At 36.1% G+C, this 144,179-nt stretch overlaps 3 long non-coding RNA genes across 3 annotated transcripts; all 3 read right to left on the bottom strand.

The window, feature by feature from the left end:
• Positions 1-256: 256 nt before the first annotated feature.
• LOC149779758 (uncharacterized) lies at positions 257-2,872 on the bottom strand. The gene is made up of 3 exons (XR_016415426.1): positions 2,633-2,872; positions 2,222-2,290; positions 257-520 (listed from the first exon to the last, which is right to left on the bottom strand). It is a non-coding gene; the product is annotated as an uncharacterized LOC149779758 (long non-coding RNA).
• Positions 2,873-7,569: 4,697 nt separating this feature from the next.
• Positions 7,570-10,141, bottom strand: LOC149779757 (uncharacterized). The gene is made up of 3 exons (XR_016415425.1): positions 9,902-10,141; positions 9,491-9,559; positions 7,570-7,807 (listed from the first exon to the last, which is right to left on the bottom strand). It is a non-coding gene; the product is annotated as an uncharacterized LOC149779757 (long non-coding RNA).
• A 74,228-nt stretch (positions 10,142-84,369) lies between these two features.
• Positions 84,370-143,750, bottom strand: LOC149779756 (uncharacterized). Its single transcript, XR_016415485.1, has 3 exons — positions 143,659-143,750; positions 84,898-84,989; positions 84,370-84,592 (listed from the first exon to the last, which is right to left on the bottom strand). It is a non-coding gene; the product is annotated as an uncharacterized LOC149779756 (long non-coding RNA).
• Positions 143,751-144,179: the final 429 nt, after the last annotated feature.

Raw genomic sequence — 144,179 nt, 5'->3', positions numbered from 1 at the left:
AGGCTACGATAGACAGTTACAAAGGTTACAAGTGCCTGACAGACGTATATATATTGATATATATATTGATATATATATATATATATATATATATATATATATATATATATATATATATATATATAGATAGATAGAGAGATACATAGATAGATACATAGATATATATATGTATAGATAGATAGATAGATAGATGGATAAAGTGACTGATAGATTGGTAGACAAGATATTTAATATATTACCTGATATTCACCCGAAAGATAGTCAACCACGCCTTGTCTAAGTTCTTCTGGTGTCCTCGCCTGTATCTGTTCTGGGCTACGGTCCTCCTGCAACCTTAGGTAATTTAACTGTGCAGAGACGGCGCTGAAGAAGCAGTCACCATTTCGCTTTGTTTTAGTGCCAAATTTAAGACCAAGAGAACTGCAGTTTTCCCTAAGTAGTCGTATCATCTCTTCTTCATTTAGAACTGAATGGTTGCGTAGAAAACGTCCCAAATCGCTCGGATTAGTACACGCACCAGCTGTTCAATATATATATATATATATATATATATATATATATATATATATATATATATATATATATATATATATATATATATAATTTCAACAACGAAATCACTGCGTCGAGTACGATTGAAATATGATCTAACAACGATAACTATTCAGGTGTTATTTCTTTCAGGACAGTGTGACTGTTTTTCATATGGTTCTTTTGATCAGTGTTGCAATGAGTTCCAATATGTAGATTTCAAGCTGTGTTGCTGTTACACAAGAAATGGAACATGTAGACTATGACTTCATCGTAACTATTATAATACTCTACCTGGACATAGAAATAACGTTACATCATCGTTTAAGTTCCGCTCTCTAGTGCAATGTCTAGTTCAAGAGTTGACAGCCACATATCTATGAACATCAAATGATCTAATTTGTTATCAAATAGCATGGGGAATTTCCGATTAATAATAAGGACGACAGTGATGTATTCCATGTCACATTTACGATAAGAATACACTGGAATTACCGAAACTCACGTACTAGTCTTATTACTTATCAATACAATCAGTTTTAAACTATCTTGACCGGACAAGCGAACATCGTTCCTAACATACTTTGCGATGGTCATGTATGTTACATTTTAGACATTTACCTTAATTTGCCATTGGGTTGTCTGATTTCATGTAAGTTATTTCCTCTAATGTGTAAAGTACAAAACATCGGAACCAAAATTTATATGTTTGCCTAGAATTAGAAAAGCATAAATTTGCCAGTACAACCAAACACGATGTGATTAATGCTTTCTGATCAAGAAGAATTGAGCGCAGAAAAAATGTTAGTGGCCTCTACACTGTATTTGTCTCAGTTGTAGCAAAATAAGTGAAATGGTTAATTATTTTTAAAGAGACGGTCACTCATTATCCGTCTTTGGAATTAACACCTTTCTTCAGAATTATGTTTATCGACCTCATATTGATTGAGGTTTATGAGCGCAAAACATGACGAAAACATTACCTTATCAAGCTACCTACAGAAAAGAAATCTTTGGATTCAAAAATTAGTTGATGAATGTATTTCAGTCGGCCTGAATATAGCATAAAATTTAATTATAGATGGTTTTGTATTTTAATCTTTATTGATCTTTTCCTTTCTGAATAAATATCATCGATGTGATAGTATGTTAATCTTTGCTATGCCCACGTGTTAAACATTTAGTGAAATGTTGTTGTTGTTGTTGTTATAGGGTTTAACGAAATTTTTCAGCACAATATAGGCTATACATGGCGGCTAGTATTAATGGTTGAAGAAGAACCCGGGAAACCACGGAAAGAACCACCCACCCGCGAGAAGGTACTGGAAAGATTTCTCACATATCCACATTGGCCGAGCCCGAGACTCTAACCCACTCAAGTTTATTTGTAAAACATTCAATAACCAATAATTTACAGGTGAACAGACTAAACTTCGCTGAAGAAAAATTGCCTCGATTTAGTCATGCACAGGTTACATAATAATGGCGAGAGCAAGGTTCAATCTATAACGACTGTAAAGATTTGAGACCATATTTTTGCGCTAAAATATTAATATTTATACAGGAGAAATACTTAAATGAAAAGATCAGGATAAACATGATCACAAGCCTATTTTCGGGTTATTATATATGTAAATACCTCTCAGAACATGCGCTAGCGTGAAAATTGTTGGGAAAATGTAATAGATACCTCTCTTAACATTACTCCTCATCTCGCAAACCCGTTCTTTTGTGGTAATCGCTCCGTCTCCGTCATGGTCTAAAGAGAAAGCAATTTAATTATTAATTGTAATAAACAGTGTCAATGAATGACAATGTGGTAAGAACATTAAGTACAATTAAATATTAGATATATAAACAGTGACAATGGATTACAATGTGGTAAGAGCATTAAAAACAATTAAATATTAGATATATAAACAGTGACAATGGATGACAATGTGGTAAGAGCATTAAGTACAATCAAATATTAGATATATAAACAGTGACAATGGATGACAATGTGGTAAGAGCATTAAGGACAAGTAAAGAATATATAAATTAGACCGGTTATTGGGTATTTTTTCAAACAGAATGTTCAACTTGAACTTAATATACTCACTTAATGGTTCTAAACTCTGGTAGTAATTGTGCCAATAGTGACCAAGCAGTAGTGGTTCTCCTGAGAAATCTGGCTTCCCAACAATCCATGTCACATTTTGGTGAAGATTGCTATTAGAAGAGCTTCTCACTACGACGATGTCTCTTTTCAACATTTGAGCTGTGGCAACAACTACTAAATGATCAGCATATTCGCCTTTTTGCTTCATTTTAGTACACCAGGATTCAAATGGTTCGGACAGGAAATGTTCTATTTCTGCACGATAATCAGGTTTCTGTATAGATATTAAACAGTATATACATAAATTGTGTGTTTATGCCAGCTGGATAGATCATGCCGATTTTCAAACATCCTACAAAGGCTAAGAGCCATGAACTGTTGCTACAATACGAACTTTGTAAACAAATCTGAAATGATCGAGTTTTAAATCTTTCAAGTACCTAACAACTGGATGAAGAATTTATATTTAAGGATATTACCCCATTTTTTAAGGCAATCTAGTAAAACGTTTTCAAATCTCTTGACACAATCGCTTGCATTATATTGCAGAGTTAGCAATATTTTTCCCAATTGTAAGCCCTATTACTCGCCACACTTTTGGACAACTGTGCCCTATGAAAAAGTCATTGCACTTTTCCAGTAATCTAGGATGCAGTCTGATTATATTCCAATACATTAATAGTATGTGCTTAGTTAACGAAAGCCACAGGCTAATGCTTTAAATGGTGTCAGGGGGCCATCACAAGCATAAATATTTTCTTGCCTGAATAATTCTCTTCAGTTAAAGAAAAGCGTTTTAGAAGCAATGCACTAAGAATTTATTTCCCATAGGCTGCTGAAATCTTGGCATCGTTCAGACACGTTCATCTTTAAAGGACGTAAAACTTAAATGAACGTTCAATATAATCCCAACTTGGCTAGGAAATTATTCATGTGAGAGTAAAACAGGTCAAATGCATTTTTGTAGAATATATATTCAACACCTTTTTTATTTTGCTTGTGAGCTAGGTTAACCTTTCATCAGCTATTTTATTGGTAATGTTTTAAGCGTGCACGGAAACGTACCTCACTGAAGGATCTGAGAAAGGCCACGTAGATGCAACATTCTACTTCCAGCCGATTTATAAGCAAATCAGGAAGGTCAACCCGGTAAAATTACTTATATGGTCTGTCGGTTCCTAGGTATCTACTCAGCTGTTATACAAATATGAGGGAAAACAATATCCGGGTCCTTATATACTATTCATTATCATGTTCTCTTGGTTGTTTTTTTTTAACTATCAACCCAACCTCCAACTTCGTGATATTTGAATTAATTTGAACGGTAAAGTATGACAAATGTAAGAAAACCTCTGAACCGTTCTCCTATTAAAATTCAACTACGATTATAAGATGAAAGTATATTTATGTAACAGATATATGCCGGGAAATCGCCTTTTTGGATCTGCAGCGAATTACCATTGGGATAAAATTAAAATGACATAATTATGACTTAGCTTAAAAACTTCATAAGTTCGTCTCCATGAAAAGTTCTTTAGTAGTTGATGTAGGCTGCAGTAGAAAGCTTGGTAGTTAGACACGTATAAAAAGCCCGACATTTACACGGACATACATGCAAATATTTGTTTTTAATGACTTAGTTTTTATTTTCCTATGTTTTTCCAATTAAATAGATCTTCAGATTTGATATTTAACAATAGTTATCAACGTACGCCCTGGATGAAACCGTCTATACTCATCAACGTATGAGTAATATACCCTATCCCTCAAATTATATCATTGTGCAAAGTTAATTTACTTGTATATATTAAATCTACGATGTGTACAGTCATCTGAATTTTTTTAGTTTGAAATTAAATTAATGAATAGATGTGATTCATCAAATTAAAAAAAAATCTTTTAATTATATAACCCAAACAGCCCAAAGGAAGAACATGTAATCAATAAACTATCGAACATGCTAGCTTTTGGTCATCAGCAAAATAATTATTTCTCCCTTTCAGGTGTATGGATATTTGGAAAAGAATCACGCGCCAAATGTTTTCATGCGGTGAATTAATACAAATATGATTGTGACCCGGGACTTGCGTCGTGTGCTAATGTGCATGGTTGTTGTGAGTGAGCAAACGAGTGAGCGATCGATCGCGGTGCATGATTCCCGTGCGTCACGTGTATGAAAACCACCTCTCCGCGATACTAATAAAAGGCTAGGGAATTACTACTCGAGGCTAGAGAGGGAGAGAGAGTCATACAACACCTCGAGCAGTGCGGAGATTTGTCTTTCACGCAAGTGAAAGACAAAGGTATTGAATACGTTAATATATTTCGGGAAAGTAATACTCTTCGAGTGTGGTAAGGGATTGTTTTTAATTTTTGTGATAAAATTATGAATGCCGGTGGGTGGGTTTTATAATGTGTATTGTATTTGTTATATTATGCTTTATGTTCGTCTTGTATTCTAAGTATGTGTTTTGTATTGTTTTAGGTTTTTTTAATCGTACCTCATACCAACTGTCCTAAATCCCACGACCGACAACAAGAGTACTTATTTCTTTGCGAGAGGAGTGACAGCTCACATAAGGACTGTGGCATGGCCTTGTCATCCGAAGTACAGTTTTTATGCGTGAGCCTAACACAGTAGAAACCTAAAACATTGCATAGTACTGAGGTATTATCACATTTAATATATGGATCTTATATGAAATTAACAATAAATAGTTAATATTTATTGCACGATCATTTATCATTTTCGCTACTTCCAATTTAGAAAATTATTTTGTAAATAATGAAACTATACTGGGCCCACACCTATGTTGTAGTGCATAGGCTATTATTATAACAAAAAGTTACATGTAGCATGATTGTCCGTGCTTGGGTTATTCACGGGTAATTATTGATCTAGGCCACTATTGTGACTCATAATCTTTGGAGGAGTTGAAACTGTTTGTGACATACATGTGTTGTCCTTAATATTGATTGAAAACTTAGCCCGTGTATCAAAGACCCTCTACATACGGACCTTGGTGGATAACCATGGTTAAGATTCAAAGTTCACGGAGTCTTTGAAAATGTATTTTTCTGTCTTGGAAATATGGCAAGTGCTACCGGAAATATGCTTACAAATTAATGTCTTGACTGATAAATTATTCCTTCTGGCTGTTAAGTGCATTATTTGTCATTAAATATTTTAGGTTAACTTTTTATTCAACTGGGGCACAATGAGATGCTTAACAAAATTAGAAACAAGCTTGTTTGACATAACATTTTCTGGCTGTTACTAAGTTTTCTGTAGTTGTTAAAATAGTTGGGAGACTATGAAGTGTATAGGTCTATAGCCTATATGCATGGATCAGTCTTTTCTGTCATAGTTCTTTTCAAACAGCATTGAGAAGTTTATCCTACCTGTAGCACAGTCAATTTTCAGGTCAGCGTCATTAGATGTAGCTAACAGTATATAATTTGTTTCAGAAGAAGTATATAAAACTAGTTAGGTAGCTTTAGCTACATTTAATGACGCTGACCTGCATATGTACTGAGCTAGACCTGCATATAGGATAAAATTGCACATGCTGTGTGGAACGAAGTAGCATAATACGAAAATGTTCGACAACGTATGCATGTGTATCTTTGTCTCTCTCGAAACGTTTTTGTATGGTGTGTTCACAAATATGGATTTACCTTACGTTACTATGTTTTTGTTATGTATGTGTTGTAATTGCTGTTTGATTTTATAACAACTACTCCAGACGCAGCAGAAGACTACGAGGGTTTCTTTTTTTAAAAGTAGTTCTGAGCGCGTGGACACCTTGACTGAGACAATTTGTCTGAGATGACTAGACTGAGATAAGAAAAGTAAGGTTAGCGAAACAGCTATATATCTTTGTCGCATGGGTGAGAAATACTGATCTCGTCCATGATAACAGTGTCATTTCTCTCATTTACTTTTTCGATATGATAATTTTTTTCTTGGATAAGTTTTGCAACGCCTTCTTTTAATGTTTACGATTTATGAATTATGAATTATAACGCCTGCACTTTTGTTTAGATTTTTTTTCTGACCCCAGAAATGGAGTTTAATATTATCATGAATTTGGTTATTAATTCACATTCAGGAGGATGCTTATTTCCTTTTGAAGTTATCAAAAAGAAACAAGTTTATGGACAAACGTTTTTCACATTCGTTTAAACGTCAATCTAAATATGTATATTTTTCAGCATTAACACCTGCAGAATCGGTCAGAAATCGGAGAGCTAAAAGTGCCAGTGTGATACTAGCACTGGCAGCAAGTTAGGGGATTAACAACGACCGACTAACTAGCTGTCGGAGAATAGTTAATTTAATTTGTGCGGCTGCCCAAGTTGTTAGGAAGCGATCCGTTGGCAACAAGCTAAATGCAGGGTTTCGTTAGAAAATTAGGGAAGAATTTCTAGTATTGACTGTTGTGGATGTTAGTTTGTTCTCGGTGTCGACAATCCCATTGTAGAGGAAAGGATTTTGTCATCACATTTCAGATTGCAGTTCTCTGCGCAATGTTGTCGTGACGAGGGTCATTGCTTCCGAAAATGTATTTACCGAAAATGATTTGCATCATTTTCTGGACAATTATTGTGCTCTTTAGAAAAGGCATATGTCAGTTATTGTAGGCTACGATAGACAGTTACAAAGGTTACAAGTGTCTGACAGACGTATATATATTGATATAGATTATATATATATATATATATATATATATATATATATATATATATATATAGATAGATAGATAGATAGATAGATAGAGAGATACATAGATAGATACATAGATATATATATATGTATAGATAGATAGATAGATAGATAGATAGATGGATAAAGTGACTGATAGATTGGTAGACAAGATGTTTAATATATTACCTGATATTCACCCGAAAGATAGTCAACCACGCCTTGTCTAAGTTCTTCTGGTGTCCTCGCCTGTATCTGTTCTGGGCTACGGTCCTCCTGCAACCTTAGGTAATTTAACTGTGCAGAGACGGCGCTGAAGAAGCAGTCACCATTTCGCTTTGTTTTAGTGCCAAATTTAAGACCAAGAGAACTGCAGTTTTCCCTAAGTAGTCGTATCATCTCTTCTTCATTTAGAACTGAATGGTTGCGTAGAAAACGTCCCAAATCGCTCGGATTAGTACACGCACCAGCTGTTCAATATATATATATATATATATATATATATATATATATATATATATATATATATATATAATTTCAACAACGAAATCACTGCGTCGAGTACGATTGAAATATGATCTAACAACTATAACTATTCAGGTGTTATTTCTTTCAAGACAGTGTGACTGTTTTTCATATTGTTCTTTTGATCAGTGTTGCAATGAGTTCCAATATGTAGATTTCAAGCTGTGTTGCTGTTACACAAGAAATGGAACATGTAGACTATGACTTCATCGTAACTATTATAATACTCTACCTGGACATAGAAATAACGTTACATCATCGTATAAGTTCCGCTCTCTAGTGCAATGTCTAATTCAAGAGTTGACAGCCACATATCTATGAAAATCAAATGATCTAATTTGTTATCAAATAGCATGGGGAATTTCCGATTAATAATAAGGACGACAGTGATGTATTCCGTGTCACATTTACGATAAGAATACACTGGAATTACCGAAACTCACGTACTAGTCTTATTACTTATCAATACAATCAGTTTTAAACTATCTTGACCGGACAAGCGAACATCGTTCCTAACATACTTTGCGATGGTCATGTATGTTACATTTTAGACATTTACCTTAATTTGCCATTGGGTTGTCTGATTTCATGTAAGTTATTTCCTCTAATGTGTAAAGTACAAAACATCGGAACCAAAATTTATATGTTTGCCTAGAATTAGAAAAGCATAAATTTGCCAGTACAACCAAACACGATGTGATTAATGCTTTCTGATCAAGAAGAATTGAGCGCAGAAAAAATGTTAGTGGCCTCTACACTGTATTTGTCTCAGTTGTAGCAAAATAAGTGAAATGGTTAATTATTTTTAAAGAGACGGTCACTCATTATCCGTCTTTGGAATTAACACCTTTCTTCAGAATTATGTTTATCGACCTCATATTGATTGAGGTTTATGAGCGCAAAACATGACGAAAACATTACCTTATCAAGCTACCTACAGAAAAGAAATCTTTGGATTCAAAAATTAGTTGATGAATGTATTTCAGTCGGCCTGAATATAGCATAAAATTTAATTATAGATGGTTTTGTATTTTAATCTTTATTGATCTTTTCCTTTCTGAATAAATATCATCGATGTGATAGTATGTTAATCTTTGCTATGCCCACGTGTTAAACATTTAGTGAAATGTTGTTGTTGTTGTTGTTATAGGGTTTAACGAAATTTTTCAGCACAATATAGGCTATACATGGCGGCTAGTATTAATGGTTGAAGAAGAACCCGGGAAACCACGGAAAGAACCACCCACCCGCGAGAAGGTACTGGAAAGATTTCTCACATATCCACATTGGCCGAGCCCGAGACTCTAACCCACTCAAGTTTATTTGTAAAACATTCAATAACCAATAATTTTCAGGTGAACAGACTAAACTTCGCTGAAGAAAAATTGCCTCGATTTAGTCATGCACAGGTTACATAATAATGGCGAGAGCAAGGTTCAATCTATAACGACTGTAAAGATTTGAGACCATATTTTTGCGCTAAAATATTAATATTTATACAGGAGAAATACTTAAATGAAAAGATCAGGATAAACATGATCACAAGCCTATTTTCGGGTTATTATATATGTAAATACCTCTCAGAACATGCGCTAGCGTGAAAATTGTTGGGAAAATGTAATAGATACCTCTCTTAACATTACTCCTCATCTCGCAAACCCGTTCTTTTGTGGTAATCGCTCCGTCTCCGTCATGGTCTAAAGAGAAAGCAATTTAATTATTAATTGTAATAAACAGTGACAATGGATGACAATGTGGTAAGAACATTAAGTACAATTAAATATTAGATATATAAACAGTGACAATGGATTACAATGTGGTAAGAGCATTAAAAACAATTAAATATTAGATATATAAACAGTGACAATGGATGACAATGTGGTAAGAGCATTAAGTACAATCAAATATTAGATATATAAACAGTGACAATGGATGACAATGTGGTAAGAGCATTAAGGACAAGTAAAGAATATATAAATTAGACCGGTTATTGGGTATTTTTTCAAACAGAATGTTCGACTTGAACTTATTATACTCACTTAATGGTTCTAAACTCTGGTAGTAATTGTGCCAATAGTGACCAAGCAGTAGTGGTTCTCCTGAGAAATCTGGCTTCCCAACAATCCATGTCACATTTTGGTGAAGATTGCTATTAGAAGAGCTTCTCACTACGACGATGTCTCTTTTCAACATTTGAGCTGTGGCAACAACTACTAAATGATCAGCATATTCGCCTTTTTGCTTCATTTTAGTACACCAGGATTCAAATGGTTCGGACAGGAAATGTTCTATTTCTGCACGATAATCAGGTTTCTGTATAGATATTAAACAGTATATACATAAATTGTGTGTTTATGCTAGCTGGATAGATGATGCCGATTTTCAAACATCCTACAAAGGCTAAGAGCTATGAACTGTTGCTACAATACGAACTTTGTAAACAAATCTGAAATGATCGAGTTTTAAATCTTTCAAGTACCTAACAACTGGATGAAGAATTTATATTTAAGGATATTACCCCATTTTTTAAGGCAATCTAGTAAAACGTTTTCAAATCTCTTGACACAATCGCTTGCATTATATTGCAGAGTTAGCAATATTTTTCCCAATTGTAAGCCCTATTACTCGCCACACTTTTGGACAACTGTGCCCTATGAAAAAGTCATTGCACTTTTCCAGTAATCTAGGATGCAGTCTGATTATATTCCAATACATTAATAGTATGTGCTTAGTTAACGAAAGCCACAGGCTAATGCTTTAAATGGTGTCAGGGGGCCATCACAAGCATAAATATTTTCTTGCCTGAATAATTCTCTTCAGTTAAAGAAAAGCGTTTTAGAAGCAATGCACTAAGAATTTATTTCCCATAGGCTGCTGAAATCTTGGCATCGTTCAGACACGTTCATCTTTAAAGGACGTAAAACTTAAATGAACGTTCAATATAATCCCAACTTGGCTAGGAAATTATTCATGTGAGAGTAAAACAGGTCAAATGCATTTTTGTAGAATATATATTCAACACCTTTTTTATTTTGCTTGTGAGCTAGGTTAACCTTTCATCAGCTATTTTATTGGCAATGTTTTAAGCGTGCACGGAAACGTACCTCACTGAAGGATCTGAGAAAGGCCACGTAGATGCAACATTCTACTTCCAGCCGATTTATAAGCAAATCAGGAAGGTCAACCCGGTAAAATTACTTATATGGTCTGTCGGTTCCTAGGTATCTACTCAGCTGTTATACAAATATGAGGGAAAACAATATCCGGGTCCTTATATACTATTCATTATCATGTTCTCTTGGTTGGTTTTTTTTAACTATCAACCCCAACCTCCAACTTCATGATATTTGAATTAATTTGAACGGTAAAGTATGACAAATGTAAGAAAACCTCTGAACCGTTCTCCTGTTAAAATTCAACTACGATTATAAGATGAAAGTATATTTATGTAACAGATATATGCCGGGAAATCGCCTTTTTGGATCTGCAGCGAATTACCATTGGGATAAAATTAAAATGACATAATTATGACTTAGCTTAAAAACTTCATAAGTTCGTCTCCATGAAAAGTTCTTTAGTAGTTGATGTAGGCTGCAGTAGAAAGCTTGGTAGTTAGACACGTATAAAAAGCCCGACATTTGCACGGACATACATGCAAATATTTGTTTTTAATGACTTAGTTTTTATTTTCCTATGTTTTTCCAATTAAATAGATCTTCAGATTTGATATTTAACAATAGTTATCAACGTACGCCCTGGATGAAACCGTCTATACTCATCAACGTATGAGTAATATACCCTATCACTCAAATTATATCATTGTGCAAAGTTAATTTACTTGTATATATTAAATCTACGATGTGTACAGTCATCTGAATTTTTTTAGTTTGAAATTAAATTAATGAATAGATGTGATTCATCAAATTAAAAAAAAATCTTTTAATTATATAACCCAAACAGCCCAAAGGAAGAACATGTAATCAATAAACTATCGAACATGCTAGCTTTTGGTCATCAGCAAAATAATTATTTCTCCCTTTCAGGTGTATGGATATTTGGAAAAGAATCACGCGCCAAATGTTTTCATGCGGTGAATTAATACAAATATGATTGTGACCCGGGACTTGCGTCGTGTGCTAATGTGCATGGTTGTTGTGAGTGAGCAAACGAGTGAGCGATCGATCGCGGTGCATGATTCCCGTGCGTCACGTGTATGAAAACCACCTCTCCGCGATACTAATAAAAGGCTAGGGAATTACTACTCGAGGCTAGAGAGGGAGAGAGAGTCATACAACACCTCGAGCAGTGCGGAGATTTGTCTTTCACGCAAGTGAAAGACAAAGGTATTGAATACGTTAATATATTTCGGGAAAGTAATACTCTTCGAGTGTGGTAAGGGATTGTTTTTAATTTTTGTGATAAAATTATGAATGCCGGTGGGTGGGTTTTATAATGTGTATTGTATTTGTTATATTATGCTTTATGTTCGTCTTGTATTCTAAGTATGTGTTTTGTATTGTTTTAGGTTTTTTTAATCGTACCTCATACCAACTGTCCTAAATCCCACGACCGACAACAAGAGTACTTATTTCTTTGCGAGAGGAGTGACAGCTCACATAAGGACTGTGGCATGGCCTTGTCATCCGAAGTACAGTTTTTATGCGTGAGCCTAACACAGTAGAAACCTAAAACATTGCATAGTACTGAGGTATTATCACATTTAATATATGGATCTTATATGAAATTAACAATAAATAGTTAATATTTATTGCACGATAATTTATCATTTTCGCTACTTCCAATTTAGAAAATTATTTTGTAAATAATGAAACTATACTGGGCCCACACCTATGTTGTAGTGCATAGGCTATTATTATAACAAAAAGTTACATGTAGCATGATTGTCCGTGCTTGGGTTATTCACGGGTAATTATTGATCTAGGCCACTATTGTGACTCATAATCTTTGGAGGAGTTGAAACTGTTTGTGACATACATGTGTTGTCCTTAATATTGATTGAAAACTTAGCCCGTGTATCAAAGACACTCTACATACGGACCTTGGTGGATAACCATGGTTAAGATTCAAAGTTCACGGAGTCTTTGAAAATGTATTTTTCTGTCTTGGAAATATGGCAAGTGCTACCGGAAATATGCTTACAAATTAATGTCTTGACTGATAAATTATTCCTTCTGGCTGTTAAGTGCATTATTTGTCATTAAATATTTTAGGTTAACTTTTTATTCAACTGGGGCACAATGAGATGCTTAACAAAATTAGAAACAAGCTTGTTTGACATAACATTTTCTGGCTGTTACTAAGTTTTCTGTAGTTGTTAAAAGAGTTGGGAGACTATGAAGTGTATAGGTCTATAGCCTATATGCATGGATCAGTCTTTTCTGTCATAGTTCATTTCAAACAGCATTGAGAAGTTTATCCTACCTGTAGCACAGTCAATTTTCAGGTCAGCGTCATTAGATGTAGCTAACAGTATATAATTTGTTTCAGAAGAAGTATATAAAACTAGTCAGGTAGCTTTAGCTACATTTAATGACTCTGACCTGCATATGTACTGAGCTAGACCTGCATATAGGATAAAATTGCACATGCTGTATGGAACGAAGTAGCATAATACGAAAATGTTCGACAACGTATGCATGTGTATCTTTGTCTCTCTCGAAACGTTTTTGTATGGTGTGTTCACAAAGATGGATTTACCTTACGTTACTATGTTTTTGTTATGTATGTGTTGTAATTGCTGTTTGATTTTATAACAACTACTCCAGGCGCAGCAGAAGACTACGAGGGTTTCTTTTTTTAAAAGTAGTTCTGAGCGCGTGGACACCTTGACTGAGACAATTTGTCTGAGATGACTAGACTGAGATAAGAAAAGTAAGGTTAGCGAAACAGCTATATTTCTTTGTCGCATGGGTGAGAAATACTGATCTCGTCCATGATAACAGTGTCATTTCTCTCATTTACTTTTTCGATATGATAATTTTTTTCTTGGATAAGTTTTGCAACGCCTTCTTTTAATGTTTACGATTTATGAATTATGAATTATAACGACTGCACTTTTGTTTAGATTTTTTTTCTGACCCCAGAAATGGAGTTTAATATTATCATGAATTTGGTTATTAATTCACATTCAGGAGGATGCTTATTTCCTTTTGAAGTTATCAAAAAGAAACAAGTTTATGGACAAACGTTTTTCACATTCGTTTAAACGTCAATCTAAATATGTATATTTTTCAGCATTAACACCTGCAGAATCGGTCAGAAATCGGAGAGCTAAAAGTGCCAGTGTGATACTAGCACTGGCAGCAAGTTAGGGGATTAACAACGACCGACTAACTAGCTGTCGGAGAATAGTTAATTTAATTTGTGCGGCTGCCCAAGTTGTTAGGAAGCGATCCGTTGGCAACAAGCTAAATGCAGGGTTTCGTTAGAAAATTAGGGAAGAATTTCTAGTATTGACTGTTGTGGATGTTAGTTTGTTCTCGGTGTCGACAATCCCATTGTAGAGGAAAGGATTTTGTCATCACATTTCAGATTGCAGTTCTCTGCGCAATGTTGTCGTGACGAGGGTCATTGCTTCCGAAAATGTATTTACCGAAAATGATTTGCATCATTTTCTGGACAATTATTGTGCTCTTTAGAAAAGGCATATGTCACTTATTGTAGGCTACGAAAGTCAGTTAGTTACAAAAGTTACAAGTGCCTGACAGGCGTATATATATATATATATATATATATATATATATATATATATATATATATATATATATATATATATCGATAGATAGATAAAGTGATTGATAGATTGATAGACAAGATATTTAATACATTACCTGATATTCGCCTGAAAGATAGTCAACCACGCCTTGTCTAAGTTCTTCTGGTGTCCTCGCCTGTATCTGTTCTGGGCTACGGTCCTCCTGCAACCTTCGGCAATTTAACTGTGCAGAGACGGCGCTGAAGAAGCAGTCACCATTTCGCCTTGTTTTAGTGCCAAATTTAAGACCAAGAGAACTGCAGTTTTCCCTAAGTAGTCGTATCATCTCTTCTTCATTTAGAACTGAATGGTTGCGTAGAAAACGTCCCAAATCGCTCGGATTAGTACACGCACCAGCTGTTCAATATATATATATATATATATATATATATATATATATATATATATATATATATATATATATATATATATATATATATATATAATTTCAACAACGAAATCACTGCGTCGAGTACGATTGAAATATGATCTAACAACTATAACTATTCAGGTGTTATTTCTTTCAAGACAGTGTGACTGTTTTTCATATTGTTCTTTTGATCAGTGTTGCAATGAGTTCCAATATGTAGATTTCAAGCTGTGTTGCTGTTACACAAGAAATGGAACATGTAGACTATGACTTCATCGTAACTATTATAATACTCTACCTGGACATAGAAATAACGTTACATCATCGTATAAGTTCCGCTCTCTAGTGCAATGTCTAGTTCAAGAGTTGACAGCCACATATCTATGAACATCAAATGATCTAATTTGTTATCAAATAGCATGGGGGATTTCCGATTAATAATAAGGACGACAGTGATGTATTCCATGTCACATTTACGATAAGAATACACTGGAATTACCGAAACTCACGTACTAGTCTTATTACTTATCAATACAATCAGTTTTAAACTATCTTGACCGGACAAGCGAACATCGTTCCTAACATACTTTGCGATGGTCATGTATGTTACATTTTAGACATTTACCTTAATTTGCCATTGGGTTGTCTGATTTCATGTAAGTTATTTCCTCTAATGTGTAAAGTACAAAACATCGGAACCAAAATTTATGTTTGCCTAGAATTAGAAAAGCATAAATTTGCCAGTACAACCAAACACGATGTGATTAATGCTTTCTGATCAAGAAGAATTGAGCGCAGAAAAAATGTTAGTGGCCTCTACACTGTATTTGTCTTAGTTGTAGCAAAATAAGTGAAATGGTTAATTATTTTTAAAGAGACGGTCACTCATTATCCGTCTTTGCAATTAACACCTTTCTTCATAATAATGTTTATCGATCTCATATTGATTGAGGTTTATGAGCGCAAAACATGACGAAAACATTACCTTAGCAAGTTACCTATAGAAAGGAAATCTTTGGATTCAAAAATTAGTTGATGAATGTATTTCAATTGGCCTGAATATAGCATAAAATTTAATTATAGATGGTTTTGTATTTTAATCTTTATTGATCTTTTCCTTTCTGAATAAATATCATCGATGTGATAGTATGTTAATCTTTGCTATGCCCACGTGTTAAACATTTAGTGAAATGTTGTTGTTGTTGTTGTTGTTATAGGGTTTAACGAAATTTTTCAGCACAATATAGCCTATACATGGCGGCTAGTATTAATGGTTGAAGAAGAACCCGGGAAACCACGGAAAGAACCACCCACCCGCGAGAAGGTACTGGAAAGATTTCTCACATATCCACATTGGCCGAGCCCAAGACTCTAACCCACTCAAGTTTATTTGTAAAACATTCAATAACCAATAATTTTCAGGTGAACAGACTAAACTTCGCTAAAGAAAAATTGCCTTGATTTAGTCATGCACAGGTTACATAATAACGACGAGAGCAAGGTTCAATCTATAACGACTGTAAAGATTTGAGACCATATTTTTGCGCTAAAATATTAATATTTATACAGGAGAAATACTTAAATGAAAAGATCAGGACAAAAATGATCACAAGCCTATTTTCGGGCTCTTATATATGTAAATACCACTCAGAACATGACCTAGCGTTAAAATTGTTTGGAAAATGTAATAGATACCTCTCTTAACATTACTCCTCATCTCGCAAACCCGTTCTTTTGTGGTAATTGCTCTATTTCCGTCATGGTCTAAAATGAAAGCAATTTAATCATTAATTGTAATAAACAGTGACAATCAATGACAATGGGGAAAGAGCATTAAGGACAATTAAATATTAGATATATAAACAGTGACACTGGATGACAATGTGGTGAGAGCATTAAGTACAATTAAATATTAGATATATAAACAGTGACAATGGATGACAATGTGGTAAGAGCATTAAGTACAATTAAATATTAGATATATAAACAGTGACAATGGATAACAATGTGGTAAGAGCATTAAATACAATTAAATATTAGATATATAAACAGTGACAATGGATGACAATGTGGTAAGAGCATTAAGTACAATTAAATATTAGATCTATAAACAGTGACAATGGATGACAATGTGGTAAGAGCATTAAGTACAATTAAATATTAGATATATAAACAGTGACAATGGATGACAATGTGGTAAGAGCATTAAGTACAATTAAATATTAGATATATAAACAGTGACAATGGATGACAATGTGGTGAGAGCATTAAGTACTATTAAATATTAGATCTATAAACAGTGACAATGGATGACAATGTGGTGAGAGCATTAAGTACAATTAAATATTAGATTTATAAACAGTGACAATGGATGACAATAGGTTAAGAGCATTAAGTACGATTAAATATTAGATATATAAACAGTGACAATGGATGACAATGTGGTAAGAGCATTAAGTACAATAAAATATTAGATATATAAACAGTGACAATGGATGACAATGTGGTAAGAGCATTAAGTACAATTAAATATTAGATATATAAACAGTGACAATGGATGACAATGGGGTAAGTGCATTAAGTACAATTAAATATTAGATATATAAACAGTGACAATGGATGACAATGTGGTACGAGCATTAAGTACAATTGAATATAAGATCTATAAACAGTGACAATGGATGACAATGTGGTAAGAACATTAAGTACAATCAAATATTAGATATATAAACAGTGACAATGGATGACAATGTGGTAAGAGCATTAAGGACAAGTAAAGAATATATAAATTAGACCGGTTATTGGGTATTTTTTCAAACAGAATGTTCGACTTGAACTTAATATACTCACTTAATGGTTCTAAACTCTGGTAGTATTTGTGCCAATAGTGACCAAGCAGTAGTGGTTCTCCTGAGAAATCTGGCTTCCCAACAATCCATGTCAAATTTTGGTGAAGATTGCTATTAGAAGAGCTTCTCACTACGACGATGTCTCTTTTCAACATTTGAGCTGTGGCAACAACTACTAAATAATCACCATATTCGCCTTTTTGCTTCATTTTAGTACACCAGGATTCAAATGGCTCGGACAGGAAATCTTCTATTTCTGCACGATAATCAGGTTTCTGTATAGATATTAAATAGTATATACATAAATTGTGTGTTTATGCCAGCTGGATAGATCATGCCGATTTTCAAACATCCTACAAAGGCTAAGAGCTATGAACTGTTGCTACAATACAAACTTTGTAAACAAATCTGAAATGATCGAGTTTTAAATCTTTCAAGTACCTAACAACTGGATGAAGAATTTATATTTAAGGATATTACCCCATTTTTTAAGACAATCTAGTAAAACGTTTTCAAATCTCTTGACACAATCGCTTGCATTATATTGCAGAGTTAGCAATATTTTTCCCAGTTGTAAGCCCTATTACTCGCCACACTTTTGGACAACTGTGCCCTATGAAAAAGTCGTTGCACTTTTCCAGTAATCTAGGATGCAGTCTGATTATATTCCAATACATTAATAGTATGTGCTTAGTTAACGAAAGCCACAGGCTAATGCTTTAAAAGGTGTCAGGGGGCCATCACAAGCATAAATATTTTCTTGCCTGAATAATTCTCTTCAGTTAAAGAAAAGCGTTTTAGAAGCAATGCACTAAGAATTTATTTCCCATAGACTGCTGAAATCTTGGCATCGTTCAGACACGTTCATCTTTAAAGGACGTAAAACTTAAATGAACGTTCAATATAATCCCAACTTGGCTAGGAAATTATTCATGTGAGAGTAAAACAGGTCAAATGCATTTTTGTAGAATATATATTCAACACCTTTTTTATTTTGCTTGTGAGCTAGGTTAACCTTTCATCAGCTATTTTATTGGCAATGTTTTAAGCGTGCACGGAAACGTACCTCACTGAAGGATCTGAAAAAGGCCACGTAGATGCAACATTCTACTTCCAGCCGATTTATAAGCAAATCAGGAAGGTCAACCCGGTAAAATTACTTATATGGTCTGTCGGTTCCTAGGTATCTACTCAGCTGTTATACAAATATGAGGGAAAACAATATCCGGGTCCTTATATACTATTCATTATCATGTTCTCTTGGTTGTTTTTTTTTAACTATCAACCCCAACCTCCAACTTCGTGATATTTGAATTAATTTGAACGGTAAAGTATGACAAATGTAAGAAAACCTCTGAACCGTTCTCCTATTAAAATTCAACTACGATTATAAGATGAAAGTATATTTATGTAACAGATATATGCCGGGAAATCGCCTTTTTGGATCTGCAGCGAATTACCATTGGGATAAAATTAAAATGACATAATTATGACTTAGCTTAAAAACTTCATAAGTTCGTCTCCATGAAAAGTTCTTTAGTAGTTGATGTAGGCTGCAGTAGAAAGCTTGGTAGTTAGACACGTATAAAAAGCTCGACATTTACACGGACATACATGCAAATATTTGTTTTTAATGACTTAGTTTTTATTTTCCTATGTTTTTCTAATTAAATAGATCTTCAGATTTGATATTTAACAATAGTTATCAACGTACGCCCTGGATGAAACCGTCTATACTCATCAACGTATGAGTAATATACCCTATCCCTCAAATTATATCATTGTGCAAAGTTAATTTACTTGTATATATTAAATCTACGATGTGTACAGTCATCTGAATTTTTTTAGTTTGAAATTAAATTAATGAATAGATGTGATTCATCAAATTAAAAAAAAATCTTTTAATTATATAACCCAAACAGCCCAAAGGAAGAACATGTAGTCAATAAACTATCGAACATGCTAGCTTTTGGTCATCAGCAAAATAATTATTTCTCCCTTTCAGGTGTATGGATATTTGGAAAAGAATCACGCGCCAAATGTTTTCATGCGGTGAATTAATACAAATATGATTGTGACCCGGGACTTGCGTCGTGTGCTAATGTGCATGGTTGTTGTGAGTGAGCAAACGAGTGAGCGATCGATCGCGGTGCATGATTCCCGTGCGTCACGTGTATGAAAACCACCTCTCCGCGATACTAATAAAAGGCTAGGGAATTACTACTCGAGGCTAGAGAGGGAGAGAGAGTCATACAACACCTCGAGCAGTGCGGAGATTTGTCTTTCACGCAAGTGAAAGACAAAGGTATTGAATACGTTAATATATTTCGGGAAAGTAATACTCTTCGAGTGTGGTAAGGGATTGTTTTTAATTTTTGTGATAAAATTATGAATGCCGGTGGGTGGGTTTTATAATGTGTATTGTATTTGTTATATTATGCTTTATGTTCGTCTTGTATTCTAAGTATGTGTTTTGTATTGTTTTAGGTTTTTTTAATCGTACCTCATACCAACTGTCCTAAATCCCACGACCGACAACAAGAGTACTTATTTCTTTGCGAGAGGAGTGACAGCTTACATAAGGACTGTGGCATGGCCTTGTCATCCGAAGTACAGTTTTTATGCGTGAGCCTAACACAGTAGAAACCTAAAACATTGCATAGTACTGAGGTATTATCACATTTAATATATGGATCTTATATGAAATTAACAATAAATAGTTAATATTTATTGCACGATAATTTATCATTTTCGCTACTTCCAATTTAGAAAATTATTTTGTAAATAATGAAACTATACTGGGCCCACACCTATGTTGTAGTGCATAGGCTATTATTATAACAAAAAGTTACATGTAGCATGATTGTCCGTGCTTGGGTTATTCACGGGTAATTATTGATCTAGGCCACTATTGTGACTCATAATCTTTGGAGGAGTTGAAACTGTTTGTGACATACATGTGTTGTCCTTAATATTGATTGAAAACTTAGCCCGTGTATCAAAGACCCTCTACATACGGACCTTGGTGGATAACCATGGTTAAGATTCAAAGTTCACGGAGTCTTTGAAAATGTATTTTTCTGTCTTGGAAATATGGCAAGTGCTACCGGAAATATGCTTACAAATTAATGTCTTGACTGATAAATTATTCCTTCTGGCTGTTAATGCACTTATTTGTCATTAAATATTTTAGGTTAACTTTTTATTCAACTGGGGCACAATGAGATGCTTAACAAAATTAGAAACAAGCTTGTTTGACATAACATTTTCTGGCTGTTACTAAGTTTTCTATAGTTGTTAAAAGAGTTGGGAGACTATGAAGTGTATAGGTCTATAGCCTATATGCATGGATCAGTCTTTTCTGTCATAGTTCATTTCAAACAGCATTGAGAAGTTTATCCTACCTGTAGCACAGTCAATTTTCAGGTCAGCGTCATTAGATGTAGCTAACAGTATATAATTTGTTTCAGAAGAAGTATATAAAACTAGTTAGGTAGCTTTAGCTACATTTAATGACGCTGACCTGCATATGTACTGAGCTAGACCTGCATATAGGATAAAATTGCACATGCTGTGTGGAACGAAGTAGCATAATACGAAAATGTTCGACAACGTATGCATGTGTATCTTTGTCTCTCTCGAAACGTTTTTGTATGGTGTGTTCACAAAGATGGATTTACCTTACGTTACTATGTTTTTGTTATGTATGTGTTGTAATTGCTGTTTGATTTTATAACAACTACTCCAGGCGCAGCAGAAGACTACGAGGGTTTCTTTTTTTAAAAGTAGTTCTGAGCGCGTGGACACCTTGACTGAGACAATTTGTCTGAGATGACTAGACTGAGATAAGAAAAGTAAGGTTAGCGAAACAGCTATATATCTTTGTCGCATGGGTGAGAAATACTGATCTCGTCCATGATAACAGTGTCATTTCTCTCATTTACTTTTTCGATATGATAATTTTTTTCTTGGATAAGTTTTGCAACGCCTTCTTTTAATGTTTACGATTTATGAATTATGAATTATAACGCCTGCACTTTTGTTTAGATTTTTTTTCTGACCCCAGAAATGGAGTTTAATATTATCATGAATTTGGTTATTAATTCACATTCAGGAGGATGCTTATTTCCTTTTGAAGTTATCAAAAAGAAACAAGTTTATGGACAAACGTTTTTCACATTCGTTTGAACGTCAATCTAAATATGTATATTTCTCAGCATTAACACCTGCAGAATCGGTCAGAAATCGGAGAGCTAAAAGCGCCAGTGTGATACTAGCACTGGCAGCAAGTTAGGGGATTAACAACGACCGACTAACTAGCTGTCGGAGAATAGTTAATTTAATTTGTGCGGCTGCCCAAGTTGTTAGGAAGCGATCCGTTGGCAACAAGCTAAATGCAGGGTTTCGTTAGAAAATTAGGGAAGAATTTCTAGTATTGACTGTTGTGGATGTTAGTTTGTTCTCGGTGTCGACAATCCCATTGTAGAGGAAAGGATTTTGTCATCACATTTCAGATTGCAGTTCTCTGCGCAATGTTGTCGTGACGAGGGTCATTGCTTCCGAAAATGTATTTACCGAAAATGATTTGCATCATTTTCTGGACAATTATTGTGCTCTTTAGAAAAGGCATATGTCACTTATTGTAGGCTACGAAAGACAGTTAGTTACAAAAGTTACAAGTGCCTGACAGGCGTATATAAATATATATATATATATATATATATATATATATATATATATATATATATATATATATATATCGATAGATAGATAAAGTGATTGATAGATTGATAGACAAGATATTTAATACATTACCTGATATTCGCCTGAAAGATAGTCAACCACGCCTTGTCTAAGTTCTTCTGGTGTCCTCGCCTGTATCTGTTCTGGGCTACGGTCCTCCTGCAACCTTCGGCAATTTAACTGTGCAGAGACGGCGCTGAAGAAGCAGTCACCATTTCGCCTTGTTTTAGTGCCAAATTTAAGACCAAGAGAACTGCAGTTTTCCCTAAGTAGTCGTATCATCTCTTCTTCATTTAGAACTGAATGGTTGCGTAGAAAACGTCCCAAATCGCTCGGATTAGTACACGCACCAGCTGTTCAATATATATATATATATATATATATATATATATATATATATATATATAATTTCAACAACGAAATCACTGCGTCGAGTACGATTGAAATATGATCTAACAACTATAACTATTCAGGTGTTATTTCTTTCAAGACAGTGTGACTGTTTTTCATATTGTTCTTTTGATCAGTGTTGCAATGAGTTCCAATATGTAGATTTCAAGCTGTGTTGCTGTTACACAAGAAATGGAACATGTAGACTATGACTTCATCGTAACTATTATAATACTCTACCTGGACATAGAAATAACGTTACATCATCGTATAAGTTCCGCTCTCTAGTGCAATGTCTAGTTCAAGAGTTGACAGCCACATATCTATGAACATCAAATGATCTAATTTGTTATCAAATAGCATGGGGAATTTCCGATTAATAATAAGGACGACAGTGATGTATTCCATGTCACATTTACGATAAGAATACACTGGAATTACCGAAACTCACGTACTAGTCTTATTACTTATCAATACAATCAGTTTTAAACTATCTTGACCGGACAAGCGAACATCGTTCCTAACATACTTTGCGATGGTCATGTATGTTACATTTTAGACATTTACCTTAATTTGCCATTGGGTTGTCTGATTTCATGTAAGTTATTTCCTCTAATGTGTAAAGTACAAAACATCGGAACCAAAATTTATGTTTGCCTAGAATTAGAAAAGCATAAATTTGCCAGTACAACCAAACACGATGTGATTAATGCTTTCTGATCAAGAAGAATTGAGCGCAGAAAAAATGTTAGTGGCCTCTACACTGTATTTGTCTCAGTTGTAGCAAAATAAGTGAAATGGTTAATTATTTTTAAAGAGACGGTCACTCATTATCCGTCTTTGCAATTAACACCTTTCTTCATAATAATGTTTATCGATCTCATATTGATTGAGGTTTATGAGCGCAAAACATGACGAAAACATTACCTTAGCAAGTTACCTATAGAAAGGAAATCTTTGGATTCAAAAATTAGTTGATGAATGTATTTCAATTGGCCTGAATATAGCATAAAATTTAATTATAGATGGTTTTGTATTTTAATCTTTATTGATCTTTTCCTTTCTGAATAAATATCATCGATGTGATAGTATGTTAATCTTTGCTATGCCCACGTGTTAAACATTTAGTGAAATGTTGTTGTTGTTGTTGTTGTTATAGGGTTTAACGAAATTTTTCAGCACAATATAGGCTATACATGGCGGCTAGTATTAATGGTTGAAGAAGAACCCGGGAAACCACGGAAAGAACCACCCACCCGCGAGAAGGTACTGGAAAGATTTCTCACATATCCACATTGGCCGAGCCCGAGACTCTAACCCACTCAAGTTTATTTGTAAAACATTCAATAACCAATAATTTTCAGGTGAACAGACTAAACTTCGCTAAAGAAAAATTGCCTTGATTTAGTCATGCACAGGTTACAAAATAACGACGAGAGCAAGGTTCAATCTATAACGACTGTAAAGATTTGAGACCATATTTTTGCGCTAAAATATTAATATTTATACAGGAGAAATACTTAAATGAAAAGATCAGGATAAACATGATCACAAGCCTATTTTCGGGCTATTATATATGTAAATACCTCTCAGAACATGCCCTAGCGTGAAAATTGTTTGGAAAATGTAATAGATACCTCTCTTAACATTGTTCCTCATCTCGCAAACCCGTTCTTTTGTGGTAATCGTTCTGTTTCCGTGATGGTCTAAAATGAAAGCAATTTAATTATTAATTGTAATAAACGGTTACAATGGATGACAATGGGGTAAGAGCATTAACGACAATTAAATATTATATATATAAACAGTGACAATGGATGACAATGTGGTGAGAGCATTAAGTACAATTAAATATTAGATATATAAACAGTGACAATGGATGACAATGTGGTAAGAGCATTAAGTACAATTACATATTAGTTATATAAACAGTGACAATGGATGACAATGTGGTAAGAGCATTAAATACAATTAAATATTAGATATATAAACAGTGACAATGGATGACAATGTGGTAAGAGCATTAAGTACAATTAAATATTAGATATATAAACAGTGACAATGGATGACAATGTGGTAAGAGCATTAAGTACAATTAAATATTAGATATATAAACAGTGACAATGGATGACAATGTGGTGAGAGCATTAAGTACAATTAAATATTAGATATATAAACAGTGACAATGGAAGACAATGTGGTAAGAGCATTAAGTACAATTACATATTAGTTATATAAACAGAGACAATGGATGACAATGTGGTAAGAGCATTAAATACAATTAAATATTAGATATATAAACAGTGACAATGGATGACAATGTGGTAAGAGCATTAAGTACAATTAAATATTAGATCTATAAACAGTGACAATGGATGACAATGTGGTGAGAGCATTAAGTACAATTAAATATTAGATATATAAACAGTGACAATGGATGACAATGTGGTGAGAGCATTAAGTACAATTAAATATTAGATATATAAACAGTGACAATGGATGACAATGTGGTGAGAGCATTAAGTACAATTAAATATTAGATATATAAACAGTGACAATGGATGACAATGTGGTGAGAGCATTAAGTACAATTAAAGATTAGATATATAAACAGTGACAATGGATGACAATGTGGTAAGAGCATTAAGTACAATTAAATATTAGATCTATAAACAGTGACAATGGATGACAATGTGGTAAGTGCATTAAGTACAATTAAATATTAGATATATAAACAGTGACAATGGATGACAATGGGGTAAGTGCATTAAGTACAATTAAATATTAGATATATAAACAGTGACAATGGATGACAATGTCTAAAGAGCATTAAGTAGAATCAAATATTAGATATATAAACAGTGACAATGGATGACAATGTGGTAAGAGCATTAAGGACAAGTAAAGAATATATAAATTTGACCGGTTATTGGGTATTTTTTCAAACAGAATGTTCGACTTGAACTTAATATACTCACTTAATGGTTCTAAACTCTGGTAGTATTTGTGCCAATAGTGACCAAGCAGTAGTGGTTCTCCTGAGAAATCTGGCTTCCCAACAATCCATGTCACATTTTGGTGAAGATTGCTATTAGAAGAGCTTCTCACTACAACGATGTCTCTTTTCAGCATTTGAGCTGTGGCAACAACTACTAAATGATCAGCATATTCGCCTTTTTGCTTCATTTTAGTACACCAGGATTCAAATGGCTCGGACAGGAAATATTCTATTTCTGCACGATAATCAGGTTTCTGTATAGATATTAAATAGTATATACATAAATTGTGTGTTTATGCTAGCTGGATAGATCATGCCGATTTTCAAACATCCTACAAAGGCTAAGAGCTATGAACTGTTGCTACAATACGAACTTTGTAAACAAATCTGAAATGATCGAGTTTTAAATCTTTCAAGTACCTAACAACTGGATGAAGAATTTATATTTAAGGATATTACCCCATTTTTTAAGGCAATCTAGTAAAACGTTTTCAAATCTCTTGACACAATCGCTTGCATTATATTGCAGAGTTAGCAATATTTTTCCCAATTGTAAGCCCTATTACTCGCCACACTTTTGGACAACTGTGCCCTATGAAAAAGTCATTGCACTTTTCCAGTAATCTAGGATGCAGTCTGATTATATTCCAATACATTAATAGTATGTGCTTAGTTAACGAAAGCCACAGGCTAATGCTTTAAAAGGTGTCAGGGGGCCATCACAAGCATAAATATTTTCTTGCCTGAATAATTCTCTTCAGTTAAAGAAAAGCGTTATATGTCACTTATCGTAGGCTACAATAGACAATTAGTTACAAAAGTTACAAGTGCCTGACAGACGTATATATATAGATATAGATTATATATATATATATATATATATATATATATATATATATATATATATATATAAATTGATTGTTAGATTGATAGACAAGATGTTTAAAATATAACCTGATGTTCGCCCGAAAGATAGTCAACCACGCCTTGTCTAAGTTCTTCTGGTGTCCTCGCCTGCATCTCTTCTGGACTACGGCACTCCTGTAACCTTAGGCGATTCAACTGTGCAGAGACGGCGCTGAAGAAGCAGTCACCATTTCGCTTTGTTTTAGTGCCAAATTTAAGACCAAGAGAACTGCAGTTTTCCCTAAGTAGTCGTATCATCTCTTCTTCATTTAGAACTGAATGGTCGCGTAGAAAACGTCCCAAATCGCTCGGATTAGTACACGCACCAGCTGATAAAGAATTTTTACAACGACTTTACTGCATCGAGTACAATTGAAATATGTTCTAACAACTATAACTATTCAGGTGTTATTTCTTTCAGGACAGTGTGACTGTTTTTCATATGGTTCTTTTGATCAGTGGTGCAATGAGTTCAAATATTTAGATTTCAAGCTGCGTTGCTGTTACACAAAAAACGGAACATGTAGACAATGGCTTCATTGTAACTATTAAAATACTCTACCTGGACATAGAAATAACGTTAAATCATTATATAAGTTCCGCTCTCTAGTGCAATGTCTTGTTCTAGAGTTGACAGCCTCATATCTATGAACATCAAATGATCTAATTCGTTATCAAATAGCATGAGGAATTTCCGATTAATAATAACGACGACAGTGATGTTTTCCATGTCACATTTACGATAAGAATACACTGCTAATTACCGAAAAGCACGTACTAGTCTTATTTCTTATCACTAAAATCATTTTAACTATCTTGACCAGACAAGCGAATAGCGTTCCTAACATACTTCGCGATGGTCATGCATGTTACATTTTAGACATTTACCTTATTTTGTCATTGGGTTGTCTGATTTCATCTAAGTTAATTCCTCTAATGTGTAAAGTACAAAACATCGGAACCAAAATTTATATGTTCGTCTAGAAGCTCAAAAGCATAAATTTGCCAGTACAACCAAACAAGATGTGATTCATGCTTTCTGATCAAGAAGAATTGAGATCAGAAAAAAAATGTTAATTGCCTTTACATTGTATTTGTCTCAGTTGTAGCAAAATAAGTGAAATGTTTAATTATTTTTAAAGAGACGGTCACTCATTATCCGTTTTCCGATTAACACCTTTCTTCAGAATTATGTTTATCGATTTTATATTGAGGATTCTGTTCGCGAAACATACCAAAAACATTACCGTATCAAGTTACCTAGAGAAAGTTAATCTTTGCTATGCCCACGTCTTAAACATTTAGTGAAATGAAAATGATTGGAGCATTCATTATCAATTATGTTTTAACACGCATACCAGTATTACATTCGGGCATAATACAAATGTTTATATTGCTTACCAATTATGAATTTTTGTGGTGGCAAGTTTATTTGTAAAACATTCAATAACCATTAATTTTCAGGTGAACAGACTAAACTTCGCTAAAGAAAATCGCCTTGATTGCTCATGCACAGGTTACATAATAACGACGAGAGCAAGGTTCAAGATATAACGACTGTAAAGATTTGAGACTATATTTTTGCTGTAAAATATGTATATTTATACAGGAGAAATACTTAAATGAGAAGATCAGGATAACATGATCACAAGCCTTCTTTTCGAGCTATTATATATGTAAATACCTCTCATAACATGTAAAGCGTTTTGATGACGATAAACATATCTAGCTTGATAATTGTTGGAAAAATGTAATAGATACCTCTCTCAGCACTGCTCCTCAACTCGCATCTCCGTTCGTTTCTGTCTAAAAGAAAAGCAATTGAATTTTTAATCTCACAGTTGTGAAGGCTTTTACCTTCAATTTATTTTTTGTGACCAAGACGTATGAATGGTGGTTTTAACTTTCGTTTTCTCACTTGTTTTCAAATCTATTGATGAGATATAGAATTTGTCAGTACCGATTATTTTTAAATATTACTGTCTGTTTATATATATTCCTCTACCAGTTGTTTAGATCAACGAAACAAATAATCTATTCAACAATTGTGATAAATGTATGAAAAATAACCAACACTCTGTCTACAGCCACTACCCAGCGGGTTAATTATTTTCTAAAGCACATGTTTACTTTTGCTTTTGTGCATATCGACAGTAGTTCGTAATTTATACTTGTATGTTAGCCGCAGAACCAAATTTTGTTTTATTCTAATGCCTCTTTTATTTTAATGTATGATACGTGCACATGAGGCTGTATCACTTTCCTTCATTATTGGTGCTATAAGGTACATTTCTTTGTTGACTTTGTTCTTTTTATTTATATGCATGTTTTCGTCTCATTCCAGTGTGTAACTTTTATTTCGATTGTGGAATATATATTTAGTCTCTTTATACTGCGGAGTTTAGACATCGCGATGGTTCTTAATTTATAGAGAAACCATTATCCGAGGGACATATTTCATTCAAATTCATGTTCTTGACATCTGTATTGTTGCACTAAGGATTTTGTTTCCTAACACTATATTTATTTCATCGATGGAACATTCCGAAAAAGATCTGAAGAGTTACCTAAACATTTGATTTACCGAGGCCACGTCACATACTTGACTGCGCAGGCAGCCAAAAGGGCGAAACAAACAAACTCCAACGAGCTACTAAACTATGAATAGAAATGTACGGTTGATATGATACCATTTATCCTGACTTACCATCCAGACAACGCCAAAGTAGGGAAAATCATCGGGAAACACTGGCCCATCAGGGAATCGTGCAACGCACTCAAATTAATCCTCCCGAACAAACATGTAGTAGCCTGAGGGAGACCTAAAACCCTCAATGACATTCTGGTGAGGTCGAAGCTAACGCCAATCACTAACCACGACCACACTAGTCAATCTGGCCCCTGTGGCGATGAAACCTGCACAACTTGTCAACATATGATAGCGACCAGGACATTTTCTAGCACAGTGGCTAGAACAAAACAGAACATACTTGGTCCGAACAAAACGTGCAAAACAGCGACTATAATGTATCTCATAACATGTAAGATCTATAACATCCAGTATGTCGGAGAAACTGAAAAACTGAACAAAGGGATCAGCCTTCATACATCTTATTGGATGACAAAGAAGCTGTACAGAAGCCCTGTCGCAGAACACTTCTCCTCCCGGCGACACTTTGAGTGATATAACACTTACTGCAATTGCTCACAACACCGACTGCAGTTCCGAATCCAGGAAAGAAAAGGAATCTTACTGTATAATCTGCCTTAAAACATTCAATCCAAGTGGTTTAAACAGGAAGATTAGAAAAAAAAATTTTCAGCCGACACGTTTTCTTTTAAATAATTCTCTAAATTCGCTTATTAGTCACCCAATAACCTATAATTACTACTAAAACAATGAAATATCCAGGATATAATTTCGGCGTACATAAATTATGTTAAATAATAAATGTCGCTGTGGCTCATAGATTTCTAGGTCAATATAAAATATCTTCCAGCATCCGCAATAAGACATAGTCAAATAAAGTTTTGCAAACATAACGGTCTTTGTTTTATTTGTTAGTCTTGTATATATTTGGTATTTGCCTTTGAAAAAGACTCATTAGGAATCGAAAGCGCTCAGGGTAGCTCGATACTAGATTTGCAGTGTACATAGTCAGTTTATTGCATACATATATATATATATATATATATATATATATATATATATATATATATATATATATATATATATATATATATATATTAGACGGATTATTGGATATTTTTAAATAGAAAGTGTGACAAAAATAATATACTCACTTATTGGTTCTAAACTCTGGTAGTAATTGTTCCAATAGTGACCAAGCAGTAGCGGTTCTCCTGAGAAAGTTGACTTCCCAATAATCCATGTCATATTTTGCTGAGGATTGCTATTAGAAGAGCTTGTCACTACGACGATGTCTCTTTTCAACATTTGAGCTGTTTCAACAACTACTAAATGATCAGCAAATGTGCCTTTATGCTTCATTTTAGTGCACCAGGATTGAAATGACTCGGACGAATGTTCTATTCGGACAAGATCTTCAGACGTCTGTATGGATATTAAAGAGTTTATACATTAATGCTACGTGTATGCTACTTGGCTACATCATGCCAATTTTCAGCATCCAACAAAGGCAAAGCGCTTTGAAATGTTGTTTCAATAATAATTTTATAAACAAATCGATTATGACTGAGTTTTGAATCTTTCAAACATCTAACAAAGGGATGAAGGATTGATATTTAAAGATATGACCACTTGTTCTAAGAACATCTAGCAAAATGTTTTAAAACATCTTGACAATCGCTTCCACTATATTGCATAGATAGTAATATTGTTTCCAATTGTACTGGAACTGGCCACACGTTTGGGCAACTGTGACCTATGAAAAAGTCATTGTGCTTTTCCAATAATCTATTATCCAATCTGATTATAGTTCAATACATTCACAGTATGTGCTTAGTTAGAGAAAGTCTTACTCTAATACTTTAAAAGGTGTCAGGGAGCCTTCACAACAGGTAAAAATATTTACTTGTCTGAATAATTCTCTTTTCAGTTATTCCAGCCTAACTTCCTCAATGCGGTTGGCAATCGCTTGCATTATGTTGCAGAAAATGCAACATTGTTCCCTATAATTAACCCTATTACTCGCCACACGTTTGGACAACTCTGACCAAAAAACAAGTTATTGCACTCTCTCCAATAGTCTAGGATGTAACTTAGCTATATTCCAGTACGTTCACGCTATGTGTTTAATTAACGAGAGTCATACTCCAGTACATTAAAAGGTCCCACCAATGATAAACATTATATTTCCTACCTCATCCAGATACGTTCACCCTTAAGACTTAAATTTACGTCTAATATAATCCAAACGTAGCCAGGAAATGATTCATGTGAGTGGAATTCAGGAGGACAAAGACATTATCATGGAATATATATTTTTAACCCTCGATAGATGTTTTTTTCAATTTGCTTATGAGGTAGGTAGATTCCATCAGCCATTTTATAGTCAAATTTATTTAAGCGTGCAGGTAAACGTACCTCATTCAGTGAGATGAAGAAGGGCACGTAAATGCAACATTCTACTTCAAAAAAATTATAAACAAATCAGAAAGATGAACCCTGTAAAACTCCTTATACGGTCTAACATTTACTATGTATCCACTCGGTTATTATACAAATATTTAGTATGAAAGTTCTTTATTGTTTCATACTAAGAGTTAACATGTTTTTCAGGTAGGATGTTTTAACCACCAAATCCCAGATTTAAGCTCGTAGCATTTAATATGCTATGAGGAAAGCTTATTTCATGCACAAAAGCAAACCCGAAAAATCTATTATTTTGGAACAGTTTTGTCAGATCAGCAGAGAATAACTATTAGAATAACATTTGAATGACATAATTGAAACTGAACAAGTCTGTCTACGTGAAACTTTCTCTAGTAGTTATTGCAGGCTGCCGTAGACATCTAGGTAGCTAGACATATATAAATATCGCGAATTTGCGCACGGACATACCTAAGAATATTGTTTTTAATGATTTAGATGTTATTTTTCTATGTTCTCCGATTTCGTAGCATGTTTCTCTATCGTTAGTATATCTTCTGAATTTGGTATTAAACAATTTTCATCAATTTATACTGTGTATTAAACTTTCTAACGGATGATTTTTATTTGTAATACACCCTATTATACAGAGTATTTCCTTTATCTCCCTTGTATATGCTGAAATTAGCAATTTTATTTTCAGTGAGATATTTTTTCCGATTTAGGGTACAGCGCTGGGGAAGCGGTTTGCACCATCATTTGCTAATACGCACATCCATGAAGGGGAGAAAGAAATATTTCCAGATGACCAGAGGATAATGTTTCATAGTTAATTGATTATATATTCTTCATTTGGACCGTTAGGGATACGAAATGAAAGTAGTTTCTTAACTGGCTGAACAGCCTCCATTCATTAAGTTAATTTCAACCGAAAACGTTTCAGGTGAATGTTGACTTCTTGGATCTAACAACATTGTAACAAGATAACCGGGTGGGATTTCCGGATTTACAACATAACACTTTTGACGATGACATAAATACAATGTATGACTTGAGTGCGCAATTAGTTATGAATAATGTGTGCGTATATATAATCAAAATATTGGATTAATTAACATAACAACGCACAGACTTAATGAAAAATGCAAATAAATTACTTTACAAAATACAAAGTCAAGGGGTGAATGATTCACAGTGATTTCACAATGAAGAGATGATTATGGTTTAGTCAACTAGTAATCAATGTAGAATTTTATTCATGTACTAAAATGAATTCGCTCAGTGAAATTATGCAAACAAAAAGGGACAGATATACAAATCATCTTTACAGTCCCGAATGATACAATGGGTTTTACGAACCCCAAAATTAGCCCACGGCTAAAAGATTATATGTAAGGAGATACACTGCGTCATCAGGACACTTTATTTAAGCTCCACGGCTGCTACAGTTCTGCTTCACAGCTGCTACGGTTATTTCCTGTGGTTGGTTGTACAGCTTTCACCACGTCGACCCCGATCACTCCGATAACTTCTGATCACTCTAGACACCCTAGACACTCAAGACACTCCAGACACTCTGGACACTCTGGACAGCTCTAAACAGCTCTACGCAGCTCTACAGCTGAAGATGTGCAAGTCCTTAAAGTAGACCGCTGACTGACAAAACTATCCGTAATGTAAAGGGTTTTACCTATGATGAGGCATTTATACACATATATCGTCTGTGCACTGAAGGCATTCGGTTTCTTCCATTGAAAGCATTTCGAACGTGCGGCATAGGATGAACCGAACTCACTATTTTGAAATACAACACAATACACATAAATCACCCTCGGGTATCGTTGTACACAAAAAAAAAACGAAACCCGAGTACATGTATTTAATAAATAAAAAAATTTATACAATTCCGTGACAAACGTAAAAGGGAGATAACTTCGGAAAATGAAATACTCTGGATACTAAGGCATATAGCAAATAAAGCTCATCCGTTGAGACATAGAGTTTTATCAATCGTTCGGTTAGGATCCTGCGTATCAAGTATTTCCTTTCTGCAAGCAGCCACACTGTTATCATAGTTTGATGTTACTATACGGATTATCAAGATCTACTATAAAAAGTATACTTTTTATGAGGATACGTTATACTCAATTGGTTCAGAAACCCTTTGTATCTTTAATGTATCTAAACTATTTCTGAGCCAAACACCTTAAATAAAGTCTAACCATTTGACAAAAAGATGTCTCCCTTGAGCAATCTGAAACAATGGATTTGCTTGGTAAGCATCACTGAGCATATTGTTCAGTGTGTAATGCTTTGTAACTTTTCGAAACAAAATCACATTCATGTAGTCTATAATTATGCATCATGATAAATGTGTTTTGAAAAAGGCCGATAATCTTCCAAGTTATTTATTTGTCTCTCAACTTAAAACATACTAAACTCGTTCCATGATAGCAGTGATTTGTTTCTAATCTGCTTTCGTTGATATGAAATATTTGTTTTTGCCAGGACTTCATTTATAATTTAACGATGGTTGAATTGTAACGACATACATATTTTCTAACCTTTTTCTGACCCCGAAAGCACCGTTAAGCTTACTAACTTCTGTGTTGATAGTGTTAGCAGCATTCTTTTTAAAACCAATGTACACAAATACTTTTAGACAGTCACCGTAGTCACAATTGTGCTTTGCTGTATGTTGGCATCAAGGGAAAATTTAATCCGAAATTTCCCAAGGCGACATTTGTCTTCTGAAACACGTATTCACGTTCGAAGTACCAAATACTGCTACCTCTTGACAGAGGTGAGGTAGGGACCAGTCATTGTTTTTGCTGAGTTCTCATGTGTGGATTTAATTAATAACAATATTTGTATTGTTGCGTGCTTGAATGTCAGTAGTTGAAACAGTAGTTCTGGGGACGCGATAGTCAAAATTGACGATCTTGAGCTCACACAATATGCAGCATATGTCAGAAATTAGATAGCTAGAATTGTTAGAGAACGATACTAATAGTGCCAGCAAGTTAGGGGATGTAACAACACAGACTGACAAGCTGTAGGAGAAGTACTAATTTAATTTGTGCGTTTGGCTGAGTTATTCGAAAACAATCTGCTAGCATCAGGCTAAATACAGGGTTTTCGTTAGGAAATTAGGGAAGAAACTGTAGGCATGAATGACATGGAAGTTATTTTCACAACTCAGATCTTTGCGAGGAACTTTTGTGACCAGGGTCATCGCTCCCGAAAATGTATTTACCGAAACTGTTTTATTCTGATTTCCAGACCATTGTTGTGCCTTTAATAAGACTTGTCTGACACTTAAAGTAGGATACTATAGACAGCGAGTTACAAAAGCCTGACTATCTATCTATCTATCTATCTATCTATCTATCTATATATATATATATATATATATATATATATATATATATATATATATATATATATATATAGTGTAAAGAGAGAGAGATGTTTACCTTATACTTGGTTTCAAGATAGTCAACCACGTCTTTTCTAAGTTCTTCTGGTGTCCTTGCCTGTATCTCTTCGCCCTCACTTGACCTTAGGCGATCCAACTGTGTAGAGACAGCTTTGAAGAAGCAGTCTCCATTTCTCTCTGTATTAGTGCCAAATTTAAGACCAACCGAACTGCAGTTTTGCATCAGTTGCATCGCGCTTTCATTTAACACTAAATGGTCACGTAGAAAACGTTCCAAATCGCCCGCATTAGTACATGCAGCAGCTAAGAAATAAATATAATTTCAACAACAAATTACTGCAACGGGTAAGATTGAAATATGAGCTTACAGTTCTATCTACTCAGGAATTTCTTTCCTTCAGGTCAATGTAACTGTTTTGAACTTGATTATTTTTTCCATACATGTTACATGACTTCAAATATGTAGATTTAAAGCTGTGCAGCTATACATTGGGATATGTAGAATACAACTGTACCGTAACTATTATAATACTCTGCCTCTGTTTCGGTTTATTTTATAACGGCATCAATAAAGATATTCAGCGTCCCTTTGTTCTTTTATAATCACGTCGTAAAAATCTTGCATTACGAATATGCTCATTTGATGCCAAACAGGTAATTGAATCACATTTTTGTTTTTTATAAAAAGAAAAGACTTTCGCATAGTATTCAGATACAAAATGCCAACGTTGGTATAGTAAGGATTATGTTACTACTTAGTTATTATAAGGACAAATTCTTGGAGCAATCTATTTGACAAACATATCATTAAACACTAATATCTAATATTTCCAATTGACTTGTGCAAGGGGATCAAAATTAAATTCAACTCATTGTAATTGTCTATTAAGTTACGATACAAAAACCTATTCTATAAACGATACTAGTTCGATAAGACCAATGAGTTCAAATCAATGAACATCAAATGATCTAAATCATTATCAAATAACATAAGGGATTTCATCTTAATAAGAATTACACCAGTGATTTATCCCAAACTCCTCTAGATTTATATACCACATTTGGAATAAAAATAAAGTACTAATTACTAATTACCCAAATCATTTTATAAACGAAACATACTTCGCTTTGGTCAGATTAATATATGTTTTGTCACACATATTGCAACATTTTAGACCATTACCTTTCTTTGCAATTGGATTTACGAATTTCTTATAAAATAATTTTTCCATATATGGAAAGTACAAAATATCGGAAGAAACAATCAATGGTTTACCTAGAAGCACAAGAGCATAAATTCGAAAGTACAACATAAATATGATTAACCCCTTCCGATCAAAAGAATTGAACGCCAAAAACAATTATAGTGGTCTTTGCAGTTCAATTACCAAATCATTTTTTTTTTTTGAAAATATAATTGCTGTTGCAGCATTCACTTCATCTCTGTTTAGCAAAAATAACTGAAGTGTTTCATGTTATTTAAGGGGACGGTCACCCATTATCCATTTTTGCGAGTAACGCCTTCATTCAGAACATTACATAGAGAAAGACAATGCTTGAATAAAAATTTAGGTAATGTGCTTCAATCAGTATGAACATGAAAAAAAACTTATTTATAGATGCCTTGTATATTTTAATCTTTCCGACCTCTTCATGTCTGCAAAATAGCGTTCATGTGACATAATGGTGATCTTTGTTTTCCGACGTGTAAAAACTTTGTGAAATTAAAAGAATTGGAGCATTGATAAACTACTATATTTCAATAAACAGATCAGTAGGACACATTTAGCGTTTTTAAAATGTCAGACATAATACTTATGCATATTTTATTAATTAGGAATTCATATGGTGGCGGTTTATTAGCAAACAATTTTACTAGCTTTGCGAAAACAAAACATTTATATTTATATACATATATCTCAAGCTTTCGAGCTATTATTTATGTCTCAGAACCTGCTACAACGTTTTGATGACGTTAAACATCCCTATCGTGGTACGTGTTAGGAAAATTGTAATTGATACCTCTCTCAGCATTGCTCATCATCTCGCAAACAAGTTGTTTTGTGGTAGCCTCTCTGAATTTGCTTTTCTCTAAAATGAAAACAATCGAATATTTAATCTCTCAAATGTCTGCCTAAATTGAAATATTACACTTTATTCCGTGTATCAAACCTTATTCATTTATTTTGCATAGGGTGGGAATAATGCAAAAAGCAATATATTAATAATTGAAAATATTGGAATATTTTTATTTACAATACACAGAGATGAGGAAGATATGAATAATTATTTAAATTTGAGAACATCATCCATTATTTCATAGCAGTAACCCGTGACAACTGTCCAAAAAAATTAAGGTCATTACAACTATTTTCTTTGTTTAATATTGATGTTTTCTTGATGCTGGACGAAATATGTTGCCTACAAAGGTATAAGAAAGATATTAAAGGACCTGAACTTGATTGAGAAACATCCTGTTTTTGATTTAAAAGATGGTCAGGAGCTTTATATGATTTATCATATGTTATAATGATAAAATGTGAATAACACAACCTTCTGCTAAGTGAATGCATTTTCTATAAGAATATATAAAAAAGTTATATTTAATACAGAACATGGTAATTCAGTGCTTGAGGTAACTAATTTAGAATAACCCCTAGACATGATATAAAAATATTATCCCTTTTAAGCTGCTTATTAATATTTCAGGTCTAAAGAAACAACATAAAGCATTGGCAAAAAAATGATATCTGTTTTACAAAACCTGAAATAATATTACAACAAACTGTTTTATTACCAAAAACATAGTTTGGTATTAAATTGTATTTTAATGTTCAATTTTTTTTAACACAAAGCATATATTTTGCTAGGGATAGATTGAAGTTTTGAAAGGTTAAAATTATTAAAGTTTTCACTAACTTGACATGTACATGAACATAGTCAAAGATAGAACAAATGCAAATTGTCCCAACGAAGAAAAATGTATTGATTTTGAATTTGTAAAACACAACACTAAGTAGTTACGATCCCATAACAATAAGTGTATATACCGATACCAACATGGCTTGTGGAATTTTAAAACAAAACTGATGAAACACTTTTCTCTAGCTGATGAGGAACGCCAAAAAGTGCTACAGTTCTTACATTATCAACAATTAAACGAAAATGTTTTTGAAGACTGAATTCTTGTGAGTTTCACTTATAAATCAGCGTTTTGGAAGCAGAATTGATAAGAAAGTACTAGAAAATGACAAAAGGAAATCTCACTCAAACAGTACACGTTGATTTACGATCTTCACATATATTTTAGAATGCAGTATTTTCATTTAGCTTCGTCAGCGTTTTATATTTTAAGAAATGTGCGTTTTTAGATGATGGCAATGTTTAACATTGATTCTCTACCTTAAATTCGCTAACACTTCATTTGTCATTCGATATCGATACAATGCATATGACTATTGTGTTGCCGACATCGCAGCATAGTTTATTTTGATCTAATTTGTATTCTCCTCATTGAATGAAAACACTAACATAATGTTTAAAAAAATGTCACCGTTTTGGAAGCAGCATTGATAAGAAAGTACTAGAAAATGACAAAAGGAAATCTGACTTGAACAGCACACGTTGATTTACGATCTTCATATATATTTTAGAATGCAGTATTTTCATTTAGCTTCGTCAGAATGCAGTATTCTCATTGATCTTCGTCAGAATGCAGTATTCTCATTTATCTTCGTCAGAATGCAGTATTCTCATTTATCTTCGTCAGAATGCAGTATTCTCATTTATCTTCGTCAGCGTTTCATATTTTAAGAAATGTACGTTTTTATACGATGGCAATGTTTAACATTCATTCTCTACCTTAAATTCGCTAACACTTCAGTCGTCATTCGATGTCGATACAATTCCTATGACTGTTGTGTTGTCGACATGGCAGCAGAGTTTATTAGGATCTAATTGTTATCTCCTGATTGAATGAAAACACTAACAAAATGTTAAAGAAAAAGTGTCAATCATATTATAGATTAATTTTTTACCTGTGTTTCATGAAAATGCACCAAGCGTTTCGTGTAAAAATTCCATCAATATGATGCGTTTTATAGTTTTTGCTATCGTACCCGGAGTAAAGATACACGTTCTGCGCAACATTAGTACCTTCACATTAAAATTATGTGGCACATTGTAATCAACATCGAGACGTTTCCGACTATTTGTTTTATTGAGTTAGTTTATCGCAGCTGTGATTTCTGTGCGGAATAGTCAATGCATATTTAAATAGATATATCATTTCGTTTACACTTTTTGTATACTCACGTATTGGTTCTAGACCCCGGTACTGATGTTTGCAGTGACCAAGCAGTAAAGGATCTCCTGAGAAGTTTGGTTCCCCAACAATCCATGTAATAATTTTCTCTGGTTTACGATTTGGAGAGCTGTTTACAATCACAATGTCCCTTTTCAACTTTCGAGCTGTTTCAAATAATGTTTTATGATCTGCTGCTAACCCGCCTTTTTTCACCATTTTCATGATCCGGGATTGCAATTCATCACGTGACTATGTAAATATTATGTAGTGCATGCATTAATGTAATATTAATATTAGTCAGACGGACTAAGCTAAATTTGAAATGTCTAGCAAAGTGGAATAGCAATAACATTTTTCTTTTTACGCGACCTCAATGTTACATGGTTTCTGCTCGAAGTTTAGTGATTAGAGTGGCAGTCCGGGAAAAAGAGCAACTTAATGGATAATGGTGCTCGGGTGCTTACACAAACTGCATTGGATTTGCCTGACATCAGGTAGTTTTATATGAGCTAGGTGTCGCTACCATCAATGTATGAAATTAAAGGCTGTAAAATAGCACACTGACCAGCTTTCGAAGAGGAGTTCCTTTGTCTTATCGGTTCGTCCAAGTTGTAAGAAAATGATATGCTAGTAATAGATTATATGCCGGAGTATCGTGAGCGACAAATGGTCAAACCTATTAGTAAGTATAAGGGGTGAGAGAGGGTGGTAGCTAGTGCGTTAGTATAACATATTTTATCTATGTGTCCGATTGCGGAGGAAAGAATGTCACTCTCAGAGAGCATATCTTTTCAAAGAAGAGGAAGGATATGGGTTCCGAAAATGAAGTTATACTGTTCTCTGATCCTTGTTATGCTTTTGTTAACACTTATTGTCAACTAAGATAGCTAGCTAGATAAGCAAATATATAAATAGCATGACAGACTGATACATTGAGAGAGAGATTGCCAGATACAGATATATATATATATATATATATATATATATATATATATATATATATATATATATATATATATATATATATATATATATATAGTTAACTATTGTGGCAGATAGACAGATAGATAGATATATAGATAGATAGATAAATAGATAGATAGATAGAAAGACGCAGTGCCTAAAAATATAACCTCGGAATTTCTATTCTTCAAACGCTGGTAAACCACAGCTCTTCTAAGCTGTTTAGAAGGCATCTTCTCTGAGGTAAGGCAACTCGACTGGGAATAGACAGCTTCGACGAAACCTATTGGTGTAGGATAGCTGAATTTTAGACCAAGTGAAATGCAGTTTTTCTCTAGATGTTGCTCGTTTTCATTCTCCTTTGAAGAGTCAAGAAAAGTTTTCAGATGGTCTGGTTTAGTACAGCCCTCACCTACTTAAAAAAATTAAATGACTGGTTTCAATAATGAATTTACGGCATCTGGCAAGATTGTGCGATGTAAATATGACCCAACATTCCGCTGTTACTGCCGTCTGGGAAAATGTCTTAATCTTCCTAGGCGTGTTTACGGATTCACATATGTACCTTTAGTGCAGCAAATGGTCAGTACTCGCAATATGTAGCCTATAAAGTTATTGTAAATTTTATAATTTCATTCCCCTTGTAACAAAAGCTTTACACTATTGCACAGTGCTGCTCTCTAATCTAGTGTCTTTTTCTAAAGAAAAGACGGTCTGATTTAAATTCGGCCCTCTTGACCAGGCTAAGATATAATATTATCATCAAATATAAGATGTGAAAGTTATAAAGGACAAAGTGAATAAGGACAATCACCAACATTTTTATTTATTTTTACTTACATTAATTGGAAGTATTAAATTTGGTGACATTGCGTACACAAATGTCTTCTTATCGTCCTCTTGTTCTCATAACTTACAATAGTTACATTGCAGGTATTACACGCGTGGTAACACTAACGACTTCCTATTAGGGGAAATAACATTATATAAACAATTATACAATGAATTAGGAAAATTCCAAAAGCAAACCCGTGATTTCTTCCATCGCCCTCAACTTAAATATGTCATTTGAGCAAATACATCATGTACACAGTTAAGACTATGCAGTCCTAAAACATGTCACATATCCAAAAGTGCAGAGTATTCCAAATGGATTCCATTGGTGATCCGAATGAAGATCAATCCATTGTGCCTATATACCAAGAGTCTTAAATAGTTTAATATGTCAACAGTCTTGATGCATTACAATGATACAATCGAAAATGTCTTTAAATGAATTTGCAGTAATATTCCCAAACAGCTAAGCAATTATCAAGTAAATATCCCTAATATAAAGAACCAAGACGTAATAAAAAACGGAGTGAGAGTCAAATATTTACATCCACATCATTCTAACTTTGTTAAACGGGTCAATTCATTTAGCAGATAGCCAATTAAAACTTAGTTTATCTGGATTTTCTAGGAGGAAACACGTGACGTGTACTCAAATTCCATCTTAATTGCCATCATAGTACAGTAACATTCATTTTGTTAGCAAGATAATACATAGCTAATATATGCATATCATTGTAGGTTACGTGTTAGGATTACTATTAATTTTAATCAGGATTACTTCGGTTTGAGTTATAGTTGCAGTCTTGATTCTGACCTTGGATCGTTCAAGAACAATTTTTCCATTAAGATGACAGAGCATTTCCAGAACATGGTAATTGTGACCCGAGTCAAGTCGAGGGGTACAAAAATTGTTTACTTTAAAAGTTTTATTCCTACCTGAACATCCAAAGTAAAATTAGCCCTTTGGCTGTCGTCAGTATTAAGTTTGGAATTATAAAATACTCATTCATACTTCTTAGTGTATATCTTTTTTTCGGAGTTATAGAGAAATCAGACAAGGATATTTTGGATTTTTTTGCGAGGCAACAAACGACTATTAACGTATAGCCACAATTTAGGCCATTGCAATTCGAGACTACAGGCATATCATCACATTCTGTACTTAATTTTATTTGGAACATCAATGAAAATAAATTGAAAGGTTATCCATTTGGAATTGTGATGTAACTTTTAGTTTTAACCTTCAAATCAATTAGTTCTTTTTAAAATGTTTACTTTGTATTTTGGGAAATATATTATTTGCTGCATTTTACAAAACTTGTTGGTATTTAATCCTTTTATAACTTAATTTAGGACCATAGAGTCTTAACGATAGATAGATACGTGCGTGCGGACATACATGCATGCATACATACATACATACATACATAGAGACATGCGGAGATAGATAGTTGATAGAGAGAGATAGAAAAATGGAAACAGAGACCGACAGAAAGATGGTTCTACGGGCCAACTGATATTATAATTGCAAATTCTTCACCTTCAAATACATGACATGTATATAGGCAAATGTCTGAGGTTAGTTCTATACGTCCTATACTAAGAGCTTAGTTCTATACTTTCAGGACAAATTACACAAATTACAAGAAGACTTGTAAGTAAGAATAGCATCGACACACATGGGTGAATATACTGTGGATAAACATGATATAGTTTTTAAATCAGGACAGGTTATCTTTATATCTAGTCATTATAAGGTGAAATTCAAACACTTTGATTATGGTTCTACATTCAATAGAAGTTGTCATTTGACGTGTTTGAGATGTGGAAGTGGATTGACAAAAATATCTTACTAGTTGGTGAATCTAACTCAAAACGTTTGAAAACTTAACTAAGAACAAAAATTTCAGCAAGACCTGAACCTATTAATTTAGTAGATTTAAATGAATCCAAATCTAATATTCATAAGGGGAATATTAGAACATTACACTGTTTTGTAATTATGGAATCATGGGCCACAGTCATGACATCTATTTCAGCAGCATTGAACTGTCTAATATTGCGGACCACTGAAATAAAACTAATGCACTTCTTTCAACAGGTTTCATACGATATCAGTTCTGTCTTGGAGATGCAGAACAAAGATCAGAAAATGACTTTTAAATTGTACAGTGTAACAGGCTGGAGTATTCCTGTGTTTATGAACAAGGTGGTGAGTTTCTTCTGTAGGAGGAGATCCTTACATTCAGTTCTGGAGAATTCACAGTTTTATATCATTATATTCGCTGCTTACAAATATCAATTCCTGCTGAATATTGCTTGAAAAAATATATTTGTCCAATTTAGGTTTAAAAACGATACTTACAAAATCACTGATCAAAATAAGTTTAATTTCTAAGTGACACTCAGACCAGATAATCGTATCAAAACCAATCGTAACAAAAAATTGCAATATGTTTGCACACATGTAGACTGGTAATAAATTTTGCATCTATCAACTAGGTATGTGGAACGGGCGACCAATGCACATGGAGTAAATGCCTCGGAGAACGAAACTGAACACGAAGTCTTATGCTGCTGTTTGTGTTTGCACTTAGTCACAATAGTTACATAAAAAGGAAAAGAGCAATAATCAGATGATGAACTGAATGCAATAATACAGAATATATTTTGTTTTTGACTCAAAAACGACAAAATTGCTACCATTTATAAATGCCAAAAATAACATAGTACCCATGATATTGCGACTAGTGATGTTTAAAGAGAATACAAAATGTAGCATAAAATGAGTAATATGAATAAATGTAAATGATGCATATATATATATATATATATATATATATATATATATATATATATATATATATATATATATATATATATATATAAATTCTTACCCGTCTCTGGATCTCGACAATTTGAAGTTTCTTCATCACCTTCCTGCGTAAAGGCTGTATAAAGGAAAAATGTGTCTTTTGTCAATATTGTTAATATATCGACGATAGTGATCTTTAAGAAAAGAACCTTCAGTACTTTAAATATCCATTAGTTTAAATGAGCTGTAAGAAGGCTGGGTTCTAGGTGCTTTTATTTTCCCTTGCTAGTTTCAACAATAGCAATATCAAGATAATTGCATTCAGCAAGATTGAATGAGCTAAATAAGACCGCTTCGATCTCAACCTGGTCTGTTTTTATTGTATGTTTGCAGTTGTTTTGCTTAATATCATTTACTGAAGAGTGTAGCACACACCCAATGTTTCTAAAACAGAGTGTATTACATAAGGCCCTGGCCGTATTTGAAATTAGCCATTGCAATCAGTATGTCTTGAGACATACATGCATCTGTGTCCGTATTAGCAACATGTCATGCTCTCTTTCGTATGAGCCACTGTATTGCCACAAATAGAGAACAAGGTTTTATACAGTTGAAATGATCCATGCCATATCCTTCTGGTGTGACATCAAGTCCCGGCAAAAGAATGTCATATTTTGCTGCAGGATGCTGCTTAAATTTAGTGAGTTTCTAGCATTAATCAGTCAGGTTCTCAAGTATTGCTTTGAGTTCAAAGGATCTTGTACACACAGTTTCTGTGTTCCGTGTTACTTATATTTTCTAATATCTCTATCGAGGGCTGGATGAAGACACTGAGACGTAGATAGTGTGGCTAATGAACCCGAAAAAATGATATTGGATTTGGGATCAGCGTGCAGTAACAATGGTACAATCTTTGGCTTCCACTCCTTGAATGAGTTAATTGGCTGTGTTTCAGAGCAATGTTTGACAATCTCATTGCTACTCTGGGCAATACGTGTACACACTCCACTCATATTTTCATTTTTCTATGGTAGATTTGAAATCGTTAGCTTTAGGCATCAGACGAAAGACAGAACCACTACGTTTTAGTGTACGACGTACATCTCTTCCATTCGACGATTAATTATCCTGCAGACACAGATCCAAGCTCAAGCGGCCAATAAATGCTAAATTACGACCATGAATGAAACTGCAAGGTTGTGATTGTTTGAGTCTCTAAATACCTCCGTATAGTCCGTGTCAGCACTATCATTCAAAGTGTTATTGTTAACTTTGTTTAATGTTTTATGCTTCCAAACAAACATGCATATAGGTGTATGTTCATGGTTTCTTTTCCGTTAAGTAAGCAACTAATTCTCCATAGCTCGGTAGTGGTCAGTTTCTATGCTGTCGCTGGCTAACTTTTGATTAAGGTACAATTCTATTTCTTTAAAGAAAAGAATGCATTTAATTGTTCTTGGAAGAAACACGGGTGGTTTGGTCTGGATATGTATTTCAGTTTTTTGACCATTTTCACTTTGAGGTACATGTAGCTGCTATTCCGATCCGTATATTCTTCGCTTTGATTTCCCACTGGATATTGGTGGACGTAGTAAGTTAGGACATTGGATGACAATTCACCCATGGAAATTATTCCATCCTCATTGTCGTAGCAGGCATGGAAAACGTATCTAACTTTACAACCACTTGCAAGAATATGTATGCGTTATCTTTGCTATTTAAGCACTTCTTGGTGATCGAAAGGTACAAAACTGGCTAGACAATACGAAATACCTCCTTGATCATATCATGCCCAACTGTACCCTTGGTGTCGAGCGTCTCCTCTGTACAATGGATACAAATGTTATAAAATACTCGAGGACTGTTTGTGGTAGTGCAATTTCAACGTGGTATTTCCTCTGACGAATATGACATTTTGCCCGAAATGTACTTTTCTACTATTTGTGATGTCAAAATGCGTTGTACCTGGATAATACTCACCAATGGGAGTCATTCTCAGCTACTGTGTGGTTAGGGTTCTCACCAGGTTGTATTATACTGCATCGTTCCATCCCAAGTGGGGTGGACAATATTTCACGAATATTTATTTTTGATAGTTTTTGGCTAAGGAGGTTAGTAAATATTTTAACCCAAAACTGCAAATAGAAAGTTTTATTTAAAATATGATGAACAGAGCCATGCTGTCGAAAATAAAAAGAAAATGTATAAGAGGATAATAGTCAATAATCAAATGTCAAATCACGCATACTAGTCTAAATGGATTGTAAAATACAGCTGAAATCGTTTCGACAATATAGTATACATTAAAATTAAACTGAGGATGCCAGTATCAATGTTCTGTCACGCGAACAAGTATGTTGTAAAGTTGGGTACATATCATTTATGAAATTGTTTATTTTTGTTTCAGAGATCAAAACCTAACCTATTGTTTCAAGCAAGCGGTATGAATATGATTGATGTACGTCTTCTGCGATTTCAGTAAAATACATCCATTGCATTATGGGTTGTCACTTTTATCTCTGCACGTCAAATACTGCAATTTAACAATTCACTGTAGTCTTCTGCAAGTCGTGGCAGCATGTTTCATAGTTTTGCGTTTGGTGACGTATAACATATTTCCACATAGGATATTATGTTCTTTCAAAATGTTCGATGACACTAGCTCTGGTTTCAGGCTATGCAATTTTGCCGATGCCCTTGAAAGTCTCGATGGAGAAATTCGGTGTTTTAAAGAGTTTGTACAAAATACTTCCAAAATGAAGGTCTATGTTTATAAAGTCAACTAATGTTCGATGACGTTACTTTGGCGTAATTGTGATGGCAGTTTTGGTGTGAACCTTTGCTTGTCCGACGAGCACGAGTGGACGAAGATGCCCCACACAGATTTGATCTATCTTTATCACTTCTTACATTTATGATACTAATGGAGATGATGTAGACATCATCTTTTTTACCCATACTTGTATTTCTTGTCGCACCGCAATGGGTATAAACGTTGGAATGGGTGTAAACGTTGCTGCAAAAACAATTTTTGGTCTTGTTTTATCTGGCATGATTTGAAAATCCCTTGGCTCTTCTCTGTCGTACTCTCATATTATATCCAGTAAACGTGTTTTCCTTGAAATATGAGATAATGTTTATGTTGAAGGACATGCAAACGTAATTGTTGAGAAGACATGCAAATTTCAGTAATGAGTTTTCCAAATTCAAGTCTGTAAAAGGACTGATTTCTATGGCATTACACAATAACACATTTACTTGAACTCTAAAGTAAGGTATCAAAGAACAATTCAAATGCAAATAAATCTTTGTTTATGCCCTGAACCTGATAAATATTTCCGAGTTAACGAATCCGAATCTAGTGATTTACAAGGAAACGTATAACTTTCTCCTGTTTTATAATTTGGGAAGCATGGGCTACAGGCAAGTCAACTGGTTGATCTCTAGAGGCGTGTATAGTATTGCAACATTCTGAACCTAAACTAATTCTCTGATTTCACTCAGCTGCTAACATTTCTTTCAAAAGTGAGATCCTACGTCTTCTTGTTTGCATTATATCATACAATATGAATTTTGTTTCAAGAGATAAAGAACATAGAAATTTTGATAGGGAATCTTAAACTTCAGGATGTAAACTATTGGAATAAGTTTTTCTTTATTAAGCAAAGCTGAAGAGTTTCTTTATTTGCAGGAATTCCTTTTATCTCTCCTTAAGTAAAATGATTATTTTTTTCAAAAGAATTCATATTATTGCATGATTTTTATTTCTTTTACAAACATCGATTACTGATGAATGGTGTGTGAGAAAGATACAAACTCTCAGCTTGATCAATATTATATTTGCTGCTAAATGACACTCAGAATAGAGGATCGTATCACAAACTATATTTAAGAAATGATTGCAGTATATTTGCACATATAGGCAGTCATATTTAACATTGGATATGATAGGTGTTTGGCAAGAGAGAATGTTAATAGTGTTAAAGATGGGAATGAATTCACGAACAATATTTGCTATAGAGAACGAAAATGAACGAGAAAGCGTATGTTGCTGTTGGGACTAGCATTTAATAGGTAAGTCCAAACAAAAGGTTCAATAGATAGGTGAAATAATAAGAGAATGGATTGAATGAAATAATGTAACTTTTGTTTGTCGTTAGAACGAAGAACAAAACTGCAACAATTTATAATTGCCTATGATAACGTGAAATGCATGATGCTGCAACTTCTGATATGTAATTAGCCATTATGTCCATTGTTCTCTATTGATGATTAGTTTTATATCTGACCAACCAACATAGTGAGGAGGTATAGAATGAGGCCTTCCAACATTTTGCTATTGAACAATAATATGTCTTTGAACAATATTATATTATTTTAAAAGGCAAAGCTTTAAATGGATGAAAATATGTGGGTTGTTCCAGATCAAGACATTTACTGTACGGTCCCAAAATGACACTGTAACTTTGTCTCATTGGTATTTTGAACACTGTATGTAAATCCCATGTAAAGTGTTCACACACTGTTACGACTACCAAGGTTCTTGAAGGTTACTTGGTGTCAGTTCAGTTTTAAAGTTTCATCAAGTCCTAATGCTTTCACTCTCCTACTCCATAGAATTGCACGTATTGTAGCCCAGAACAAGATACGTAATGGTATCGTGGCTCCCCTTGGAAGTTCATAACGAAGCTCTGATAGACAAAATAAAACAGAAATTCCAGATCAACATTAAAAACCAAAACATGGCAACTGTGTGGGGGTACCAGAAAATAAAACCTGGGGTAAGAATCATTGCAGTTGCCAAAGAGGACGCAGACAAGCTCCCAACATTTTTCAATGTTTTGGGTTTCCTGCTAAAAACATGGTACAAGGGATGCGAGTACGAGCGTCCCTGTACACGATGCAGGAAAACTGGGCATGCGCACAGAGACTGTACAAATCCGTTAGCCCGAAGCACATATGCAAGTGCGGCGGCTACAAATACAGAAAAAACTGTTGATGAGGAAATAAATGGCGAAAATTTGATTGATTTCGCAAATACGGACATAATTAACCAGACAACCTCACAACTAAATGACACAACAACCACACCTTATGGAAACACTTAGACACCCACAATAAATACGACCGGCAAAGATCTAGAGTTGGAAGACTTTGTCACTCCAAAAAGACATGCCGTCCAGGAACCCCCAAATACGAAGATAAAATATTGGGGAAAAACTCGTATTTTCTAATACAACTTGAGGATGAAATTATCCAAGAGAGTGAGAGGAAACAAGGAGAGGTACCAGGACTCAAACCCATGACATCAACATCAACCGCGGTGCAGAAGTGCAAACACGCCACGATGGGGAGTTGAGCTATGTGTACCAAATACTAAACAAAACCCAAGGAACAGTAATCCCGCCCGTAAGGGTTAAATCATGAAAAAAAGGAACGCCAAAGACAAAGACAAGGACCTTGAAACCACGACAGAACAAACAAAAAACGACAATGGAACTGACACGGAAAACGAAAGCGAATACGAATCAGACATGGAAACCATAAACGACTCACAGCTTACAGAAAACAGCAACCAATCAAACGAGGCCCTGGAACCAATGCAGAGTCCCACTGGAATGTAAACATAATATAAATACCAAACAAAATTGAATATAACAACTTTAACTAAAATACATACAATTAAATTCTATATAAATGTGATGCAGCACCTGGGAGTGAAGCAAAAATGGAAGAAACAAACTTCCGGATCGCTACTATCAACAGCAATGAGATAGACAAAGCGAAAGTAGACAAAATAGCCAAAGAAACAAACTTTGATGTAATAATGATACAAGAAACACACAATGTAATTACAACAGAATTCAAATTTTTATTAGAAGACAAACTTAACGCAATAGTGATATGCAACAATTTTACAAATAATGATATGGGGTGTAGCAACAATAATAAAAAATAAGCAGGGAGTAAGCTGGGAAAGGCTTGAGGTGGGGGATTTTTTAAGGGACGGTTGGTACATGTTAAAATGTTAAATTGGCATATAATAAATGTGTACATGCCAGCTAATAGAAATAAGAAACTGAATTTTATAGAAAACTTATCTAACTACCTACAACAATATTCGATGGAAAATCTAATCATGGGGGAGATTTCAACTGGGTAGGGGACGAAATTGACAGAACGACTGACCTAACAACTAGTGATAAAATATACCGAAATGAAATGATAAATTTATGTTGTTGTTGTTGTTCTAGGGTTTAACGCCATTTTTCAGTACAAGATAGGCTATACATGGCGGCCAGTGTAACTGGTGGTGGAAGAACCCTGGAAAACCCAGGGAAGAACCACCGACCCAAGAGAAGCTACTGGCAGGCTTTCCCAAGTACCCACGCTAGCCGAGCCTTGGACTCGAACCCAGGCAGACAGAGGTGAGATGGCAGTGATCCGGAACGGTGAGCCCTTTAGACCACGTGGCCACTCGGGGCCCCTGATAAATTTATTAAATAAACACAATTTACATGACATTTATAGAAAACTGAAGATATTAAGAAGAGAATTTACCTTTTACTATAAACAAAACCAGTCTAGCAGGATTGATAAATTTTACGGGAATTTTTATGATCCATTAATATATATATATTAATACTGCAATAACCAACCAAAAACTATATGACTATTTCATGGTCACTATGGGCCTAAAAATGAAAAAAGGAGAAAAATGGGGACCAGGACTATGGAAACTAATTAATAAGGTTTCAAATGACAACGAATAAGAAATAATAAGAAAGTGAAATTGGAACCTTCAAAAATGAAGAAAATATTAATATAATAAATGACTGGATTTTTTTTTTAAAAGAAACATAATAAAAAGGATATCTATTCAGTACTCAAATAGAAGGGCGGAAAAACAGAAAAAAGACAAACACGAACTCAAGTTAGAACTAAGCAAAACAACAAACGACGATGAAAAAAAATGACTGACATACAAAATTAAAATCATTGAAGATGACGAAAATCAGGGGAGAATAATTGTCGCAGAATTGCAACCGAGTGGGTTTTTGAACTAAATGAATAAGACCAACACAATGTGAGAAAGATGGAAATTTATGAATGAATTAATAAAGATAAATATATGATGTAAAAATACAATGAATCTCTCACGCTCTCAACATACGATTTACTCAAATCACTCTACACAACATTCATACATCGAAAATAAACCAAAAATATCAAATCAAAATGAAGTACAGATCCAAGAAACCTCATCGACTGCACATACGCTTCAAACAGTATTTTACACAATAAGAGATTCACATAATCTCGAATATGAATTCTATTAAGATTCAAATTAATCTTAAGAACACAACTAAGATTCAAAATAATCTTATGAACATAACGAAGATTCAGAATAATCTTATGGATATAAAAAATGCAATGGATCAACAATTGATCCAAACGTTTGCTTCTAGACCCCTTGTACAGTCGCACGATTCTTTGGGTTGGTCCACACTTTTATTGACCGCTCGCACCCTTTTTGAATCCACCACGAGTACAGTCATACGTTACACGTACAGACAGCATACAGCACTGTTTTCTAATTTTTGTACGTCTACGTCCGTGGCACAGACATACGTACATACATACATACGTATCGACAGCACGCAGCATTAAATGTTCTGGAAACTCCAGATAGCTCTAAGCAACTTTAGACGGCTTCGTACAGCTTCAGACCGCTCTAGTCATATTCACAGTCACATTGACAATCACACTTCATAGACACAATCACAGCGACAGTCACATTCAGCTACAATAACAGTCAGCTACAATAACAGTCAGAATTAGCTTCAAACACAGTCAGCTACAAACACAGTCAGCTACAATAAAACCAAATTGGTCATAATAATAGTTTCTGTATAATCTCTAGATATATGATAATACTTTAACCTCTAACAGTTACTTGCAATTCAATACTTTAAATCTGCGTTGTAATAAATACATTATTACGCGATAAGACATTTCAAACCGAATAAGCTTCGCATATCAAATGAAAATGTAAATTTAACACTTACCCCTATGGCTGGAGAACAATGGAGAGTGTATACTCCTTGACGTGATCCAAAAACGACCAGTCTGGTTTTAGAAATTGATCTTACTTAAATCCATAGGAGAGTGAGTACAAGTCAGGGTAGAATACCCGTGCATATCATGTTAGTCATGTTACCTCGTCACAAGTAATCTCTGTGGCTAGGTATATATTAATACAGTCGCTTACCTGGAAAAACACATTCACCCTAGATAATGTTGTACGTATGTACAACGAGAAATAGCCGAAATGTTTTAAGACAAAACCAAGTTATTTCTTTGCCTAATTCTGTAACAATAATAAGGGCGGGAAAATTTACAGAGATCTACAGCAAGGCAAAAAACTTATATAAACGAGAAGAATTTAGAAAAGGGGGTGATAAAATTTTAAACAAAATATAAAAATATAATGCAGCCCATACTGTAAAAGAAGATATCTTAAATAGTATTTCCTAATATCATAAAGAACTATACACCACACAGAACATAGACTTCAGGACAATCGACAGCTACTTAAAAAATGTCGACTGTGAGATGACATCAACAGTACATAGAGACCAATGTGATGACGTCATCTCAGATGAAGAAATCACAAAGAGTATAGCTACACTCACTAAAAAGAAATCGCCAGGGAAAGATGGACTCAGCGTCGAATTCTACCAAACATTCCACGGTGAATTAATGCCTATCTTAAACGCTTTGTATAATAATATATTTTTAAGTAAAACTAAAATGACTAAATCTATGAGGGAGGGGTTATCACAATTATATACAAAGGGAAAGGGAATAGAGACGAGATTAAAAACTGGAGGCCCATATCACTTTTAACCACGGACTATAAGATTTTAAGTAGGATTTTAAAAAACAGAGTAAAGGGTGAGATAAACAAAATAATTAATGTAAATGAAACTTGTGGGGGAAAAGGGAGGGATATACAAAACAATATTTTAAACATTAAAACTATTATTGACTACATAAATGAAACTGGTACGAAGGGTGCTATGGTACTCTTCGACCAGGAGAAAACTTTCGACCGATTAAAACAAAACTATATACAGAATGTATTAAACTAATTTGGTTTCGGACCCAACTTCCGGAAATGGACCGAAATCCTATACACTGGGATAACTTCATATGTACAGGCAAACGGGAAATGCATGAAAGAATTTGAAATACAACGATCAGTGAGACAAGGATGTCCACTATCAATGTTATTATACGTAATGGCAATAGAAATCCTTAGTCACAAGATAAGAAACAACCCAGAAATACAAGATATACAAATACCAAACCCAAAAAAGAATTAAAAATGCTCCAACATGCATATGATTGCACCAACTTTATAAGAGAGGGGAAATGCTATAAGCTTCTAGTAGAAGAATTTGAAAAATTTGGTAAAGCGTCGGGTTCCAAAATAAACCACGACAAGACCGAAATCTCAAAAATAGGTAACTGGAGGGGCAACCACCCTGGCTCATCCACCTACTGAGAAACACGGTAAAGGCTCTAGCGGTTTACTTTGTTAAAAGAAAAAAAAAGCTGTAGAAAACTATAAACATATTATCAACAAAATAAGAGAAAATGTGAAAATCTGGGCCATGGCGCTATTATGTATCATGAAGCGGGCCAAGACTTATTTATACTCAAATATTAACAATATAATTAAATCCATAGATATGGATAATAAAATTTTAAACAAAATAGATAATGAAATAATAGATTATATATGGAATCATAAAATGCATTATGTAAAAAAAAGACATAATATAGGGCCAAAAGTAAAGGGGGCATGGGGTTGCCGAGCCCCTTACTACTAAAATTAACTAACATAATCAATAGATTAAAAAAAAAATATAATCAGACCCGGCTACAGCGTGGGAAGCACGGTACATCTACTGGTTCGGCTTCTCCTTGAGAAACCGACCAGAGATATACAAAAATAACAAATTAATTATAAAAAATTCGAAGTACCACGCAAATTTAAACATATCAGAGAACTAATTTTAAAATATAGGGACAAAATAGATTTAAGGAAAATAGAAATAAGTAAACGTCACGCTTGGATTAAGGAGGAGGTAACCAAAAATATAAAATGTAGAATAGAGCAGGACAACTGGGGGGTAAATTGGACAAAACTTGGAAAAATTGGAAAAAAATAAGATCTGTCAAAACACAAAGTATAATTTTTAAATACCTGCACAACGCCTGGCTAACAGGCGGAGAAACAATTAAACGTTTCATGATCAGGATAATGCCCAAATGCTCTTTATGTAAAACAGCGAACTTCACCAAACTACATACGATTGCCCAATGTGATAAAACTAAACATAATAGGATAATGTTAATAATGGAAATTTGCAAAAAATATTCGTATAAAAAAATAACATTTTATTCATAGATGTAGACTACGAATACAAAATCGTTCTAAAAAGTATAGACTATATAGTAACTACAATGATATCCTGTGGGCAGGTGATACAGATTTTTAAATAAGATACGTGGTACAAAAAAGAAAATTAACCACAATGCGAATTCAATACGTCTTACGGCAAACAGATACTTATCGTCAGGCTGATATAACGCAATTTATGTTTGAATTGGCGGAGAGAGGGGGAGGGAGGAATCGGTATTACAGACAGTAGGGTCGAGTAGTGCAATTGCGAGCCGATGCCATACCCATACCCCCACCTCTCACCCCACAACAGCCATATTTAATAGAAAATTTCCAATTATATTTCAAATATTTCAAGAAAACACATATAACTTTTTTTTAAAAAGAATAGAAAAGGGAAGAAGAAAAAAATTTGAATTTTTTTTCTCTGAAAGAAAAATCTAAAGACATATATAGTAAGGGATACAGGGAAACTATATGGGGGAAGTAAAAGGCGATGACATCATGGGGCTAAGTCACATGGCGCTACGCGAAGTGGACAGGCCCATGAAAGAGTCTTTGAAAACACCCCATGTAGAACATAGACAAAACAGAGACACAAATACATACAGGATAACACTTAGTTTAAAACCCTATTAACGTCTTCTATATCTTAAAAAACCATACAGTTCCGGTACTGTATGGTTGACCACTACACAATAATGTGGTCTCATAAACAATTTTCGATCTTTCAATAAAGAATAATCAGATAAACTAAGTAAAGGAGGCCTAACTCGACCCAGGAGAAACACATAGAGAATAAAGAAGTGTGGACCGAGGATCGAGCGTAACCTACCTATTAACATTTTTAAAATCTATTACGAGGAACGACACATATTATCACTCGAATAATACAATAGGAATTTTTGTCCAACAAAATCTAAATAGTACACCGTTCCATCGTCAAAATTCGAAAACCATAAAATAAATTAAAAGGTAAAATATAACATATCATAACGGATCTTAAATCCAAATTAGGAAGAAATGCAAATGGGAAAGATATTTGATCTATACTTGCTGTCTCAAACATGCAGAAAATATAGCATACACACAATATAGCACTACTACATGTAGTAAACACTGAGACCTAGGCGACCTATAGCAAAGGTCACACAAATTTCAAGGGGAAGGAACTTCGAGCAAGGTGAGGGAAACCAGGCTCGGACGAACAACTCTTTAGATAACACTAAGGAAACATAAATACCCCATAAAAAAATTCTAAAAACTAAATGTTTGATATAAAATTTTGTTTTAAATAAAACATACGACACATCTGAGGGGGAAACACGCAAACATAAAATACTTTTTATTTTTTTGGAAATGGGGGGGGGGGGCATCTGTCTGGAGCCCTCCCCGCTCCCCCCAAAAAAGTATTTTGGCCTTTACGCTTAGGAGAGAGAGAGAGAGAGAGAGATGGAAATTGGAGAGAAAAAGGATTGTTTAAATTAAGATTCTTAATTGTCAAATGGATTGTTAATATCTTTCTTATGTCGGTACTCATTATTCTGTGGAAATTCATGACTAATTTAGAGAGTACATTAACTATATCCTATTGTGGAAATACTATTTATATATCCATTTTCATACGCTATGGGGGGATTACATTTTCATACACAGCCAGTATTGATATATCAAATTGTTTTATGCCGAAAGTTTAAAAGATATCATGTTTATATATATATATATATAAGTGACAGCATAACAAAGTGTGTGCCGCGAAATACAAAACTGATTTTATTTTTGAGTCAATACAATCGCAATGTAGAAATATGTAAGATATCGAGTTGGTAATTTCTATATATAATCATTGTGAAATTGACTAAATATACACAATAAATACTAGCTAATGCTTGTTTGAATATTCTAACAAAACACTGTGGGTTTTGTTAGAACTGAGGGTTTTGTGGGCTCTATTGGTTGTTGATTTTGTGGGTTTCGTTAGAACTTCGGGTTTTGTGGGCATTGTAGGTTTTGTGGACGTTGTGGGTGTTGTGGGTTTTCTTGAAGGTAGGTTTTGTGGACTCTGTTGGTAATGGTTTTGTGGGTTTTGTCAGAAGTATTTAAGGCGTTGTGGGATGTTTGGAGTCAGTCAGCAAGCGGCAATCACACTTGGCATGTCGCGGTCATTGTAAATTTTATTGTTTTTCTTTATTTTAGCTTGATTAGTTTATTATAGAGTTATGTAAATTTAGGCAATATTTCGGACAGTAAATGTTTGTCGTTAAAGTTTATTTAAGCACAAAGCAATATTTATTTAAGAAATGTTTGCTTTTAATTCCTTTCTCTTTTTCAAATTATATGCATTCTAGTTATTTCTAATTCATTTTTACAGGCAAACTAGATTTGAAACTCAGTTATATGGTCAAGTGAGTGTTGTCTTCACAGACCAATACGTTTATTTATTTATGTATTTATATATTAATGTTCTTATTTAATTAGCTTTATGAAGCTAAAGGTATACTTAATTAATCTAGTAATCCATAAAAACATACTTTATTTATGTTTTTATTTTAAATTTTGCTAGATGTCTAAGCCAATGTGAGTGTTGTCCTCATCCACTTTACAGCCAATTCCATTTATATCAATCAAGATCAAATGAGTATTATGTTATAGTTGAAGTGTTAAGTCAAGCAAGTGTTTTCCTTGCAGAGTTTACATTTCAAATTTGCAGTCAAATCATATTTGTTCTTCTGTAGTTAACTTTTTTGCAACTAAATCCAAATAGGGTAAATCTTATATCATTTTCATTCATCCAAAAGGAGGAATAATATAATGAATTAATAGTATAGTGCAAATGTGTATCCTGACCTGTGTAAAATTATCCTATATCAAACTGTCTGCTCCGGCGGCCTTATGGTTAGAGCGTCCGCCCCGGGTGCGAGATGTCGCAGGTTTGAACCCCGACCGAGTCATACCAAAGACTTATAAAAAAAGTACTAACAGCTGCCTCGCTGCTTGGCGCTCAGCATTAAGAGGTTAGTGTTATGACTTGTCTGTCAGGATAATGTGACTGAGTAGGACATCATGCTACATGTCTGTGGCATGGTTCCCCAATGCTAAACATCACTATAAACTGCTACACTTCATACATTGTAGCGATATGACTGAATGATTGTTAAAGCTACGTTAGAAATCTAAATCACACACACACATACACACACATACACTTATACAAAATTGAACCGCAAGACAATTATAGTAGTATGGCTTAGTTAACAAAAAACAAGCATGTCATGGTAATGAACTGCAACTTTTTCCAACGTTTCGTAATAAATTAAACTTTTTGTGTTATGGTTGAAAAGAAATCAAGAGTTCGAGTTTCAATTTTCACGTCCTTAGTCAGCTAGTAAGAATCATACTCATCTCTTGTGTCAAATTCCAATGTTTTATTAATAGGACCTAGCTCAGCCGTTACAATATATATCTATCTATCTATATATATATATATATATATATATATATATATATATATATATATATATATATATATATATATATATATATATATATCTGTGTCTGTGTCTGTGTGTGTGTGTGTGTGTGTGTGTGTGTCACCTGGGTTTGTCGCTGAACCTGAAGGTCTATTGGTTCCATAACGTCTTCCATCTTTACACGACTTGTCTGTAAAAAGAAAACAATGCATCTTTTGTCAACAGCGTTTATATTGGCTTACTAATCTTGCGCATTGAGTATAGTGACAGTGAAGTAAAAACACGTATTACTTTTCAAGATACATTAGGGTTGTACGATAAGTAATAAAGGCTAGGTAGTAGGCGTTTTTATATTTCCTGGCTTGTTTTAATAATAGAAGTAACGAAATACTTACATCCAGCACGATTGAGTTACTAAATAGGTCCCTACAATGTCCACGCGATCTATTTATTTTGTGTGATTGTATAAAATTGTTTTGTTTCAAAATCAGTAACAGAAAGGTCTAGCAAAATTGCATTTTTCTTTGACAACGAATGCACTCAGTACTTGTTGATAATAATACATTTGTGTCCGTATTATCAACATCTTATGCTGTCTAAATTTCCACTTGTAGGGGACATAGTTATATGATGTGGAAATGATCCATGCGATATTCTTCTAGTGTGAAATCAAGTTCATGCAAAACAATCTCATGCATAGCATAGTTGCTGTAGGATGCAGTTGAGGTGTAGTGTCAAAGTCATATAGGATCTCAAGTACTGCCTTGAGTAAATTTGGCTTCTAAGGGCCGGGTACACACAGTTTGTGGTTTCTCTCTTCTGACATCTTCATGGAGAGCTGCATTGCTGACGATCAAATAACGAGAGTATGGGTAACTGACCATCGAACACATAATATTGGATTTGGTATCAGCATCGTAACTTTGACTTTCACTCCTGCCTTGCGTTACTTGGCCATGTTTCTGGGCAAGGTTTTACAGATTTCGTTTCCTACTCTGGATAACAGTTCTGCGCGTTTTAGCCATAAGATGAAAGAAAGTACCACTACGATTCCGCGTGAGACGTACGTCTGTTCCGTTCGACAAATACGTATCATGCATTTACAAGTTCAAGTGGAGAATGCGCATCATTTCCAGATTACGACTTTGTCTAATGGTACATGATCACAATTGTTTGGGTCTCTAAATATTTCAAATAGTAGGAGCAACCTGCATCAAAGATGTATTGTTGAACTTGACTATTCATTCAGGCTTCCACACCACAGATATATATAGGTGTGTGTTGATGGGTTCTTTTCTATACGCACGTAAATTATTTAGCAAGGAACGGTAGCGGTACGTGTCCTTGCTGTTGCTGACTAGGTTTTTGTTCAGGTGAAATTCCACTTCAGTGAATAAATGATGCATGGAATTGTTCTCGGAAGCCCCACTAGTATTTTGGTTTGCATACGTATTTTCGGTCCTAACCACTTTCATGTTTAGGTACATGTATCTGTTCTTTTGTTCGATATATTCTTCCGTTTCCTCTTTGATCTCTCGCTAGATATGAGCTGACATTGTAATTTAGGGCAGTGAATACAATTTTACCCGCATAAATTATTGCATCCGCATTATCTTAGCAGGCATTGAAAACCTGTCGACCTTTGTCCGAACCTCTTGCAAGAATATAAATGCTGACTAGTTGCAAATGGCAAAGTCTCTTACGATTTTGCGTATGCTCTTACGCCTCGTTCTTTCTGCTAAGTGGATGGAGGCACAATGCTTTGTTGCAAGAGCGATATGAATTTATAGTTGTTGTTTTTTTTCTTCTCAAATATATCGATTCTGTTTGGATCAGTCTATTTAACACACTCAATAACAGACGTTTAGGTTTTGTCAATCCATCAGCACATTTTGGATGATTTGCTATATTTGCGATACGGCATATTATTTCGCAGCATGCAGTCCTCGGTGAAGAAAGGGTTTACAAACTGGCTAGGAGGTACAAAATTCCTCTATGAGCCTATTTATCCAAACCGTGCCCCTGTTGTCAAGGATCTATTCTGTACAATGGATGCATGACTTACAAAAGACTAGGGGATAGTTTCAGCAAGGTATTTTCATTTACGAATATTATCTAAAATAATTTCCTTTATACTAATTTTAATTATGGCAAAATACGCTGTAATTACCAGAAGATAATATGAGGAACAACATATTGATGTACGGAATGCGTGTATTGTCCTTCATCCTAACCATCTTAATAAGAGACACTCAGCAATGGAGCAGCTGTGTTTCCCACCAGACTCTATTCTACATCACTCCATTCGACGTGGGATCGAAAATGTTTGACGAATATATTGATCTTAATATCTTTTGACTAATGAATTAGGTAAAAGCTTCAACCGAAATAGGAACTACGCTCATAACAGATCTGATGAACAAGTGAGCATTCGAAAAGAAATTGAAAATTGGATTGATATCAATATTCAACTTTTCTTAATGTTGTTGCTGCTTTTATTGACTTGGCTCTGGCTGATGTACTTTTCATCAATAGGTCACTAAAAAGACAGTCGGTACAGAGCTTCAGTAAAATCAATATAATCACTAAATGGATAATACAATACAGAAATAAAAAAGCTTTATTTTTTGGTGAGACGTGTTTCACAATATACCCATTATTTTTGTTTGTGACCCTTGCAGTGATGGCAATAAGAAACATGGCGCGAGCTGTAAAAACATTTGCATGTGTTTATTTCTATCATTTTAAACAATGGCCAAAATTTAATTAAAAAAATACTGCATGCGCTATTGCTGAAAGAAAACGAAATGTTGATGCACACAGGATTTTTTGGGGGGAAAACCATGAAATATAAATTTCTTGAAGGATATAGAATTTTGAATTTGGTCAGTTAGACGCTGAAGACCAGCAGCAATGTTTCGTGCAATCAAATAAAACTAGCGACTTTCTAAACCTTACATTTTTGCAGGTAAAATATTCCATATAATTTTGGATAGGGAAATTTCTCAATGGATAGGGAAATTTCTGATGCTTGTTTCATCTGCCTTCTCTGTTTTTCTGTGTCAAGCCTCGATTTGCATTCCATGTTCCCAGCTGTCTCACAAAATAGGCATTCATTGTAAACTTCAACAGTATTGTAGAATTTATTTTGCATTTTGAGGAGCATTGGTTTCTCTCAGTTCTTAAGTGAATGATCCTTGTTGAAGGACATGTACGGATAATCGTTGGAAAGAATTTGAAATAATCATGCTCGACTTTGCATCAATTTGAAAACATGAATACTAATGCACAAGCAAGTAGCAACATCGTCCCTTGGGAATAAGCAAACCCTTTTTTTAATGTTTTCATGGTGTTTCTTTTTGTAATCATATCATTATATGTTTTTTATCTTATAGGTGTTGTCTAATGTTGTAAAGTGCTTAGAGCTTCTAAAGATTAGGCGCTATAAAAAGTCCTCATTATTATTATTATTATTACTATTTAATTACATATGCATATTAAAGTAGACGACGTTGGGAACGTTGAAGAAATAAATAACATACAGCAACAGGGAGGGTGTACAGGCCAAACAATCAAAACTTCATTTCGTGAAAATAAGGCTTATTACTACATTGGCCATACAATGGTCATTAAGGTCGAATGGAGGGAAGAGGGTGAGCTGACCAAACAATCGAGACCTCAATTTTTCAAACAAAAGGCTTATAATAAAATTAGCCATAAAGGGGGAGAAGGGGGGGGGGGGGCGCTAAACAAACAAAACTTTCGAGACCTTATTTCGTGAAAATCAGGCTTATTACTACATTGGCCATACAATGGTCATTAAGGTCGAATGGAGGGGAGAGGGTGAGCTGACCAAACAATCGAGACCTCAATTTTTCAAACAAAAGGCTTATAATAAAATTAGCCATAAAGGGGGAGAAGGGGGGGGGCGCTAAACAAACAAAACTTTCGAGACCTTATTTCGTGAAAATCAGGCTTTAAACATGGTTGGTCATAAAAGGGTAGGCGAGGTTGAGGTGGGGTTGCCAGATCACTTCGCGCTAGGGTATGTGGGATACCGCTTCAAGAAAGTGGTCACAAACAAGTGAGTGACTTTCCAATGATTTTAAAAGGGTCTGGGGCGAAATAAAGATAGCGCTGTCAGGTGACCAATGACGTAATTAAATCGTTGTTATATCAATAATAATAAGTTATTCTGCGTCATGGAATCTCGTACAGCAAAACTAGCTCAGCAACGACTAGAGGAAATTAAGAAACATCTCCCCGTCCGTGATATTGTCAAGCAACAACTACAAGCGCGTCAGGAATCTCAGGTGGTATTTACACAAAGTACAGCACAGGGTTTTCAACCAGTTGTCGAACCGACCAAGAAAATTGACTAGGCAGGCAGTCAGATCAGTGACAAGAAAATAATATGATTGTGCACACTGCTCAACGTGGACCTGTGATGGTCAGGGTGATAAATTCAGGGTCACAGACAAATAACCCTATTTATGGAGATGGAGTCCGCGATGTTGTTCAAGGTCTATTCCTAACCGTTAAATGAAAAGCTCTTCCGATTGCAAGGCAGTTAGGAATGAAAGTCTTCGAAGTTATGACAAGGCTATCAGCAACATTAGTGACGCTGCTGGTAAAGCACGCGCAGCAATTAAACAAAGACTATCACGATTAATACGACGAAAACTGCACCTAGCACGAAAACGATGCCAGCAAATGTTAGCAAAATAATAAATCAAGCTGCAAATGAACAGTGGTGAACAGTGGAAGGAATTAGCCGGTGAAGACTCTTGGAATATAACTGCAAATTTAATAGCAGTGAGTGGAAAATGGCAAATCGTTTTAGACAAAGATAAATATAATAACAAATTTCAAGGGTGTAAAATGAGGCTGTGCGTGATTATCAATTCTACTCTTATGAAGCAGGAGAACCAATCCAACGCGGGCGAATTGAACTACAAGTTCAGGATACATCAAGGTATGTCTTGCCCGATGAGGTATTAATTGAAGTTCAGGGTAGACCTGCAAAAGCTGATGGTAATCCATATGGTGCTCAACAAGATGGATTTGTTAAAAACGGAATTATGGGATTATTTAACAGCGCACGATATATCATTGATGGTCGACTGCTAGCTGGTGTTACTGGTTACAGAGCAGTATGTGTTATACTGTGAGACAAAACAATACAGCTCGCAGGCGTTGGTGGAAGAATGAGGGTCATTGATGTACCAATGGACAATATTTAATCAAATTGCAAAGCAAATGTATCATACATTATTCTGTATAAATTTCATATCAACACGCTAATGTTACTATGACACCTGGTCAAATTAAAATGTTACAATCAGCATCGAAAAAGAATTTTGGAATAAAAATATCGCTGAAATCAACGGCGAGAGTTTTAGGTGCGACCACTGATAATATATCAGTACTTACTAATGGCGGAAGAATTAGATACTCAAGCGTATCAAACGCAACGATCAGAAGTGAAATCAAAAAACATGTTGCTAAAAACGCTCGCAGATATAACTAGTGGAATCCCTGAATCATTGAAAAAATCAGAAAGATGGAAGTGGGTGTAATTCATACGACTCCTATCAACAACACTGTATAAACAATAAATTCAGGATCAGCAACATGGTCACAACATAATGACTCCATCAAACACCCCTGGCGTGTACATGCTGTCAGTGTTTGGCGCTTCAAAATTTAGGACATTTACCACATACCCAGGGCGTCATTTAAAAGAGATAATTTCCAAACCATGTCAATCGTGTTAAATCGAAATTCCGAGGAATTATTAAAATTGGATCTCGAAGACAAAATCTTAACCTCAACGTTGTACTGATGGTGTCTTTAATTTGTCGCGAAAACTCTTCCATTAATTATTTAGCATTCACATAATGAACAAAAAAGTTTTAAAAATAAAAAAACAACAAAAAAAACATGCCACTTAATACTGTAACACTTTTGACTCCGGTATGAGTGTATATATCAAAATATTTAAGAAAGCTAAAAAAGAAATTGTAATTTTCATAACGAGTACCAGTACTGTGACCTTTCAGTAGTTGATTTGGTAAGAAGAAATGGTACAATACACAACAGAGCGATTTAAGTTCATGTTCCAGTCTGTCTGCACTGCAATGGTAACAACGCAAGAGCGTAGGCATTATTTTGCCACACTGCCTTAGAACAAAACAATGCATCACTCATCATAAATGATTTCATTGGCTAGACTTATTTTCTTAGCGCGTTCACTTCGAATTGACTTCAGTAGCTCTTCACACAGTGTAGAGATAGGTCGTGTCTCACTGCTTGGCGATTTATAGAATTATTCAAAAAGTAAAACTGACGCAAGAACACCCGTACCTGGGCGATTCCCCGGAAATTGTCAGTTTTATAGTCAAATACATCGCAGCATATTTGGATGAACTATTCTGTGTGAACATCACGTCCACGTTATCAAAAAAGGAGGAATTTTTATTTGCCTAAATCTTCAGTTCACTCTGGTGATATTTAATATTAGTGTATTTTTTCTATGGTTGTGAACATACAAGTGGAATGTGTGTTTCTTTGAATCTTTCTTAAGGAAAATATACTGTAAAAACAAACTTAAGTGTCATGATATGTTATGTTCTACAGTAGAAATAACTCTCTCTCTCTCTCTCTCTCTCTCTCTCTCTCTCTCCGTCATATTAGTTTTGAATGGAATCCTAATGATATATGTTCCCGTTTGAACATACCTCTCCAAAACTGTGATCAGTAGTCAACATAATTACGTGAACTGTTCCGTTTGTCATGTAATTTGTTTTCAAACACTAACACCCATACAAATTGTAAATCAGTAAGTCGTTGGATGAAATAAAATCTTGAGTTTATTAGCTTGCACAATTCAGATATTTAAGTTTAAAATTTGTCTTTATTTTGGCACTGCAATGTTTCACGGAAAAAATTTGTAACATTAGATCTACCGTTTTTCAAGAAAGGTAACAAACACAAGTGACATTGCACTGTACAGCCCTGCCTATGGTTAACTCTGAATTCTAAAACCGAAACACACATTCGGAAAAAATGGAACAATGTTTAAGAATGATGCGAGTGACATTGCACTGTATAACTCTGCCCATGGTTGGCTCTAAATTTTAAAACCAAAACACACGTTCAGAAAAATGTAACAATGTTCGACCTATTTTCTCTCAATTTAGACTGTCAAAAGAACAATATGCGTTTTGGTGCTGCTTTTTATTATTTTTCCTCGGCCTTAGATTTGTGAAAACCTTGCAACATTGTTTTTCGCGTGTTCTGCGAAACACGGGACATATCTTAAATTTGAGATATGTTAAGCAAATGTTAAGCAGTCAGTCGACAATAAATATCACATTACCTTTTATGAAATTGATGAATGAATGAAAAAAGGAACATATTTCACATAGAATGTATGGTTCTCTCAATTATTTTTGTCCTATAATACTACAGAAATAACAGAACCAAAAATGGTGTCCTACGTTTTTGTTTTTTCTTTACCATTCTTTCTTTCTCTCTCCAGTGTAATGTTAAGTCTCTCTGTCCATCTCTCAAAACACTCCAGACTAAAGTACTGCCCGTTCTACTGTCAACCAATGCAGTAACACTTGTGTGCGTGTGTGTGCGTGTGCTTGTTAGCTTTTGCTTACACACATATCGCTAGTACGAACATTTAATAACGAAGAAATAACAACCGTTTACGTAAACCATTTAATTTAACCCTGTAGGTGTATGTCACCGTTCTAAATGTTTCTACAAGTCTCTTTTGGGGCTACTAGATTGTAAAAAATAATCTTCATGAGGTACCAAACAAATTTATTTCTTTGCTGGTCTTGTTGGTTCTCTCATGCTACTGGATTTACCACTATTGTTTTCTCAACCTCTAGATCTCATTCCAAGGTGTATGCAAATGGTTTTGAATATGAGATAATTATATCATCTTCAAGATCGCTAGCACAAACCTCTACCAACACATTTTGAAAAATGGGGGGGGGGTGACATGGATCGCTATTGTCTTGGTGTCTGCCTTCTCCTTCGAAAACAGATCGTTTCTTCTTGGTTATACAATTTTAATTTGACTAAGTTTTACACAATACTTGAACTCTTTAACATTTCACGTTGTATGTGTAAACCGTCGTCCTCAATTTTCTGGAAGTTTGTTTTTGCGTTTCGCAAATGTGGTATTATTATTTATGGACGGAACGAATTTCTTTTGGCGTGAATCAAGACTCTATGTTCTGTGGCCTAAGTTGAGAGTGTTATTCAAGCTCACTTATGTCGTCTTCGAGATTGCTGGCACGGATTTGAGCTAACACTTCAGCTCGTGTGTGAGGCGATACGACACGTCGTTCGTTGTCTCTTACTTTCTCAATGAAATCGTTTCATCTTATTGCAAAATTTCATTTGACTAGGTTTCACACGCAACAGGTCCCTATATATGGGGAGAGAGTCTTAGAGTCAGAAGAGTGTTCATTCAACTCTCAAACGATCAAGAAGATGGAAGAGTCAGCAGAGATCGAACATTTGCTAAGAGTCATAAGAAAGCATAATTCTCAGGCGAAAGTGGCAACAAAACGTACCCTTCTGGTCGTTGATTTGATGAGAGTCATACGAAAGTGTATAAGTGCTGATGAGGTTTGCTATATCTGCAAGGTAAATGGGTATTTGTCTCTAGAATACCTGCTTCGTCCAAGAAAGAGAGACAAAAGTCAATATACTTGCTATCGTTGTCAGGAGAAAGGACACTGGGCTTCAGAATGCCCTAAGAGAAAAGAGAAGAAACAGAAACAAGATGAGACAGAGGAGAGGGGTTCAGAAGAAGAATAAATTAAAGATGAGGAAAAATTTGTGCCAGTGAAGAGATGGAAATGGAAAAATTGACAATTTGAGCCGATGCATTGGCCCTGATGTGAAATTTCATACTAATTTCTGAAAGAGAATGGACCAGAAAGAAAACATAAGTGTATCTTGGTCTTGTGCTTTTATAATAAGGATCGTATGTTTTGTTTTTATTGACATTGCATGAATATGTGCTCTTTCACCTCTCTATATCCCTCTGGGTCATTTTTTAGTTAGAATTGAAATGGAAGGTGTGTTTTCCTTCACGTACACACTTATGCACGCAAATGGGTAAAATATAATCAGTACGTTCGTCCATCATTTAGTGTCTTGATTGTTTCTAAAATCACACACTGACGCAATATAACAGCGGGTTAAATGGGTTTTGGAGTGTGTGTGGGGGTGGGGGTGGTAGAGTTGGTCATTGTAGGTGAGTGCTTATCTGCTTTCAAAAATTATTTTTCGTCTCCACTCTGTGTTGATAGTATATAATAGGAGTAGTGAAGTGGGGCGATTCAGCGACAATGGGACTTACCATTAAAAACATGGTTCCGGTCCTTTGGCGACAAGGGGAATTTAACATGAGAAATTTAACATGTATGGACCTATAGAGCGACACAAAAGAATGAGTCCGTCTAGCGACAAGGGTATGGGCCTGTGTAGCGACAAGGGAAAGTGGGGTCTGTATAGCGTATGACGTCACGGTATGGGAGATTGGTAACAATGTTGCAACCATGTCAGGTGACGTCACAGTAAAGAACAAGGGGGGGGGGTGCAGTTGTGCACCGGGCTGACCTCAATCGGGAAGAAAGAGTGGGACTTAGATTTATATAACACATAAAACCTACAACATACAGTAACAAACACTTATACAACTGACAAACAATTTTGTTGAGGCAAGAAAGCAAATCTCTTCGAGGCATATCAGGGGCCCTGGAAAGGGCCTTTGGGTTTTTGTTCCAATTTCTTCTATTTTTTCCACCAACTTCTGAATTTCTCTCCCACACTTTTTCTCGTCTTCTTCTTCCTCTTCTTCTTCTTCTTCTTCTTCTTCTTCTCATTTTTTCCTCCTCCTTTTTCTCCTTCTCCTCCTCTTTCTTCCTCTTCTTATATTCTTCTTCTTTTTCTGATTTTTTTATTCCACTTCCTCATCCTTATTCTTTCCTATTCATCCTCCTTCTCCTCCTTTTCTTTTTTATGCCGATCTCTTATTATTTCCTTTAACGTTCTTAAATTGTTTATCTCCATCTTGATTCTATGGGGGTTATACGAATAGCGATCCTCGTCCAATTTTGCTATCATCTGCTCTATTATCCCCAAATTGTCGAGTACGCCTTGTAACTTCTTCATTTTATTAAGGTGGTTTGAAAACATCTCCTACGGCCAACACTTCACTTTTCGTGGGGACAGCCACTGTCGGTGACTTCCCAAACAGGCGTTCTGAAACAGTAACTTCGTTGTCGGGAGTCATTTCTTGAGGGGGGGGGGGGGTACACGTCCAATGCTTCGACGTTAAAATTTGTTGTACGCTTAAACCAGGTGTGGTCAGATGTCGATGTACTTGAGAGTGTGGTGATGTGTAAAATATTTCCACATGCGTTCTTTCAAGGTACGTTGAAAACGTTCCACGATGCTGGCTTTGGTTTCGGGATTCTCGCTGGTGAAAAAATGACTGTTACGTTTCTTTAATTCTTTGTGGAAAGCTTGGTTCAAATATTCGATGCCTTTGTCGTTTTGCCATCGAAGAGGGTGACAACAGCATTGTTTTAATACCAGTTGAAGGACTCGCACTAATTCACTGCTCGATTTGGAAGTCAATGGCACGACTCAGGCTAATTTGGAAAAGACGTCGATGACACAAAACAAATATTTGTAGCCTAGATTGTTGGTAGCCAAATGAGAGACATCGGCTAAATCGGCTTGCCATTTATGATCGATGCCCTCCACTCGAGTGCGACTTCTGGAAAATATTCGTCGAATGGGTTTGTGTAAAGTGTAGGTAGTTTGTTCTTGTAACCATCGTTGTACTTGAGGTGAATGGAGACTTTTCAGACGAGTTTTTGCAGTATGATACAATTTTTGAACTCCTCTGTAACTTGCAGGATGGGATGGATCGTAGTAAATGGAGGCTAACACCTTCTCCATTTTTAATAAGTCACCCACTCCTCGCTGATGCTATTTTGAATGGGGCGAAAGGGTGGTCTGGAAAAGGATTTACGTGTCCGATGGGCCACGGGAGTAGAAGTCGAAGGTAGTGGTGGAGGTAGTAAAGGAATGACTTTGGTCTTCTTTGCTTTGTTCACTTCTGGTTTTCCTTCTTTCTTTTTCACTTCTGGTCGAAGGCGGAATGGACATCATCTTTATAACCCGAGCTTTCATTTCTTCTCGTTGGCGTCTGGGGGAACGGGTCAACAAGGACGCTGCAATCTTGCTAGAAATAGGAGCTGCTGGCGGTGTTTGAAAGACTTCTCGTGCCTCTTCTTCCTCAGACATTCGTGGGGCTGTGTCTGACTTGACTGCTGGGGGTGGGGGTGATGTGGGTGATGGACTTTTCATCAAGGTCTTAAAATCTTTCAGAGTGGGTAGAACTGTTTTGTCTAAAGCTTTCTGTTGAAAGAGTTGCAGCGATTGCAAGAGTTGACAGTACTGTTGCGATTTTTCTGTTTCGGTCAAATCGTGGCGATCCATTAACGACTGTAATTCTTGTTCTAACTGGGACATCTCGGTAAAATTCGGGGTGTGTGTTGTTCTTGCCAACGATGGTATTTTATCCATCGCCTGTAATGCACTAAAGCGAGTTTTCGTCCTTCCATTCGATTTCAAGGGTCACGGCTGAGATGTTTGGACTCTAGAGGTCCCTTTTATCTAGCTCAAACGAGTCCTCCCAGCATCATTCCCAATACTCCTTTCAGCAAGGGTCCTAATAACATAGGCAAAATTCCTCCGCGTTGTACCAGCATCTTCTTCTTTTGACGAATGAGGATTTTCTTTTGAACCATTTGGCGAAGAACGTGACGACGTTTGGCCAAGCATTGCTTCTGGTGTTTAGACAAAGGTATCGTGCCTTTCAAGACGATCGGACAACATTCGCACACGGGATCGATGACATCTTTGGAGGCAGTTTGAATGAGTTTTTTCGCATGGGTAAAGAAGCTTTGGACAGGACAGACAACATGTCCCCATGTTTGACTAAACGAGGAGGCAGTCCTTTCCTTTTCTTTCCTTTGGATTTAGAAGATGGATGATTTTTTTGGGGGGGTGACATCTTTGGCCGTTCAGGAGCACAAAAACACTGACACCCTTGCTTTCCGTCAGGCCTTTTATAAACTGGAACACGTCGCCACTGATTGATTTTATGTCGTATCAACTTGATGACAGGCATCACGCGTCCTGGAGAGGTTAGCAATGGACTTAATCGGGAGAATTCTTGCTTGGAAAAATCCAGTAAACTCTCTAACATGCCCGATCTCTCTTGGACTTTGATTTTGGGAGCAGGTACTTTGTAAGCAGCTGCCACTGCAGCTATAGAGGAGGAGGATGTCACCGCTAGAGGAGAAGTTTTTGGAGACGCGAGTTTCCATGGTTTCATCAAATGAGAAAGAACGGGTGTCAAATTGGGTTTGACTGGCATCTCCAACAACGGAGAAGTGGAAGAACTTGGGACTACTGAAGACGCGGTCACCGTCGCTGAAGGTCGTAGTTTGCGAATGTAAGGTTGCGTCCTGGCCGAAGTGTCTCTTTTGTCGGTAGAAACTGTTTTCTGAGGTTTTTTTTTTCTTTTTCTGAGGACTTTTCTTTTTCTGGTTCTGTTACATGGTCTTGACACCGTTGCTCTTTTTATTCTTTTGGGCTTCCTTTGGCTTTTTAGGGAGTGGCATTTTTTTTGGGGGGGGGGGGCTTTCGGGGCATTAGGATCCCATTTTAAGAGGGAACGAATGATGATACCTCCTAGAGAACCGGTCCGTCCAGGTTTCAAAATAAATCTGCTTTTTGGTTTGAGTGTCGATGCGAGGATCGGCCAGTTGTGTCAAGGCTACTTTGTTTCTGTCAAAAAAGCGTTTGGTTTGATGAGGAATCTGAATGATGCCTTGCTGCAAATGACGTGCTGTCATCGTAAACCATCGTAAAACTTCTTTGAGACTGACTTCTAAGACGCGAGCACTTATTTGTGGATTTGTTCGCGACTGATGCCATACAAGTCGCGAATCAATTTGACGGGAAGATGAGACTGAAGGGACGTCATGTTGACGCTGTGTGAAACATACACAACGTGCCAGGGGTTTTCATAGATTATTTTTAGTTTAGTCGACGACGGGGACATGTACAGGACAGGCCCTCCGTCTTGACGCCAGTGGTGAAACAAATGGGTACGAAATCGCAAATAATCGGGATTGGTGTGTTTCATGTCGACGAGTAGATAGGCGTGTGGGGTTTGAGTGGCATTGTCGTACGCATTATTTAGCCAAGGTGTTCCTAAATTTTTGGACTTGCGATTTATCTCTAGGGCTTTTAAACAAGTCCACGTAATGAGCATTGAGACTGATGGTGCAATGGGCTTTACTTTGTTGAAACACATTTTGAGTAATGTAAATGACACTGGCATTACGATGATGTCCTTTGCGCGTAAACCACAGTTTAATTTCTTCTTCGTCTTCTCCTAATATGTAATCGAAAATGACCAAGTGGGTTTGACTGGGGTCAGACACGATTCGTCGTCTTCGCTAGGAATGCCTTCCATAAACACGATATAATCGCCTTGACTTTCTCGCAAGAGGCTGTACGCCGATTGACACTCTTTCTAACACCACACGATCCGTTGAGGTGAACGATCGATAAAATGATGTTTATGTTCAATCAAACGTTTGTCAAATTCAGTTTTGCCTGAACCACTAGTCCCAGCAATTAACATGTTAAAGGGATGGCGAAGATACAAGGCCTCCCAACTGGCACGATCTAAGCGTTCGTCGATGACTTTGAAAGTGGAGTGAGAGGAAGCAGAGACAGCATAGATAGCCATAATGCAAGGAATGTCACTTTTGACACGAAGACAGACAAGACAAGAGTTTTTATACTTTTTCAGGACACGTTTATTAAATTTTTAAAAATAAACACGAAAGACAAAAGTACATAAAACCAAATGGTTAAGTACAACGATAAAATACACATCAAAACGATCAAAGTGGAATATAAACAAGTCACTGTACAACATGTATTTGGTAACCAAGATGTCCTAGGGACAGTGTGTAATGTTCTTACAGACTCTAAATGGGGTAATGTCACACAAGTGTCCTCCCAGAATGGTCTTTCAGGAATAACCATGACAGTCCTGTCCTGAAGGGAGTAATTGTCCTCGGTGACGGGTTCTTCTGGCACTGTCACTAACACAGGTTTAAAACTGACTTTTATCCTTGGACGTTTGAATGGAGGATCACAACTCTTGAGCATAATGGGCTACTTCTTTGGTCGAAGCCTCAAAAAAAAAACAATTTTTCCAGTCACGTACATCTGTCCAATGAGGGTGTAAGTCACAAGCTACACACACATCGTCATACACATCTTCGGTACCTAAAAGTTGACGAATCTTTATTTCCCGTCGAGGTCGAGAAGTATACGGATGGAAACGCAAGGCTTTGAACAAAAGAGTTATCGTGGACATTTATAGGAACCACTTTCATGTTTTATTTGGTGGTAAGTACTGTTCGTAAAGAGTCCACAAGGAATCTGTAGGTAAACGAAATCCCAGAAAGCAAGTCACTAAGACACACACCACACGTCTACCCCGAATACATGGACACAGTGCACGTAATAAGTGTTGGTAATCTTCCACTGTCTGAATAGTGTCATTGATTTCCTTCCACGGAATCTGTTGTATCACGAATGATAAAGGTCGTGGGATGGTAGTCTGTTTTTATACCCTCTTTTTTCGGAAGCAATAAATGTACTTTCTACACAGAGATAATCGTACTCCAGTAGCGAATCTAAATGGTTCAGTCACTAACATACACATCACACTTCGTTCAGGAGCTTCCTCTTCAATTAAGTTTACGTTGTGTAAAAGAGTTTGGTAATCCTCCAACTCTTCTTCTGGAATTCGTTGCAGTATGTGTACCTCGTAGTAAAAAAAAAATCAATAACATACCGAACCTTCTCGCCCACGTCGTTCAGCACTTGATCAAGGTCTGACCACTGGAACATTTTCATCTGAATCAGTCCTCCAATAGCATTCAGGAACCAGTGATATAAAGATCGGTGACGTAACGGATGTAATTGTTCTTTACGTTTTACTTGTATTTTGACCAACTCTCGATAAATGCATTCTCTCAACTCCACAGGCAAACCACGAATGTTCTCTTGTAAAGTATCCATGATCGTGTCGTACTAAATCCTCTTTTGTTCAAGGTAATAAGTGTACCTTTTGAACAGCATCGGTATTATTTTAGTTCCGTACCAAAATGATTTAGTCACTATCTCGCACACCACATGTCGAACAGAAGTTTCCTCTTCAACCAAGATTTCTTGGTGTAATAGATTTTGTTAATCTTCTAACTCGTCCGTTGGAATTCGGTGTATTAGTATCACCATGTAAGTAGAATGAGCGGCATACAAACCTGTATGAATCTCACGCGAATCATCAATGTCCGACCAATGGACCACTTTGAAATGAATCAGTCCTCTTATACCATTCAGGTACCAGTGGTTTAAAGACCGGTGACGTAACGGATGCAATTGTTCTTGTATTTTGACCAACTCTCGGTAAATGCGTTCTCTCAACTCCACAGGCAAACCACGAATGTTCTCTTGTAAAGTATCCATTCAGGGATTACTGATATCGTCTCGCTAAAGGTAGGTAGTGACAATTCGGGGACCATTGAGCATGTTCCAGGTATTCCGAATCTTGCTGTTCCCACTGGTGTAGTGACACACCACAACTGAAGCACTTTACTTGATCCCCTCCGCCCAAGTAGAAAAATCCGGCTCTGGCTAATTCTTCGGGGTAGGTCCTCCCAGATATTTAGGCCATTTTCCTTGGAACGATTGAAAACGATTTTCAAAGTCACAGTTTCAAGGAAACGCACAGGGAACGAATATTCGTCTTTCACATGTTCGTTTCGATGAGGGTGGGGTGACATCGACAGGAGTTTGCTCCGTTTTGGATGACATCCGTAGGGTGGTAGACGCATGGTCTCACGTGAAGGCGGACATCCACAATGAAAACCAGTAAAGAGGCCACGATAACGAGTGGCATCGCTTTAGCATCCGTCAGGTTTGATACGCACATCATCACTTTCTATGGCAGGTGTAGTGATAGTAGTAGTAGTAGTAGTGTTAACAAAGTTCCCATGATGCTTTACTGCATCGCTCTCATCGCAAGACACATCATCGCACTCCACTTGATAATCACCGAACTTGAATGATGTCTCTTTAAAAGGATTCATTTTTCTATCTTGGTCTTGGTGGTGACAATGAACTATCGATCTTGGACGTTTTCCCTTTTTATATGTTGACCAATATCGACGTGACCGTACGGTAAAGTGAAGTGGTTGGGAAGCCGCACTCGCTTCTGGTACACGATTTGATACACTTTATCCAAAGGCCGACTGAAGATTTGATGAGTGGGTAAACGTACAATCTTATGCGGATCGTAGGTACTCACTCTGAATTTTCCATCCTCTTCAGACTGCAACGTTTCTTTAAATACCCCAAAGTTCACCACTTGACTGGTGCGATAATTGAGAGTCACTCCTTTCACTTTAACTCAGTGTGCACTTGTCCCTGTTTGTCCCGGTATTCGTAGCCGTAAGTTTTAGGACCACCACTAGCGCAATTTAAAATCTTCTCGTTGGGGTGCTCGTCTGTGCAGGCTCCTAAACGGTCTCATTCGATGTCAGGGTGATGTTGACCAATGCGATCAATGTAGATGCCACTGTCCGTATCAATGTACAGGACGCGATCAACTAACAGTTCTAAAGCTTCGTACAATTTTAAGCGAGCACGGGCTGTCACGTAAGCCGCAATGATGACATTTCCAAATTCATCGGCTTGTATAAAGTCCAGATCTTCTTCGTAATTGACTAAGATCGGATCCTCACGAACGACGTCCACGTGTTTCATGTATTTGGTTTTGTCGTAAATCATCTGGAAGTAACGGGAAGGTTCTGTGAAATACTCTGTCTTGGGTAAACACGGTCGTGGTGCCATTTTTCCCCACAAGCAATTTAACATCACTTTGGCAAATGATCGCCTGCCTTCGTTTTTCTCGATGTAGTTTAAAGTGATGCCTTATTGCACCCAGTATTTCTCTTTGAATTTCTTTTGATCTTCGGGAGTGTGACATCAAGAAGGATAGCCACTGGCTTCTTGTTTAAGTTTCAAAAAAGCATCCAAGTAGTCTGCGAAAATGCATTTCTGAGTCTTGTCGCCATTGTGGTATTTTTTGTCTTGGGTAATTGGTAAATTTCGTACACTTCTAACAGTTGGTATCCCATGTCCAGAACTTTGAACAATTCCACGCTGACCCAAGTTCCCGTCAAGGCGCGTTCTTCCTGGGTGTGCCGACAAGGCTGGTCTTGGTTGCATTTTTCGGCACAAGTACGGCACAAGGGTAACATCGATTTTCCTTGGCAATGGGGAGGTAAAACGGGATGGAAAAAGTCCGTGGGAGGCAAGACTTTGCACTTAATCAAGCCTTTGTATTGCCGAATGTTGTCCAGGTCAATGTGTTCTGTCAGCAATTGCTAGTGCTCTGCAGGAAAGAGACAATATTTGCACACGTAAGGATACAGCGAACACACGTCCAAGTACTTGATTTATTGTCCTTTATCTTCGTCAGCGTGGTACAGCAAACAGGTGGCATTTGTCCGTCCTCGGTACAAACTATCCCGTGGGTTCAGTGGGTCCAGCACCTTGTAACTTTCCACGATATGTTTAAACTCGGGATCGGTTTTCAAACGGTGATCGTATTCGTGTTCCCACATTTCCACCACTTGGTATCCTTCCTTTTCTAACTTCAAGCGTCGCTGACAAGTGGCCTGGTACAAGTCTTATATAGTCCGTTGTAAAAATTGATTGTTAGTACCACGTTCAGGGTAACAGACGGGACATCCGTGAAATAAGCAACCGTTAAACTGGTACACGATCTTGGGGTTTTCTAAGTTCCACCCATCTACCGTATACGTTCCGATAGTCTTTTCGCCTCTTCCGTTGCAGGCGTGCTGAATCCATTTGTCTTCCTTGTCGTACAAGTAATGTACCCAGCGTAGACCAAGTATTGACCTTTGTCAAAGTTCGTCGTTTGAGGGCTGATGACAGTCAGTGTGTTTTCAGGCATGAATCTTTGGCGGTATACGAAGGAAAACGCTTTGGCAATGGTGTAGGCTTCTTTCAAAGGATCAATCCCTCCGTGTTTCATGAATAATTCTCAAACTTTTTCTACAGCAACGCCGAAAAATATCTACGTTGGAACGACAATACTTTAACATTTCTTCCTAAAAGTCGAAGGGGTCCGATGCGTGAGCCTGGCACCAATCGTAGACAGCTTCTCGTTGTTCGGTACGCATGTTGTCGATGTCGTAATCAGGAGCCTCAGGCAAATGGGGTAGAACAGCGTGTTGATTGGTTTGGGTACTGAAAAAGTGCGGAAAATAACCTTTAGCCATTTCTGTCATTCCAAACGTTTTAGGCATTCGACTCAAAAGCATGGCCAAGTAACTCATCGAATCTTGATTTTGGCTCCGTTCAAAGTCACTTTGTGACGTTAGATGCCTTGTTCCGTATACTATCTCAAAAGAAACTATCCATATTATCCCGAGAAATTGTGAGCCATCACTGTGGCATGGCGATGACAATCTCCATAACGTTCGATGTCCTCTTGGCTCCACGTCTCGTCGATGGGGTCTAAAATCCATTGGGTGAAATCGGTCAGCGTGTTAGGTCCCCGAAAGATTTTTTCACGTTCTCCATGAATCTTGCAGCAGTGATTGCAACGACTAAAGATAATTTCTTGGATGCAATTTGCGCACGCTCGATGAGCCACGCAGAAATTAGGAATGTGAATGCCAGTCTCTTGCATGCATTCGAAATAGAAAAAAAGATTAAATTCCCTTTCTTCTCGTAATCTTCTTCTTGTTGTGGTTGGTATTTTTGAATGTAGCATTCGTGCTCCAAGTCCACGATTTGGTGACAAATGTGACATCGTTTCTTTCCTGAACATACGTGTGCCTTGGCTTTATTAATACGCATGCCTTGTCCACAAGTAGGGCACAATCTCAGCAGCTGACAAGCACTTTTCCGCTTTGAATTTTGCGTTTTCAGATGTTATTGGTAACAGGTTGGACTGACAAAAGTGCGCTGACAAGTAGGGCAATGCAATCGTTCTTGTCCTTCGTCCAGACAGGGTTGAGAGGCCAAACATCTCTCGCATTTCGATCCACAATGCTTGTGTTGCTCTCGATTATTATAGCCATAGTCAAATTTCTCACATTAATAACTGCATCCCATGAATGCGATTATACTGGTAATGGTATCGAAATGTTCATCGTGATGATAGACGTGAATATATTTTCCGTCTTTGAAATCTTTGCCTCGAAACAATAGAGGTCCGCGCACTTCTTGATGGTGAACTTTCAAGGTGTAGCGTGGTGACAAGACGTCCCGAAATTTTTGCATTTCAGGAATGCCACAAGGTGTGTCTTTGGATTGCCCTGCTTGTTGTAATAGAAGTTCTGCTTCGTTGTTTGGCTCCGTCCGATCGTTGAAATTTTTCGAGGCTCTTTTCCATTCTACCGTATCGTTCTTGTAGGCATACGTTCGTCCCACCACGACGGCACGGGCTAAACACATCTGTTCTTGAGGGTTGTTAATTTGGACGAGGCTCTTTTTGGTGCTGCGAAGATCGTCAACCAATAACACTTTTCTGCATTGTCACGTTCCCTTGGGGAGAGAGACGTGGGTCGTGAACGGTGTGGCTTTTCCATCGGTGATGTGAAACTTGCACGTGATTGTTGCACGTGTTGAATCTTGTCGATGACGTTTGAAGGTGTAAATTCTGCTGGATTGCTAAACTCGATCCAATCGGGGGATTTCAGACTGTCTTGATGAATGGAAAGTCTCAAGCGATCGTCTTCTTTGGCTTGACATTGGCGTTTCAGAGTGGTTAACAAAGAATCCCACACCTCGGTGATGAAGCCCTCTGCATTCTCCAGTGGTACGTTAGACTCGAAATCTTTACACTTCACCGTGTAGGTGTAAGCCGTAGTTCTAAATTTTCTAGAGAGCGCTTTTTCGTCTCTCGAATGTGATAGTAATTTTCAGGGTTTACTAATGGTGGTGAAATTTGTTTGGGTTTAGAAACTCAGGAACAGGACGTAATCATCTTTAACTGCCTTGAGCCTTTGCCACGGCCAAGACCTACTTTTGGACTGTCTCCTGAAGATGATGATTTGGTAGAAATCACTAGGGGTGGTACGGCAGGCGTAGTAACAGGGTTGGGTTGTTTAGCTCGGCAAGGTCTTTTTCTCTTCGATCGTAATAAAGAAGTCTGATACATTTGTTTCAGACTCCTTAACTCTGCTAAAATGTCTAAAAGTGCCGTTACCGTTTGGCTTTCACCATTCTCCTTCTCTCATAGAACTTGTTCCTTCTCTGCTGCTTCTTCCTGTCGTTTCATTCTTGCCTCTTCTTCTTCTTCTCGCTGTTGTTGTTGAAGGAGCTAAAGCTTGTTCTGCTTCCTTCTGCTGTTGTAAAAATTTCTCCAGTTCTTCTTTCTATCTCTGTTTAAAATCCTCGACGTATGGTAAAGAACGAGAAGGTGGCGAAGATACTGGTAAGGAACAAATTCTTGCTAAGAAAGAAAATCCACTAGATCCCAATTAAAACTGACCTCTTCTGGAAGTAAACCTGTGTTGACTTTGGTAGCCACTGCTTACCATCGCTTCTCGTCTCCACGGCTGGTGTTCCCCAATTCATTGTCTTCTTAGTTTCCGTCATGCTTGAAAACTGTGTCGCATGGATTGACTGTGCACAAACGCTAGGTCTTCTATATAAGGAATGTGACGTCACATGTCGCTCTCTTCGGATTGGAAGACTGGTTCCGTGTTGTGACTGAATTGTGTAATGCAAACTCGCCCTTCCCTTATAAATAACCACAGTTCACTGCATTCCCTCCACCTGTTCATCATCAATGCTGTTCCGTACGGACTTACTCATGTATGTAAAATCATGTTGGACAATTATCCGGATCACCGATACGAGCGTTTGGAAAGAAGAATTTATGTGGAGAGACAAGGCTGTTTGAAGAGAGTCCTTATCTACGCACCAGCAGTCAGAAGAAGTTTGAGGAAAAGAAGAAGACGTATGCGTTGCCCTCTATGTTAACGGAATAATGTTAACAAAAATCTAAAAAGGCCCTTTTCAGGGCCATTCGTATGCCTCGACAAGATTTGCTTTTCTGCCTCAAATTATTTTTTTGTCAGTTGTATAAGTGTTTGTGACTGTATGTTGTATGTTTTATGTGTTATATAAATCTAGGTCCCACTCTTTCTTCCCGATTGAGGTCAGCCCAGTGCATACCTGCACACCCGCTCTTTGCTCAGTACTGTGACGTCACCTTACATGGTTACAACATTGTTACCAATCTCCCATACCGTGACGTCATACGCTATACAGACCCCACTTTCCCTTCTCGCTAGACAGGCCCATACCCTTGTCGCTAGACAGACCCATTCTTTTTTTGTGGCTCTATAGGTCCATCCATGTTAAATTTCCCCATGTTAAATTCTCCTTGTCGCCAAAGGGCCGGGACCCAGTTTTTAATGGTAAGTGCTATTGTCGCTGAAACGCCCCACTTCACTACTAATAGGTTAATTTTTTCACTCCGTGTTGATATATAATGGGTTATTTCTTCACTCTGTGTTGATAGTATGTAATGGCTTTTTCTTCCCTCTGTGTGGTTAATATATTATGTTGTTTTTTCTCCTTCCCTCTGTGTGGTGTGTGTGAATGTGTGTGTGTATGAGTTAGCGTACGTTTGTGTGGATAGTATAGTGTGTGTTTGTAAAACGTTGTATGGGTTAGGGGAAGTTTATGTGAATAGTATATTGGGTTTTTTTCCTCTACCCGTGTGTGAATAGTATATATTGGGGATTTTGATAGTAAATATTGGGTTTGTCTTTTGCTCCTTCCCGTGTATGGATAGTATATTTTTGGATTTTGTTTCTCCTTCCCGTGTGTAGATAATATATTTTGGTGTTAGTATGAGTTCACGCACGTTTGTGTGGATAGTAGATATTTTGGTGTTTTTCTTCTTTCCGTGTGTGGATAGTAGATTTTGGGTTTGTGGAAAGTATATACTATTTTTTCTTCATCTTCCAGGGTGTAGATAGTATATGTTGTGTTTTTCCCTTCCCTTCTGTGTGGATAGTAGATATTGGGGTTTATGATAGTATATTTTGGGTTTTTTCTCCCTGTTGTGTGTGGATAGTATATTCTTTTTTGTTCTAACCGTGTGTGGATAGTAGATATTGGGGTTTTTGATAGTATATTTTGGGTTTGTTTCTTCTCATTCCCGTGTGTGGATAGTATATTTTGGTTTTGTTTTTTCTCATCACCTTTGTGTTCATAGTATATTTGTGGTTTGTGGATACTATAATAAGGTTTATTTTCATTCCCGTGTGAGGATAGTAGATTTTGTGGTTTTTGATAGTATATTTTGGGTTCGTTTTTTCTCCTTCTCGTGTGTGGATAACATATTTTGGTTTGTTTTTTCTTCTTCCCGCGTGTGGATAGTAGATATTGGGGTTTTTGATAGTATATTTGGGAGGGGTCTCCTTATCTCTGTGTTGATAGCAGATTTGTGGTTTTTTCGATAATATATAATAGTTTTTACCTTTCCTTCTGTATGGATGCCTCCTATGTGGTGGAAAGGCTAAAACATGAATGGAGGTATCCAGTTACGAAAGCCTTTGTGACAAGTCAAGTGACCAACCTGAAAGTAGCCAGGGACCTGGTACAATGTATGACAGAGAAGGAAGTAGAAAAGTTAAGAGGTTTCATTCAACCTCCTTATGTGAGAGTTGGAACCTTGAAGAATGCCCTTAATAATATGATGAAAGTCGGGTGTTTTTTAGAAGACATATTGCATTGGAAGATGGGTCCTTTGTGAAGTTGGGGCTAGTCCAACTAAAGAAAGGAGAAGAAATAATGAGAAAAGTGATGGAAGAAGAAGTGAAGAAGATAAAAGACAGGTGGGCTAAAGAACGAAAGGACAAAGAAAACAGAAAGAAAAAGAGGAGTTTGAAATAATGAAAACTGGATGATGGTGCAGGAGAAATTTAGATCAATGGGACATCCTGACGGAAAAGAAGAAGAAAAAAGGAATTATTGAAAAAGTGAGGAAATGGTGGAAGAACAAGAGAAAATCACAGAACCCAAAGGCCTTTTTCAGGGCCACTCATATACCTCGAAAAGATTTGCTTTTTTGCCTAATTTTTATTTTAGTCGGTTGTATAGTTGTTTATGTTTGTTGTATGTTGTATATATGTCTTATATATGTCCCCATGTTAAATTTCCATTGAAGCTATACAGTCCCACGACCTATTTGACTGGGTTTTCCATTGACGCTAAAGTCTCCCATTCCCATGACGCTATATAGTCCCAATATTCCCATGTTAAATTTCCCTTGACGCTATAGTATCCAAAATTTCCCCATGTTAAATTCCTCTTGACGCCAAACGTTCCCACGACCTTTTTGACTGCGTTTTCCATTGACGTCATAGCATCCCAATCCTTGACGCTACACAGTCCCAAATTTCCCCATGTTAAATTCCCTTTGACGCCAAAAGTTTCCACGACCTTTTTTGACTGGGTTTTTCATTGACGCCATAGTACCCCACTATACTACTGATATTTACAGACAAGAATTCGAAAATACATTTCTAACAAGACTTCGTTGGGCACAAATTATATCTACGAACAATTTATATGTACTTCTAGTTTGGACCTTTTCAAACCTTTACAGATTCACACTGCAGTTGTTCTTGCAGACAGAAAGAACTGCACAAACAACAAATTAAAATTACATATAGTGACCCTTCTGGAAGTGTGATGTTGGTTTATGTTCTGTCTACTATAAATTATAAACAAAATGTTACTTACTCGCTCTGTTTTTGAATTGGGCAAAATATTTATATTCAGTGTGTCAAGAAAAACAACCGCCATTATATATGCTTTTTCAAATCTTTAACACGAAACGTTTGTTCTGCAAGCCAAATTCTGCCTAAAGTTTACGAATGTGACAAATGTAATACATCTCCTAGCAAAATGTAACTCCTATTATGAGAACAAGCATTTAAACAAGGAAAAGGATGGACTCAAGAGAATTCTTATTTGCGAAATTTAGGTTGGCAAATTTGAAACAATTTTCACCGAAACTGATATTGTTCAACGTTTATATAAATGTACTATTTTCCTTTTCTTTCATTCTTATTTTACAAGATTTATACAAATTATGAGCGTGGTAAAGGTACGGTAATTTTTTTAACGGGATAGTAATGAAATCATATAGGGAAAAGAGGATTTGCTTTATTATAAAGGGATTTACTTAAGCTTTTCTGCCCCATCTCTTCCATCCTACACTGATTTGTTAGTACATAGTGGGTCTTGGTCACTCCAAACGTTGAGCTAAAATGTAGATATGTAATGTTGATAGGACCTACCTGGGCGCTGGAAAGTAGATCAAGAGGAACTGCTCAGTCAAAATGTAAGTTAAACCTATGCAACTTTTAACATTTCGTTTCCCCTTTAGAAACCTATAAGACCCGCCGTGTTAAAGTTCTGCTTGTGTCATTTCCATGTGAATTCCTATTTTCCAGAGACAATCCCCCGATGTTATACTTACTTTTAACATTAAATCATCACAATGGTGGGATATTACGGGTAGACTATCGACACGTTCATAGCAGATAGAAACTCCATGCACATTTTAGGGTTGGGAGTTGTGCAGTAGATAGCGAAAAGTGTAGGGAACTGTGCAGTTGATTGCGAAAAGAGGCTTGGAATATGGACAATATGCCGAACGAGCCAGTTCTGTTACAGTGATAAACTTCCCGTCAAGCAGACCCAGTTACAGGAGTAACATGTTCACTATCTCTCTCTCTCTCTCTCTCTCTCTCTCTCTCTCTGACACACATACACGGGTTTGGCACAAACTGCTATCCAAAGAGTACAGTGCTTAAGTTCGACCTTATTTCAACTTGAACACATTCGCTCTTTTCTTTTACAGAGAGTCTGACGAAAATACAATTGACTCACTCACTTTTTCAAATGCAAAGGTGCTTTTTGGCTACAATTCATTTTGAGGTTAGAATAGTCTGTCAGTGTTTTAAGACTCGGATAGACAAATTTGAGACAGCTAAAGTCCCTGGCTCGGTAAATCATTAGCTTCACGTCACAATTCTGACAAGCTCAGTCAGAAAAATTTACTTTCTTTTTGTCAGTCATTGACTTGAAGAAAAAGAAAAAAAAAAACATTCTATCCGATGTGGCACGAACAACTAATAATGGTCAGGTCGCTTTGGAAACTTGAGTGGAAAAATGTCACAGCCTTGCAAAAGAAACCTTAACTTTCACACGCCATATGTTGCCTGAAGTATGACAATGTGACAAAAGCAGCACATCTCCGATGGCAAATACTGTTAAAAACGTACGATAATTCGATTTTTAAAACAAGCGCAAAGTACTTGGACAAGACCTAAATCAGTGTTTAAAACCTAATTCTAGCAAATGTTTGAACCAACTGCCTGCATTAAACAGTTGTCTAGCTTGAACGAAATATTGTTTTTGTATCAAAAGTTTTTGCTTGTAAATTCGTAAAAGCGATAATCGCCCGCGCGAAACAGCTTCAGTTTCACTCAGTTATGGAACATTAGCACGACGTCGAAAATGATTGAATGTACGAAAGTTTGGCAAAGCGGGAAGATAAGTCACAGAGAGAGAGAGAGAGAGAGAGAGAGAAAATGTTAAAATATCAAATTAAACATAGCCAAATTATACGCTGGCTTGTGACAAACATTAAATTTTGTACCCAGTGAAGTCTAATATTCAGTTTAGTGGAGTCTTTTTAATAAACTTTGTGGATTTTAAGTAAGGTTATTAAGGTTAGCCTGCCTGATAGTCTCGTGATGTCATCTTCATCAAGAATTAGGAGTAAAAATACGTTCGAGTTTTGACCCCTTTATAATACAACTAACTACACATGCAATACTTCAAAAAAAGATTGTTGTGAACTTCACAGTGCTTAGTCTATTATTTTGCCTAGACAATTTCACTGTTCTTGCTGTAACGAAAACAAATTCTGCCTTTGTCGTGAGATTTATTGGCGAAGTATTCAGCCACGGCATATAGAATGTAATCATCTGATGGAACCCTCAGCGAACATGGCACGGATGAATGGTTCGTCAAATGGCTCCCCACTACAAGATATATAGTTGTATATTATGGATAATTTATACCTTGTAGTTTACTTTACGTGTAACATAACTACGGATTTTAAGGAATTATATTTGAGTGGTTCTGTATTAATTAGAATCAAATATGCTCTTGGCACAGCATTTAACAATTCAAGATAGCATTATTCAAATATAAAATTAGCTATATCTGTTTCAATTCTTGAGGGACTCGTACACTAACTTATGATATTAAAGCAGATGAAAGCTGAAGTTTTGTTTTATATTTTATTTCTATTTGAATGACATCTTGCAATTAATTATATTAATACCTTTTTCTAAAGGCACAGTTTCGTCGTCGTCGGACTCATCCATTGTCAAGTACTGGCGGATTCAAACACACTATTGTTTACCTTGGTACTCACTGCAAAAAATAAAGACACTCTCTTAGATACAACCCATTTACTTTAACAATTCAAACTATCTATTGGTTTTCATTTTTATTCTATTAATTCTAATACAACGGGATATATCAATGTCTTCTACACTTAAATTACACACACAACACGAGGCTCGGCATACACCAGTTCAACACTTTGCACCTAAATTGTGAATTGTGCATGACATTTGTTTTTCTGCCTTGTTTATTTATTTTTTTGTAGTTATTTTTCCTTACGGAATTATAGCCCAATTATTATTAAATTTGCGCGAATTGCGGGTCTCCGTTCAGTTTACGCTCATAGCAAAAGCTTCTGATTCGAGGGATAATTAAAAAGAAAATACAGACTGGTTCATAGGAAAGTACGCATAGTTGTGAATTCAAAATTGCGCACCCCTAAAATGCAGTTGAAATATTCTCCGAATTACAACCCATGAAAGGGAAACAATTGTTTTCCTAATTTTATCATCTAAATTCTAACATATGTGTTAGGATTGAATTTTTCAGTAAATTACATTAAAAGCATTTTTTTCTTGTGAAACAAGATTGTATCATTTTAATAAAAATCTTGCATTTTATTTGAAATTGTAAAATCCATCACATTATATAACAAGTTCTTATATTCTAAGACATCAAATTTAGACTAAGTCTCAAGGTGTGCCGAGCAAGCCAAATTCTTTTCTGTTGAGTATATCAGTAAAATTTCATGTGTTTCATAAAAAAGCTGTTGCAGAAGATTTTTATCCGATGGAATACACATAAACAGAAAATAGTCAGTAGAAAAGATATAAGGCTCTTGGAGTTCTGACGAAGCTGGATACAAGCTAGCCAGGCAATTAGTCTGATTAGTCAGACCTCAAAAGGCTCTTCTTTCTTACAGGTAAATGAATGTCAATGTTTGCAAGATTTTCTATAGTGTACATGGATTTTTAATGTTTAAGATCTTATGGTAAGAATATAATCTACGATCGCCACGTTTGCAACATTTTTGTATTTCCTTTCCTGTTCTTTAGTATAATGTATTGGTAAGTTGAATTGTATAATGAATTTATATTTAGTCGTAATTATACTAATGGTTGTTGTAAAAGACTAGTTCACAAAACGCTTTTTGCTCAGTGATTATCAATTTAGAAATAAAATATTCTTTAAGTAATAAATCATATATATATATATATATATATATATATATATATATATATATATATATATATATATATATATATACACTATCCATAAACTAATTATCTGCAATCAACACTTGTTTTGCTATCCACCAACTAGTGATCTACTAACAGCACCCAATTATATCCCATCAATACCCAGCGATCTAAATATCCAGATGACCTAGGGCCCCCTCCTTATAAATAAAGTTAAAAATATCTACTTTCTTTTACGTTATTAACTTCTCTTCTACTGTAAGAAAACCAAACAGTTACATTAACACGTGGTATGGTTTAAAAGACCTTGAATAAAATATTATTATTAAACATTTTCAATGGAAATACGTTGCCAAAACTACCCTAAAAATCCCGCACGTAGTAAAATAAATTAACCTCTTTTTGTACCGACCCACTCTCCACTATCATCCACTAGTGAAGCATAACATCCTCAAGCATAACGCCCTGAGAGAGAGAGAGAGAGGGGGAGACCGACAGACATTCTCCTACTTGAAACAAGGCTTCCATTCAGTTCACACAATGGAATCAAAACAAAATACCTTCTCTAAGCCACTTAAGGATTCCTCTTATAAAGTTTAATTCTCTACCCACTTCTACAGCGTTCGTACGTGCGCCTACCTTCCTATTTTAAACACAAAACAATTACTCATTCACACGAGGTCGGATGTAAAATAATTTATATTGAAAAATGTAATTTAGATTCCTTGTCAATAAAACTGTATTCTATCGCATTGGGATTCCCTTTATAAAGTTAACATCTCTATCCCCTTCTATAATATTCCTCCCAACATATAACTTTCCTTTTAGAAAATAAACATATTATCCTCATTTTTTACATATCAACGTCCACTCATCTACTTACCCAACAATTTAACTTGCACAAGACGCAGTATAAAATACAATTAAAATCCGTATCAATAAAACTTCGTCTGTTCCTCCACTACGTCCATAATCCATATTATAATGTAAATTTGTCTACCTCCATCCCCCTACTTTCCTTTTATAAACAAAACTACCAGCTAGTATCTAAAAGAAAGTGAATTTAAGAAAAAAGACTTTTCAACAAAACACTTCTTTGATGACCCCAATCTTCCTTTGTTGAAAAAAACTACCATACTCATGAGGCTTACAGCCACAGTAAAATTCTCGTCTATTGAGAGAGAGATGGAAAGGAGAAAGAGGGAGACAGGAGGGAGCGAGAGAGACTGAGGGAGACAACAAGAGACAGAGATAGAAAGCGATGAGAGTGGGAATGAACATTAGCCTGCTACCTTGTCTATTTATCCACCCGTAACATGTACCCTACTCAGTAGACCATTATTATTATTATTATTATTATTATTATTAAATAAACAATAAACAAGTATTATTATTAGTAGTAGTAGTAGTAGTAGTAGTAGGAATATTAATATGAGTAGAAGTAATAGTATTAGTAATCTAATGTTAATTCCACTTATCCTATCTCTCAGTATGTAATTGTTTATGGTGGCTGCAAGAACTATATGGATGGTAGATCTATTTTAGAAAGGGGCAGACGATGGTGGAGGCCATTATAGAAGTGGTTAGATAGTGTACTCTATTGATAATCGGGATTATAAGGAAAGTACAGAGAAGGTATTTTCATTTATAAGGCTGTTCCATTGTATTTGCTTGTAACACAAAGTTATTTTAGATTCGACTATGTATGCATGGGCTGGTAGTTTTGTTCCAAACAGCAAAGTAGGGGAATGTATGGATATTATAGGCATAAGTGTTAATGTTATATGGATTGCAGGGTGGTGGGTGAAATAAAGACCTTTTCCTGATAATGGATTTGGATTTTATTTTACACTATTTTTGTAAGGTTTTAAAGTATGGGATTAGTAGATAATTGGGGGTTGATATGCAAATAGTATGAGGATGATAGTTTTATTATCAAGATGGAAGGGTATAAGATGAGTTTGGATACTGTAGACGGGGCTAAACATTATAAGGGGCATCCAAGGGCGCAAGGGCAGATCGATAAATGATTTAAATTTCATTTCTTATTTTTTGTTAAAAATAAGTTCTTTTACATCCTACCTTGTGTGGATGGAGTTGTAGCGACTTTATAACTTAGGAAGGTATAGGCAGATAGGAACATTATAAAAAGGGGTAGTGATTTTAGCTTCATTAGGTGGTTCTTCTGGAACTTAGACAAAACGATTTTATTAATAAGGATTTTAAATTCCATTATTTATCCAGATTCTTTTAAATTCCATCTCTGTGGGAACTGGATGGTACCCTTTTTTAAAGAAGACAGAATGGATATTATATTGTCTCTCCCATTGCTGTCAATAATATATAAGTGGTAGTTTTGTGTTGAAATGAGAGGGTATTGGAGGATTAGGATATTACCAAATTAAGTAGAAATTTTAGATTTATAAAACGGACTTTCGGGCAGTAATGTAAAGTTATTTCTATTGATGAGTGTTTGAAATTATATTTTTGCAAGTTCCTTTTCCATTCTATGTTGTGTTAATAAGTCTGAAGTTTTCTTTACAATAGGAGCGTAGTGGACGGTAGGACTTTTATAAATGGAGATAAAGATTTTTAACTATATATATATATATATATATATATATATATATATATATATATATATATATATATATATATATATATATATTATATATATATATATATATATATATGTAAGATCTGTAGTCTCCAGTATGTAGGAGAAACTGAAAAGCTACACAAAAGGATCAACCATCATAGATCTGATTTGATCACAAAGAAGGTGTACAGAAGCCCGGTCGCAGAACATTTCTCCTCCCCTTGCCGCACTTTCAGTGATATAACACTTATTGCAATTGCTCACAACCACAACTGGAGTTGCAAACCAGGAAAGAAGAGGAATCTCAGTGGATACGCCGCTTTAGAACATTGAAACGAAGCGGTATAAACCAAGAAGACTAGATAAAGAAAACCATGCACAAATAAAATTATCTTTTGCAGCCGACACATTTTATTTTAAATAATTCTCTAAATTTGCTTAATAGCCTATGACTACAATAACAATGAAATATCCGGGATATAATCTGCGCTTACATAAATTTACATAAAATAACAGATGTAGTTATGGCTCATCAATTTCTAGATCAATACAAATACTTTCCAGTATCAGCAGCAAGATGAAATAAACTAGTTGACATAATAGTTAAAAGGTTGAATTCCTGTACAGTCAGCCATGTAACGTTTCGCAAACATAAGCGTTTTTCTGCTTTATTTGTTTGTCTTGTCTATGTTTTGTATCTGCCTCTGAAATAACACTCATTAAGGAGTCGAAAGTGCTAAGGTTAGGTAGATACTAGTCTGTTTATTGCATATATATATATATATATATAAGGGATCATATGGAACCAGGTTGGTAGATCACCTGGTGTTCATGGTAGATAACTGGATGTTGGAAGTAGATAAGTTTCATCCTAAACAAACTCAACATAAAGACTCCTCGTAGCAAACGGTATTCCAATTCGAGAGAAACAAATCGCCTTATGCTACAAAATATAAATTTCAACATGGCGGCATAACGTTAATTTCCCCTTACATTTAGAAACATTTTAGCGTTGGAGGTCCCTGTAGAGTTATTTCGCCACCCTCGTCTTCTCCTGTAGTACAAAAGAATGTGTTGATTGAAGGAGTGGGACCTTATTAGTTATTTCAGCAGAAAATGAAATTTTGTTTGTATCTTATACCAGCTTTTGTTTATGACTCTTCGTTTATTGAAGCCTGTAACGGAGTGGCCATGGTCAGTGTTATGGAATGGAACTGCAATAAATTTGCATTTCTATCCAATTTCACAACAGTTACCTTTTGTGCAAACACCTATGCTCAAAACACGCGCAATCTTTCTAAATTAGTCCGAATGAGTGAATGATGATCCTCAACCACACCTGTTGTTGAGCATCCTACTGCTGCATTAGTTTTGTTGTAAAGGAATCAGTTTATGAATTTATTTGATTACTTATGAAATAAAGCAAATTAGTGCGGACTTTATTACAGTTCAAATGTGAGTGGAGCTATAAAAACATGTACAAAACATGTTTGCTGAACGTTACCTAGATGATCTTTAATTTAGTGGCAAATACATCGAACTCGCCTTTCTTGACAATATTTTGTGTGTTATGGAACTTCAAACCGGCGATTCTCCTGCTAAATTAACAAACTTCAGATTACTATATTTACTTTTTATTAATTTGGAAGAGCCCTAATCTGTGCAAAATGACATACAGTTATATAGTTGAGTTATATAGATTATGTTGAGTTCTATATATTATGTCTACAAATAATGTTTTCAACCTAGTTAGAGTTTAAAAGATCTCATATTTTTAGGTAAATTTTCAAAACAATATTTACATCTTCGTTTACGCATGCTACATATTATATAATTGATAAATCCATTCGACATGTTTACATATTATTTATCCTTATATATTGAAGAGCTTATTTCAGTACAAACAAGCACAATTTGTTTACTCTAATGTGTTGATATGTTTGCGATGAAAACCAAAGAGCAAACAACATGGTCATGGTTAATCATTTAGGTGAGGCACTTCATAATTTTTTGCACTAACAAATGTTTCTTGAACAAGAAAAATACTCCAAAACCTTTTGACAACTTTTTTCTAACAGGAGAAAAATACAATCTACTCATCGTGGGAAACGGAAAGAAACAGCAATAGTTTTGTAAATCTGAATCAAGATGTTTTACATGGCAAAAGATAAAATTAAATTAAAAATGTCAAAAAGTATTTCAATATTGCATTATAGCTGATGAAGTAGTTACCCAATCGGCAATTGCGATCCTATTACAAAACCAAAGCTGTAGATGGTTCAGAATGAATTGCAATGATGTTTCGAAAGAATTGTAATCTTGAATGTGCTGATGTACCAGTAGCCTTGAATATGATAATGTGCTGATAATCTTGATGTCTCATAACGATATAATCCTGATTGTTCTTGAATAAAGTCTCAATACGTCCAAAATAGAGATTTAGGACTTAAGATAATGAGTACAATGTAATTCCAATGAATAATTAAAATAAATAAATCCTCTCTAATTATAACTGAACAGAACTAAACGACTGATTCCACTATCCAGATGTTAACATAGAAATGAGTATACAGATATAAACACAGTTATATAGATCCTCTTGCCCGATGTCGTAATGTCTAAATTTCTGAAAATACTGTCATTGTAATGGAACTTTCCATCAAATTCGTGAAAAGGTGTGTTCTGTTTACTTAAATTTTCTCAGTCAACTTGTTATAAATTATGCAGAATATAAAATGTTCAAGAGGAAAACAAACATCCTGATTTCAAATTGAAATAATAAATTTTTATAAATATTATCTTAAAGTTTAGCCTACACTCATGTATAAAGTTTTATTTAATTTGTATTGTGTTAGCTTTTGTTCATGATTATATTTTATGTATATTTATTTGGTATTGTGTGTTTGACCTTTTTGCATAATTGAAATTCGGATCTTTGCCTACCTTGCTAATGATCTTGAATATAACCAACATGCAACAAGGTCAGTTTTGACTATAATCGTAAATGATATAAGACTGTTAACATACCAACAGTGTTCCAGGCTATTGGTACATCAGCATATTCCAAACTGGAAGTTATTCGGAACACCACTGACATTCCTTTGGAATACTCTATCTTTTGGACTTTTGATAGAACATTTAGAACTTGTACTATTTAATTGACAATGGTGTAGTCGTTCAAACGAATAGGCGTACAAGCGTTAATTATTGGAAATTTGCAATGGATAAATGTACACGGAAACGTATATAAGAAAATTTTAGCAGTATGAAATTTGTACAGACACTGTTCATAGACCCTGGAACGTAATGAACCGTACACGTGCTTCGTCTTTCTTAACCTAATTTTGCAGTTAATTTTTCCCATTGAATTCAGACACATACTGATGTGTGACAAAATTATTGAATAGTTTAACATGTATGCAATTTTGGCAATGGAATTACATATATTATGGATTAATTGTAAGCCCCGACGGTACGATATTAGACGGCAAGTAAACGGTGTTGATACTCTTGTTTATGTTGTATATTAGATGCTGAAATCCAGATACAATGATCTGGAGAAAAAAATTATTAAATATTGTAAATATGTGTGCAATTTTTCAATGGAATTACATGCATTATAGATGAACTGCATGCTACGATCGCACGATAGTAAACGGTGTTGATACCCTATTCATCATACACATTGAACATGAATACACGTATATGTGCCAGTGAGTTGTTCTCTGAAAAAAATAAAATACTGTAAAACCCCGCGTTAACGCGACCCCCATATTAACGCGATCCAATTTTTTGGACCCCAATTATCGCGTTATAGCGGGGTTCCAATGTACTGTCGGTTATTCTTGATTTCTGACTTTTTATTCTAGGGTAATAAATTATTTGTTGAACTTTACGAAGCGTTTTAATTTTCGCTTCTTCCGTTACTCAGCTGATGACATTACAATCGTATAAGGCCATTCTTCTGATTCATTGAATACATTAATAATAAAAAATGAGAACATCAACTTTTTCCAATTCTTACCCACTCGAAAGTTAGATGATATTTGTACAGAAAATGTAATATGCATGCAAAGAAAAGTTGTATTTGAAAATGGGGGAAAAATGAAGGAAAGGAGACGTAGTCTACTGTGGGTTCATGCCCTATCGAATAGCTAATAAATATATATCTACTGGATTTGTAGCAAAACTTGAGAAAAAAGGCTTATGTGTATTTGTGCCTTACATTTAGTTGACACTCTCCATAGTTACCAAGTAACAAAAAAAATTAAGAACATTTCAATTTATACGACTGTCAGATATCAGTAAACAATTTGAACTATGCTTTGCCTACCTCTCTTTTCCTGCTGAAATTGGACCTCAATACGGTACTATGCAGAAGATGAAATAAATCCTAATGGCGTCTTGAACTGGAGCAATATAACGATTCATGACTGTGCAGAATGTAAGGAATCTGAGTACAGTCTGAACATGGTCATAGCTTTATTATACCAGCAGGTCGGTGCAAGTAATGACTTCTTTGCCTACAAAGCTCTTGACAATGGATAATAACATCGACCAGAGCAACATTTGTAAAATACCACCTGCCAATGTCTATAACATAATGAGATATGTCATCTTATTTATAAAATACCACCTGTCAATGTATGTAAAGTATGGAGATATGTAGCCTGTCAATGTCTATAACGTATTGAGAAATGTAATCTTATTTATAAAATACCATGTGTCAATGTCTGTAACGCATTGAGATATGTAACCTGTCAATATCTATAACGTATTGAGAAATGTAATCTTATTTATAAAATACCATGTGTCAATGTTTGTAACGCATTGAGATATGTAACCTGTCAATGTCTATAACGTTCTGAGATATGTTACCTGTCAATGTCTATAACGTATTGAGATGTGCAATCTGTCAATGACTATAACGTATATGTAACCTCTAAATATATATAACGTATTGAGATATGTAACCTGTAAACGCCTATAACGTATTGAGATATGTAACCTGTCAATGCCTATAACGTACTGAGATATGTAACCTATGTCTATAACGTATTTAGATATGTCATCTTATTTATAAAATACCATATGTCAATGTCTGCAACGTATTGAGATATGTAATCAGTCACTGTCTATAACGTATTGAGATATGTAACCAGTCACTGTCTATAACGTATTGAGATATGTAACCTGTCAATGTCTATAACGTATTGAGATATGCAACCTGTCAATGTCTGTAACGTAATGGGAAATGTAATCTTATTTATAAAATACCATCTGTCAATGTCTGTAACGTATTGAGATATGTAACCTGTCAATGTCTATAACGTTTTGGTATATGTTACTTGTCAATGTATATAACGTATTGAGATATGTAACCTGTCAATGTCTATAACATATTGAGACATGTAACCTGTCAATGTATATAAGGTATTGAGATATGTAACCTGTCAATGCCTATAACGTATTGAGATATGTAACCTGTCAATGTATATAACGTATTGAGATATGTAACCTGTCAATGCCTATAACGTACTGAGATATGTAACCTGTCAATATGTAAAACGTATTGAGATATATAACCTGTAAATGCCTATAACGTACTGAGATATATAACCTGTCTATGTCTATAACGTATTGAGTTATGTAATCTTATTTATAAAATAACATCTGTCAATATCTGTAACGTATTGAGATAGGTAACATGTCAATGATTATAACGTATTGAGATTTGTAACCGGTCAATGTCTGTAACGTATTGAGATATGTAACCTGTCAATGCCTATAACGTATTGAGATATGTAACCTGTCAATGTATATAACGTATTGAGATATGTAACCTATCAATGCCTATAAAGTTTTGAGATATGTTACCTGTCAATGTCTATCACGTATTGAGATATGTAACCTGTCTATGTCTATAACGTATTTAGGTATGTAATCTCATTTATGAAATACCATATGTCAATGTCTGCAACGTACTAAGATATGTAATCAGCCACTGTCTATAACATATTGAGATATGTAACCTGTCAATGTCTATAACGTATTGAGATATGTAACGTGTCAATGTCTGTAACGTAATGAGAAATGTAATCTTATTTATAAAATACCATCTGTCAATGTCTGTAACGTATTGACATATGTAACCAGTCAATGTCTATAACGTTTTGGGATATGTTACTTGTCAATGTATATAACGCATTGAGATATGCAACCTGTCAATGCCTATAACGTATTGAGATATGTAACCTGTCAATGTATATAACGTATTGAGATATGTAACCTGTCAATGCCTATAACGAACTGAGATATGTAACCTGTCAATATGTATAACGTATTGAGATATATAACCTGTAAATGCCTATAATGTACTGAGATATATAACCTGTCTATGTCTATAACGTATTGAGTTACGTAATCTTATTTATAAAATAATATCTGTCAATATCTGTAACGTATTGAGATAGGTAACATGTCAATGATTATAACGTATTGAGATTTGTAACCGGTCAATGTCTGTAACGTATTGAGATATGTAACCTGTCAATGCCTATAACGTATTGAGATATGTAACCTGTCAATGTATATAACGTATTGAGATATGTAACCTATCAATGCCTATAACGTTTTGAGATATGTTACCTGTCAATGTCTATCACGTATTGAGATATGTAACCTGTCTATGTCTATAACGTATTTAGGTATGTAATCTCATTTATGAAATACCATATGTCAATGTCTGCAACGTATTAAGATATGTAATCAGCCACTGTCTATAACATATTGAGATATGTAACCTGTCAGTGTCTATAACGTATTGAGATATGTAACGTGTCAATGTCTGTAACGTAATGAGAAATGTAATCTTATTTATAAAATACCATCTGTCAATGTCTGTAACGTATTGACATATGTAACCAGTCAATGTCTATAACGTTTTGGGATATGTTACTTGTCAATGTATATAACGCATTGAGATATGCAACCTGTCAATGCCTATAACGTATTGAGATATGTAACCTGTCAATGTCTATAAAGTATTGAGATATGTAACCTGTCAATGTCTGTAACGTCATGGGAAATGTAATCTTTTTTATAAAATACCATCTGTCAATGTCTGTAACGTATTGAGATATGTAACCTGTCAATGTCTATAACGTTTTGGTATATGTTACTTGTCAATGTATATAAGGTATTGAGATATGTAACCTGTCAATGCCTATAACGTATTGAGATATGTAACCTATCAATGCCTATAACGTTTTGAGATATGTTACCTGTCAATGTCTATAACGTATTGAGATATGTAACCTGTCTATGTCTATAACGTATTTAGGTATGTAATCTTATTTATGAAATACCATATGTCAATGTCTGCAACGTATTGAGATATGTAATCAGTCACTGTCTATAACATATTGAAATATGTAACCTGTCAATGTCTATAACGTATTGAGATATGTAACGTGTCAATGTCTGTAACGTAATGAGAAATGTAATCTTATTTATAAAATACCATCTGTCAATGTCTGTAACGTATTGACATATGTAACCTGTCAATGTCTATAACGTTTTGGGATATGTTACTTGTCAATGTATATAACGCATTGAGATATGCAACCTGTCAATGCCTATAACGTATTGAGATATGTAACCTGTCAATGTATATAAGGTATTGAGATATGTAACCTGTCAATGCCTATAACGTACTGAGATATGTAACCTGTCAATATGTAAAACGTATTGAGATATATAACCTGTAAATGCCTATAACGTACTGAGATACATAACCTGTCTATGTCTATAACGTATTGAGTTATGTAATCTTATTTATAAAATAACATCTGTCAATGTCTGTAACGTATTGAGATAGGTAACATGTCAATGATTATAACGTATTGAGATCTGTAACCGGTCAATGTCTGTAACGTATTGAGATATGTAACCTGTCAATGCCTATAACGTATTGAGATATGTAACCTGTCAATGTCTATAACGTATTGAGATATGTATATCTTTCAGAAAATTATTCTAGTTTCAATATACTACGACCTGACAACGATGTTAATCCTCCTTGATAAGCAATGTAGAGATGGTACATGAGTCAGCGCTTACAGGCACGACGATATGTGCAGTTTACGCGGGTTCGAATCTCCTTAGAGCACGAATTTATAATTCTCTAGCCGGGAAAATGATGCTATTTGTATCGTATTTATATAAATCATGTTAGTATTATCAAGCATTCTCATGTAAAATACTGGTATTGCATTTTCTGTTGTGCTTGGTACATATTTGTATTGCTCTATAGTTATTTCTATATACCTTTATTTCTTACTTAAGAATCCATATTAAATGTGTGTACAGATGATAATTAATTAATAGGTCCATATGCGGGTATATCTGCTACACACGGATGCCTATACCACCGGCACTGTAGCATCGCTTTTTGGTGATCTGTCATGGTCGAAATGGGTGCCATTAAGCCGCGGACCCGGGTTCGAATCTCCTTAGGGTACGAGAGTACAGATTTAAAATATCTCTTACCTCTGCTAGTAGATGCATGGGAAATGGACCGATCATTTTCACTTCAAAATCCCTGGTATGAACTTATGCCACAACTTTTCTGGGGGCATAAGGTGTCACAGAACATAGATGTGACTTTGTTTCCTCCGTAAAATCGTGGAATCTCTCCTTGGCGGTTTTGCTTGGTGTTTTACGGCACGAAAACATCAGTAGGTGGTAGTTGAGACCGCAGAGAATTTAATGTGTTCTGTCTTTTCTCCCATACATTAATATTCTCTTCTTCGTATCATTTTGTTTCTGTTTATTTTATTTCATTTTACCTTCTCTTTTATAGCAATATTTGGCTTTTTTAAATCGACACTTGCCTATTGTCTGTTCAGCGATCCATTATTGTTTCAAAAAAGGCAGGTGACTCGTTTTGTAATCTGTGAATTTGTGCAAAGTACATCAAACAAGCATATACAGATGTTATATATTTAATAAACCTTAACTAAAATGAAAACAGTGTAAGACAATGACATTGTTTCACTGTGAATAATATGCCCTAACATCCTTTCACATGTGCTTGTATTAAAGTCCCATTTTCAGCATAATGTCATGCTTTTGTTAAACCTATGGACTAAGGTTCGATTCCCCGTATTTGCATGGGGTCATGTTTTCAAGATGACAGTCCCAAATGTTAATTTATCTTGTCGGCGAACCACACTATCTTCCATTAATATTAATGATCACTGCAAAGTGCTGTATTCATATTTCTTCCACAATGTAATACATAATAAATGTATTAAAATATTAAGCATGCAATTAACTTTCTTATAATTTTGAACACAGAAATATATAAAGTGTTGAACAATGCTTGAAAGAAGCATCGAAACGAAGATCAAACAAAAAGATAATTCTCGCCTATATATCCATCATGTAAGCCTTCTGTTCGTTTTTTGAACTTGACTTTTAAATGTTGTACCCAGCTAATCATCTCCCTCCCCCCCCCCACCAAAAAAAAATGAAGTAAAAAGAACAACGCTGCTTAACAGTTATCCCGCTACTAACGTATTCAGAGCTGATCTGTTTGACTCCATCCATTTAATGTTTTCGGCATTTGATGATTACACCTAAAGGGAATAATTGTGCCTAATACCTTATTTGGATATAATAATATTTAAGTGGTGGGGGACTTACACCTGTTTCTACAAACTCGGAACGTTCATGAACTTGAGATATGAGATAAGTATTGTAAATTTAATTCTGTTAATTTAGTTCAGGTTTCGTGTTCAGTTTGTCGGTTATTAGGTTGACTGCTTAATTACTTGCTTTGTTGGTCGGTCGACGAGACGGATCGTCCTTGTTTCATTGGTCTGTTGTATATAGACTGCCTTATTTCAGCTTCTTCTGTGTTTAATGTAGGAGAATAAAGTAGTGGTTCCCAAAATGGGCGTTACCGCCCCCTTAGAGGCGGTGGGATTACCGATGAGGGGGCGCTACTGCTGAATAATGCTTTTTACTGGAATAAAGGAAAGGGGACAGCACGACAAAGATTGAGATTCGAACAGATGGATTGTCTTTTAAAAGCTAGGTGCGTATACCACAAGTCTACTGGATAAAAATGCAACTAACAGATGAACAAACATTTGTTAGAATTTGCTCAAAGAACAATAACATAGGTTTTCCCTTAAATGTGACGTGAATGGGATTTATTACCATATTGGTATAAAGGTTGCTGGATTATATTCCAAACTTGACCGCGATAGCTATATATTCGATAAGAAGTTTAAACACTCACCAAAATTTCTAAACGTTTACACAGTTTACAATCACCAAAACGTTGTCATTATAATCAAATGATTAGAAACACAACAGTTGCTCTCATATATACATTAGGCTTACTGAACAACTGACTTCAAATTGCGTCATTTGTTTACGTCCTTTATCTCCTAATCTTATTATCATATAATTTAGTTTGTAAGACGTATGCATGTTGAATGTATCTGATAATTTCAGTAAAACATCCCTAGAATCATAGTTATGTTCTTTCCAACTACTATATGTATGTACACGGTGAAAATAATCCATAACATTTCTGGACGTAATGCCTATATTTGATGGTAGGATCTACAACGGCAGCGACTTCCAAATTTGGAAATTTGTTTCTTTCACAAAAAGGCCCCCAAACAAAGGCGTTGTTGATATATTTGTATTTCACGGGTAAATAATGTCGTGTAAAGAAAATTTCATCAGCTTTTTTAATTATCAATAAATCGACCGGATGTGTAATGTGCCTTCACTCAACTCTTGTCAACGCTTTATCCCACAGGTGCTATATTCGATGTTACACATATATTAAGAATTGAAAAATGAACTTGAAAACTCATTCTAATTAGTCCTCTGAAGCAAACAAAAAAGCAAATAATATAATTGTAATTGATAGTTTGTGAGTCACTAAGTCACCTGCATATTTAATAAAATATTTATCGATTTCTGAAACGTTCACAGGCAAACGTTGAGGTCTTAATAACCACAGATCAAACCAAAAAGTAATAAAACCCTCAATTTCCACTTTGTTTGCGAAAATCACTACCACCAGTTGCACGCTTTCAATGTACCTCACCTCGGAGTTTGAATAAAAATAAAACTACTGGAGAGATTTACGTGGCTGGAAAAGTCATGACATTTATGCTTGGATACAACAAGTGGCTAACTATGCTAAAGACTTTGTTTGTCACTGATAGAAAAAAAAGAAATGGACTAAGAGTCAGGTAAAGATAATCAAGAAGTGAAAATGACACAACCAACAATTTTAGCAACAGTGGTAAAAATAAGAACCTAAAATAGAGGAAACAAAAAACGGGATTAGTGGTAATAGCATTGTTCAGATAAAAAAATGAGATAGAAATGTCACTCCTTGATAAGTCAGGGACTATGAATTCCACGCAGACTCGAAAAACATCAGAGTATGCATGCAGATTCCGTGTGACATAATTAAATTGACAATGTTATACACTTACATGATTGTATGCAATGACAGTAAGTTTGATTTGTGCCAACTAGTGTACGGAATTAGTTATGCTTCATTATTTTCGTGATTTTTTGTGAAATGAAATGAAAATTTGTTTTTGTTATTAAACGTTTTTTTAAAAAAAAAAACATTAAATGTGTATAAAATGTATAATACACGTCTTGTGTCGGTGATGGTAATGTCCGAATTATCAAATATATGGCCATGACTGTCTTCTTCTCCTCCATTCTCAAAGTGATCGACGAAAGTTGGATCTTCGCAGCTGGAAGACATTGTGTCTGAGCGATCCCTTTAGCATGTTGATTGCAGGAACAGAATTGGATCGAATATAAATCGCTTGATCGTTCACCACAACCTATCGTGTGGTGTTACAAAGACTGACGATCGACTCAGGCATTACTCCAAAAATATGAAGGTGGATCCATTACGTTTGAAAAGGTAATTATCACAATGACGACCGGAACGTGTCTGACTTTAGTCAAATACATCTTCGATGACGTGTTAGAAGAAGACGACGATGAACCTAAACACTGGTTTACACGAAAAGAACACTGTCGTCATGCCAGTCATGTTTACATTACTCAAATTTGTTTGATAAAAGTAAAGTAGATCGCACATTTAGTCTTTATGCCCATTATGTGTTATTGTTTAAAACTCAAAAAAGACAAATCTTAAGTACAAATGTTAACAAGACATTTAGAACACCTTGACTGAAGTAGGCGTATGACGATGCCACTCAGACACTTCATGCAAATTTGCATATTGATTTAAAATCGACAATTCCAAATGTTTTAAATTTCGTTACTAATTTGTTTTACAACTGATGCTAAGAAATATATACTTTTGTTTTGCACATCATGTTTGTAGTTTGTTTGAAAACAAAATATAAAAACATAATTGACCCCTCTCAGACAATATTCAACATGACGTCTTTTTAATATCATCCTCCTGCCAAACTGATTCACGTACTGTAAGCTATCAGTCTCCTGCCACTTCTGCCTATTCTTCTTCGCTGTTTATGATGATTCCTGATAAACCTGATTCAAGACCAGTATTGCCGAATTCGATGAAAACATGGAATCACGGTTGTTACAGTCGATTGTTGTACCCCATTTAGAAGGAGATATGAGTAAGGAGGAACAAAACGACGATAAAAGGATACCTTTTATGGAAGCCATCATACCAGTACCCTTGGATTTTATGGAAAGACGAAAACTAACTTTAGTTCCATGCAAACGATGGCTGGACTTCCATTGTTGGTACGAACAACGGATACCTCATTTACCCCCAGTTTTAAACCTACGAGATTTCACAACTGCTACAAGAATTATTATAGTTCATGCATCCAACTGATTTGTCAGAAACCTATTGTAATGTCTTCAACTATTTCACCAGAAGGATTTAGGTGAAACAGATAAAACTACCTCAAGAGATTTGACAACGTTATGAAAAGTGCAAAAGGCACCAAGTCAGAAACAACCAAATGGACAGAAGAAGATACAAAAGCTTTTCAAACTCCGTATTCCCGAATACCTAGTAGCGTTGTAGTCTTCTTACTAACACCATCCCGTATTCCCAGACAAATGAAAGCTTCGATCGAAAAGATTATGTCGACACCTTTTTTTGCAAAAGCGAAAAAGAAAGAAGGAAAGACAATATTGAAAATTGAAATCACGACCAAATTCACCATCCCACAACCATTGACGATTCTGACTCCCATTGTTTGTCGGAGGCGTGAAACATCAACACAGTCCCATACGTACCAAAAACCATCAATTTAAGTGCAGTATCGAAGACTAACGTATTCAGAGCTGATCTGTTTGACTCCATCCATTTAATGTTTTCGGCATTTGATGATTACACCTAAAGGGAATAATTGTGCCTAATACCTTATTTGGATATAATAATATTTAAGTGGTGGGGGACTTACACCTGTTTCTACAAACTCGGAACGTTCATGAACTTGAGATATGAGATAAGTATTGTAAATTTAATTCTGTTAATTTAGTTCAGGTTTCGTGTTCAGTTTGTCGGTTATTAGGTTGACTGCTTAATTACTTGCTTTGTTGGTCGGTCGACGAGACGGATCGTCCTTGTTTCATTGGTCTGTTGTATATAGACTGCCTTATTTCAGCTTCTTCTGTGTTTAATGTAGGAGAATAAAGTAGTGGTTCCCAAAATGGGCGTTACCGCCCCCTTAGAGGCGGTGGGATTACCGATGAGGGGGCGCTACTGCTGAATAATGCTTTTTACTGGAATAAAGGAAAGGGGACAGCACGACAAAGATTGAGATTCGAACAGATGGATTGTCTTTTAAAAGCTAGGTGCGTATACCACAAGTCTACTGGATAAAAATGCAACTAACAGATGAACAAACATTTGTTAGAATTTGCTCAAAGAACAATAACATAGGTTTTCCCTTAAATGTGACGTGAATGGGATTTATTACCATATTGGTATAAAGGTTGCTGGATTATATTCCAAACTTGACCGCGATAGCTATATATTCGATAAGAAGTTTAAACACTCACCAAAATTTCTAAACGTTTACACAGTTTACAATCACCAAAACGTTGTCATTATAATCAAATGATTAGAAACACAACAGTTGCTCTCATATATACATTAGGCTTACTGAACAACTGACTTCAAATTGCGTCATTTGTTTACGTCCTTTATCTCCTAATCTTATTATCATATAATTTAGTTTGTAAGACGTATGCATGTTGAATGTATCTGATAATTTCAGTAAAACATCCCTAGAATCATAGTTATGTTCTTTCCAACTACTATATGTATGTACACGGTGAAAATAATCCATAACATTTCTGGACGTAATGCCTATATTTGATGGTAGGATCTACAACGGCAGCGACTTCCAAATTTGGAAATTTGTTTCTTTCACAAAAAGGCCCCCAAACAAAGGCGTTGTTGATATATTTGTATTTCACGGGTAAATAATGTCGTGTAAAGAAAATTTCATCAGCTTTTTTAATTATCAATAAATCGACCGGATGTGTAATGTGCCTTCACTCAACTCTTGTCAACGCTTTATCCCACAGGTGCTATATTCGATGTTACACATATATTAAGAATTGAAAAATGAACTTGAAAACTCATTCTAATTAGTCCTCTGAAGCAAACAAAAAAGCAAATAATATAATTGTAATTGATAGTTTGTGAGTCACTAAGTCACCTGCATATTTAATAAAATATTTATCGATTTCTGAAACGTTCACAGGCAAACGTTGAGGTCTTAATAACCACAGATCAAACCAAAAAGTAATAAAACCCTCAATTTCCACTTTGTTTGCGAAAATCACTACCACCAGTTGCACGCTTTCAATGTACCTCACCTCGGAGTTTGAATAAAAATAAAACTACTGGAGAGATTTACGTGGCTGGAAAAGTCATGACATTTATGCTTGGATACAACAAGTGGCTAACTATGCTAAAGACTTTGTTTGTCACTGATAGAAAAAAAAGAAATGGACTAAGAGTCAGGTAAAGATAATCAAGAAGTGAAAATGACACAACCAACAATTTTAGCAACAGTGGTAAAAATAAGAACCTAAAATAGAGGAAACAAAAAACGGGATTAGTGGTAATAGCATTGTTCAGATAAAAAAATGAGATAGAAATGTCACTCCTTGATAAGTCAGGGACTATGAATTCCACGCAGACTCGAAAAACATCAGAGTATGCATGCAGATTCCGTGTGACATAATTAAATTGACAATGTTATACACTTACATGATTGTATGCAATGACAGTAAGTTTGATTTGTGCCAACTAGTGTACGGAATTAGTTATGCTTCATTATTTTCGTGATTTTTTGTGAAATGAAATGAAAATTTGTTTTTGTTATTAAACGTTTTTTTTAAAAAAAAAAACATTAAATGTGTATAAAATGTATAATACACGTCTTGTGTCGGTGATGGTAATGTCCGAATTATCAAATATATGGCCATGACTGTCTTCTTCTCCTCCATTCTCAAAGTGATCGACGAAAGTTGGATCTTCGCAGCTGGAAGACATTGTGTCTGAGCGATCCCTTTAGCATGTTGATTGCAGGAACAGAATTGGATCGAATATAAATCGCTTGATCGTTCACCACAACCTATCGTGTGGTGTTACAAAGACTGACGATCGACTCAGGCATTACTCCAAAAATATGAAGGTGGATCCATTACGTTTGAAAAGGTAATTATCACAATGACGACCGGAACGTGTCTGACTTTAGTCAAATACATCTTCGATGACGTGTTAGAAGAAGACGACGATGAACCTAAACACTGGTTTACACGAAAAGAACACTGTCGTCATGCCAGTCATGTTTACATTACTCAAATTTGTTTGATAAAAGTAAAGTAGATCGCACATTTAGTCTTTATGCCCATTATGTGTTATTGTTTAAAACTCAAAAAAGACAAATCTTAAGTACAAATGTTAACAAGACATTTAGAACACCTTGACTGAAGTAGGCGTATGACGATGCCACTCAGACACTTCATGCAAATTTGCATATTGATTTAAAATCGACAATTCCAAATGTTTTAAATTTCGTTACTAATTTGTTTTACAACTGATGCTAAGAAATATATACTTTTGTTTTGCACATCATGTTTGTAGTTTGTTTGAAAACAAAATATAAAAACATAATTGACCCCTCTCAGACAATATTCAACATGACGTCTTTTTAATATCATCCTCCTGCCAAACTGATTCACGTACTGTAAGCTATCAGTCTCCTGCCACTTCTGCCTATTCTTCTTCGCTGTTTATGATGATTCCTGATAAACCTGATTCAAGACCAGTATTGCCGAATTCGATGAAAACATGGAATCACGGTTGTTACAGTCGATTGTTGTACCCCATTTAGAAGGAGATATGAGTAAGGAGGAACAAAACGACGATAAAAGGATACCTTTTATGGAAGCCATCATACCAGTACCCTTGGATTTTATGGAAAGACGAAAACTAACTTTAGTTCCATGCAAACGATGGCTGGACTTCCATTGTTGGTACGAACAACGGATACCTCATTTACCCCCAGTTTTAAACCTACGAGATTTCACAACTGCTACAAGAATTATTATAGTTCATGCATCCAACTGATTTGTCAGAAACCTATTGTAATGTCTTCAACTATTTCACCAGAAGGATTTAGGTGAAACAGATAAAACTACCTCAAGAGATTTGACAACGTTATGAAAAGTGCAAAAGGCACCAAGTCAGAAACAACCAAATGGACAGAAGAAGATACAAAAGCTTTTCAAACTCCGTATTCCCGAATACCTAGTAGCGTTGTAGTCTTCTTACTAACACCATCCCGTATTCCCAGACAAATGAAAGCTTCGATCGAAAAGATTATGTCGACACCTTTTTTTGCAAAAGCGAAAAAGAAAGAAGGAAAGACAATATTGAAAATTGAAATCACGACCAAATTCACCATCCCACAACCATTGACGATTCTGACTCCCATTGTTTGTCGGAGGCGTGAAACATCAACACAGTCCCATACGTACCAAAAACCATCAATTTAAGTGCAGTATCGAAGACTAACGTATTCAGAGCTGATCTGTTTGACTCCATCCATTTAATGTTTTCGGCATTTGATGATTACACCTAAAGGGAATAATTGTGCCTAATACCTTATTTGGATATAATAATATTTAAGTGGTGGGGGACTTACACCTGTTTCTACAAACTCGGAACGTTCATGAACTTGAGATATGAGATAAGTATTGTAAATTTAATTCTGTTAATTTAGTTCAGGTTTCGTGTTCAGTTTGTCGGTTATTAGGTTGACTGCTTAATTACTTGCTTTGTTGGTCGGTCGACGAGACGGATCGTCCTTGTTTCATTGGTCTGTTGTATATAGACTGCCTTATTTCAGCTTCTTCTGTGTTTAATGTAGGAGAATAAAGTAGTGGTTCCCAAAATGGGCGTTACCGCCCCCTTAGAGGCGGTGGGATTACCGATGAGGGGGCGCTACTGCTGAATAATGCTTTTTACTGGAATAAAGGAAAGGGGACAGCACGACAAAGATTGAGATTCGAACAGATGGATTGTCTTTTAAAAGCTAGGTGCGTATACCACAAGTCTACTGGATAAAAATGCAACTAACAGATGAACAAACATTTGTTAGAATTTGCTCAAAGAACAATAACATAGGTTTTCCCTTAAATGTGACGTGAATGGGATTTATTACCATATTGGTATAAAGGTTGCTGGATTATATTCCAAACTTGACCGCGATAGCTATATATTCGATAAGAAGTTTAAACACTCACCAAAATTTCTAAACGTTTACACAGTTTACAATCACCAAAACGTTGTCATTATAATCAAATGATTAGAAACACAACAGTTGCTCTCATATATACATTAGGCTTACTGAACAACTGACTTCAAATTGCGTCATTTGTTTACGTCCTTTATCTCCTAATCTTATTATCATATAATTTAGTTTGTAAGACGTATGCATGTTGAATGTATCTGATAATTTCAGTAAAACATCCCTAGAATCATAGTTATGTTCTTTCCAACTACTATATGTATGTACACGGTGAAAATAATCCATAACATTTCTGGACGTAATGCCTATATTTGATGGTAGGATCTACAACGGCAGCGACTTCCAAATTTGGAAATTTGTTTCTTTCACAAAAAGGCCCCCAAACAAAGGCGTTGTTGATATATTTGTATTTCACGGGTAAATAATGTCGTGTAAAGAAAATTTCATCAGCTTTTTTAATTATCAATAAATCGACCGGATGTGTAATGTGCCTTCACTCAACTCTTGTCAACGCTTTATCCCACAGGTGCTATATTCGATGTTACACATATATTAAGAATTGAAAAATGAACTTGAAAACTCATTCTAATTAGTCCTCTGAAGCAAACAAAAAAGCAAATAATATAATTGTAATTGATAGTTTGTGAGTCACTAAGTCACCTGCATATTTAATAAAATATTTATCGATTTCTGAAACGTTCACAGGCAAACGTTGAGGTCTTAATAACCACAGATCAAACCAAAAAGTAATAAAACCCTCAATTTCCACTTTGTTTGCGAAAATCACTACCACCAGTTGCACGCTTTCAATGTACCTCACCTCGGAGTTTGAATAAAAATAAAACTACTGGAGAGATTTACGTGGCTGGAAAAGTCATGACATTTATGCTTGGATACAACAAGTGGCTAACTATGCTAAAGACTTTGTTTGTCACTGATAGAAAAAAAAGAAATGGACTAAGAGTCAGGTAAAGATAATCAAGAAGTGAAAATGACACAACCAACAATTTTAGCAACAGTGGTAAAAATAAGAACCTAAAATAGAGGAAACAAAAAACGGGATTAGTGGTAATAGCATTGTTCAGATAAAAAAATGAGATAGAAATGTCACTCCTTGATAAGTCAGGGACTATGAATTCCACGCAGACTCGAAAAACATCAGAGTATGCATGCAGATTCCGTGTGACATAATTAAATTGACAATGTTATACACTTACATGATTGTATGCAATGACAGTAAGTTTGATTTGTGCCAACTAGTGTACGGAATTAGTTATGCTTCATTATTTTCGTGATTTTTTGTGAAATGAAATGAAAATTTGTTTTTGTTATTAAACGTTTTTTTTAAAAAAAAAAACATTAAATGTGTATAAAATGTATAATACACGTCTTGTGTCGGTGATGGTAATGTCCGAATTATCAAATATATGGCCATGACTGTCTTCTTCTCCTCCATTCTCAAAGTGATCGACGAAAGTTGGATCTTCGCAGCTGGAAGACATTGTGTCTGAGCGATCCCTTTAGCATGTTGATTGCAGGAACAGAATTGGATCGAATATAAATCGCTTGATCGTTCACCACAACCTATCGTGTGGTGTTACAAAGACTGACGATCGACTCAGGCATTACTCCAAAAATATGAAGGTGGATCCATTACGTTTGAAAAGGTAATTATCACAATGACGACCGGAACGTGTCTGACTTTAGTCAAATACATCTTCGATGACGTGTTAGAAGAAGACGACGATGAACCTAAACACTGGTTTACACGAAAAGAACACTGTCGTCATGCCAGTCATGTTTACATTACTCAAATTTGTTTGATAAAAGTAAAGTAGATCGCACATTTAGTCTTTATGCCCATTATGTGTTATTGTTTAAAACTCAAAAAAGACAAATCTTAAGTACAAATGTTAACAAGACATTTAGAACACCTTGACTGAAGTAGGCGTATGACGATGCCACTCAGACACTTCATGCAAATTTGCATATTGATTTAAAATCGACAATTCCAAATGTTTTAAATTTCGTTACTAATTTGTTTTACAACTGATGCTAAGAAATATATACTTTTGTTTTGCACATCATGTTTGTAGTTTGTTTGAAAACAAAATATAAAAACATAATTGACCCCTCTCAGACAATATTCAACATGACGTCTTTTTAATATCATCCTCCTGCCAAACTGATTCACGTACTGTAAGCTATCAGTCTCCTGCCACTTCTGCCTATTCTTCTTCGCTGTTTATGATGATTCCTGATAAACCTGATTCAAGACCAGTATTGCCGAATTCGATGAAAACATGGAATCACGGTTGTTACAGTCGATTGTTGTACCCCATTTAGAAGGAGATATGAGTAAGGAGGAACAAAACGACGATAAAAGGATACCTTTTATGGAAGCCATCATACCAGTACCCTTGGATTTTATGGAAAGACGAAAACTAACTTTAGTTCCATGCAAACGATGGCTGGACTTCCATTGTTGGTACGAACAACGGATACCTCATTTACCCCCAGTTTTAAACCTACGAGATTTCACAACTGCTACAAGAATTATTATAGTTCATGCATCCAACTGATTTGTCAGAAACCTATTGTAATGTCTTCAACTATTTCACCAGAAGGATTTAGGTGAAACAGATAAAACTACCTCAAGAGATTTGACAACGTTATGAAAAGTGCAAAAGGCACCAAGTCAGAAACAACCAAATGGACAGAAGAAGATACAAAAGCTTTTCAAACTCCGTATTCCCGAATACCTAGTAGCGTTGTAGTCTTCTTACTAACACCATCCCGTATTCCCAGACAAATGAAAGCTTCGATCGAAAAGATTATGTCGACACCTTTTTTTGCAAAAGCGAAAAAGAAAGAAGGAAAGACAATATTGAAAATTGAAATCACGACCAAATTCACCATCCCACAACCATTGACGATTCTGACTCCCATTGTTTGTCGGAGGCGTGAAACATCAACACAGTCCCATACGTACCAAAAACCATCAATTTAAGTGCAGTATCGAAGACTTGGTAACTTACGGAGTAGCAGCAGAAACAACAACCATAACCATCCCTATTATGGATACACTCGTTTCCAGAAATCATCACAATTCTACTCGAGCTGCTGGTTACGGTGGCGTTCAAAATCGCATCGTGCTGTTAAAACTAAACGTAAAAGTGTATGTCTCAAATCGTTAAAAGAACAACTGATGTCGACTTCGCTCAAAACTATTCGAATATGTTCCACAAGTCAAACCAAAGTACCAGTCACCAAAATCCGTATCAAGCAAATTTAGCTGATGTCTATCATTTTGTATTGGATAGCCGTGGTTACAAATATTTGTTTTCAATCATCGACGCGTTTGCAGAACCAGCTTTTGTAATTCCATTGACTTCTAAACAAGTTCAGAATAAGTGAGAGCTTTCCTATGCTGGATTTGAAGCAAAACAAACTCTACGACAACGGCATCAAATTTCTGTGTCAAGCTTTGCAAAATGAAATCATTAAAAGGCACGTTCAGTTTCATACCATTGCAAATTCTGAAACAAAAGCAAGTGTTGTGGAAAAGAACAACTTATGTCTAAATATTTTACACATCAACACATTGTCAAATACATAGACGTGTTACCACCTCATGTGAAAGCTTAAAGTCAATTGTAGCTTTGGAAACATCAGATGTTCAACCGAAAAAGTGACTCCTGAAAACAATGTGAGATCGTTTCATAGCTTGCTTAGAACGTCACCCGCCACCAATAACAAATGTGTTAAAGGCTGGATATTGGGTTCGTATTGGAAATCCTATATATCTTGATAAAGGTTATTTATCTGACTTGGCAAGCGAATTGTTTCGTGTCACTGGAAAGGTGCATGGACGGGACAACAAAATATAATATACATATTGCATGACATGTACGTGTTTTATATTATTAGAGTTAGTAGCATTCTCTGTCAAGGAAGTACATTGTGGAATATTCATAAACAACAAGCTCAGTTCATGTACATAAGAACAATAGAACACTCTACCACATTTGATGCAACACTGCTGTAACAAGATAAATCCTCAAAATACAATTGGACCACAAAACTCATTGGGGAGTAGCTTTGACAGAAATCATTCATCCTAAGCAAGCCATCATTTACGAAACATGTAACTCAGTCTGGGGACAAGATTAAATGCTATGCTAAATTGCCTTTATACCCCAGACTGCCTTGTCTTATGTTAAATTAAATGCTCAAGGATTGATCCATAAATATCCTTCAGGGGAGTGTAAGCAAGTAAGAGAGGGGTATGCGGTACGGAATCCCCAGGCCCAGGAGAGGAGCCCTCGGAAGAACTTGAATTTTAAGTATTTCCAGGACATAATTTTAACCATCTAACTGTAATGAAAACTTACTCTAGGAAACTTTCCGGTTGTCATTTCCTTTTCATTTTCCTTTTTTGGGGATACTAGTGACTACCTAACCACATTGCCCCACCCCACTCACACACCCAAACCCAGACCCACACCTGACTGAAGTAAATATTTTTGGCTAAATGAATTTTATTCAGGACAGAGGCCTTTTGTAGGAGGGCTAACCTATTTATCTTACTAATTAGGAAAGTATGTCTTGAGAGTATGTATATATATATATATATATATATATATATATATATATATATATATATATATATATATATATATATAGTGGGACAATACAGGAAAGAAGAGTAAATTTGAAGACATAAGAGGAAGATATGTTCCTATAGGTCCAAAAGCGTATCAGCACTTAGGACTAGACTTTTTTATTCATGCGTTAACAATAATATTAAAGCAAACGGGTTGTTTTACCTCAAATCACCACTGACGGTTTCTGAGTAGATCTTTTTAGTCCAACCCATTAATCGTCTTAAAATTCGGTATTACTCTTCACCGAGACACATGCACCTGACGGCTATAATTGCACCTAACAAGGACACACATGACGAAGGCGAAATTATAGATATTTAAGTGGTTTCAGGTACATCAAGAAGTCTATGTATTTAATGATTGTTCCTAAATACAACGAACGTTAATGCAATTGTAATGAAACAAATAAAAATGCTTTAAAGTTAGAGGTCAAGTTATGTGTTCTTTTTGCACATTGATTCGTTGATTGGTTGGCTAGTTGCTAGGCATATTGGATGGTCAGTTATTTCTTTTGCTTGGTCATAAGGTTGGTATTTGACTTAAATATTATCAGTTTGTCTGTTGGAGAGGACGGATAAAAGATACAGTACAGCTGTAGCTGATAATTCAATAGATGATATATCTCTTCAATGCCAAATATGCATATCGTGAGTGTTAATGGTTTCAGCATGCTATGGAAGTATTTTAGCAACACGTTTCTTTAAAAAAAATAATCCTACCGCATATTAATTCATAGCATTTGGAAAGGTTCATCATTTTCGGCTTGATACGTTTGTATTATTCGCAAGAATTTACTCAAGGGACAACTGGTCTGATGCAGATGCTGTTTCATTCATATGGATTGTTTACGAGATTTATTGCCGCATTTATTTGAACGTTACGGCATTATATTGCTGACAAAGCTGTGATTATGAATATGGTACTTTATCTCTCAGATTATTATATTATTATATCCTGTCGATTTGTATACTAAACGTCTGCATTTCCATTGAATGTTGAAGTTCTCGTTATAAACACTTAAATCCCCTACATTTTAATGCAGTAGACCGCTATAAATATTAAACAAGTGGTCCGCAGAACTATATATATCGCCCGATTTGGTGAGTGGGCTTGCAAAGAAATTGTAATATTGCGTTGAAGCAACGGCCGACGACATCATGTACGTCATGTATTGTACATTTCTTTGCGAAATACGTGAGAAAAATAAGCCACTGACATTTCTTGTTCGTTAAGCTAGAACACATCAGTCAGATCCCAGCACGGGAAGTTTGTCCTGGCTTCTGGGAATTTGTCCGCAACTAAAAACCGTGCACACGCTATTATATAAGCCGTTTCGAGATTTTAACATTGGTTGCTGTATAAAAATGTTGTACAATCCATTCCCCAACGCTTATTTAATCATGTCTAATCATGTTATTGACAAGTTGATCTTGATTGTTGGCTTGTGGTAGTGGTGATTGTTGTGGTATACATAAAGAAGACATGGGTATTGGGTTGCTGAGAAGCATTTTAGTTCAATCCATATAGATTCCATATTCAGCTAATTTGAACAAAATTATGTCTGTAGCAGACGATTTCCACTCCTTTACTGCCACGTCTACTGCTTAGTAGACGGGTTTTGCAGTCTCCAATATTCAGAAGAAACACTGGCTATTGCAATACCTCGCTAATCAAAGACGAGATTTAGCATGTATACCTTTGTTTGTATACTATAAATAATGTTCGACCATAATAGCGAAACAGTAGCCTCACTGTCTCATTTCACAATATTAGCCCTAGTTCAAAATAAAGCAATTCAAGTCGAATTAAATATGAAAATTAAAATCAAAATAGAAGCATGTGTCATAAAATAAATACGTTCTAATTGCTGATATCATGCACTTGATTCCATCCCTTAGGCCAAGAACTCAAGCGAGTGTGATGTGCTTTAACAATCACATAAGACAATTGGATTTTACCAAAACTAAGTGACATAAAATGACTTTTCAGGTTATACAGATATACATTTGGTAATCACTTTAAATGATTTATTCAATGCCACTTTAGTTATCTGTTGACTTATTAGCAGTGAGGATATGTAAATACGGTTAAATAAAATAAATGTTGTTGCCGCAAAAAATAGATTTTCTATCAATCCTGTATGTGTCAGCTGGAGTAGAGTAAGGTGTATGTATTTAAACCGCTGAGTCGTGTTTATCTGGCATTCGTAACAACGTTTTTATTTGCACGTTCTTAAAACCCCGAACATCTATGTTCAGTGTGCAAATCAATGACACAGACAATTACAGTAATAGCTATGAGTTGTGTGTACTCGAGTATTTAGCAGTTAAAAATGTGTTTCACGGTTAATTTCCTGCACAAACGATAACGAACGTGTTCTGTAGTCAGCGAAGGGGATAACACATGCATACACAAAGTTATTTGACTAATTACAAGCACCACCTACTATACGCCCAATTGCATCGTTGTAGTTGTTCTTACGAAAACTTACGAAAGTTACTGTGTGTTTTACTCCAAATATAACCTTGTGAAGATCTCTACAAGAAACCAAAAGATGTCACAAAAACCTCAGTGAATCATCAATGAGTTGTGATCTATGTTGTGCGAACCCAAGCCTAATGTTAGGATTAGAAATCGGTACATTTTCTAAGCTGCATTAGCATCGCCATCAAAATTTTGAATTCGTCTGATTATATTTGTAATATGATCTGCAATGAAATAATACCGTTCTTGACAAGTTCCATTTTGGCATCGCCGGATAATGCATCATCGTCCTGTACCAGTTTTCAATCAGCTTCTAATAATGCTTCACATGGAAGTGAAAACCTAGATGTGTCCAGCACTTTCAATTCTACCTTTTTGTTGGAATAAGTTGCCGGATATGAATAGTACTGAAAATCTTGTTTTCTTCAATCCACAAACACTGGCGCTCCCATATGAAATGCTGGAACAGATATATATCTGAACTAAGCCACAATAATTTTTTGTTTCCACTTATGCAGTACTGATTTTCTTCAATAATATTGCGTAACAGCTTGCCGTTTAAATCCATTATCCATTGCCAGATTTGTAATCACTGAATCTGACACTAATATACTGGTTTATTGTTAATGTTTTATTACGCAGATCAACAACGTGCCCTGCTTGATCCACAAGGGAAACGGTGTCAACCAATTATTATGGCATGAAAGATACACAAGTGCTGTTGGCGTAATAGATATCAAGTCACATGGTTCCACGGTCGGTGAAAACCCATACAGTATATAAGTAGCACTGATGGCATCACAATTAAAATTGACCTGCGTAGTTGAGATAATCCGCACAATGTCAGACCTGATATGATATCTAGTCTATTTAGGTCTGGAACAAAACAATTGTTTATTTTCGGAAGTATCTTTGGGCCAACCAAGAACTGTTACTAACGATAACTTCCAATGTTAATTAAATACTGCGAAGGTTCAATGACGATCAAGGAGATGTGAGTGTGGTCATGTTTACGAATAGAAATGTTGGACTCCTTGCCAGTCAACACCGAAATTCGGACATCATCATTGATTGAGGTAATTTCTTTCTACTATCTGCTGAAAACACAAATGTTTTGTTCGCGTGGAGACCACCACACGGTTAGGATAGGATATTATGGCAAATGTAATACACACGCAATGATACTAATGTCATCTCAATCTCATTTTCAAGCTCTCTACTTCTAAATGCATCAAGTGTTGTTCATAAATGACCCCACAATTAACCGATAATCTCCCTAAATACCATTGTAAACTATTCAACACTCATGTATTCATCGTGTGTCTTTGATGGCATGTTCATCATGTGGTCTTTCCAGATGATACGTCTGCCAAGAACGACAGTCATAGGATTTTCGAAAATATGCTTGGCAAGTTTCTTCCTTAAAGAATAGAGGTTGTATTTTCATCTGTGACTTGTACTTGTGTGCCACGTTTAGTATGGTGTCAATTGCTTATTTTACATCTTCATCAAGTTGATTTGTGAGTTTGGCTTCTTTTACTTCTCAATCGCCTGTGCTAAACGCGTGAGTCTCTACAGTTGCCTGTGGTGCTTTTCTTGATATCCTTGGTACGTTTTGCTAACTTATGAACTGGACCAGGTACTTCTTCTGTTCCATTTAACACTGTCACTTGTTCTACTGACTTTGTGGCCTTCTTAACATCCTGGGCACGTTTGGCTATTTCCTTTGAGGGTTTAATTAGCGGAGCTAATATTTGTTCAAACCTGGTTGTGAGGTCCACTCGTGCAGTCTGTCGCGACTACAACATATCTTTCACTATTGTGTGGACTTTTGTCATATTTTGAATCAATCCTTGCTATTCTTGAGCGGTTTTACGGTGTCGCTTCCCAAAGTCGTATATGAAATTACTGGCGGACATTTTATATGTGTTCGTTTGTTGTTACATTGGCGCGTGAGACACATCCATGGCCAGACCATCGTGATATTTACCTCGTCAAGTTCCGGTCAAATATATGGTGAGAAAACTACAGGTCCGAAATTTGTCCCACTTGTGGTCAGTGGCACACTAAGTCCAATGAATATTTCCAATACCATGCGAGTCAATACCACGAAATATCATCAGTATGTTACAGTTGTCATGGATTACCTGTGGCACATATACGTATCATTGAGTCAGATAGATGACGTAATTGTTTCTGTGTCAGCCTCGTGAACATATCTGAGCCGGATTGATTTGGTTCCCCAAACATCCCATCGTCTTAAGTTACGGGCTCCGAAACGTTGCATTTTCGCGAAGTTTTATTGCTGAGACAAGTCCGTGCTCCTCTGATAATAAGTATAACATTTTGAGCCAATCATATTTCGGCGTTGACATGTGTGCCGCATAGTTTACCTATTTTGAAAATAGAGTTGCATGTATACAATGTATGTGCAGTGAAGAAGACAATGTCTAATTCTTGCATAGAACAGGATTCCTAAAGTTGAATCGAGTTAATGGTAAGTAAAAAACTTACTTTTGCATCTACCGCTGTTCTGTAATTCAAGAAGGGATGCACCATAGAGTTGAAAACATTGTCCAAATCGCTCTTGTCACCGGTTTTCACATGTGCACTCAAGTGTCTACAAGTAAAAAATTCGCGAAGATCGCACGTTTTGGAGCCCGTAACTTCAGTTCGGTACAACGCAGAAAAGTCAATGATGGCTTGATAGAAAAATATCTCAGAAGTAAACCACGCCATAGAGTATGGTCGTGTGCCTTTAAAGACGGAAATAGCAGAAGGAAATCGAGGGTCATGGGTGGAACGAAGTATTTGGAAGTTCCGTACCTTCTCTCTTATATATTATGATAGAGAGGGTCCTATGTCAGAACGGGTCATGGGGGTAATCTTAGGTATTTTTGTCACTGTGTATGATTTTTTCCTTTAGATGATTGTTTTTTTTCTTAACATCAAGCTCGCATCGAGCACCTGTGGACGTGTGTTAATGCACTAGTGTATCGCGTTAGGCAGGATGAATAATAAGTTGGTTTACAAGAGGAAGAGTGCGATGACCAAACGCGCAAGTGGTGAATCCATTACTTTAAGCCAATGCGATGTTTCTGACACCATACCATATTTGTATGTATGCGAACTCACGTCGGTCGCGAAGACATTCCACGTTCAGTAAGTGTTTGAGATCTTTTCGTACAATCACCTGTGGAAGACGTTTCGCTTTCTCTTCATTTTCTGAAGCGTGTTGTCCTACCACATTCTTATACTAAAAAACTTAAAATCCAGACAAAGTAACAAAGATACAGGAAGTAACGTTAAGATTCAATGCAAGGTTAGAAATGCAACACTTTTAGAAGAAAATTTACTCTGAGTTTGATTCCCGAGAGACTTTCCACAATGTAAATCATCTAAAATACCAAACGTAGCTAAAATCCGGTTCAGCTTCAGAGTTTCAAAACTGGTCTGCCGAAGTATATTTTATTATGAGCAAGTAGAGGGACGTACAATTAGTCTATTAATATTACTCAAGATTCTAATTGTTTTAGTAAATATGTGGATAAAGTTGGCAAACATTTGCAACATAAAAGTAGATGTAGAGAGCAGCAGCTGTTTTTATTATGACGAAAATTTAGGAGTATTACATCTTGCAACAATATTGTTGATACATTTTCATCACCCGGTCACATGGAGGGAAATGTTTGTTTATATTTTAAATCGCTGTAGAAAATAAAGAGAAGGAAAATGAATAATACTGCCTTATTATTTAAAATTTTCTTGTTAATTATATCGAACTGAATATTTAAACCTCATTCTACATGTTAGAAAGAACCAGCATCTTTGCTTTCTTAAAATTAAAAGCTTAAATTATTACTTAAGTTCAATGCATCAGTAATTTCCTGTATTAAATGAAAACATAAAAATAGCGAGTTCAAATGTATTGGAAATCAGTGAGCTTTCTGTATAAAAATTTGAATGTATTTAATTGCTATTAGTCTGCAAATTTCTAATGAAATCATCTTCGCTATCACGGTTACGATATGCTAACACCTTGGCGTATCGATTAGATATTTCGGTACTTTGTGCTAGTGACATCTATTGGATTTTATGAGCTGCCACCCTTAGTATGTAATGCCAACTAACCAACGGCGTATGAAAGTGGTGTATTGTTCATCGACAGACAATGGTAGATGCAATTGACTTCTAAAGGATAATTTGTATGTTTAAAAATCGAAAGTATGACTACGTACCAGAGAGAAGCGATTACATGTGTCTTGAGGGAAAGGATGTATTTATGCAAGTACGGGATCGGCAAGGATGAGTCCAATCCAGTCTTATATGAAATCTAGTTGTGTGCATCCCTTGTCTCTACCATGTAGTAACAGTGTTCAGATTTGAAACAATCTAATTTTGATTGGATACGGTGGCTTGCCGCTGTATCCAACGAAATTCAAAGACTCGAAGCATTGATATATCTGATCGATCCGCCAAGGTGTAGATATGTTAAAATATATTAAACGTCGCTAGCGTAGATGTACTGTAATTTGCTTGGGAGTAGAATATGTATTCAGTTAGCTGAATGTAAGTAAAGGGGCCACTTACTGGTCCAAAATCTATGATCCATTTGTGACTGGAAATTAAATCCATTTTCATGTCCCATGCGATAATGTTTTTCTTATCTCGGGTGGTGGGTGGGGGTTTCTTTTGCTTTGTGTTTTTTAATTCAAATCTAAATGGTAAATCCATATATGCAGTGATGACATACGAATGATGCAACTGCACAGTATATGTCTAGACCTAGCCCCGGTAATTTACATGTTCATGTTGAGGGTTGTACAATATTTTTTTGAAGAAAACGACAAATGCCGAATGCATATTTTTTAAAGTATGCATTAAAAGAATGAAAAAGAATGTATGCATAAAAAGGAGACACTCCTACGCCGTATCAAATTGGTTCTTTCCTCCAACTCAGAACAAAACACATAGTAGTTTTGTATTTTAGTACATACCAATATAATATTACGTGCCTGATCTGGCGATCGATATACCTGTTCAACCCAAATTTCCATATCACATGCATATATTTGAACATGCCTTGTTTGACGCCCGCGCTTAGATATTTTTAGAGGTAGTGAATCGAACGTTTATTAACTCCCAGTTTAGAACACGATTTCTGTTGAGATGTATTCGTATTCAGTTTATTTTTTATGAATCAGTTAAAATACAATTTAGTATTTAATAAATAAGGTTATATACTAGAACAATTAGAGTGGTTGTAGTGATGGAAAATGTAGTCTCTGCCGAAGTATCTGTGACTGTGAAACTTGCCTCGTTGTACTTTCAATGTCCACAATGATATAGGTAAACATGATGCAATACGTCAATGAAATTTGAAAATACCATTAAGAAACAATGAGAAAGAAAAATCGAAGTTGTCGTTGCGATTGTCTTCATGTTGCTGTCATGGTGGCCTGTAAATTTAAAAGCTCTGTTTCCCCTATGACTGTTGTCAGGGTATCGACTTCCATCGGTCTTGAATAATACGTAACGAAAGAAGAAACAAATACATAGATTCAATTACAGGGACCCTTGCGTTTCATTTCTTTCTTATTAAAGGAGAGAACATTGCTATTCAAAGTGGATAAAAGCGTGCTGTACATGTGAAAGAAATTTTGTTCACAGATTCATTGTAGCAAAGCTTAGTTTGGCTCTTTCTCTCTCTCTCTCTCTCTCTCTCTCTCTCTCTCTCTCACACACACAATAGAATCTCCTAGCTGTCCATTTTCAATAGATTTATACATGATATTTATTATTTATATTTAATATTTTTTCTACTTGGAATTGAAGTCTTTGGATGTATCAAGATTTACAGTATTAGATTTTAGTGATGCATATTTTTCTTTGGACGAAATCTAAATATACTGAATCTGTAAATCTAACGCACTGGTATCAGTAGAAAGGGTTACAATCATTTTTGGCCTACATTCGTTATCATATTTATGACGCGGTCAGCGATTGACATTTCCGTCGCCATTGTTGTTTACCCATATCCAGAAGTAGCTCATTAAATGCGGTCACGTGTTACCATATAAAGAAGAAGTCGAATTGTGTACTTAATTACGGTTAATACTGCTGGATATTGACCGGTAGCAAAGACATAAACCATATGGGACTTTTTATAAGAAACTATAAATATTCACTGCCATGATTTATTGACTTCTACTTTCAGTTATTGCCTATTCATTGTGGTGTGATGTAGCTTAAATGGTATATGTAATATTCAAATGTTGCACTAAATCATGTAATAAAACAAGCATAAACGTTAGTTTTGTTGAATAGGAAATTTTATGAATCAGTCAACCTGTCATATTGACCTATTTTATCCCTTGTGTCATACAGGGTTTGCTTGTTCATAAAACTTCATATTCATCTCAGAAAAATTCATTAATTATTTGTCATTTTAGTGGCGTACCCAAAATGGAGGGGAATTTACTATGAAAAAAAGAACCCTCCACTCTTATCAAAATAAAATCTTTAATTGCCTCTCAGTTTATGTTACTGGTCTAAAATACCCGGCCGTTCCAGTAGTTTCATTATACTGTTAAATTCCAGTTAAGCTTTACCATCATCGAAAAACATAGCACTTTTATTTGCAAGACTGTCTAATCAAGGTCATTTTACAACGTGAAGCCATGGTAACAGATGGAGCAAACTTTATTATCTCTCTTAGCCGGTGATCTCTTTGCATCGGTTTTACCTTTATTTCAGGCTATTCTGGAAACTTACCAACCTGATTTATCACTTTTTTTTTGTTGTTGCCGTGTTGTCCTTATTTGCCAAACGTTGCTGTCTGTCACTCCTCTTAGGTACCTCAGTTTTAGCGGATGAAACGTTGGGTGCAGCCGACAACAATGACGCTAATGGCCTACTTGAAGATGAGGAAGATACATATGATGAAGATAAGGGCAAATTTTAATTAATGAGTAGGTAAAGTAGGGGAGGGAGGGGAGTTAATACGTTGAGGCCAGATGCTACTCTACTTTACTGGAATTTAATCCTCAGGTACCTACTCTACGTTTCAATGGTCAGACCTTGAAAAATATATAATTATATTACAACTTAATACGAGTTTATTTCATATATTCAATATAAAAGATAAAGCCTAAATTAAAGTAAATGTGCAACTAATTATAATTGATTTAAGGTGAGTTTTAATTTATGGTTGGTTACGGGTATGTACCGTATAGTCTAGCCATGCTATTACTGCAGTTAGGAATGGACGAATGACGTTTCAATTGCAGGTAGAACATCCCAAAGGTTTTAGTCCCTTAGTACTCAACCCTGTGCAAAATGCTTTCCCTATAGTCCATTTGTAATTTAAAAATAAAATATGCCTTAGCCGTCTTTACGTATATCAAACCTTTGCAGACTGATGAAACTGGCTAAGGCTTAATGTTCTATGATATATTACACTGACCTTTGATCTATGCAGCTTTCCTTTAATGACCGACTAATTTAAATATATATGTATTCGAGTCATTTTGAATCAGTAAACATTTTTGGATTTGTGCTTATAGTCTCCTACTTGTGGTGGTGATAAGTTAGATTCATTAACTTCAAATTTTTCAAGTATTTCTTTGCTTTATAAAATTTGGATCATTCAATCGAAATACATTACTGCATAGAACTAAGTACCTGCAATTGGTATGTAAGCAAAATCGCGACAAGATAAAAATAAAGTGTTGTACATGAAATGTTCAAAATACTTTCAGAAAAAACATTGACTCTGTTGGATTTGGACAATTTGTTATAATAAAAGCTGGTGAGACTGTTCGACTTTGAAATTATTAAGTTAATTCAATGAAAAGTATGTATGTATGTATTTTTTTATGCATTTATGTATGTATGTATGTATGCACACATGCATGTATGCATGCATGTATGAATGTATGTATGTATGACTGACTGACTGACTTTATTTCCTCTTCAAAAGAGATTTCATTCAGTTATTTTTCATTATTACACAACATAGATAGGAACATAGCTCGACATTAATGGATTTACACACACACTAAACATGTAAGATATGACACAATATTTTAACACATGAGTGAGAGAACTCACTGCAAACAAAATATATACGCAACAGAGATTAAGAGAGGGAAAAAATGGAATTATTCACATTCGACTGGAACGATTAAAGTGGAGTATCACTTGGAACAGTGAATAGTTTATTTTATAGAAAAGAAATGGGTCCATGTCCCTAATATACTGAACAAGCGTAATATCAGATATCGTTTACAACTTCATAGTATTGTATGTATGTATGTATGTTCATTATACACGTATTCGTATTATCGTAATGTCGCACACAAAACTGAATGGTCAAAGGGAGGTAATACATTATTAATTTTAATATATCATTTCACCAATTATCGTGTTGTAACTACCCGTATTCTCAGAGTGTCAGACAATAAACTGGGTATAAACGAAGGGCAGGTAATACTTATTATCAGTTGTAACCCAAACGCTATGAAGAATGACACGGATAATTATTTTAAAAATGTCTTGAGAAATATGTAACTCTTCAATCTGTCCTAGAGAAATTTTATATAGCCTTGAATAATTAGAATAAACTTAATGTTCAAGAGATTAGAATGCTATTTCACGATTTTAACACTCAAAGTATTGAACTAAACCAAAAGGTCACAAGCTAATACTGAATTGTTGTCGGGGTAAAACATGAAAATTTGATTAAAATAGATATCCAAAGAAAGAGAGAGGGTAACAGAACTAACTGTAAACAAGTACACGATCAAATTCATGAACAGAACATATTATTGTACTACTGTCGTGTGATAAAATTATAGTGATAAACTAATTATGTTATATTCACATAGTTGTACAACACATTAGACATGTTGGTTAAGGTTCTAAAACATACAAAATAGTACGTTAATCTAGAAGTGATTATTAATATAGATGTGGTGCAATGTGGCATTGACATTTGTGATTTTGAGTGAGAACACACAGACCAATAAACACGTTGCAATGCCTTTGCTCATGTTTAGGATGGTTAAGTCTTGAGCTCATCATTTCAAGACGCTAATAGTTTAGAAACTGTATAAATCTTTTGCTTTAAGGTTGTAAGCCTTATTTGTAGGTAACAATTGTAAGAGCGAAAAAATATACTTTCAGTAAACACATCCAAAGAAAGGTTTCTGTTTTAATGTATTAATTTAGGGTATTTTAATGATAAACGTCACAAATATTGCAACAACAAAAAAAGCCCTATTTTATTCTATTTTCTTTCTAAGTTGCTAAAGCTAGTCAGCATTTTCAAGGACACATATTATTTCATAACAAGAAAAGACACTCTAGTATGACTTTAATAAAAGGACGAACTTACCAGACGTTTTGCTATCTTGATAATTCAGCCAAGTAGAATAACAATTTATGATGCTTTTTATTTTAAATAAGAATAGAAATAGAAATTGTAAATACCTGAAAGTACACGAAAAGCTCATCGTAGCGGACATTTCTGACCTAATTTATCAATGCGGTAATGTGCCGAGCTCATTTTTGACCGACAGCCCATTACACTAGGTAGCTGTTTACTGAGTGGATCAGATCTAGAGCGTGGAAAGCATCGGTAGGGAGCCAAATTGACATTGAATATTTCGCTACAAATATTTATCAATGTTTATCGAAGCGTCAATCTAGTACCATTATAATAGCGTATTAAATCTATGTCAACAAGAGACTATAATACTATAATAACAGTGGTTTAACTGACATTGTTTATGTTGAAATACACAGGAAATAAAACTTTTTCACCATGGCTAGATAATATCAAATATTGTGAATGTGTGTGATAATCACGCTCCATAATATACCCTTAAACCTTCCAAATGAGTTTGTACTAAAGTCTCATTATTAGCCCAACGCCATACCAATGTTTATCATATGGACTAATGTCAGGCTTCAATATGGAGAACGTAAGGTTAATTCCTATTATTGGTGAAAGGTCATTCTTTAACCCACGGTTTCTCCAATTAATAATACTTACGATCACTTCAAAGGAATATATTCGCAATATATTATATAATATATGTATTAAAATATTAAGCTTGAGAGTAATTTTCTCATAATTTCGAACATAGAATGCTTTAAATAGGAAGAAATACGCAAGGTCATGAAGATTAAACCAAAGGACAATACACATCCGCATTACTGGTCTTCTATTCATGCCTTTGGACTTTATCTTTTGATAGGCACCTACAACTACTAAACAACACTGTTTGAAGTATTCAGAGTTAATTTGTGGATTGCAGTCATATAATACCTTCGGCATTTGGTGTTTACACCTGAAGGGAATAATTTCGTCTACAGATGACAAGTACCCTTAAATCGGAAAGACATATGAACTATTTAAGTGGCCTTAAGTGCTGCACAGAACAAGTATATGTAAACCGGTTTGAACAAACAAGTGTGTGTGTGTGATTTGGATTTTAACCTAGCTTTAACAATTTTTCAGTCATATCGCTACGATGTCTGCAGTGTGGCAGTTTATAGTGATGTCTAACACTTAGACATCATGCCGCAGACAGTCACATTATCCTGACACCAGTCCTACCAGTCCTAACACTAACCATTTAATACTGAGCGCCAAGCGAGGAAGTTGTTAGTACCATTTTTGTAAGTCTTTGGTATGACTCGGCCGGGGATCGAACCCACGACCTCCCGCATCCGAGGCGGACGCTCTAACCGTACAAACAAGTAGTGTTTAGCAAATTGTATTATGACATATATGTATTGTTAATCTAACTCTTAAATTCGAGACATGTTTCATGTTCTGTTTGTAAGATAGGTGGTTGATTGCTTGATTACTTGCTTCGCTTGGTTTGTCGACGAGTCGTATTGTACTTGTTTCATTTTGTTCATTATAAAAGAACCCCTGGGTATCAATGTGTTCTCTTTTCATTGCAATTTAAAAACGGAAAGAACGCATCAAGACTAAAGGTAAGATTCAAATAAATGACCTGTCGCTTAAAGTTGAGTACGCATACCAAACATGTTAAAGGTCTGACCATACTGGCGACATTTTTCAGATAAAATAATACATCTTCTTGATGATAATGTAATTAACAGATGATCAAACACTATTTGTAATATATATATATATATATATATATATATATATATATATATATATATATATATATATATATATATATATATATATATATATATTATTTGTCTTAGATTTTATGATTATCTATTGTAAGGGTTATTTTTAAGCATATTGCATATGTTCAAGATTGGGCTTGTACTCTCAACTGGAGAAAACATGTTATGGTGGTCTTTTTACTGTAGAAGTTGTAGAAGAAGTCCTGATGACAAATTTGATGGGATTTAAATTTAAATTATTGGTTTCACCCTAGGATAGCCAAGTGATCTAATTGCTGATTTGCTGACTAGTTAGCTGCTAAAGGACCTTACATCGCTGATAATTAGAATGATCTATACATAATTAATCGACATTCATTCTAGTTCTGAAATTAAGTCTTATTTTTATAAAAGGTATGTTCATCAGATAATTAGCGATTATTATCGTAAACATCAGTTTTAGCAGTTGAGAGGATTTAATTTTGTAGTTCATTGTAACTAAAGGGTGATTAAAAATTAATTAATATCGAATTACTGTGAATTCATTTAAGGACATTTGACATTTACCATTGTGATTCATCAAAGATTATAACAAAAACAGACTGTTTCAAACTATTGGCACGTGAGCACATTAGGTTGTGCTTGATTCGGAACACCGCCGAACGCATTTGGAATATTCAATACTTTAAACATTTGATAAATTTTTATGACTATTTAGGATTTCATCCACCTTATTGTAAGTAATTTTTTTTATTAAAAAAAGTCAGAATTCAGTTTTGTATTCTAGGGAAATAAAAAAAATTTCTTCAATTTGACAAACCTTTTTGCTTTTCCATCTTTTCTGTTATGTAATTTTAGACCATAGAGTCATCGCAATATATATATATATATATATATATATATATATATATATACACACATCGATTGAAATGTTCTCAAATTCATGTAGGAAGAACTACTGCAAATGTTAGGAGTAGAATTTGAGCTGTTGATATTTTTACAATTAGCAGCAGGGAGGGCGAATCGGACATTTTGTCCAATCGTCATTTGGTTTAATTAATACTTTCTGCACTCAGCGGATCCGGTGTCGTCAGCGCCTGGTAAAAAAAAACGACGTCGTCGTCGGGGGGGATCGTCCAAACGTCATTTGGTTTAATTAATACCTTCTGCGCGCCGATCCCCAGCGTCGTCAGCGTTCGGTAAAAAAGCGCGACGACCGCGTCGATGTCATCGCCCTCCCTGCTGCTAAGTGGTTATCTACAATTTAACCGAATATTTGGTCAAGTCCGATACGATATCGTGTCCGAGGATCATGTAAATTTATCGTTACAAATCCATGTGGGGTCGACTGAGCATGACTAAAAAAGTTTCGAAAAACATTGAAGTCCATGTCACCGCCGCACCATGTCTGCCAAATATTTCGTAGCGTGTGTGTATCAACGCCGTTGAATACAGCAAGAATATTGCAGTTGTCTCTGATTACTTTTGGAATCTGAGTGTATCGTTGAGTGACATATATCACGTCAGTGTTTTTATGCCTGCCTCTGGAAAATATCCTAGCTGGGTTTTTTTGATTGTCTAACATAACATCATCGTACACGACTAGATTGTTAACGTCGCCATCAATATCATCGATGCCTGGTGCATCATTGATATCTGTAATAAACTCAATAACATTTTTTTTAGCGATCGCTGATGCATTCTCGTTGAAATCTTTCAACACCTCGTAGCATCGTTGATCATCTACGCTAGGGGCGATTAAATACAACTTATCCCACTTCATCCATCTCATTATTAAATTAAGTAACAATTGCGTCTTGCCGGATCCAGATGGTCCGATGATAATCATCCGGATCGAGTTTGGTAACGCTGCAACATGCTTAACTGGTTCTCTTGTTTTAGTCGCTGAAAAGTCAATTATATTCATATCTCTATACATAAATTATGGATCTATATTGTGTGAAGTGTAGAGTGCGTACTGGCACAAATGATATGACAACCGTTACAACAAGAAATAACAGATCGGCCCTTACTGGTAAGTGTGTACAATGCGGTACAAAGAAATTTAGATTTATTTCTATTAGACCCGGAGATGTTTTAAAAAAAAGCGAGGAGGTGATATTGCAGCCAAGTTATCAAAACTCCCCGGAACACCGTGGGCAAAGTATCCAGGAGAAAAGCACCTCCCAGGATATAGCTACTGTGGCCCCGGAACACGATTAGATATCAGACTCGATGATCAAAATCAGCCCAAACCCGGTGAGTATTCAATAAACGCTATCGATAAGGCGTGTCATGCTCATGATGTTGCTTACTACAAAAGTAGCGATCTGCAACAGCGTCATATCGCGGATGTAAAATTGATTCACGCGTTAAATGCTATTCCTGATAAATCCGTCAAAGAAAAATTGGCCTCATGGTTGGTAAAATCGGTTATGAAAGGTAAATTAATGATTGGAGGCGGAACTTTTCGCGCTGGTAATTGAAAACGCTAGCGTTTATAATAACAACATGGAATCCATCTATTATTCTCCGAGAGGATACTGGAAGGGGAAGGCCGCAATTGGTAAGCTTGCAAGCGCTGCAAAAGTAACGAGGGCCACTGCGGCTAATTGGTTATCCAAACAGGCTATATGGCAAATTTATCTACCACCGCCCCGTCAAATTAACTTCTCGCGCTTTGATATCAGCGTACCTAATGAAGTTCATCAGGCTGATATACTATTTCTGCCGCATGACAACGGTTACAAATACGCGCTAACCGTAGTTGATGTTGCGAGTCGATACAAACAAGCGGAACGGTTAAAAACAAAGTCAGCAACTGAAGTAGCCGATGCGTTTGAGCGGATTTATCGAAGAGGTCCTCTGCGCTGGCCAAATCTATTACAAGTTGATCCTGGTAGTGAATTTCGCGGCGCTGTTTTATCAACGCTGAAACATCATAGCGTCGCGGTACGACGAGGTCATACTGCGCTACATCGTGATCAGGCAATTGTTGAACGATTCAATCGGACTCTTGCTGAACGGTTATTTGGATATCAATACGCAAAAGAATTCATCCAAGAAAAACGATCTCGTGAATGGGTCAAAAGGTTGCCAGGCGTAATTGCCGCGTTAAATAATGAGATTACCCGAGCAATCAACATGAAGCCCAGCGACGCGATTAAAAAAAAGTATATACCCGGAAGATCAAAAATAAATAGCGTTTCCAAGCCGATTCTCGGCGATGTCACTGTTAGATATCTGTATGAACCAGGAGAGCTTGAAGGCGGTAAAAAAAGAGCTACTGATCCTATCTGGAGTGTTACCACACATAACATATCAACGATAACACGATCAACTGGTAGACCACCGATCTATAGACTGGATTCAACTGCCCCACAGCGGGGGTTTACACGCGAGCAACTACAAGTGATACCTGACGATACTCAATTGCCCCCGCGTGTTCTTAACTAGCGCCGTTGCGTCTATTGCACTCAAGACAGGTTAACCTCACATTGTTTTTGACATGACCGAGACTGTTATCGATCCTGTCCACGGTAAATTGGCGAGCGTCTTTATCCGAATAACGCCAACGCATTACACAATTACAACTCGCGCAGTGATTATTCTGTTGTTGTCGTAACGCAATTATTAATTCGGCATCAATATCAAAACGCCGCTGTTTTTTTTTATCCTGTTGGCGGTAACCCGAGAGTTTTCTATCAATGACGCTTGCATCGATGACTTCGTCAGTGACTCCGTCAGTGACTCCGTCGGTGACTCCGTCAATAACAATTCTTCGAAGCTGATTTATCCTCCGTACTCGGGACACCGCAAGATAGACTAGATTTGACCATTCGATGCGATTATCAACCATCCAAACAATTGTGTCGGTGATGGTTAGTCCCTGCGAGGAATGTATTGTTGTTGCGTATCCTAGCGTCCACGGGGATTTATCAGCACGTAGCGCGTCCTCGACGACGCTGATATCAACGAGCACGATATCATTCAGCACGAGAATTTGTTTTTTTGTCCCTGACGCCGTTGGGGCCGGGATTTCAACTTCAATGTTCTGCCGCCGTGTATCCGTGGGTCTATAGCATAACGGCACTGGACGCGTTGGAAACTTTTCCTTATGCAACGTAAACAACTTTTGCTGAAGTGTGTCTCTGACTATCTTTCTACTCGCTACAATCAAATCGTTTGGTCTCCATGTTTCCCAGAATTCATTTAACGGCGTTTCCGGAATCACCTCGCGAATTATTTCACATTGAATTCTATCCGGCTGTAATCTGATTAATTTCTTAACCTCGCGCAGTTGTTCATCAAGTGCTCGGTAATCAGTATCGGTTTCTTCATAATAGTCCACAAAACCCTTTAACCAATCATGTGGACCCTCGCCGACAAATGGTGGTGGTTGGCCATGGTCGCCACACATTATCACCGCTGTATTCGCGCGCAGCAACCACTCAGGAAACATTTGTAAAACATCTAACGAAACAGTACATATCTCATCCCAGATGATAACCTCAGGAATAAATTTTTCACCCATTCGATCAGGAGTCCACTCACCGCCGCTGTATCGAAAAAAGCTGTGATAAGTAACGGCGTCAACATTTCGTTGTTTTATCTCTCGCGCTAGTCTATGGGTCGGTGTAAGCACGATTATACTTGCCCGCGTTCGAAATAATTCAATTGCCCGAGTCGTTTTTCCCGACCCGCCACAGCCGCTTAAATAAACTGTTTTATGTCTACAAATTGGATCAGAACACGGTGGTGCATTAGACCATTCTGACAATTTATCACCGCGTAAGTAGTTGTTTTCAACGGTGACATCTGCTGACGGGGAATAATCGCGTCGTATTTCATTTTTAATTCTCCATGTACCCCAACTCTCGTCCGGACTAGTAAACTCGGCTATGTTTTCCTTGTACTTTACGTCAATATAAAATGAATCAACGGCTACTCTAACCGCGGTGTCGGGAAATCTATTTATCATCGAGAATAAATTGATAGCGGCATAACCCAGCATAGACGCCCTCAAATGTGGATATGCCGGGCTGTCTCCATCGCTGTAGGTAACAACTGTACCCAACTTTGTTCCATTGGACAAGAAAGCTGTTTTGCAGTTCACGTATCTATTTTTCGCCACTGCGTCCTTGATTACGAAATCATATTCTGCGTTATCTATAATCAGCCGTGAGCAATATCGTTTGTAGTCGCAGTTTTTTCCACCTTGTGTGAACTTACCAATTATTCTTCTACCGAGATCTTTTGCCTCTCTGTTTCGTTGGTTAAATATCTTTTTGGACCATTCGATGATATATTCCTCGTCGGCATCAATGTGTTTTCTGGACTCGTCAATTATACTATCTAGACGCTCCGGTTCTGGTAACCAGACTTCAGTCTGCGCCCGGTATGATATAATCGCGTCACTGACAATCAACGAAACTAGCATTTTACAATCAATCATGTACCGTAGCAGCGCTATTGGCAGCCACTTCTTTTCAGACATGTGTCTACCGATCCAAATATAGCAACAGCGATGAAGTCCCGCCGCGAACTCAAATGATACTATGCGAGCGAATCCGGTTAAATCAAAATCAGGCAGTGGTCCATTAATAGCAACACGAGTCATTTCATGTCTGGGGTGTCCAAATCGTTTAAAGTACCCAGCGGCGGATCCATACCCGAGAAAACTCGCTGGATAACAGGCAACTATATCAACGGAAATCATAGCGTCGCGGTTGTATTCAGTGTTCCATAGTCCACCGTGATAGTATTCCAAACAACTGGATTGTACATCCAGTAGAAATTCCTTGCGCGTTGGGCTCCACGCATTTTTCCTTGCTGCGACATGAGCCGCAACCGATGAAATCGTAAAACAATTTGTTAGCAGTTGTTCATCATGCTCTTCAAATTCTATGGCGGTTTTTTTTCATCTTGTTGTGAAGCGCTTCAGTGCGATATAATTCACCGTTTGGTCTTACAAACTGATCAAAGGTATCCGCATCGTTTTCAGCGCTGCGAAGTAACCACACTGACACAGGGTCGTTTTTACACAAACAAGCAATAGCATCAAATAGTTTCCTCTCCGCGAGAAAACCATCCCGTATAAATTCCCCCGGGATATACTTTACTGTTCTATCCCGTGGAAACACTGTGATCGCGGGCGTCCACGCGTGTTCGTTATGATCAATAATTTTGATTGGGGCTCCCTTTGATTTATACTTTGATTCGTGTAATACTTCACCGGTTATCGTTGTGACGGTTATTGGAAATCCCAGCGATGTTTCTAATCTCGCTATGTCGCTGATGGTTGCTCCTCGCTCGCGCACTGTCTCCTCCCACTGGTTGATTTTGCTACGTCGTAAATCAGTCAATTTGTTTCCTCGACATGCATTTGTAAAATGCTCTATTACTCGTTCTGCTACACAATTTATCCCCGTTGACTGTTTCATCGGCGCTAGTTTTCCGATATCAGGTTTCTTATTTAACGGGTATATTCCATAAACAACTGCTGTTTCAGGATACGCTCGTTCATAGTATGGTCTGTCAATTCCGGTTAACAGCCCGGGCTTGGAGTCGCGGCTAACAATGACTGTTTTCTTGTCGCTGAGAACTGGTTCAAATTTATCACGTATGCTCCAATTACCTGATTCCACCCGGACAATGAATTTTACTCTAAAGAAATACTTTTTACCGTCAAGTTGTGATATTATCGTTGCTGCGCGGTTGTCGTTCATGGTAGCATCAACAACACCATCAATTCGAAATGTTGACCAACTATGAGATGCACCATCACGCTTGAATTCATTAATACAATCGCGTATTCTATTTAACAGGGTTCTATCGTTTATTAACGCTTTTGGTGCGTCCTTGAGGGCTCTATCGAGATTAAACCTAATATTTTTCCAGGGCTTAATTGCTGCTAATCTCTCGAACTCATCCATATAATTAAAACAAGTATTTAAATGAAAGAATATAGTATAATGAATCACTGCAAATGGTTGATGATTGGGTCGATAACCCCGTGCAATAAATCATGTAGAGGTGAATTCTGCGGGTATCATTTACAAAGCGTTCGTAATGGTTCTCTTGGCCCCCTCCCGTGCTTGGTTTGCCACATTGGTGTAAGAGGAAAATCGCAGTTGTGTATCAATTGTGGCGGAAAGCGATACAGAGAGTTAAAACGTTATTACGATAAACGAATAAAAAACGCCGTCATTGACCCCACCGATGACTCCGTCAAGGACAAAATCATCAAAACTCCTCAAGACTACATTGAAAGGTTTATAATTAAACCAAATAATGAATTAGACAAGTAGTATTATTATACAAATGGACCAAGAATTTCAGCCGCATCCTGTGCTCGTCAATTACGAGGCATCTCGCGACGGCGTTGTTAGAAATTGTAGACTAAAAAAGCCAGTTGGATGGAAAAATAATCAGGGGTATTTGATATTTAATGCTGGAGGGAAAAACCATCTCTGTCACAGAATTATCTATGAATGCTTCCACGGATTGATCAAGGATGGTCTCGTTATTGATCACATTAATTCTAATTATCGAGATAACAGACTGTGTAATTTGCAAGCTATCTCTCAAAGCGAAAATATTAAAAAAGGCCAAACTGGTAAGTGCTCAAAGCAAGCAAAGGGTGTCAAATCGTTTAATACATCAACGCACGAGGAAAAAATATTTCAGTCGATGAATGAGGCAGGAAAATATTTCGACATTTGTAGAGCCTCGGTACGATTTGTTGCAGAACGAGTATATCAAACAGCGATCTCAAAAAGGACCGGACACAGAATTCGATTTTCATATATAAATATCAGCGAGTGACGAAGTCGCCATGACAGTGTGAAACGTTATAATTAATAAATTGTCTGTTCCGGAAGAAAACGAATTATCTTCGAAGTATTCAGTGTTGTTAAGTAAATGAATAACACACTGCGCAGAGTTCATTTTTTTTATATTAGAAATAAAGATGTTTTATAAGAATATGAATATCGAAGACATCAATAATATATTAGCCGAGATTTCAAAATTAAAAAATCAAGGAATTGAATTATCCGATGGTCTCAACAGCGAAAAAATATTATCCGATTATGAGATTATTAACGAACAATCGAAACGGGGGCGTTTTACCCTGGCCCGCGAGTACTTTTTTATAAAACGATTACAACATACGATTAATGAGAACCTGTACCACAATGACGTAAATGCATTCATTGGACTATTTACTGCCGTTGAAATAATACGAAAAAAACTTGGACGTGTTTATGAACGACGCCGGGAAATTTCTAGTAAGATCAAAAACATTAGAAGGATTATAGACGAAAACTCCGTGGAGCCCCCGATGTATACATATCCCCCGCCACACTCGGCGGTAAATTAGAAATTGCGGAGCAATTGCAATAATGGTAGGCGAATCACTCATTACTCGGCTAGCCAGAGAGCGGCTAGCGGCGCTTAAAAAGTTCATACCGTTACGAGACAGGGTCCGAGAACAACTTCAAGCGCGGCAGCAACTACAAACTGATTTTACTGTTGGAAGTGAACAACTCTTTGCTCCGATAACGAGTGCAACCAAAGACGTGAAAACAGCGATATACGGGGATATTCCCGACGAAGAAAGAAAGAAAAAGGCGCCACTGCTTGGCGTACTTGAAAAGATAGCGGCTCAGACCGAACAAACAAAAAGGTCTTTAGCTACAACACGGAGGCCACCACCACTCGCTATAACCGAACCACAAGAACCTTATGTTACAATGGCCGACGAAGAAGAACTAGGTGCTACTGCGGAAGAACCAGAAGAAGAAATACCGGAAGAAATACCGGAAGAAATACCGGAAAAAAAAGAGAAGGGGGAGAATATACCCCGTAATGTACTCAAAAAGGACACAATAGATCAAATTAGAGCCTTCGACAGCGATGAAGAATTAGTTGATTTTACTGCTACAAATTTTGCTAAGGGCACACGAGATAAAAAGCATATCAATAGCGGTTACGAGAAAAATATAAAGACGTTAAAGGATTGGACAAGAATAGTGTATTTAGCAAGTAAACACAAAGATGCATTACCACATCGTGGTGATCCCGATTACGACGCATTCCACAAGGAAGTTGAAAGTAAAAAATCAAAAAAAGGAAAAGGATACTCTGTTGGTAAAAGATCCTACGGTTTTGTTACTTGTCCTGATAGTGTTCTCAGTGATATATCACGGCTGGAAGTACTAATCGGAGGAAAACGAGCCGGAAATAACTCTCCGGAAATAATCAATGAGGCCGCTGATATTTGCAGGCGTTTATTCGCGGGCGGTATCATGGACATTAATGCATATCAAACGCTCATAGACGAGTTAGTGGATGATTAAAAAAATTATAAAATTGTCGTTTTTGGTTGGTTTTTGTCAATTTTTGGTCGTTTTTGGTCTTTTTTTTGTCGTTTTTGGTCGTTTTTTTGGTCGTTTTTTTGTCGTTTTTGGTTAGTTTTTACGGGTGAAAACCCCAGGAAATCATTTAGAGAAAATCGACATTTTTTACCAAAAACCGGCAAAAACCAACCAAAAACGACCAAAAAACGACAAAAATTGACAAAAATTGACAAAAATTGACAAAAAACGCGGATTTTTACCGCCGATGAAAACCCCAGGAAATCATTTAGAGAAAATCGATGTTTTTGTCAAAATTTATGATTCGGTGGTGGGAAGGGGGGTGTTACAGGCGGTATCATGGACATTAATGCTCATTGACGAGTTAGTGGATGATTAAAAAAATTATAAAATTGTCGTTTTTGGTTGGTTTTTGGTCGTTTTTGGTCGTTTTTTGGTCGTTTTTGGTCGTTTTTTGGTCGTTTTTTGTCGTTTTTGGTCAGTTTTTACGGGTGAAAACCCCAGGAAATCATTTAGAGAAAATCGATATTTTTTACCAAAAACCGGCAAAAACCAACCAAAAACGACCAAAAATTGACAAAAATTGACAAAAAACGCGGATTTTTACCGCCGATGAAAACCCCAGGAAATCATTTAGAGAAAATCGATGTTTTTGTCAAAATTTATAATTCGGTGGGGGGGGGTGATCAATCACTAATTGGAAAACTGGTGTTTTTGTAATAAAGATGATCATACACTACAACCATGATAAACCAGTACTCGTCTACGTGGTAAACTCGCGATTGCCTGTTTACCGCGCGTACTATGGAGATGGTCTTGGTAATACCATTGCGGGGTTATTTACAAGAATGGCTCCAAAAGTAGCGCCGTTAGCCAAACAATTAGGAATGAAGGCTATTGATGTTATTCGTGATAAGGGAATTAGTGCTATTGGAGATGTTGCCGGAAAGGCGTTTTCTGCAGCAAAGGACAAACTAATGTCGTTGGTGAGAAGAAAAAAACAGAAACCACCGGTGATGCCATCAACGACAGTGATGCCTGCGAATGTCAGTAAAGTAATAAATAACGCCGTGGAAGAAAAACTAGAGTCGTTGGCGGCTCAGTCATCCACCGATGCGCTCATGAACGCAATAGCGGGAAGTGGCCTACGACGAAAAAATCGCAATTGAAAACATCGACATGAATAATAATAGAAATGTTTGCGCGAACCGCTGATCCCGCGTTTGATATGGATGCCCCAGTGCGCAGGGATGATTCTGTCCGTGATTATCAATTTTATTCCTATCAACCACCACAAGCCGACCTACGATCGCGAATTGAACTTCAAGTCCAAGATACCAGTAAATACTTTTTGCCGTGTGAAGCGTTTATCGAAATTGAGGGAGAACTCGTGACGAATGTTGCCGTTAATACACCGTACGCAGATGACCCTCGTGTTCGAGTTGGTTTTGTCAACAACGGTATCATGGCGTTATTTGAGAGCGCCAGATATCTTATTGACGGGCAAGAAATTGAATCAATAGAACGCGAGGTTGATGTTGCAACGACGATAATTGGGTTAGCGAGATACTCGGATGATTATACAAGATCGGCGGGCCCATCTATGATGTTCGCAAAGGACACCACTAATAACGCTGATCATCTTCAGTACATTAACGTGCTGACGGCAAGAGATAACGCAGTTGACCCACAGGCTGAAGCAGCCAATCCAAATCGCAGAGCAAGACCGGGCGCTGATTTCAATATTATAAAAAGTATTAACGATAATTACAATCTAGGATTCGCAACACGAGTAGGGATGTTGCAAGGACAACGCCGACAGTTTTCATGCGCGATTCCACTCCATCACATATTCGGATTTTGTAGAAATGTCAGAAAAGTTATCTATGGGGCTAAGCATACAATCGCGCTAACGCGAAGGGGCGATGATAACAATGCAATATGGCGTGCTGCTGGCGTCGATAACGGTAAAGTCGTTTTAACTAAAATGGCATTGTGGATGCCGGTGTTGACTCCATCAGTTACCACGGAAGCACGATTGTTATCATTTATGGAACAAGGGGGGAAATCGTTGTTGAGTTGGCTAGCGGTAACAACTGATGCTAAAGAGGATAACGTCGCCGATACATTTACATGGCACTTGGCATCAAAACAGGGTGTTTCAGCCCCGCGTCATATATTTATAGCGCTACAGAATAGGGAACGATTGGGTAATCAAGAACGCAGCCATATGATATTTGATCAATTAGGAGTCAGGGATGTTTCGCTGAGAATAAACGGACAACAGGAACCATCCGAGGATATACAGCTTAATTACGGCGACAACCATGTCGCACGTGTGTACCATCGATTGCTGTCATATATGGGTCGTGATCAAAACGTCGACACTGGTTTGCAAATATCACAACTTGATTTTAAAAAACTGTATCCGACTTATTATTTTTCGTTGGAACATCTTGATTTAACGAGACAATCCGTCGTTGATATACACTTCCGAGCTCGTATAGCCCCGGGCGGTGTTAATTATAGAGCGGTTGCTGTCATTCTCAGCGATAAATCAATGCTGCTAGAAGGTGTTGGTGGACGAATGAGAATCGTTGATGCGCCAGTGGAAAACATGTAATTGAAAACACAAACGCGTTTACAATAAAATGTCGTATAGTGTTGTCAGTGTAGAGTTGACCGATGGTCAAGTCAAGAAATTACGATCAAAGTCGGCTAAACAATGCGGGACCACAATAACGCTGAAGCCGTCGCAGATGGCGGGTGGTAATCATAAAATATCGTTGAGAGCGCGTCAAATAAAACATTTCAATGATGCGATGAAGAATAAAAAGGGTATTCAGGTAGATTTCTCGGCCGCAGCGATTAAAAACATGGAAAAGACCGGTGGGATATTTCCGCTGTTAGCTGCGATTCCAGCGTTGATTGCCGCGGCCGCACCAGCAGTGGCTAAGGCGGCGGCGTTAGGAGCCGTTGGTACCGCGGCGGGAATGGCATTGAAGAAGGCAACCGGAAGAGGCTATAAAAAAAACGATCCGTGGCCGGAAAGGGTCTAAGACTACCGGGAACCCCGTATTCATGGTACTCGGGAAAGGGTCTAAGACTACCGGGAACCGTTTAATGACTCCTATGTCTAATTTTTATTTAATAGACGCCGCCGACACGTTAGTGATAAAAAACTTCAGAGGTGTTTTTATGAGGGATCAATTACCGGCGGCACCAAGGAATATTGAAACCGGTATAATTAACCTCGATGGGTCCTCCGGAGCGGGAACTCATTGGGTTGCATACGCGATTGATCCGCGTGCGATCGTCTATTTTGATTCATACGGGTTAGCCCCGCCAAACGAGTTCATGCGGTATATCCGGGCGTGTTCAGCCCCGGTTTTTTATTCCACGCTGCCAACACAGCAGTTAAGTGACCCGCCGATATGCGGCCGTGAGGTATTGAACGTACTCGCGGCGATTTCATCATCGCGGAAACCACCTCATGTGGTTGTAAACGAATACACTAGTGGGGTCGTAGAGGCCCGGCGGGTTAATTAAAAACACCGTTTTTTTTCACAATAACGATGATTGATATTTGGGGACGACCTATTTCGGCGCTGAAAGAACGCCCGCCACCGATGACATAAAAAAACTAATCGAGGATGAAATCGCTGAAACGTTGAACTTAACCAGTGTTGACCCAGGTGAAATAGTTGTATTTCAAGACCGCCAGGGTAAATTGAAATCCAGTAATGTGTCGCTGGATGACGTTTTAACACGACAGCGTGATGCCGCCGAGAACGCTATCGCGTTGTATACCGGCGACGGACGACTCAAACCGGGTGAACATATATCGACAATAACGAATAGGTTAACATTAGTCCAAGACGGTTTTATGATGTTAGATAGATCGGTGACCGAACTTGACGCGCAGGTGAAAAAATCTGTCACCGAGGTGAAAAAATCTGTCACCGATATACAACTCACTACCGCTAGTTTTTTTGGAACCCCGACGGTAACCGAACCAAATCTTGTAACAATAAAAAATACTATTTCGGAGTTTACGACGCTGTCGGGCCAATTTTACACGTTACGAAAAAATGTTAACAGGATCGATGACAACTTTGATAAATTCTTTGGTAAAAAAAATACCAAGCTGGATGAGATTACAACAACTATAAATGATATCACTGCGTATGGACAGAGAATAGAAACAATCAAAACTGATGTTGCAGCGAACAAGAATAATGTAGACGCGCATGAGCAGGAAATAGAAACAATCAGCACTAATGTTGCAACGATCATAAATAATATAGACGCACATGGACGGAAAATAGAAACAATCAAAACTGATGTTGCAGCGAACAGAAGGAGTGTAGACACGCATACAAAGGAAATAAATACACTCCTTAATAATATAGACGCGTATACACGGGAAATAGAAACAATCAAAACTAATGTTGAAGCGAACAAAAAAAAATGTAGACGCGTATTGGCGGGGAATAGGAATAATCAAAACTGATGTTGCAGCGAACAAAAAAAGTATAGACGTGCATACATATGAAATAGGAACAATCAAACTTGATGTTGCAGCGAACAAAAAAAGTATGACCGAGAATACACGGGAAATAGAAACAATCAAAACTAATGTTGCAGCGAACAAGAATAATATAGACGCGAGTTGGCGGGGAGTAGGAATAGTTATAACTGATGTTGAAGCGATTAAAGACAGACTACCGAGAATGGCAGAGCAACTCGAAAAAATAAAAATCCCTCATGAGAACGCCATCAACACAGTGTACACAATTCGGCATGGATCATTCGATTGGACTCCTACACAGAATATAGTAAATATCACCGCAACTGTTAAGGGCATTTATCGATTGACATTGATTTCGGCGATGCAGTTCAGTATATCATCGTCGAGTTCATCCGGGTTTAACAATACAATATCAACAATCGTTGACAAGGATGAAACCGAACGGTTTATAATTAGAGCCGTTGATAGCGGTCTAATTAGGACAAACATTACATGGTATGTGGAATTTGTAGTGGATCTAAGTAATTAAAAACACTAGTTCTTTTAAATAAAAATGACCACCAGGGTAATTGAATCAGAGGTATCACCGACGTCACATCAATATCGATTCGATACCGCAAAAGAATTCTCCGCGAACTTGAAAACGCTTTCCGAACAATACCGCGCAAAAATAAAAAAATACCGCCGAAAAATAACCGCCATCGACGTGGCCGTGTACTCGGTGTCCGGTATAGTAGCTGGTACCGGTGTCATTTTATCCACGGTGACCATGATAGCCCCGATCGCTGTTTCAATCGCTATCTCCGCGGCGACAACAATTGCTGGAGTCGCCAACGCAATCACTAGAAAGATATCATCGTGTTCTCAGAAAAAACTCAACGAGTATATAGTTAAACATCAAATAGTATCCGACGCGTACTCAAAATTATCCGGGTTGATCTCGTTGTCGATTGATAATTCGTTCATATCCGATGTTGAATTCTCCACGATGGTCCAGTTGTATGGCTCCGCGATGTCAAAAATCGAAAATTTTCAACTGGAAGCCGAAAACCACGTCGCTGAAACCACTTCAATGGGCTTAAAACATTCTCCTGAAAACAAGCAGGTTGTTAATATTCGGTGTCAAAATTAGACACTAAAAACAACGAATAATAATAATGTCGCTGAACCCCGAAGGGTTTCAATTACTTCAACGGATCGCGGAGAACACCACTCCGGTACAAACAAGTATGATATCAATAACATCGACGAAACCCGAATTCAGTGTGAACTTCCGATCATCGGTTCCAGTGAAGGAAATAGCGCTGGCAAAATTGCGAGTATATCACAGTTGGCCTAATATCCGAGCGGACGCATTTAACGGACAACAACCTAATAACTCGCTGGTTTTTGCATGGACAAATAAACCCGATGGGACCCCAGACTGGAAGGAGGTTACAATACCAACTGGGTCATACCAAGTAGAACAAATCAATAAAGAATTTCAACGCAGGATAAAATCGATCACAGGAAAAGAATCAAAAATCGCCATTACGGTTCATGAACCGACATTATCGTCGACGATTGAAATAAGCACACCGGGGTATATGGTTGATATTTATAACAGTTCAATAAGAACCATGCTAGGATGGCCTAAGAATCCACCTCATGAAATCCCCGCGGACTTGCACACGAATGCGCAATCGTATCATGAGATTGATCCCACTTATCGAGATGATTTGTCTATTATAAAAAACACGTTATTACCCAGTAGGTTTATATTTCAAAACAGGAATACCATGCAATGGTATTTTCCGTATAAGGAAACTCCTGAATCGTCCGCCGTGGTCACAGTTAGTTTAAATGATATCACTGGTGCGTTTGCCGGGATTAATCGTAATTACCGATCACAACTAGAACAACTACGGAAAACAAAAGCACGAAAACACGTTGAGGTGTTAAATCAACTTATATCAGACATGGAATATATTAATGAGCAAATCGTTAAAACAATATCCGCTAACAGCGATGATAATAAACAAAAATTCCTAACCGAGTATAATATCACAGAAGCCAATTTACCCGATTTCAAGTTTCCAGGATACAACGCACCAGAACTAAGAAAATCTCTTAATGATTTTCTCGCCCCATCAACTATCCTCATACACGATAACGGAGAGGATGGTAGGCATATTGCCCCGTACAACGTAAATATTGCGTCTGTGATAGCAATCAATCTAGTGTGTGATGTTATCGAAGGGAGTTACCAGGTGGATACCAAGCAATCAAATCAGGCTCAACAGGGGTATATCCTTTATTCATTTTCACCAACAGCCCCTCCGGGATTTTTAATCGTTGAGAGTCCGATTAATCCGGTCTATATGCGATGCCATAATCGGTTTTTAACGAGAATTAATTTTAGACTTACCGATCAGTCAAATAACCTAATTGATCTGCAAGAGGAGGAGTTAGTGATCACTCTGTTTGTAAGATCATTGTAAATAGCCACTTAGCAGCAGGGAGGGCGATGACATCGACGCGGTCGTCGCGCTTTTTTATCGGACGCTGACGACGCTGGGGATCGGCGCGCAGAAGGTATTAATTAAACCAAATGACGTTTGGACGATCCCCCCCGACGACGACGTCGTTTTTTCTTACCAGGCGCTGACGACACCGGATCCGCTGAGTACAGAAGGTATTAATTAAGCCAAATGACGATTGGACAAAATGTCCGATTCGCCCTCCCTGCTGCTCAATTTCCATATAATGGATGTTAGAATTATACTTGAATTGATCATGCTCCTAAAGAATCAAATCATGAATAGTGTTCACACATTGGTGTACATGTCAGGATATGAATACCCAGATTACGACGCCCCAATGCCTTAATCCTTAGTTATGTAATTATTACACGGAAACGCCAGTGGCTAGGCCATACGCAAATGCCTACGAGCGAAAATCCTCAGATGAAGAATTAATGAAATAAGTTTGAAGGTTAGAGAACAAACAACGGGGATTTTAATTGCGCAGAGGGGAAATAAAATTTGGATTTGTAGATACCAACATATACACGCGACCAAATATAAAGTTATTATTTTTGCTCCAGGGGCAGTAATTCCAGACAAAAAATGACCTATCTGCAATACAAAAGAAATTGATAAATGGCAGAATATATATGTACTACACTACAAAAACTAGATGTGTTGCCCGTAATTGGGTCGAAAACAGATAACGATACACCTGTGTATCTCATAAGAAAAGAAACTTTGACTAAAGACAGGCATTGAAATGAGTACATGTCTTCGACAAAACGTTTCAAATGATTTTAAAGCTGATTTGTTGAAACGTATGAAAAATTAAATGTTTGACGGTTGATAGAACATGTCAGCAATAGTACAACAATACAAAATATGACCCAACTAAAACATATTTTATAAGTGTCAAAATATATCATCTTTCAAAGGAATGAGTATAGATCAAGACTTGCTGCTAATCAGTCTGAAAACGAAAATGATCAAATTAATCTCATTTTGTGGATTTAAGAATGTTTTAGTTACTCAAATCGAAAAACGGGTACTGTGGACATAAAAGTGTGCTTTGCATCGATAACGATCCTGTCCATTCACCCAAGACTTGTATAGGCATATTGGGCAAACCAATCACATCGTTTTGTTCCAGTAGAGCAGTTCTAGTAGCTTTAAGTTCATATTTTGGTGAAGCTGTGCATTGTAAATGGATAATTACAGAACAAAGTACGGTAATTGAATTAAGTCAGTGAATCGTTCTTAGATTTTAGTTATTTAGTGATGTATGGACAGCAAAAAGGTTAACATTATTTTTAATTATAATGTTAATTATGATGTTCTCTTTTGCCATAATCCATCCACTCACATTATATGAATGGTTGAATATTTGTTACTATCTAGCTGTCGTACCTGTAATATGGTAAAGTTCCTTTCGTGACAAAAGACAACCACCCACCCACCCATTCAATGAGAGGAAGGTAAACGCAAACAAATTCTTCAAACAGTATACCATGTTGTTGCTGAAAACTGCTTTGTGAATACAAACAGTTGGAGATAATCCGACTTTGCTTCCGCGAGAGTTTGCAAGTTGCTAAGTGACCAATTACACAATGCTATTATCCGGGCAATCCATGCCGATACTAAACCTCCTTGTTGAAAAAAAGTTTTGATTTTCAAGCTCAAGAAACACATGTTAGTGTATACAAATAGTAAGTCACCTCTGTGCTTAACAGGGACCATGGTATTTTCTCATTATTTTTCACCGCCAACCTACTTACACGTTAGAGCAAAGAAAGTGTGCTTGTTTGTATAAAGAAAGCTTCCCAACATGGAATGAGAAATACATTTGTCAACTTTATGAGTGAGAGAGTAAATCGCATTTTATCACTGTACAAAAGCAGATTTGTCGAATAAGCCACGGTCCTGTTTTATACAATGCACTAATTACAAATGTACACCGAGAACATAAAAACTTGTTTTAACAACGAGAACATAAAAAATTGTTTCAATTCCCACTCGGAGGTAAGAATATATTTCTAAATTAAAGTAAATTATGTATATATGCAAAAGAATTGTATCTGAAAATGACGGAAAATGAAAGTAAGGAAATGGTTTTATGGTTTACACAAGATGAATGACAACAAATCAATAAACTGAACTAGGTTTCTTTAAATCAAGATTAAGATAAACTACTACTGCATGCACGTTTGTCGTAAAATTAGATGACACGTTCCATAATTACAAAATTAGAAAACAAATTATATCAGAATCAGAGAACAATTCAAATTGAATGACCGACAAATACTAAGACAAGGAACTGTGATTCACTTACCTCCTTTTTCCTGCTCAGTTGTGACTTCAATTGGGTAGCGGATTTCAAGAAAGCTCTAATGCACACCATAAGGATATAACTGCAACGATGTGGTTAATACTGTGCAAGGCTGCTATATAAATGGTCATGACTGTGACGCATGTAGGGAATCATGGGATTGTCTTTACCTGTTCAATAGTAGATAATGCTAGCATGTTGGTCCAAGTAATGACATAGTTGCCTTCCAGGGTACTTGTCAATCGGTGATAACATCGAGCAGGTCAAACGCTATTTACTTTTCTCGCGACTGAGCGAGGCAGCAATCTTGAAAGTCACGTAAGCATGCCACAAGAGTAAATTGTTCAATCAAGCTAGGTACTATTTTCAATCACATATGTTTTGAAAAGAAATTCTTCATATCATTCTATGTGAAATATGGAAAATTGGATATTAGATATAGGCTATTTCATTGTTTGTCTTTACTAAATAACAGTTGGTCTGGAGTAAGAGAACATTTTATTTCTGGATCCTCACATGTGTTC

The sequence above is a fragment of the Sinohyriopsis cumingii genome, chromosome 17 (genome assembly GCF_028554795.1).
Source record: "Sinohyriopsis cumingii isolate HCF-2022 chromosome 17, ASM2855479v2, whole genome shotgun sequence".
In the NCBI taxonomy this organism is placed as follows: domain Eukaryota; kingdom Metazoa; phylum Mollusca; class Bivalvia; order Unionida; family Unionidae; genus Sinohyriopsis; species Sinohyriopsis cumingii.
Note: the sequence above shows the minus strand (reverse complement) of the source record. Positions and strands in the feature narration are given on the sequence as shown.